Source organism: Haliotis rufescens, unplaced genomic scaffold, assembly GCF_023055435.1.
Source record: "Haliotis rufescens isolate VD_foot unplaced genomic scaffold, xgHalRufe1.0.p SCAF_3, whole genome shotgun sequence".
NCBI classification, from domain to species: domain Eukaryota; kingdom Metazoa; phylum Mollusca; class Gastropoda; order Lepetellida; family Haliotidae; genus Haliotis; species Haliotis rufescens.
In genome coordinates, this window is record NW_025964001.1 from 63023781 (window position 1) to 63125041 (window position 101261).

At 40.5% G+C, this 101261-nt stretch overlaps 2 protein-coding genes across 5 annotated transcripts; one reads left to right on the forward strand and one right to left on the reverse strand.

The window, feature by feature from the left end:
• Positions 1-6469: 6469 nt before the first annotated feature.
• On the reverse strand, positions 6470-30996 carry LOC124132368 (complex I intermediate-associated protein 30, mitochondrial-like). The gene is made up of 4 exons (XM_046496255.2): positions 30857-30996; positions 26295-26796; positions 7957-8142; positions 6470-6743 (listed from the first exon to the last, which is right to left on the reverse strand). The coding sequence occupies exons 2-4, from the start codon at positions 26769-26771 to the stop codon at positions 6519-6521; spliced, it is 888 nt and encodes a 295-aa protein (XP_046352211.1). The 5' UTR covers positions 26772-26796; positions 30857-30996; the 3' UTR covers positions 6470-6518.
• A 250-nt stretch (positions 30997-31246) lies between these two features.
• LOC124132369 (nephrocystin-1-like) lies at positions 31247-100348 on the forward strand. 4 transcript variants are annotated; one of them, XM_048403256.1, is made up of 31 exons: positions 31247-31401; positions 32976-33064; positions 33683-33743; positions 37067-37141; positions 38489-38550; positions 44175-44329; positions 45866-45992; positions 49142-49295; positions 49573-49667; positions 53213-53282; positions 53502-53538; positions 54570-54651; positions 55989-56031; positions 56986-57070; positions 58793-58887; positions 59392-59467; positions 60710-60762; positions 62505-62579; positions 63150-63222; positions 64623-64660; positions 72806-72888; positions 75293-75369; positions 77189-77197; positions 83878-83977; positions 86428-86540; positions 88536-88609; positions 89049-89093; positions 95591-95596; positions 97565-97681; positions 98543-98701; positions 98959-100348. In XM_048403256.1, the coding sequence occupies exons 1-31, from the start codon at positions 31339-31341 to the stop codon at positions 98977-98979; spliced, it is 2412 nt and encodes an 803-aa protein (XP_048259213.1). In that variant the 5' UTR covers positions 31247-31338; the 3' UTR covers positions 98980-100348. The 4 variants fall into 4 exon arrangements, with proteins under 4 accessions (XP_048259213.1, XP_048259214.1, XP_048259211.1 ...); XM_048403257.1 differs by lacking the exon at positions 95591-95596; XM_048403254.1 differs by lacking the exons at positions 77189-77197; positions 95591-95596 and adding an exon at positions 91295-91318 and having other exon boundaries at positions 83875-83977.
• Positions 100349-101261: the final 913 nt, after the last annotated feature.

A 101261-nucleotide genomic window follows, 5' to 3' on the forward strand; every position in this document is an offset into this window, starting at 1 on the left:
AGCTTCTACTCACTCAGATTTATCAGATGGCAGCTTTGTATATTTTTGCTGTAATATTTTATACTGAATTGCAAGAGATTTCCCTGTTCCAGGACACAGACCAAGGTTAATGCATTTTGAAGCATATACAATTGAAGTTGTTTTATTCTTAAACAGCTGTGTTGTTTATTGTTGTTAAGGATCTCAGTGTGATGAATAGTGTTTGTTTAAGAAATAGACATTTTAGTTTTTGTGAATGCTGTTATTTTATTTGGATATTTTGTTATGAAGATGGAAATACATGTATGAACAAATGAGATTGAGTTGATGCAGATGCTTTGTTTCTGTACCAGTAATAGAAGCTGTGGAACATATTTTCTTTGACATCGTTTTGATTTGAACTGAGGGCATTTAATTTAAATTTAAATTTTGCATGCAAAATGAACTGTATTCAGCAGTTTTAAAAACTTTTGTTTTGTTTGTTTGTTGTTTAACGCTTCACTTAGACAATCCAGTGATTGACCTCATGAGCATCGATCCACACAGTTGGGATACAATGACATGCATCAACCAAGTTGGCGAACCCGATCTCGTTACAACAAGCATAGTCGCCTTTTACGGCAAGCATGGGTTGCTGAAGACTTGACGGTACTTACTCATGATACTGAAATGTGCATTATGCATACTTTTCAACATCAATGCTTGACAATTTTTTATAAGTATATTCCTGTAGTTCCCCTGGTACATCAAACTGATTTCTTATGTTCAATGTATATGTAAGTTATTTGATGTATTATAATCTTTCTTTGCATGCAAAATATCTGAATTTTATTGGTCAGTGATGATTTGACAAATTTCTGTGTACCACGCTACAGCCGCGGACAGCTGGGCATATATAGTCATGACAACAGACATTTTGCCTATCTGGGGGAACGAGGCCACATAGGGGGTACTTCAAACCAGATTTGGGGGCACGGGTGGCCCAGTCTTCTAAGGCGCTGCGATTAGCTGTGCAGAGTTGCGTCCCTTAGGCACGCAAGAAACCTATGATTGTGGGTTTGCCCCGATTATGTTTCTAGGTTTGTCAGCACAGTACTGTGTTGTATGATTGTCCTAAACAATGCAATGCATGAGACAATGATTGTGGCACCCGAAGTGTGTCTGACAAGTGTGTCTGAAGCTTTAGCTTTGGAACTCGTGGAAAAGTTGTTTTGGGTAAGACAGTTAAAATCTTGTTTCTCGTGACTTTTTACAGAACTGGATAAGGTGGAAGTTTCTTGTTTTGTTATTTTTTTTCTATATGTTACAAATATGGAAAGAAAACTTCTAATCTCTGGGACCTCTTTTGCCTACTGCCCAACCCAGCTTGCCGTACGAGGACGAGGCCAGGGTGACTGCGACTACGTTCCCCAGTGAAAGGGACACGATGAATGGCATTGTATAAACAAAAAGAGAATGGGAAAGGTACGAGGACGAGGCCAGGGTGACTGCAACTACGTTCCCCAGTGAAAGGGACACGATGAATGGCATTGTATAAACAAAAAGAGAATGGGAAAGGTACGAGGATGAGGCCAGGGTGACCGCGACTAGGTTCCCCAGTGAATGGGACACGATGAATGGCATTGTATAAACAAAAAGAGAATGGGAAAGGTACGAGGACGAGGCCAGGGTGACCGCGACTAGGTTCCCCAGTGAATGGGACACGATGAATGGCATTGTATAAACAAAAAGAGAATGGGAAAGGTACGAGGACGAGGCCAGGGTGACTGCGACTACGTTCCCCAGTGAAAGGGACACGATGAATGGCATTGTATAAACAAAAAGAGAATGGGAAAGGTACGAGGATGAGGCCAGGGTGACCGCGACTAGGTTCCCCAGTGAATGGGACACGATGAATGGCAATGTATAAACAAAAAGAGAATGGGAAAGGTACGAGGACGAGGCCAAGGGTGACCGCGACTAGGTTCCCCAGTGAATGGGACACGATGAATGGCATTGTATAAACAAAAAGGGAATGGGAAAGGTACGAGGACGAGGCCAAGGGTGACCGCGACTAGGTTCCCCAGTGAATGGGCATTGTATAAACAAAAAGAGAATGGGAAAGGTACGAGGACGAGGCCAGGGTGACCCCGACTACGTTCCCCAGTGAATGGGACACGATGAATGGCATTGTATAAACAAAAAGTGAGCGAGCATTTGGTGCAAAATTTGAGTTGAAAAATGTTTTTGTCTTGACAATGCTTAATAATGAAAAAAACTATTAAGGGCAGGTCATGAGAATCAAGAAAGTTATTTCAATTAGTATAATCAGTGACCATCATTTTAGGAGCAGCCCTAAGTTGCCATCAAGGAAACACTTCATGCTTTGTTTTACTGACCTATAAAACATCCTACCTATATCTGTTGAGGTCAGTTACCCATAACACAGCCATTTATTGTTTTGGCCTTATGTTAAGTGCTTGTTATTCATTGTTAAATCATTGTCGTAAGAATGTTGATCATATTTCTTCACCATATATGTTGATACATAACTGCTTCTTTCATGTTGAATACATCTATGCAATTTTACTGATGAGTTTATCACACTGAATGGAAGGACTTGAGCTGTTTGATACCTTGACATTTCTACACTACTTCAAACATTCAGCTGTAAGGTGGCCCTAGTGTTAGTGTGTTCACTATCTGCTCTGAGTTCAAACCCTGACCTTGGTCTGGAGGCCCAGTCGGCCATAATCGTGGGTTCGAGTCCTGGTTGTCACTGATTGTTTCTAGGTTTGTCAGCACCCTACCTGTCCTCGTGGGTTTCACCAAAGTGGTAAACGTCTGAGACCTGCATCACTACAGGCTTTCCTCCCACATTAAGCTGACACACCATCATATAACAGGAATACTATGCAAAGCAATGTTAAACCCTCTCTCTCTCTCACTCACTCACATCGGGCATCATGTAATGGCCATTGTTCCGGTCAATATTTTGTTGCATTTATAAAAATCACTTTTTAAAAAAAAAAAGTTTCCAATTTATGAATATTAATTATTAGGAATATTACATCAATGATTGTGTGGGATTGTCTGCTGTATGTTGTCCAACATGTCATACTCCTGTACTTATTCTCAAGTCTGCTCCATATGTTTGCTGTTGGTCAATGGAGGGGTGGTGGGGTAGCCTTGTGGTTTAAGCATTTGCTCGTCATGCCGAAGACCTGGTTTGATTCCCCACATAAGTACAATGTGTGTTACCCATTTCTGGTGTCCCCCACTGTGATATTACTGGAATATTGCTAAAAGCGGCATAAATCCATACTCACTCAAACAATGGCGTTCATGGCATCGACGTAATCAGACACACACCGATATTTATAGAGTGCCAAATGGACAGACAGCAAAATGCCTTCAGTGCCAGACTGTTAACACTTTCTTCCAATCTGCTAATAATGGCCTCTGTGATATTGCTTACAAATACATTATTTCAAATCATACTTTTTGGCGAGAATTTCTGTTGGAAGTTGATAATTATCTGTTTTTATGCAAATATTTAGGATTTAGTAATTGTTTTAAATAATTAATCACTTTGGTGTATGATTTCAAATATTTCATCTTGATATAATTTCATCAAATATTGATGTAATTTCAGAACAGGTTTTCTGATGATATTCTTCAAGATTATATATTAACGCTATGCCCTAGATGCAGTGTCAGCATTGACATACCCATATGTGTTGTGTTAGTCATTTAATGCCAGCTGTTAGACAGCTTGTACATTACAAACCCAAAGGGCCAAATAGTAGACAAATGATTTGAAGTACCCATTCTCCATTTGTATATTTGAAATGACTGAAATATGTAACCAGCTGGTGGGACAACGGATCTCTCCTATAGTATGACCCAGCAGCTCAAACCACAAGCCAACAATGGACCAGTTGCAAACTGCATAGCTCTCATTTGCAGAAACTTTCTTTTCACACTTTTGAAATTGGTTGTTGGTAAATTTAGATGTATTTGTGTGTTGTTTAACACTGCCATATACCAGCTCCATGTAATCAGTGTATAGTTTGTAAATAATCAAGTCTGGGCCAGACAAACCAATGACTGATATTATGAGCATCGCCCCACGTCAGGGTAGGATGACATGCAATCAACCACATGGCTGAACCTGGCCTCTTAATCCATTTTGTTGCCTTCTAAGAGGGACCTATTCTAACTCTTTAATTTAATCTCTGATTGTCTTATTCACTTTATTTGACCCGGTGTTAATTTTTGTTTTAAATTCATGGATAAAATTGTGAAGAGAAACATTGTATTCCTATCATTCTGTCCAATTCATGTGAATAGGGGTGAATAGTGTCATTTTCTCATCATGTGAATAGGGGTGAATAGCAGTGGAGCACTGGAGTATTTGAATCCAGCCTGTATCGTGAATAATACCTTAATGTCTTATGAAATCCTCGCCTATCCATAATGATGCATCAGACCACAGAACTGGTTCAAAATAGGTGGTTTATTAGAAGATACAATGTACCATGTTTAGTGTGTATTTCCTGGCTAGATTTATGAGTGTTTCTTAAGATTAAGATATTAAACAAATATTTAAAAATGTAATTTTGATGGTATTATATAATAAAGTCAGAACAACCCTTCTCGGTTTTTGGTTGAATGCAGACCTTCGGGTTTTGCATTTATGTAATGCACTTTTATACATAATATTAAACAAATATAAATAACTAGTGTTTTGACGGTATATTAGTATATTACTTCTCCTCGGGGGCGTGTGTTCTATACATAGAACACGTTGAGGTGCAAGACACATTCCAACATGCCCTGATGACATAACACTGAAACCTATTTAGTCTGAACCCTGTTAATCCAGTAACTCCATCTCCAGGACGGTTACTGCTTGGAATGTTTTCAAGTATATAAAGTGACACTACTCCGAAACCACAATTTGTTAATTTGGGTGATGTTAGTGGGACGCCACTGCCTGGATTAACAGGGTTTAGGGTACTAGGAACTAGGGCTGGGACGGGTAACTCAGGTGCTCGAGTCGGGCGGGTACTGAGTAGGACACGGGTACCCACAGGACTACCCAGACCCGGTCACGTGATTATATTGTTTAATGGCAAAATTTTTCTAGAAGTCTGTGGTTACACTATAAGTGACAAATGATCACATTTCTTTCTGACTATGCACACATTCCTTCCAACTTCAGTGTATGCATGACCAGATCATTTTATACCTGTATCTAATACATTTTGACAGGAGTACGGTCAAACATTTCCCAATCGGACATTTTGTATCTATCTCTTGAGACCTACAGCAGGTACCCGTGTAGTGGCAGGTAATAGAGGGGTGGTTACCCGGGTAGTAAATTTGGACTCGACCCAGCCCTACCAGGAACCGATCCTGGTGACTTAGCTGTGGTGTGGTTGTGTAGCAGCACTGCTTGTCTACACCTTGAGGTGATAGAGGCAGTACGCACAGCTTGTCTACACCATGAGGTGATAGAGGCAGTACGCACAGCTTGTCTACACCATGAGGTGATAGAGGCAGTACGCACAGCTTGTCTACACCATGAGGTGATAGAGGCAGTACGCACAGCTTGTCTACACCATGAGGTGATAGAGGCAGTACGCACAGCTTGTCTACACCATGAGGTGATGGAGGCAGTACTCACAGCTTGTCTACACCATGAGGTGATAGAGGCAGTACGCACAGCTTGTCTCCACCTTGAGGTGATAGAGGCAGTACGCACAGCTTGTCTACACCATGAGGTGATAGAGGCAGTACGCACAGCTTGTCTACACATTGAGGTGATAGAGGCAGTACGCACAGCTGGGCTACACCTTGAGGTGATAGAGGCAGTACGCACAGCTTGTGTGTGCAGTGTACAATAGGACTGTACATGTATGAGGGCATTGAATAAATTTGGAGTGCATTGATTTGTGTTGTTTGTTGTTTGTTGTTCGTAATTTGCCAGGAAAAAGATACAACTATTTATGTTCCAGAATCTTTCCAGTTCCTAATTTTGATAGAGACACCCTGAGGTTAAACTGTCACTGACCACCTGAGGTTGGTCTCACACTGACATCCTGAGGTTAAACTGTTACAAAGACACCCTGAGGTTAATGTGTCACACACAGACAGCCTGAGGTTAATTTGTCTCACAAAGACACCCTGAGGTTAATGTGTCACACAGACCACCTGAGGTTAATGTGTCACACAGACCACCTGAGGTTAATCTGTCACACAGACACCCTGAGGTTAATGTGTCACACAGACCACCTGATGTTAATCTGTCACACAGACCACCTGATGTTAATCTGTCACACAGACCACCTGATGTTAATCTGTCACACAGACCACCTGAGGTAATCTGTCACACAGGCCACCTGAGGTTAATCTGTCACACAGACACCCTGAGGTTAATCTGTCACACAGACAACCCTCCATTATTACCAAGCTCCTTGATAAAATAAACATGACAAACAAGTTGTAAATGTAATTTCAAAATATTTCACCAATTCTAAGCATGCAACAGTTGCCTATGTACCGACATGAGCTGGATTAGCTTGGTACATTTCATAAGCAAATTCTTCATAGTGGTTTTCATCGTACATGAGTCCGATATAGTCTATCTCCAGGGAGAAGGGCCCCTCATTGCCGTCCCCTATACTCAGGCCCATGGTGGACACATTGGTCAGCTGGATGGGCTCCTGCTTGTCCTGGATCCGGCCCTTGCTGGTCAGGTAGAACTTGGAGAAGGGAATCTGGAAGTACATGAGGGGCGCATGATAGTGAGTGAGTGAGTATGGTTTTACACCGCTTTTAGCAATATTCCTGCAATATCACGGTGGGGGACACCGGAAATGGGCTTCAAACATTGTACCCATGTCGGGAATCAACCCGAGTCTTCAGCGTGACGAGCAAACGCTTTTACCACTAGGCTACCCGACCGCCCTGGGGGCGCATGATAACAAAAGGCACATGATTTGGCTGGTTGCTTTGTTGTTTTATGCCGCACTCAGCAATATCCCAGCAATATTCAAGCTATATGACGGCGGTCTGTAAATAACCAAGTCTGGACCAGACAATCCTGTGATTGATATCATGAGCATCGATCCACCCAATTGGGATCGATGACATGCATCAACCAAGTCAGCGAGTCTCACCACCCTATCCTGTTAGTCTTGCGACAAGCATAGTTGCCTTTTACGGCAAGCACTGGTTGCTAAAGACCTATTCTACTCCGGATCTTCACTGGTCAATAGGCAAATGAAGGGCGCTTGATAAAAATAGGCACGAAAGTAGCGCACGACTCCATACTACACACACTACACAATGTGCTTTTCAGTGTTCTCAGCTCCCTGGGGATCATACAACCCATGCTGACTGTTTGGTATTAGAAGCTTTTTCATCTACATTTCCATCTAATCCTACCAGGTTGGTTGGTTGGTTGGTTGGTTTGTTGTTTAACGCTGCACTCAAAACCCCGGACCTTCCGCTCTCCGGGCGGACGCTCTACCACTAGACCACGGAGGCGGTCTTCCCCAACAGTGAATGAGAGTAGCATTGCAAAATCCTTTACACTATGATGTCACTGTATTATAACCTTGTTGCGTGACCTCACAGCACTGTGAGATCACCAATGGGTGAGGTGAAGTAAAATGGGGTCTAACGTCGCATCCGGACTGATAAATCCGGCGCTGATAAATCACAATGCTTTTAAGAATGTCTTTTTCAAGTACTGTATGCCAACAACAGATATCTTACGCCCGTTTCCTAAGGTTCATGGAAAGTATGTTTGAAACATAAAAATGTTAATAAATGTTGTTTTAAGTTGGGTTTTTTTGGTTTATAAGTAAGATAAAACACTTCCCCTTGGGTTTTATGAAATTTTAAACCCTTATCCTTGGGATAAAACCACGGGGAGTTAAAAAAACAACTCGGACATGCTTTATCCTACATGTAAAGCTCACCAACCTTGGCAACCTGCCAGTATGGCCCCCCTCTGGTGAACAGGCCATAGTTATACTGATCATTCCAGCCCACGTCGAAGGCTCGATTCATGTGGATGTTGATCATGTAGGTGCGCCCATCCCCACGAACTCGCATCACCAAGCAGTTGAAGATAGACCAGTCGTAGGACACCTTCCTCTTGAAGGATTTCTGTAAAACATACAGACATGTTTCAAATCAGACATTTGTTTCACAGCTATATCACAGCAGCACTGGAAACAGGCCTGTAAAGTGTAACACAATACCTAGCCAGTAATGTCAGCATTATGTCGGAGTACAGTAACCATAGCAACAGCTATATTGAATATCGTCACACAGGGTTTCTATGATCGGAAATCTTGCCTTTTTGGTGCATATTTTGACAAAATACTTGTGATCATATTTTCAATGCATCATTGATTCAACATTTCAATAACTGGTTATTGATAGTGAGGATGGGTGATGTAGTCTCCAAATTCAGTCAGAGAATTATCTATTTCTTTCCAGTAAGTTTCGTGACCGAGTGAGTGAGTTTGGTTTTATGCCGCTTTTAGCAATATTCCGGCAATATCGTGGCAGGGGACACCAGAAATGGGCTTCACACATTGTAATTTGTACCCAAAAAGGAAATCAAACCCAGGTCTTCGTCGTGACGAGCAAACACTTTAACCACTAGGCTACCCCAGCAGTAACTTTAACTAATATTAATTCATCAAATTAAGATGTATTGAAAAGATTGTCAAAAGACAAATTCAGGCTGGCACACTCAAAACTAATCAGCACAAAATGCACTATGGCTAACAAAGAGATTTTCTATATGACCCAGTAGTATAGGTAATAGGGGTTCTGGCTCACTTCCGCTGGAGCCAGATTTATTACCTATACTGCTACTACAGGAGGAATTTTTTATGCCAAAATGATTATGCGATTTAATGATAGTCATGAGATTAAGTTAAATTGGCTCTAGCTCACCAATACCTGGGGCCAATCATTGCTTTAGATGAGTCTAAATGGTAATAAAAATATTCTTCATTATTTTTATCGATAAAGCGATATTCAACATTTTTTATTAAGTTCTTCGTTCATTTTACTAGGAGACCAGACTATATAACTACACTCTTTTTGTAAATTGATAAGAAACAATTGATAACCGTATTTGGTTGGTTTGACATCACTGATATAATAAAAACCTTGTGGTAATTCTTTCCATTTAATATTTTTTTCCATTATTATATATTTCTGTAAGCATTTGTCTAAATGTGATCAAACGATAGTAAACAATCTATTTTTAATCTCCAACCAGTTCTTTGGTTTTGGCACGGAATAATTGACGCGCTTGTTGCCTCCCCTGTTCTATGAACTTTTTTTTCTCGTCTTCGCTAATACCACTGGTCTTACGAGATTTTGATCGAATCTCCTGCTTCATTGCGTTGTATTTGGTGAGTTCCGACAGCACTAAACGAAACTCATCCTCGGATATCTTACAATCGGCCATTGCTGTAGAAATATGATCCTCAATGCTGTTCAACTTTGCTTCGGCTAGTATCCGAATACTATCGTGTTTTAATGCTTTCTTTTGTAACCTACGAGAAATGAATTTTATCGCTATTCCTGCCAGTCCCGAGACTCCAGCGGTTATTTCCATACCGAGCACGATAGGCGCGGCGATTATAGTTGATAGTAAACCGATACCCGCTACACCGAGTCCCATGCTAGCCGCTACAAGAGTGGTGTCAACTCCGTCCAGAGCATTCACGGCTCTGCGATACTTTTTATACAATCCAAGTCTCAACTCCTTATCCTTCTCTATTCGATGTTTTATGTCGTTTATTTGATGTAATCGAAATCCATCAACAGTTTCCATCTTTTCAAATGCTTCACCGAGCGCTGGATATAAACTCATAGTGTATATTATGATCATATAATAGTCTTTAATTGGTCTTGCTTAAATGTTTTGAGACTATACATCAACCTTATAAAATGTATATTATACGGTAAGAATATCTTAGTAAGAGAAATGCTGTCACTTTTAATAATTTGGACCCCCTCGAGGGTTGCAACGGGTGATGCTCCGATATGAATAATACTACAACGTTGACGCTCGTGTTTCTTGAGCCATTTAATCGATAGACCTGGTAATATTTCGAAGGCATCTTCCGGTGCATTCAAAACATCCAGTAAATATGTCAACAAGATTAGTGCCAGTCCAACAGGATAAACAGGATTTAGTATTCCCCTCTGTCTAGCCATCCATTTAGCTTAGGACACAACCAAGCGTGTATCATCCAATCACATTCCTTTCTATTGTTTAAATTTTTGTTAAATACATACTGTAGGCAGGTTTTAAGCAGAGAAGGGGTTTGACTCTCTTACCAAGCAGACCTCTCTCCCACAGCCCAGAGTGTGTACCGACTCTCTGTGGCACCCTCAGTTAATTTCTAAGATATTGTAAATTGTTAATTGTTCTTGTAAATAAAATTGTGATTAGTCTCCTGTGACTCTGGCTCTTTGCTGACTAATTCCCCAAGAAAACCAGCACGTCATTTGGAAGGTATTGTTCACCCAGAACAGTTCCATGATAATTTGGCGGAGAATCATCGTTTTCGGAACCACAGAGTCCAGGAACTAACTACGACCAGCTACAAGAACCCATTGGAGGACATGTCCAACTGTGATCACCTGATGGAATAACAAGCAAGCTGCATCAACCTCTGACCTCAACACTGGATTAAAGACAACCAACTCCTCCAAAGACACCAACAAAGGAAGAAAAAGTCTTCAAATATTGTAAGTAATACATTGTTGATTTCTTGTCATCCTTTAATTTAGTACGGTACATACTAATAGGTGTCATGGCAAATATGGAGTCTGGTATGGAAAGTAACTTTGAAAGTGAAATTCCAACAGTGTCTTTAGTTACGCCCCTTGCCAAAAGTGTAATTCAGGCAAAATTTGGCACAACAACAACAAATTGTTTAGTAGACACAGGGGCATCCATTTGTTGTATTTCGTCTGCTTTTCTGAGCACAGCTTTTGAAAACCTTACTCTTGGAAACTCACCCTTTCCACAGGTAAAAGGTGTTGGCGGCGAATTGCATAAAGTGTTAGGTTCAGTTGTGTTAGATTTTGTCATTGAGGATCAGGAATTTTCTCAAAGATTCTATGTACTGCCTACACTGCCGAAGGCAGTGATACTAGGTGAGAACTTCCTTGATGACAATGATGCAGTCTTAGATTATAGCTGTCATTCCTTGATACTCAACAACAGCACCTCAGATAGGCAATATATCAATTTCATAGCCAATTCAGTGCATGAGATTAGTGGATTAGCAAAAACAATAGATCAGATTTACATCCCCCCTCAGAGTGAAATTCATTTCAAGGTCAGACTATCAGAGACCAAAGAGGATTCCCTCATCCTCATTGAACCCATTGCTTCCCTCACTGCTCATTCTGAAGTAGCAGGCGGTAGAACTCTTTCTAAATCAAAAAGCAAGACTGCTACATTTAGGCTTATGAATCCCTCCCAAGAAGAAAAGGTTCTTGACAAGGGTACAGTTGTAGGCAAATTTAGTTACATTGACAAAGACTCTGTTTTTGAAATCGGCTCTGACCAACCATTCATCAGTACCATTAACACCGACAATGAGAAGAGAGACAATGACACCAGGGATTATGTCAAAATTGCACAGGAGTTAGGATTTGATTTGACCAATACACAACTGACTCCAGACCAACGACACAGACTACTTAGATTTTTGGGACAAAATAGAAACATGTTTTCAACAAGTCTTGCAGATTTAGGTAAAACTGACCTGCACCAACATATCATTGACACTGGCAACCACCCACCCGTTAAGAGTAGACCATATCGTCAATCTCCTCATCTCCAAAAAGTCACTGAAGAACTTATAGATGATTTTCTGAAGTATGATTTGATCGAGGAGTCAACTTCTATGTATTCAGCTCCCATTATCCTAGTCAAGAAACGTGATGGCTCATATAGATTTGTTTGTGACTACAGAAAGTTGAATTCTGTCACTTTACCAATGTCATGGCCTCTTCCTGTTTTTGATGATGTTGTTGATAACATCACCAATGCACAAGCTAAGATCTTCTCAACTTTAGACCTTGCTAATGGCTTCTTCCAAGTGCCATTACATGAAGATTCAAAGCATAAAACTGCTTTCGTCACCCATCAAGGCATTTATCAATTTAAACGATTGCCCCAAGGTTTGACAAATTCTCCACTTTGTTTTCAACAGCTCATGAGCAAAGTGCTACGAAAATTGCTTTTTAAGGTTGCGCTGATCTACATTGATGATTTGATAATTTACAGCAAAAATTGCACTCAGGTTAACTTTAATATCTTCAAATTCAGTAACCAAATTTAAACATTTTTTAAGGCCGGACGACTATATATCATATGACCTGGGTTTTCTGACAGGGGGGTAACTAACACACTTTTTCGTTTTGATGGGATATAAGCCGCGAGTACGATGCCACTATTTATTATCTTAATTAAATTATGTCTCTTACCCATCATCACATAAGGTGGGGTAATGACGATATTCAGTAGCCACTCGATGTTTGCTTTGATCATAGTCCATTTATTATCGTCGTTGTGAGTAATATTGTACGAAGTGTTTTTAAGGAGTCTACTTACATCGACATCGCTTAAATCTTCTAGATTACCCGTGAATGTGACTTCTTTCCGCTTGTATACATTATCGTGTAAGTGTAAAGCGTATAACTTACCATCAGTACCAGGTTTACCAAATCCTTCCGTGTCTCCGAGATCGGAAAGCGCAATTGTATTACATTGTCTTACTGTTCCAGGGCCTGATGCATCAACCATTATTTATAATATGGAGTGTTACGCTTAAGTATCCTATATGTACAGGTTGATGTTTTACATCTAATACAGAAATTTTGAGGTCTGAAATAATTCCCCGCTTTAATTTTTTGTATTGTAGTGATGAGAAAGATTCCGTTCTACCGCTATTATATTTTTCATTTTTCACTGGAACACTTCTGAGCAGAGTTGAAGGACTTTCTAGTTGAATATTATCAGTCGTGCTTATTTGATCAAGATGGATACACAACTCTTTATAGGGAACTAAATCGGGCAATATCTCTCCATAAAATATTCCATTCATAAATGATAAACTTCCGTGTGTAAATCCAAGTACATATTGTAGATAAATTATCAAAAGTACACCTTTTTCTCCAGTGTCTATTTTCAACATTCCATTCGACTCATTTTGTGTTAGACTAATTCCATTAGGCTTAAAAATTTCATCATTGAGTGAGCATACACTGTAATACCCATCAGGTATTATAATGGGTTTTTTTTCATCTAATATCCATATCTTATTATTACCTCTCACAGAACTTATATTGGTCCACCGTGGGTAATACGTTACATTGCATAGAGCTACTTCGAGTTGTCCATCCGAGTTATCGATAGTATGAAGCAGTTCAATAGACTGACCATTTGTTATTCCTGGGAGTGTAATATACATATTAAATATACAATGATACTATATCATAATTTAAATATGAAATCGAGATATATTACTAATCAATCGATTATAGTAACTGCCTCCGGTGCTGAATTTTTCGTTAAATTCCCAGATATCTTTGAAAAGTACAGGGTCACGGCAACTAGCGATAAAATGGTGCACGATTGGTTTCACAATCCGATGCAATTTTGGCAGAATCAGTTAAACTTTGCCATATGGTGTGCCACAACGGGATGTGGTGTATCTGTTAATGCTCCAGGATATATGCTAAATAAGTCTGTTTTATTATTTCATGTGTATTATCAGATTAGACGTATACTTAAAGAAATTAGTGCTCCATTACCACAGGATCGAGCGTGGAATGCATCAAATAATCCGTATAATAGGGGGGTGTATGAACGTATTTGTAATGAATTTAATGTTTCTACGAGTAAAGATTGGTGTATTAAAGGAGCAAACCATGGTCTAGGTATTCCGTACGCTGGTGCACACTCTGTTAAAGAAGTCAGCGATGATTTACTGAAAAGGGGTCGGCTCCTTCCGAGCTTTGCTCTCTCAAGTAACGAGTGGAGAGATGATCGTATGAACTTTAAGGGTGGTGTTGCTTTCACCATCCAAAAGGTTGAGCAACCACCTGGAGACGCTTGGAATGAATTTCTTAATGATAAAACTGAAAATAATTTTACTAACCCAGGATTTGAAAGAGTTAATGAATCGATAAGAACTTATGTATGGGCAATTCTCGGTGCACAATCGCAAACACGAACATCCATTATCGGTACTGGGACGGCGCTCGATGCGCAAAAACAGTTTATCGCAAACGTGGAGGACGCCATTAATTCACCAGTTGACATACCATCGTCTATAAAGCGTTTTCAAGATGCATTACAGTACGCTCAATCCAAAGTGGACTTCGTTTATGCACCGGGACTATACATGTCTCCGAGTAATATGGAACTTAAGATCGGTCAAGTGATAGGTTATAATAATAAAATTGGTATCGCTACCGATCAACAAAAACCAGGTATAAATTCAGATATTAACATTGAATTAATAACGCAAACGATAACGGGTGAAAAGGGAATAGTCAAGCCGCAAACACCAACTATCACAAAAACATCTACTAACGCACAAGTGCCACCACATATTGAGGCTAAAAATCAACAACATCGATGAAAAAACAGCGCTTGTAGTGGGTGGAGTCGCGGCTGGTTTACTCATGATTTGGTTAAGTAGTTCTTAGCGAATACGTACAACAGCCCTGCAATTGCCACGATCAGCCCCCACAAGTTTTGACTAAGCCAAGTGGTGGTCTTAGCTAATAAATTCAATAGCCAGGAAACTATACTCCCTATTATACCGGGAAGTGCGGCCGCGGCTTTCTCAGCGAGCTTTCCGAGTGCTGAACCTAATGCTTTTAAATGCTTTTTTATCCACTCTTTTATCCCATTTTTATCGTTAGGAGGTGATCCACCTCCACCTGTACTGTCACCTGTTAAAGAGAGAGTCAAAGTCGATATAATAAAACCCAACGCGGTTAAAATACTGGCAATTGTTATTCCCTGTTCTCTGAACAATGTTTTAATTTTATCGACCAGTGTAGTGTCATCGTTGAGGACTTGATCGATAGTTTCTCGAATACGACTGATTTGTGAACGAAGTGCCTTTTTATTACTGGAAGCTGCTTCGATGCGGGCCAATCTTTCGTCTTCTAAGCTACGCAATCTTTCTGCTACGCGGCGTCTACTGAACTCATCGCCCGCCTGTTCGAGTTTTGTTTTCTCTTGAGCTATATGCTTGTCGATTTCAGATATCTTGGCTATATTATTGATGAGTTCTCCCCGCATTGTTCGCATTGCCTTGTCAAGACCTCGTAATTCCCTAATACTAAATTCTGAATATGGTACCTGTAACGTGGAATTATCGTAATAGGTATCTAAGATTTCTCCGAGTCCGTCCGAGGCCACCATCGAGGCTGCTTCCAAATCATCTGTATTAACGAGTTCAGTACGCACGGTTCGAAGAACCTTAGTAGTCTTCGCGGAAAGTCGTCGGTAGTCCACAAAACCTAATTTATCACGAACAGTGCTGATGCCATGTTTAGCAGCTATCGTAGACAAGGCTAGGGGCTTACGAGTACGAGAATGCATAAGATCAATATCCGGAGCGCCACGCAGTCGCAATATTCCTTTACTATCTATCTCAAACTTTGAATAGTCACGACCTATTGGGGTATCTTCTTTTAAGGCATCGTAATAATCATTGACGGACGATTGTAAAAGTTCATCGTTAAGATTCGTGGCACCAAAGTTGGTTTCATCAGTACCCTCTTCGATTGGGTTATCAAAGTCATCAAAGGTACTTAGATCAAAGTCATTATGTTCAAAATTAGTCATTTTTATATTAAACATAGGGTACATAATTTCAATATAAACAATGTCTTGGCAATACGGACGCAAGTTAAACCCACAACGTAGACTTCGAGATCCATTAGGGGTCAAAGCAATTCGTCAGTCTGTAACTATAACTAATAACCCTAGTACCATTGATCAGAATCAAACCCTTCTGGTTCGCTTTCCTAATCTCGGCGCACACGATGTGTTAGTTCCGGGAACTGTCCGACTAGCATTTACGATTAGTTTGACTTCTACAGATGTTAACAGGGAGCCCGTTCAGAACATAGGTCGTGCTATCGTTAAGAAAATCGCGATTAAAATTAGCGGTAATGAGGTTTTGAGTATCGACGATAGCGATGTATACTATTGCTATTTGGATCTCTGGAGAACAGATAAAGAGCGGGAAAACTTACAGTACCAAGGTATTTGTAATAAGAACACATTGAGACTGCGCGTGGGCGCTGATAATGGTGATAATACCATCGTAAAAGATCTCGCTGTTGCCGACGCATTAGGTAACAGATTCTATATTCCCCTAGACTTTGAATTACTAGATTCCCACATGCCCTTTTATCAAGCATCCCTAGGCGATAGGTTAGAATACGAACTCACTTTTAATGACTACGGCAGAGTAATCATAACCGGTGGTGAAGATGCCAGCTATTCCATTGACAATATCTCGTTGGAGTACGATATGATAACGGATCCTGAATTAGCCAGACAAATTCGTAATCAGTATTCGGGAAGTTTAGCTATTTTGTACGATCGCGTGCTGCGACACCGAAAGATCACGAGGGATAAAAAAGATACGATGTGGAATATCAATCTAAACGTCCCCACGAGGTCGTTGAAGGGTATTTTAATGTTGTTCGAGGACCCCTCCGATGTGTTTAAAAGAAATACCGAGAAGTTCTACAATCCTAAGATTACAAAAGTAGAATTGACTATCGAGGGCGTTCCTAATCAACTATATAGCCAAGGAATGTTAGCGTATCACCAGTGGGATGAGATTAAAAAACTCCCTTCTATAAAACGTTCTCCAGAAGTTAACGCCGTCGTGAAAGATCTGTCTCTCGGGGGTGTATCGATGGGTGAATACCTCACCACGAAGTACGCGCTATGGCTAGACATGCGAACAACGGATGATGACCAATTACACGGTAGTGGGAGGAGAATAGAAAATGCTAGCGAGGGTGCCACCATACAGATAACGAAGCTTCAGGAATCATCTGGTAAATTAAACATATATTTGTACGTGATTATGGATGCGCAACTTAATATACAGAATGGGAGATTCATGCAAGCAATCTATTGATAATCTTTTACCTAAAGATCCGCACTGCGCTATCATATGCAGGCAAACAGGCTGTGGAAAAACAGCCTTTATTCTAGATATTTTAGAAAGTCATTATCGGGACGTTTTCGATCATATTATTATTCTGTGCCCGACTATAAGCGTTAATAAAACATACCTATCGAGAGATTGGGTAATGAATGACGACGGGGTACACAGAGTCGATCCGGGCGATCGTTTACAAGAATGCCTCCGAGTATGTCACGAAAAATACAAAGGAGAATCAACCCTTTTCGTAATAGACGACTGCAGCGCGAGTAAAGAACTCACAAAAAAGAAAGATATGCTTTCGTATTTAGCATTCTCCGGTCGGCATACTCAACATAGCGTTTGGGTACTTACTCAAAAATACAACTCTGTCCTGAAAGATCTCAGAGAGCAGACCAAATGGATAGCACTGTTTCATTGCAAAGATCGAGATTCATTCGAGGAATGTTTACGCGAAAATGATGTCATTTATACCAAGGGCGAACGAGACAAAGTCAGAAAATTGTAAGCGGCAACGAAGCACTGTAAACTCGTATTAAAAACCGATCAACCAGCTGCTTATGCAATTGCTTAGCAAATTGTAGCAAAATGTAGCAAAATGTAGCAAAATTATAGCAAAATGTAGCAAAAATGTAGCAAATTGAACATTAGCGGTTAATATTACATAAAATGTGGTTCGAAATCCTCATTCTTTCGCAACAGTTCATTATTACGGGATGTATTGGATATGTCATGTTATATTATGTTAAACTTAAATATCTCCTTAGGTATTACATTATGGAATGCGACGAACTCATCGAACAAATGCTCAAAGAATCTGATGCAGATCAACATGTTACAGATAAATCTTTAGATAAACATAGAGAAAGACTTGCCGCTTTGGTAGCCGGTGGAAAATGTTCCCAATATTTGGGGGAAAATTATACCATCGAAAAAATTGATAACATGACCGATGAAGAGATTAAAAAACTGTACGCTCGTTACGAGTCTAGACTGGGAGCTACCATGACTAAAACGATAGGGTCTTCTATATTACAACTATACACAGCCGTAGCTAGTACGTTTCTCCCCATCCCGGCAGAACATCGCCTGTATTTATGCGAATCTCTCGAGAAAGACCCATTCATCGAACACGCTATAAGCGCAGTGAGCTGTGAGTTTTATCATAGATACGGAATGTTTTTAGCTCCGTTCACCACAGCTTTAATAACGGCTAGGTATTGTCAATTTAAACATACGTGCCCACTTAATAATATAAATGGAGACACAGGTGACACCACAGATTGTGAACGAGGAACCACAGATTGTGGAAACGCAACAACAGATTGCGGAACAACAAGTGAATGAGGAACCACCACATGTGAATGAGAAAACAAAAAAACAACCCAGAGTTACTAAGAATCCTTTGAAAATAGCTGCAGGAAGAAAGGGTGGGCTGGCGCGCAAAGCGAAATTAATAAATAATTCAAATCCGATTAAAACATGGGCACTAGTAGGAGTTGCTGGTATAGCGGCTGTATGGTTCTTTTATAAGACCGGAGAAGAGAAAACATCACCCCCGCCGCAACAACAAGTTCAATTAGAGGTTAGTCCTCATATAATGCTATAAGAAGCATGACTACTCCAGTTACAGACGGTAAAATGTTGGTAAACGCGACGTATCATTCAGCGGTGGTCACCGGCTTGGCCATTGGCTATGCCCGTATGGCTAAAATGATTACTAAAGCCACACCTCCCAAGCTAGATTTTAATGGATTTGACATAGGTATGGCCATTCTTGATATTGGATTGGCTATGGCAACGAAGGATATGCTCATCAAACAAGGACTTATCCCGGAAGACATAATGAAGTAATTAAACATTTGAATATTTTATATTATTAAACATGGCAACAATTGCGATGATGGTCGGTGGAGCTGTTGTTAATGCTCTAGCTTTTTCGGGGAGTAATTATTTATTTTCAAGTATGAGGGATCAAACGCTAAAGAAGTTGAAGAGGAGCGTGAACGACATAACGAAGCAATGGAACAACTCCAAGCAGCTCAGTCACAATATACACAGCGGAGAATGAAGAGATTAGACTTTATTCATGAAAAACTGCGTAAGGAAGGACATTCAATTCAAATGTTTAAGGATGTCGAATCTGCCATGCACGAATACTTCCTCGTTTATGGGAAAAAACTCGACCCAATACCGAGACCAACAATGAGTCAGTTTTATACACCGTCAGAGGAACAAAAGAACCGAGAGGTAAAATTTATCATGTTGGGATTGACTGCTGTATTGATTTTCAGCTCTCGCCTAGTGTAGATGTGATTTGCATTTAGACAAATGATATGATAGATGTATATACCATGAATAACTGCAAGTTTACACTCATGGGTAAGACTACTCTATGTAATAGACGCTGTGTTCAAATTTACTGCGGTATACACAATTATTACATCAGGCGCGGACACATAAACTATAAGTGTTCTGAATGTGGGATAGGGGTCAAAGGTCATTATTGTTTATGCAAGAAACATGGTGCTGATAGGGTCAGGAACCAGATTATTTATGCTAGGAAGAGAGATTACATCAATGAGAGGAATAGGTTGGGGAGAATACGTATTTAGATATATGAAAAAACAACCAATTAGACATTTGTCTCATTTTGCATATACCATTCAACCACAATGTTTTTTGTCAGAGAGTTAAAAGCTATGGCAAAGCAAAGTGGACTGCGTGGATATTCTCGTATGAGAAAAGCTGAATTGATTGATTTACTCGGTTTGGAATACAACAAACCCCAGACTGTTAGAGAACTCAAAGTTCGAGCGAGAAACAGTGGGCTGAGAGGTTATTCTCGAATGAGAAGAGCTGAATTGATCGCTTTACTAGATAATAATGATGTTGAGAATAAACAACAAGAATTAATATTTGTACCCACATCCACCGGCGTTGGTAAATATCTAAGAAGTTGGAAGATGGATATTAATTCCAAAATGGATGTTAACGATATTAAGCCCATCATATCGAGTAAAATTAACGAGGAATTAGATGATTTACATAGTATAAAATACCAGCTGACGATTAAAATGACATTGAGTAAAAGTAACACAGACGATAGCACCGAATATACCGAACCATATTTCCGTAGCAATCAAGAAGTTATAACCGAATCCGATACTATAAACTCATCATTAGATACATCAATTCAGAGAATACAGGAAACTTTAGAACGCTGGACTAATAGAGGTTCGGGTTGGGCTGTGGATAAAATCGATAGTTTATATTTAGATATAGCAAATTATATGCCCTTCAAAGGTGGATCTTATATAGATTTACCCCCGTATTATAAGAAGAAAAAAGCCATAATTAATGTAAAAAATAAATCCGATGACTGTTTAAGAATGATGATAAGATCTGCATTGTTCCCCGTAGACAAAAATCCGGATAGACCTTCTAGCTATCCCCAAAACGATGGACTCAACTTTGATGGTATAGACGAACCTACACCAATATCACAAATTGATAAGGTAGAAAAGCAAAATAATTTAGCTATAAATGTTTTTGGACATTCTAAAGGAATTGTTGTACACAGGATAAGCTCCGCTCCGGAAAATATCCCCAGAATCAATTCATTTCTGATCGAAAAAGATGGTAAATATCATTATACGTGGATAAAGAGTTTAAACAGGCTATTATACGATCAAACTAAATATAAGGGAAAGAAATATTTCTGCGAAAGATGCCTACATGGGTACAGCAGACAAGATCTATTAGAAGCGCATAAAGAAGACTGCAGAGGTGTTGGACAGAATGCTATCAGGATCGATATGCCTAAAGAGGGAAAAAATATATTAAAATTTGAACATTATTGTAATCAAATGCCAGTACCGTACGTAATTTACGCCGACTTCGAAGCGCTTATCAAACCCATAGAAAATACCAACCATAATAATCAAGATAGTAGTTTTACATACAAAACTCAAGAACATATTCCTTGTGGGTTTGGATATATCGTTGTAAGGTATGATGGGAAAACAAACACTCCCGTGATTTACAGAGGTCCCGATGCAGTGGAAAAGTTCCTAGAATATCTACAAAATGAAGAGAGAATAATCAGGGAAAAATTATCGTGTAAGAAACCCATGCGTATGACGAGGGATAATTGGAGTGCCTATAAGAAGTCAACGAGTTGTCACGTTTGTAATAAACCCCTGGATGGGGATTCCGTAAGAGATCATTGTCACGTCACGGGTAATTATCGGGGAGCCGCTCATAACGAGTGTAACTTGAAACTAAAAATGAATTCTCAAACAATACCCATCCCCGTTGTGTTTCATAACCTTAGGGGATACGATTCACATCTCATTATGCAAGCTATCTCAAAGACTGACGGCGGTTTAACGTGCATTCCTAACAATATGGAAAAATACATATCGTTCTCGTTGACTAAACCTATACATTATAGGGACAAGGATGGGAAATCTAGAATAAAGCAAAGTAATGGGCTTAGATTCATAGACTCCGTACAGTTTCTGTTATCTTCCCTGGACAATTTAGCTTATGCGAACAATCCCGATGACTTCGCGATAACAAATAAATATACTGATAAGATTACTCGTCATTTGTTGCTGAGAAAAGGTGTATATCCTTACGAATATATGGATGATTGGTCTAGATTCGAAGAAACTGAATTACCACCCCTCGAATCATTCTATAGTAACTTAACAGAATCTAGAATAACAGATGCCGATTATGAACACGCTCTGATGGTGTGGGATAAATTAGGTTGTAAGAATTTAGGTGATTATCACGATCTGTACTTAAAAACCGATGTACTGTTACTCGCCGATATATTCGAGATATTTAGAAAGACATGTTTAAAACAATACGGCTTGGACCCGGCATGGTACTATTCCAGTCCCGGACTATCGTGGGATGCATTGTTGAAGAAGACCGGCGTAGAACTAAAACTACTCACAGATTACGATATGCACTTGTTTATTGAGAAAGGATTAAGAGGTGGTATATCAATGACAGCTAAAAGGTATTCTAAGGCTAATAATAAATTAGTGGAAGGATACGATCCGAGTAAACCCGACACACACATATTATATCTCGACGCCAACAATTTGTACGGATGGGCTATGAGTCAACCTTTACCCACGGGTGGTTTTGAATGGGTCAATGATATCGAAGTGAATGATATCCATAATATCCATAATAATGATATCGAAGTGAATAAAGGGTACATACTAGAAGTTGACTTGGAATATCCAAGTTCGTTACATAAAGATCATAACAGTTATCCGCTAGCTCCCGAAAGATTAATGGTTAATAAAGATTGGATGTCGGAATATCAACGCTCCTTGATGGGTAATAGTAGGTTAGCTAACGTAGAAAAACTCGTACCAAATTTGATGGATAAGACAAAATATATAGTTCACTACAGAAATCTCCAGTTGTATCTATCGTTAGGTATGAAACTTAAGAAAATACACAGAGTTCTAAAGTTCGATCAAAGCCCTTGGATGGAGCCCTATATAAGGTTGAACACAGATTTAAGAAAGATAGCTACCAGCGATTTCGAAAAGAATCTATATAAGCTCATGAATAACTCGGTATTTGGTAAAACTATGGAGAATCTAAGGAAGCGTGTTGATGTTAAATTAGTCAGATCTAATGAGGAAGAAAGACTCAGGAAACTTATAGCCAGTCCGGCTTTTAACAGAAGCAAGATATTCGATAACGACTTAGCCGCGTTGCATATGCAGAAGAGTAATATAAAATTCAACAGACCGGTGTACGTCGGTATGAGTATTCTCGACTTGTCAAAACACTTAATGTATGACTTTTATTACAACGAACTTAAGAAGCAATACGGCGATAGATGCGAGGTGTTATATACCGACACAGATTCTTTGTTGATGGAAATACAAACCGAGGATGTGTATAAAGATATGGCAGAAAAAATAGATATGTACGACACGAGCGATTACCCAAAAGATAATCCACTGCACAGCATTGTAAATAAAAAGGTGTTAGGTAAGATGAAGGATGAATGTGCTGGGACCCCTATAGCGGAGTATGTGGGATTAAGACCTAAGATGTATTCTATAAAGAAGTCCGATAATGGAGAGATAAGAAAAGCTAAGGGCGTTAAGAAGTATGTTGTAAAAAAGCATATCAAACACGAACAGTATAAAGAATCATTATTCAACGGTAGAACGTTCAAACACGAGATGAACTCTTTAAGAAGTTACGATCATAGGATATATGGATTAAGAATGAACAAGACATCATTATCCCCCTTAGATACAAAGAGATGGATTGATAATGATGGTGTAAATACCTATGCTTATGGTTATGGTGGTAATACCGTACCGTCGGGAACTATGAACAACTCTTCTCGTACAAATGCCCTACCCGGTCCATCTTGAAGATAATAAAGAATAGGCTCTCCTTCTTTCGTAACCAATCGACTAATGTTATACGTCTTAAGGGACCATATGGGATCGGTTGCGCGACGTAGGCCTCCTTCGAGTTCACCGGGCTGGTATAAATATCTTACCCTTACTCTATCCGGAAGTTTTCGTTCTTTGCCTCTCCTCGGTGCTGAAGATTCGGAAGTCACTGATTTCATTTTAATAGCATCGGATGGTTTCTTCCCTATTAATCTTGTTACTTCATTATTCAGGGCTGATACAACGGCTGGTAATCGTGTCACCCATTCGGTTGATCTCAATCGCTCGGATTTCATTTCGATCCCATACTGATAGCCAAACAAACGTTCCGCTAATGTCCTGTTAAATCTTTCGACGATAGCTTGACTGCGGTGGGCCTCTCTTTCACCACGGACGATTTTGACATCATGCTTTGTTAACAGTTTTGTTACCGATCCCATAAACTCGCGACCGGGATCTACTTGAAATAGCTTAGGCCATTTTAGCGGTCCGCGTTTATATATGCGACTCAGTGCATTAGCTACCTCTGTTGATTCTTTCGATGTTAATGGCTCAGCCTCTTTGTATCGACTAGCCACATCCACTACCGTTAAAGCGTATTTATACGTTTTGCGTTTTACCTTATCATGGGGAAGAAACAAGAGGTCAGCCTGATGAACTTCATTCGTCGTAAAAATATCAAACTTCTTCCTCGGTATATAACGCGGTGCCGGTAAATATATCTGCCACATCGCTTGTTTCTTTAACCAATCCTTGGCCACATCTTGAGATACCTTAGCCGCGGTGGCTAATTTTTTTATTGCTCCTACACCTTTCCAATATCCTCGTGGGCTATAGTAAATTTTATCCATTATTAATTAATATTGATATTTCTTTTAAAACGACTTTCGTTGAATCGCATCATCATTTTTATACTAATAGAAGCAATGATTGGCCCCAGGTATTGGTGAGCTAGAGCCAATTTAACTTAATCTCATGACTATCATTAAATCACATAATCATTTTGGCATAAAAAATTCCATCTGTAGTAGCAGTATAGGTATATGAATCCGGCTCCAGTGGAAGTGAGCCAGAACCCCTATTACCTATACTACTGACCCTGATGTGAGTATGGCAAGATTCAGATACATGTCAACCTTGCACCTGACCTTGACAAACACACCAGATCTACTTCTGATGTGTCTTTTAAATTTTATAAATAGTCCATGCCTGGAGCTCTTGTGATCAGCATTGCTGTACATAAGGTTGCAATGATACACAACATACACAATGAATTTAAAAAACAATTGGTTACAATCACTTCCTTGATGGTCAAATGGGTTTTAAGAGGACTCCTTTTCCGAAAGTGTTTGGATGCTTTAACCATGTTAACATTCTAAAAACATGTCAGTAACAATGACTCCAGTACAAGAATCAAGAAAATCTTAATATCTGGAATGAAAAGTGTTTAATTTTGTCATCATCACCAGAGCCTCTCACTGATTCAAGACCCTGAAACAAAAATCCCAAGCAAGTGTACAATACTTTTTTGTCATGTCTAAATTTATTCGATTTCTGAAAATGAATAGATTCTCTGGGCACCTTTCTATTATATATATTTAAAGACAATTTAACAAAATAGCTTAAAATAGGTCATTACATCTTCCCGAGGCAAGAGAGTTAACTGCCTTTTAAAGACCAGTTTCCACCCTTGCCGAACTAGGCTGGAATTCCTGGGCTCAATCGTAGCCACCAGTGGCTATTACGAGTTATGTCCCTTCCATGTCCATCCTACTGACCAATCAGATTCCATCTCTCATTTCACTTGCACTTGCTTCAAACAAAATGGCGGCGCCAAGTCAAGATGATCTAATCGATAATCATGATCTTTATTGTAATTAAACGGGTCTTACTTCACGAAGTGCCTCAAATCACTTAAGCACCTTGATTAAAAACATGAAAAGATTTGAAACATATCTGTTGATGCTACATTGACGGTACACATGCTTTGCAAACCCAGCATTTGACTGAAATCTGCATGGCAGTTTACCAACTGGTTGTCGATTTTGTTATGCAATTTTGATTGGACTATGTATAGGCTCGTTAGTCCAGCCAAATTATAACTGCATAACTCCAGCCTAGTTCGGCAAGGGTGGAAACTTGACTTTTATAGTCAGTTAACTCCCTCGCCTCAGGAAGATGAGTTCACTACAGAGACATTACATTACATATTAGACAAACAATACAATGTTAGTCTTATTACCATATTCGACGTAATAAGCGCCCAGGGCGCTCTCAAAATTAGAAATAGGGGGCTCTTATTAGAATATTATTTTGGTGAATAAGGACAGATTTGAAAGATAAATTTTGTGGTTTATGCTGACAGCCTGGAATGTTTATATACGACAGATATATTTTTCCAGAATTTAAATGCCCATAATTAAGCGTGCATATAACACACGAGTGCGTATTATACGCGAATAAATAAGTCTTGTGTACATTGATCAATCGGAAGGGGTGCCAATTGGTATTGTTCACTAGCCAATATATTAGCAAATATAGCTGTGGGCGCTTATTAGAGCGGGGCGCTTATTACGTCGAATATGGTACTTGTGTTGTTGTTACTTACAAAACTACTGGGAGAGCGTATCCCAGCGTACCCACTTCGCTTCTGTATGCCATCCTTCATCACCTCTTGAGATAAATATCCATGAAACATTGCAGTATTGTTTGTGCTGAGAACTAACGAGGCTTTGCTCAGTCCTTCGTTGTTGTCGTGATCGCTGGTCACCACCCACTTGTCAATGTCGTCCCTTGTGTTCATCTTCCACTCGTACGTGTAGTCTCCGTGTTGCACGTCGACAAACGGGTCGGCGTAGCATTTCTCCTTGATTTCCTGTCCAAACAGTTTCAGTTCTCCTTTCAGCCCTTTCATGCCCTCACTTAGGAGGGCTTTGTGTGATGGCAATGGTTTTCCATAACCCGACTTTTTGTCTGTTTCATAAATTCCTACTTTAGTCCTTGAAGGATTGAAGAATAGACATGGTGGTATGGATAACAGTTTCTGATTATGTGCTAATACCTGTCTTGTGAGAAGTCCTGACATTGTTGGACAGGCAAGTGCTCCGAATCTGAAAAAGGAAAAAAATGTCTCCGTCAGGCTGCTATAGTTAAAATAAATTCCATGTCCCCACCCCTAAACTGCCCGCCTCTAATTTCATTTCTTATAAATATTGATAAGAAACAATGTTTTCAAATAAAATATCATTGTTTTTGTACTTGTCTATCATTGTGTGTCAGGTAAGCATGGGAATCCCTGCGTGGTCGTCATGGCCATGACCGTTTGATCAAGTTTATAGCCGCAGTGGATGTTGACAAACTGCCTATGCAGTAAGTTTTGAAAAAAAGTAACAAGAAAAAAGAACATATATTACTAAACTGGCCTTAATCATTTGTTAATTTTGATATCTTGCTTTTAACAGTATTCCAGTTGTAACAAGGCGTGTCAGCTTAATGTGGGAGGAAAGCCCGAGGTGATGCAGGTCGCAGCCCACAAGTATGGGTATGGTGCTGGCAAACCTAGAAACACAATTGGGGTGAACTGCGATTTGATCATAGGTTCCTGGAGTGTCCAAGGACCGCAACTCTGCACAGCAAAATATGGCATCTTAGACGACTGGGCCACCAGTGTCCCCTGAGAAACAAGAATATTTTTTAACTGGCCTTACATGACATCAATCATGTCAAGTGTACCATGTCAATGTGAACAAGTGTATAGTCGACAAAGTCATCTATATCCCCTGCCCATTTTAACACGTTATGGTCCCAAACCAGGTAACTGACCCAACATTTCTTTTAGCCCATGTCAAAATAGCTGCAATGGAAATTCTAAAATAAATATTTCTAAATCTCCTTAATATCAAATGGCACTAGTTCAGTATGTGCTTTATATATAGACATGCAATGTTTGCCAAGGAAATATTTAACAGTTTATTTGTTATACTCCATAAATGAACCCACCCTATATTAAAACCTAAATCCAACTTGTTGCCATGGAAACGTAAAAAATAAAAATTTCTAAAAGCGCTCAATATCAAAAGGCACCAGTTCAGTATGTGCCTGGTAGACATGCAAAGTTTTGTAAGAAAGTATTTAACGGCTTTTGAGTTATGCTCCGGAAACAAACACCACCCTTATAGAACCTAAGTCCAACTTGTTGCCAAGGAAACGTAAAAAATAAAAATTTCTAAAATTCCTTAATAGCAAAAGGCACCAGTTCAGTATGTGTCTGGTAAACATGCAAAGATTTTTTAGAAAGTATTGAATGGGTTTTGAGTTATGCTCCGGAAACGAACTCTACCCTATGGAACCTAAGTCCAACTTGTTGCCTTGGAAATGTAAAAAATAAAAATTTCAAAAATTCCTAAATAGCAAAAGGCAACAGTTCAGTATGTGTCTGATAGACATGCAAAGTTTCGTAGAGAAATATTTAATGGTTTCTGAGTTATGCTCCGTAAACGATTTCGGGACGCACATGCACACACACACGGACAGAACCTACTTCTATATCCCCCGCCAACTTTGTTGGGGCGGGGGATAAAAATACAAGTATAATCTACACTTCAAAGACAATGGATTGTTAGCCCCACACTTCAAGCAGCAATATTCCAGCAATATCACGGCGGGGGACACCAGAAATGGGCTTCACACATTGTACCCATGTTGGGAATCGAACCAGGGTCTTCGGCATGACGAGCAAACGCTTCAACCACTAGACTACCCCTCGCCCCGATTTTGCTGGAGCACAATGTCATCTTGGTACAACGACACACCAGCAACCAAGTCACCAAGCCAGACAACATTTCAAGTAGTACTGATTTAAGAATTCTGCCATCACTTTCTTTTAGAAAACGTAGTCCTAAATCCCCAATTCTCTAGTGTGCCCCCTAAAGCAGTATAGGTAACATACACCTGATGTACAAATATCATGTCGTACATTTTTAGGCTCTTGACAAGAAAAAGGCCTACCTTTTAGAATTCAGCAAAACAAAAGTTTACAAACACATAACAATACCCACTGACATTTGTGAAATTCTGTTGCAAAACACACAGGTGAAACAATGCCTTCTGATGTCAGCCTAGAAACTAAATTGCAGGGGGTCATTGAGTGTGCATAAGCTCCTACCAGTGATCTTTACTCACAATGTCATTGAATAAGCCTGACTGTAGTTTTTTTAAAATATATTTTATATTTCAGTTCCCTCCTTAATTCATGGGACTAAACATACTAAAAGGATCATAAATGGGAACTATTATACTGTATTCGACATAATAAGCACCCTGCTCTAATAAGCGCCCATGGTGATTATTTGCTAATATATTGGCCAGTGAACAATCCCAATTAGCACCTCTTCCGATTGATCAATGTACGCAAGACTTATTTATTCGTGTATAATACACACTCGTGTGTTATATGCACCTTTAATTATGGGCAATTTAATTCTGGAAAAAAATATCTGTCATGTATAATACACAGACTTTTCTTTTGTATCACTTCAGGTAAATAAACCTAGAAACCTAGAAATTAATGATCTTTCAACTCTGTTTTTTTCCACCAAAATTATGTTCTCATAAGAGCCCCCTATTTCTAATTTTGAGAGCGCCCTGGGTTCTTATTACATCGAATATGGTACATATATTTATTTTTTTATTCATTAATTTTCATTATCATGCACAGGAATGCAGTTTATTGGGTAATATTATATTGACGCTGCACAGGTCCAAATGTCACTGGTCTGAACACCATCTACTGTGGGATAATGTTTGCAATAAATCAATTAGGAGGCTGAATTTTTGTGGCTCTGGCTTCACTTACCCAGAACTCTATCCTTAGCTCTTTACAATCAATTACCCCTCTACGGTCATTAGGGTTAGGTACCCATTTAGTGGCTATTAGATTCTATAGTGGCTCCTCATATTCTTCACACAAAAATGTTGAGAAAGCAGGAAGAAATGGTTTAGTGTCAAATATTTCGGCTAATGAAACTGTCCATCCCCACAAGCCACTTTCACCCACTACATTTGTTCAGTAATTATTCAAAAGCTGACTCAGCCTTGTGAGCTTAAGCCTCCATCGTTCTGTACTATGATCCACATTATCCTTACAGTGTTCCCTCCTACACTTTTCTGTCACAAAACCACCCGAAGACTTACTAAATACCATTCATGCGTACCCATGAATTTGATGTCTGAGGCCTGATGCCTGAGCCAGTTTCAGTTTGTGCCATATCGGCTCATTCCTCACCACTTGGTATCTTGTAGATTACATAATAGGAAGAGTGTGCCAAATGGCATCGGGATCACTCTTTAATGCCTTTTTCATGCTTAACCGTAACCTTCATAAGTGTCTGTCACCTATTTAGACCCTTTCCATAACAGAAATTTAAGACTGCATACTTAGTGAGTTGTGTTCACCCGTGAAGATCAGGGGTAGTATAGGCCTTTAGCAACCCATGCTTGCCATAAAAGGCTACCATGCTGGTTATAAGAGGCGACTAACGAGATCTGGTGGTCAGGCTCGCTGACTTGGTTGATGCATTCATCGTTTCCCTATTGCGTGGATCGATGCTCATGATGTCAATCACTGGATTGTCTGGTCAAGACCTGATTATTTACAGAACACTGTCATATAGCTGATTGCGGCTTTACACAACACTTACATTTGCACTAAGTTCAACACAATATTTCTCCATGAACGATTAGCATGTCCATATCGCTTAGCTGTCAGGCTAAAACGTCTGACTGACTCTCACAAATCTGGTTGCTGGTCTTAGTGACCTACGGCAGAAATCCTAACGAGAAGTTGTGGTGCTGTTTTCTAAACTCAAGGTGCTCCCAGTCCCAAGAAAAATAAAATATGGAAAGAGAAAGAGAAAATAGTTACTTGTTGTGGCCTTAGTACAGGTCTTATTTTTTAATGAGTTCAAATTACTAAGATTTAATTATTTAATGTTTGTGCAGCTGTTCAAGATCATTACAACTGTATATTCATCATGATCGAAAACTGGACAATGTGCATAGTAACAACGCAGTATCATTCTCTTCCAGAGAGCATGTTGCATAAAGACGCATACAAAGATGGCAAAGACGGCCACACAACATATGAGTTGAAATCAAACATCATATACTGACGTAGGACTTAATTAATCAACCAAGTGGATCCATGACCTTCTTCACGAACTAAACCAGTCACTCATTTCGCTCGCGCTGCGATTGTAGGTTCCTTACAGCGTAGAAACCTGAGTCCGTCTATACTACATCTTTAAACTCACAGCAGCGCATATGTAATGTTGCTCGTCTAGCGATTTCTACAGATACGTGATGTCATAAATAAATATTCCTACGTAAATAACAATATCGAAATAATTATGTACAATGATTCAATTGGTGGATATATCCGGACATATCTGAAAATTATGCTCCATATCCCCATCATAAAGAGCATTAATTATAGTTAAATATGCCCAAACAAGTATGACCTATTCATGAGTTTTACACGGAGATCATCACGGAAATAGCGCCATCTACAAATATTGTTGAAATATGGCCGCGGTTGTCCTGATCTGAAATATCAATTCCACTGATCCCTTTGCTTACATGCAATACTCTCCAAAATGCCGAAAGAGTTAGGACCATTACCTAAGGCGATAAAAGAGGGAGATGCTTTGAAGAAGAGGGTAACTTGTCACGCTGATTTTGTAGGACTGGCATATTTGATAACTGTTGTCAAGCAAGATACACGATGTATTCTGTCTGAGTCTCCGAAGTGATGTGTATTGTGCAATTAATGTAATGGTGCTAGTGCATCAAGATTACCCCTACGCACACGTTTCACCTGATATTTTGTATATCTAAGTAATTCATTCAGAGCTATGTTCCGTTCTCATCACAGTGTGCAGAAAAAGAATACAACTTAACTTGAAAACATGTTGTGACATGCTATCTTAGACTGTTAGAAACTAGAGCGTTCAATTCCAGTTAAAAATGTAGCATAATTTAAATGAACAGACAGACAGTGATCAACATGTGCATCTAAAGCGGATCTAAATTTCTCCATGAAAGATTAGCATGTCCATATCGTCTGCAGCCATATTAGGCCTATAGCCACTGTAACTTTAACTTTATATATTTTATTATTTCGGTAAGCCAGGTATGCATAATTCTAACTGATAAAAAATACATAGGGTGAAAAATGCCTGTACAAGAAACTATACAAACACCAATTTCGAGGACAACCACAATTTGTTAGGTTTTAAACTCAAACTCACTCACAAACACAATACACACACACATATTTGCAGACACATATTTGATACATACTTGATTAAGGTGAGATCTCTTTGGTTCTTGATTTGTAAGTAAATATGGCATACTCATTATTAACTGTGTAGGGACCATGCATGTTATTGTTATGATTCTAGTGTGGTAAAGTAATAATCATTTAGTATTTATCAAAGTATAATATACATTGAATATCTGAAGCTTAATGACCCCAATGAAACAATTGAAGACCGAGTTATCCAAATGGCTGCTGAATATGAATAGCATTTTGATGCATGGATGATCAATGCTCACACTATAAACCACTGGTTTGAAGGGTTCAGTTTTGACTGTTCAACTGTGATAAAGTTGTTATAAGTAAAGCTGTAAAACGGCATTCATTCATTGTCATTGACATGTCTTTGAATTTTAGTATACCTTGTCATTGCATGTGTTTTGATGGTCAGTCTCATTTAAATCAGATCTTAGTTCTTGCTACTGCTAAACAAAGATCTGAGGACATCCCATTAGGGGTCACGTCAGAACGACCTTTCATACGACCAATAAGCACGATAAGAGCGTCGCTTTCCAGATCATGAAACTGACAGTCGGAATGTGATTTCTTATCATGCAACCTCGAAAACTTAAACACGGGGTATACCGAACGATAGTTATGGGCTTAACGACTGAATCCATACAATCCAGACCATCTATTAACCATTCCAGAATGTTCTTTTGTTCAGTTTTCAAATTTTTAATCGAGCATTTGTCACAAGCGTTGTCGCCAATTTGAAATTACTGCCGTGAAGCACGAGAAAGCTGTCTTCTGACTGGCTAATGTCGACTTCTTGTCACTCATTCCATTGGTCGGTCAAAGTTCGCGCAAGGTCGTTCTGACGTTACCCGTAATGGGATGTCCTCAGATCTTTGTTAAGCGGTAGCGAGAACTAAGTTCTGATTTTAATGAGATTGTTTGGTGGTTGACAAACAGGTTGAAAAACTGGTGAAGGAAAGTAACAAGACCCTTGATAACACCAAGCTGAAAGACAAGGAGGAAAAGCTGAGACAACTGTACAAGAAGTAAGTGACATGTTTCTTGGAGTTGAACTCACACCAGGGCCTCGTTACACAAAGCGATCGTAGTGCTACGACTGTCGTAAGCCTATGTTAAAGAATGGGAGTTACAATCATTAGCTTGATAACGGTGTTAGAGTCTACACCGAAACGTCGCCCAATTGTAATAAAGAAGTTGCTCATCCATAACAATTTTGTCTTAGTTACCATTCCAACTTCTAAATGCCACTCAAAGAAGTTAATCATGTTGGCGCTAAGATAACTTTGTGGAATGGGGCCCTGGGCTTAAAGTTTGATAGTATTTGACATGTTGAAAGTCACATCCTTGTATGTAGGGGTTACACGTACTTCATATAATAATAATAACCATACCTGGGTCTTCCACAGAGGTTCAAGATGAGCAAACAGTTCCTTGAAACATATTTCATTTGCCTATTTGTTGGCTAATATTTTATTGAGGGCAAGTTCTTATACATTTTAGTCATGTCACTAAATGGCATCACATTTGAGCAAAGGAACATTTTTAAAATTGGCTTTTGTAATCTTTTTTGTATGTCATAAAAATGATGAAGATATCTTTGTACATTGATACAGCTATGTTAATCATGGAGTCTTACCTTTCAGCTGTTTTGACTTGAAACAAGAAGTAACTCCATTGCTCAACACTGTAAAGGAGCTCAAAGAGGTAAAACTTGATTAATAAGCATAACAAGCATAATGAATAGTATAAATACAAGCATGATGTATAGTAAACATGCAAGGATGAATAATAAACATAAAGCATGAATAATAAACATAAAGCATGAATAGTAAACTTACAAGCAACATGAATAGTAAACTTACAAGCAACATGAATAGTAAACATACAAGCATGAATAATAAACATAAAGCATGAATAATAAACATAAAGCATGAATAGTATAAATACAAGCAACACGAATAGTAAACTTACAAGAACATGAATAGTAAACATACCAGCAACATGAATAGTAAACTTACAAGCAACATGAATAGTAAACTTACAAGCAACATGAATAGTAAACATACAAGCAACATGAATAGTAAACTTACAAGCAACATGAATAGTAAACATAAAAGCAACATGAATAGTAAACATACAAGCAACATGAATAGTAAACTTACAAGCAACATGAATAGTAAACATACAAGCAACATGAATAGTAAACTTACAAGCAACATGAATAGTAAACTTACAAGCAACTTGAATAGTAAACATACAAGCAACATGAATAGTAAACATACAAGCAACATGAATAGTAAACATACAAGCAACATGAATAGTAAACATACTAGCAACATGAATAGTAAACATACAAGCAACATGAATAGAAAACTTACAAGCACCTTGAATAGTAAACATACAAGCAACATGAATAGTAAACATACAAGCAACATGAATAGTAAACATACAAGCACCTTGAATAGTAAACTTACAAGCAACTTGAATAGTAAACTTACAAGCAACTTGAATAGTAAACTTACAAGCAACATGAATAGTAAACTTACAAGCAAATTGAATAGTAAACATACAAGCAACATGAACAATAAACATGTAGCAGGTAAGGATGGTGCAAATATCACAGTTAAGACCAATGCCTGCTGGGGGTGAGTTGTGACCAAGAAGCCACAAGTTTATTTTCCATACCAATATTTACCCTGTAACATAACTGAACAAATAATAAATAAATGGTTATACACATTAAAACATTGCACTTATCACCGTTATTGATATAATAATTAAAATACATTCACCACATTATTATATGATGTTTTCAATATTACTTCAACTGCATCAATGCACTTTTATATACACGATGTATATTATACATACATGAAATATAAACAATAAATAACTAAATTACTATGCCTACCGAATGTATGGCTCTCAGGTGATAGTAGGCCAACTCACTTGTCACTCAGATCCATCTACACATAACATACACATGTCATTCCAACCTAAATATAAATATCATAAAATAATATACATAGGAATCTACTGCCATATTAATTCAATCTAAACCTACTACAAACATAATCTCAAATAGAATGTCATAGATAAACCTACCGTTACATAAATATACCCTTATCTAATCCTTACTAACACAACATTACCTGTGCTGTAATATGTTCATAATTATACACAACACACATTTCTCATGGCGGACACAAATACTTATATATGTCGCCTTTATCATAAAAAATATTATAGTACATTACATCAGAGAATCATAAACATGAATGGTGTGTTTATTATTGTTACTGTAATTATGACATAAATTACATTCATACACTCAAATCACAGAAGTATATCTACACTAAAATAATGTTTACATTATACATGCTGTACTAAAACAAATATTACATCCTACATAATGTTTATAATCTAGTATTAAAACTAACCTTTGGAGATGTATAGTGAAGATGAAGTTGTGAAAATCCTTGTCACAATTCGTGTCAAAATATGGGTCTCATGTTGTGACTGTCCAGAGAAAGCTGTAGACTGACTTAGTGCATGTGTTAGTATAGAAGCTTGTCCTCTAAAAGCAAGACAAAAGAATACTCTCGACCCTCACAATAAACAAAAGAACTGACCAGCCCAAGTTCAGCTTGGAGTAATCAGGCTGGAAACTTGTACCGTACATGATCTAATAAAATACACCAATTACACTGTCAAAAACCAATGCCATATATATACAGATAAATTATAAAAATGACACTGCCACAAACATACAAGCAACATGAATTGTAAACTTACAAGCAACTTGAATAGTAAACATACAAGCATAATGATTAGTAAACATACAAGCAACTTGAATAGTAAACATACAAGCATAATGAATAGTAAACCTACAAGCAGCATGAATAGTAAACATACAAGCATAATGAATAGTAAACATGCAAGCATAATGAATAGTAAACATACAAGCATAATGATTAGTACACATACAAGCAACTTGAATAGTAAACATAAAAAGCAACTTGAATAGTAAACATACAAGCATAATGAATAGTTAACATACAAGCAACTTGAATAGTAAACATACAAGCATAATGATTAGTAAACATACAAGCAACATGAATAGTAAACATACAAGCATAATGATTAGTTAACATACAAGCAACATGAATAGTAAACATACAAGCATAATGAATAGTAAACATACAAGCATAATGATTAGTTAACATACAAGCAACATGAATAGTAAACATACAAGCAACATGAATACTAAACATAAAAGCATAATGATTAGTAAACATACAAGCAACATGAATAGTAAACATACAAGCATAATGATTAGTTAACATACAAGCAACATGAATAGTAAACATACAAGCATAATGAATAGTAAACATACAAGCAACTTGAATAGTAAACATACAAGCAACATGAATAGTAAACATACAAGCAACTTGAATAGTAAACATACAAGCAACATGATTAGTAAACATACAAGCAACATGAATAGTAAACATACAAGCAACTTGAATAGTAAACATACAAGCATAATGATTAGTAAACATACAAGTAACATGAATAGTAAACATACAAGCATAATGAATAGTAAACATACAAGCATAATGATTAGTTAACATACAAGCAACATGAATAGTAAACATACAAGCAACTTGAATAGTAAACATACAAGCAACATGAATAGTAAACATACAAGCAACTTGAATAGTAAACATACAAGCATAATGATTAGTAAACATACAAGTAACATGAATAGTAAACATACAAGCATAATGAATAGTAAACATACAAGCATAATGAATAGTAAACATACAAGCATAATGAATAGTAAACCTACAAGCAGCATGAATAGTAAACATACAAGCATAATGAATAGTAAACATGCAAGCATAATGAATAGTAAACATGCAAGCATAATGAATAATGGAACTTTGGTATTTGTTTCAAGGGCTGACAGAAATCTAGCATTAAAGTGTTTTATTTGACGTATATTTTGACATTTTTCAAACTAGGAAGACGAGCCAAGCAAATTAAAGAACTATGCTAACAAGAAAACATTTGAAACAAAGCGCTTGGAAGTATGGCAGGTATGGTGATCGTTTCTCCTATCATGGATTGAGTTAGAGCAGAATTTTGACACCTGTCCAAGCACTAAACAAATGATGGGACAAATAGGTTTCAATCAATGTCAGGGGCACGGGTGGCCCAATCTTCCAAGGTGCCGCAATTCGCTGTGCAGAGTTGTGTCCCTTAGCTACTCCAGAAACCTATGATTGTGAGTTCGAATCCTGGTTCACCCCGATTATGTTTCTAGGTTTGTCAGCACCATACCCGTGCTCATGGGTTTCACCGAAGTGGTAAACCTCTGAGACCTGCATCACTTTAGGCTTTCCTCCCACATTAAGCTGACACGCCTTGATATAGTGAGTGAATATGGTTTACGCCGCTTTTAGCAATATTCCAGCAATATCACGGTGGGGGACACCAGAAATGGGCTTCACACATTGTACCCATGTCGGGAATCGAACCCGGGTTTTCGGCGTGACGAGCGAACGCCTTAACCACTAGGCTACCCGACCGCCCCACGCCTTGATATAACTGGCATACTGTTAAAGTGGCACTAAACCAAACTCACTCACTCACTCATTCTCCCAAGCAATGTCAGAAATTAATAAGTTAACTGTTAACAAAGTTAACATTGAATATAGGGTTTGATATTCTAGAATGTATATCAAGGATGTATAAGGTAGAAACACAATCACTTTATTGATTCATGACGATAGTCATACCGAGACTGTAATGTCGAAAAAGGTTATTAAAAAAATTGGTTATTTTTGTTTCATAAATTCAATGTTCGAGTGGATGTTTTAGATTTTGTACTTCAAGCAACTCTACTATGTCTACACCCAGTATTTTCATCCTAAATGTCAATAATAATGCTGATTTTACATTAATATATGCAACTTTGTTGTAAGAGGCGACTAACGGGATCGAGTGCTCTGGCTCACTGACTTTGTTGATGCACGTATCCCAATTGCGTAGATCAGTGCTCATGATGTCAGTCACTGGATTGTCTGGCCCAGACTCGATTATTTACAGACCGCCATGTTATTGTGTTCATATTGCTGAATGCAGCCTTAAACAACAAAGAAATAAACAAACTAAACATTATTATATGGAAATAGTGGAGATTTGTTTGATAGTCATCTTTCAGAAGTTGACGGATGACAAAATGACACAATTTGTAGATAACAACTTCTTTATTATACTGTTGAAACTTTTGGTAAAGATCCTTATACTGTTGTCAAGCAAGGCCAGTTTCTGTACCGAAATGGCGCTATTACAGTATGATAAAGAAGTGTTATCCATAAATTGTGTCTACTTTGTCAATAGTGGTGAGGTTTTGTAACGCCGCATTTGTCTACTTGGTTCAGACCCAACTGAGCGAGACGATGACGAAGCTGCAGCCAGATGAGAATGAGGAACAGTATCTCAAGTAAGTCCTTGCTCTCCATCATCATCACATTATCTGGGGGGAGGGAGATGGGGTGGGGGTGGGGGATTGGGGTTATATGACATCAGTACGGCAGAGTTTTCTGGTTCGTTCAGTTATTTGTCATCGTTTCCCGAACATGTTTTACCACCTGAAAGTTTGTCAAGCATCTCTTATGTCTGACATTTTTTAAACTACATGAGTAGGTTGATTGTAGCCTGTAAGTATTTGCAGTGTAAGCTCCTTGTCTGAGTGCAGATGTACATAGCCAGTGAAGTATGTGTTTTTGTATCTGAGGATAGATGGTCTGACACATTATTCATGTTAATTACGAGACATTTGGAAAAATAACATACTCTGCATTTGAAGTTTTTCAAAAATACAGATTTAAAAATGTTCTAGAAAATTTGTAAACTTCTTCTATCTCACATTTTGCATTTCGTCACAGTGGATCGAAGAAGTGAGACAGGTTAAGTATATGAATGTACAATTTATTTTAACATTTTCAATTATCTTGTGAAATGAAATTATGCTTAATGGTTAATTTGTGATTTTTTTAACTTATCCTGCACCTTACGACAACTAGAAGGACAGCGCAACAGCGATGGTCCTGGGTGAAGAAATAAAGTTGTTGTCCTGAAGTCCCTTTTTCTGACCTTTGCCGCTGTCCTGTGACCTTGGTGACACCTAGGGTCACCTTCTTCACATCACTGCTTGTCGCAATACAGCAAGGACGTGTCCCAGCGGAGCTCTCCTTTTGGATTAATTTAGACCTTCAGTTTTCGTCTACAATCCTAAAATTGATCTGCGATGGGTGATGTATTCTTTTCATATTACTTTCACCATGCTGTGTAGTTTCATGTGAATTAATTAGGCGTAAAAAGACTCTTTTTTCCTGCCACATATTTGTTGTTCGCCTCCATTTTGAATTGTGTTACATTTGTTTGCCTGACAAGGTAGTCAAATTGTTTACAATTCTCAGCTACGTATGTATAACATATTCTTATGTTCTTAAATACGACTAGCTTTGGCGTAACAGTGATTTGCTTATATATAAATTATTGTATACACTTTCAACTCGTTAAAAATATGTTTGCCGATAGATTAATATCAATTCTACAGCTTTCTTCCAGTTCCTCTTCATCAACATTTCTTTAATTTCGTAACTTATGTTTGCGCGTTATACTAATTGTCGTGGAAAAAATCTTACAAAGATTATCAACCAGGTTGGTAGGCTTACACGCATATGTACTCGCCAAAATCTAAATGTAAATAGCTTTGGTTTATATTGAGTTGCGTATATAAAAATATTGTATACACTTTCAACTCATATTTTTGTCAATAGATTATTGTTCAATTCTAAGGCATTCTTCCAGTACCATTTCATCAACAATGGTTTAATTAACTTAAGCTTGCATGTTGTACATATTGTCGTGGAAAAAATTGCCCAATGTACAAAGATGTGCTCGCCAAATTTTAAGTGTAATTTTTGTGTAAAACGCCTGTAACTGTGACTGCAGAAGTGCCTCTGCGGAAAGCAACAATTCCGGAGGATTTTGTGAGTATTGTAACTGCTCCTAATTTTCAGCTGCCTAACACATCCAGATCTGTTAAATCTGCGCACCAATGATAGCACCAGCGTCTCAAGACACTTTGATGGGGGTAGCCCAGTCATTTAAGCCACCAACATTGTCAATGCTTGCGGTGGATCAGGATCTATCGGAGGATAACCCTATCTGATTAGATCACTTCCAAACCATGGGGATTTTCCTACAGCGTCAGATTGACCACGGGAAAATTCATCTTGAGGCTGCCCTGGCGAAGATTACCGTCACACCCAGACTTTAGAGTTTTTCCAACTGGAACTCTCATTACAAGGGCAGGCTGCTTGGTAATCTACTCCCCTGTTCAATGAACAGATCGTAGACATGCACTCCAAGTTCCCAAAACGCTTGGAATGACACTGTGCTCAAGACTCTAGAGCACATCTCTTTTAGTCTATCCCAGCGGACTGGCAAGTCAGGCAATTATAAGCTTAGACGCGCTGCTCTCAAGGAAGACCAGTATTCCCTTACTAGGAAAAGGCGTGGCAGAGGCAAGTCTCAAGGGCTATTACATACTCATCGTACTATATCATGGTTTCCGTATACACGTAGGGGTAACCCTACCGTTGACCACAGTTCGATTTGGAAAATCCAACATAGACATACTGTTGGTAAGAAGAGCTGTAGAGTTGGCTCACAACCCAGTCTTTACACCGGGGTTTTGTCCTCACATCTGCCTGGTACCCATGAAGGACCCAGACAAGATGAGAATGATCCACAATCTCTCCCTGTTCAACGAACGTTATCTAAAGCGTCCACATTATTGCCGCCTCACCACACTGAGACCACTCATAATCAACATTAATACGTTTGATTCTTGATCAGTCTCGACTATTTATCCCAACAGCAGACTCCTCAGGTCCAGTTCAGTGGGGTTCACTACCAATGGGTAGTGTTCCCATTTGGCATTTCAGTGACCCTGTGGCTATTTACTGGAGTAATGAAGCCAATAACTGCGTATCTACACTTGACGAACACTTGGTTCGAGTCATAGATAAAGGATGGCCTACTGTGTCATCAACACATGCCAACGTTATTACGTCACTGGGAATTCACCAGGCAGATGGCTACTATATCTTTTTAACTGGGATGGATAATCAACGAGGCGAAGTCGGAGTTATCTCCTTCCTATCGGCTTCAGTTCATAGGAGGCCTGTTCCAGACAGAGCAGGATCTCCTATCAGTACCAAGGGACAGATGGCACAAAATTCTATGCCTCTTGCCATCTGTTCTACACCAACCACGCACGCTTCGCCAAGGGCAAGTGTTGCCAGGGTTACTCACCTCGGTACAGGACTTAACTAGCATTGGCCACTTACAATTGCGCCCAATTCATCATTTCCTGAACCCTTACATCAGGAGTCAGGATCCTCTCTAGGCCATCACTCTACCGGCTAAACTAAGGCCTTACCTCAATTGGTAGAGTTGAATGTCTTAGGAGGAGTCTCTTTATTCGGGTTATCCCCGAATCTACACCTGTTCATGGATGCCTCCCTTCAGGAATGGGGTGCTTACCTGCAAGGCCAGACAGCCTCAGGGCTATGGTCCGGCACTCAGCAAAGTGGCACATAAACAACTTGGAGTTGGAAGCTTTAATTCTGGCAATATCACATTGGCAGAATCAACTACAGTCAGCCCAACTCGCAATATCCACAGACAACAGCACTGTGGTGTTGTGTCTTCACAATCAGGGAGCAACGCACTCCCACTCTCTACTTCAACAGACATTCAGAATTTTCCATCTTGTGGATCGCCTGCAACTACAGTTCATAGTTCAGCACATCCCCGGATGTAGAAACATTCTGGCCGATGCTTTATCACATCCAGACAGGGTGGCCCCACTGAGTGGAAACTTCACACAGTAGCATTCCAGTTACTGCTTCAGAAGTTCAGGCAACCAAACATCAACTTGTTTGCTACTTGCCTTGACCACCAACTCATGACATATGTCTCCCCGTTACTGGATCCGCAGACTTGGGCGGTAGACGCGTTCAGTATCCCTTGGAAAAGACTAATAACATACGCTTTACCACCACCAGTTTTACTTCCCAAGTTGATACAGGGGATCAAGGAGATAAGGTATCTTGCTCTCAACTTGGTCGCGTCCTGGTGGCCGGCGAGAGGGTGATTTGTCAAGCTCAGAAAAATCTAGCTGAAGACAATCCACGACCCCTCCCACAGTGGTCCAATCCACTCATCCACCCTCTCAGCAAATTGCCTCACTCAACATCTGCACGCATGCTTTGTCTTTAAAAGGCGTTTAAGTGCGAAGGGTTAATTCGGCACTGGCAGCAAAGCCATAGCTTTAGTTCATCGTTCCTCTCCAAGAGGACTATACAATGACAAGTCGGGATCATTTGAGACTTTTTGCAAGGCAAAAGAATCAAGACCCTACGATTGCGTCACAACAATCACAACAATCCCTAGCTGAATATTTCCTACATTTCCTCCAAAGACACTTGGAAGGTAGCACCATTACTACGTAATTGGCTGCACTTTACTCAGTGTTGGCTGTTCCGAAAATCACAAGATGATTAAGGTCATGGAACTACAGGCCCTATTATGCTCATTCAGGGTTGAGGATCAGAAGGCCGAGTTCCGCCCACCTGCTGGGGACTTGAACGAGCCCCTTTATGCATCCTCATTTTATGACCTCACCAAGGAAACAATTGATTTCTCTTGGCATTAGCCACAGCGGCACAGGTGAGCGAACTACATGCGATCGACATCACCCGGGTTCGCTTTGAGCATGGGACGCATGGAGCGGTGCATCTTGGGTTATGTTGGGATTTTATTGCTAAAATCAACTACCAGGCCAGCCTGATCGTTCCTTTACCATCCCACCAATATCGACCGTTGTTGGAGCCGTACATGAAGGTGAATTTCTCCTGGGCTCAGTGCGAGCAGTTCGCTCCAAGACTAGGCGCGGTTCGAGGAAGTGGTTATTTATACCCGTGTTTACTACGTCCAGGACCGAAGTTAGTCACAAACACCATATCCCTCTCCCAGTCAACCTTCAGGCTTACGAGATCACCAAAATAGAATCCCCCAAGATCGAATTACCCTCATGATCTCAGGGTGTTAGCCTTTGCCATGGCTCTACATTTCAATTGTTCTATTAGAACAGTCACGGAAGGATATGTCTGGAGGTTTGGCACAGTTTTCGTTAGTCATTATCTTCGTGTTGTGGTTCTCGAGGATGTCAAAGGCATGCAAAGTTACCAACCCCTGACGCAAATATGAACTCGCCCTATACAGAGCCAGCCTACTTCCATGTGCAGTCACTCAGTTTCCGCCAGTGGAAGAACATCAGACAATCTTGTTTGTCAGCGATTGCTCTATGACGTAGTAAGTAAAGAATTAGCTATTACTTTCTTTATTACTAAATGTGTTTTGGGAATTTTTCTTTAATTCCTATGTTCAGTTGTTTTGATATTTGAACAACCCTTCCGTAATGGTTTTTTTCTGGACTTTTCCGCTTCACGGTTGATCGACCAACTGGTGTCGTATTTCAGGGTGTGAATTATTGAGGTTTCTGTATTCTGAAGGTTTACCCATCTCCAAATCGTCCGATACAGATGCATTAAGGAGTAATGCAGGATAAGTAAAAAATTTAAGTAAAATCTATATATCTTTTACATTTGTATACTTATCCTGCATTACTATGTATAAGGCCCACTCGTCGCAGACTTGCCTCCTCACTTTGGCTTCAGAAACCTCAAAAGTATGTTTTTCTAAGAGCTCGGGCGACAGGCAGTGATGTGAAGAAGGTGACCCTAGGTGTCATCAAGGCCACAGGACAGCGACGAAAGGTCAGTAATTGGGACTTTAGAACAGCAACTTTATTTCTTCACCCAGGACCATCGCTGTTGTGCTGTCCTTTTGTTGTCGTAAGGTAAGCAGTGAATGCATTAAGAAGTAATGCAGGATAAGTATACAAATGTAAAAAATATGATGTTACCATGGTTACAATCATGAAAAGCCAGAGGATAAGAGGAAGGTTTAAGTTGTGTGTGTTTACAGGAAGTTGCGTCGAGAGGCTGGGGAGGCGAGTGAGGAAGATGAGGAGGAAGGTGAAGAAGAGGAAGTAGAGGAGGAGGAGGACGTGGAAGAAGAGGAGGACGAAGAAGAAGAGGAAGAAGAAGAGGAAGCTAAAGTCAAACCCACTGCCAAAAAAGGTACTTGTATCGGAATTCATCTTTAGTGCAGGGATATTTTCTGGTTTTTGGAAGGCGATTAGGTTTTATTTGTTTTGTAGAAACGTTGCTTCTAAAACATATCTGATTGTTTCAAAAGAAACCAACAGCCCTGTTTACACAAAGGAAACTTAGCACTACGACTGTCGTAGGTCAATGTTTAACAATAGAAGTTATGATGGTCTTAGCGCTGTGACTGTTAGTTAGTCAATGTTCAAGTATGGGAATTACCTTTGTCTTCGTGCTATAAATGTCGTAATTCAGTGTTAAAGTATGGGAGTTACATTTGTCTAAGTGCTACAACTGTGGTAAGTCAATGATAAAGTATGGGAGTTATGATGGTCTTAGCGCTACTACTGTGGTAAGTCAATGTTCAAATATGGGAGTTATGATGGCCTTAGCACTACTACTGTCGTAAGTCAATGTTAAAGTATGGGAGTTAGGATGGTCTTAGCACTACTACTGTGGTAAGTCAATGTTAAAGTATGGGAGTTATGATGGTCTTAGCGCTACTACTGTGGTAAGTCAATGTTAAAGTATGGGAGTTATGATGGTCTTAGCGCTACTACTGTCGTAAGTCAATGTTAAAGTATGGGAGTTATGATGGTCTTAGCGCTACTACTGTCGTAAGTCAATGTTAAAGTATGGGAGTTATGATGGTCTTAGCGCTACTACTGTGGTAAGTCAATGTTAAAGTATGGGAGTTATGATGGTCTTAGCGCTACTACTGTGGTAAGTCAATGTTAAAGTATGGGAGTTATGATGGTCTTAGCGCTACTCCTGTGGTAAGTCAATGTTAAAGTATGGGAGTTATGATGGTCTTAGCGCTACTACTGTGGTAAGTCAATGTTAAAGTATGGGAGTTACGATGGTCTTAGCGCTACTACTGTTGTAAGTCAATGTTAAAGTATGGGAGTTATGATGGTCTTAGCGCTACTACTGTGGTGAGTCAATGTTAAAGTATGGGAGTTATGATGGTCTTAGCGCTACTACTGTGGTAAGTCAATGTTAAAGTATGGGAGTTACGATGGTCTTAGCGCTACTACTGTTGTAAGTCAATGTTAAAGTATGGGAGTTACGATGGTCTTAGCGCTACTACTGTTGTAAGTCAATGTTAAAGTATGGGAGTTATGATGTTCTTAGCGCTACTACTGTGGTAAGTCAATGTTAAAGTATGGGAGTTACGATGGTCTTAGCGCTACTACTGTGGTAAGTCAATGTTAAAGTATGGGAGTTATGATGGTCTTAGCGCTACTACTGTGGTAAGTCAATGGTCTTAGCGCTACTACTGTTGTAAGTCAATGTTAAAGTATGGGAGTTACAGTTGTCTTAGCGAGAAGATCCTTTTATGGAATGGGGACCTTGTTTTAAGGCCTCTACTTGATGACAATTCTAGGCTCAGAAATAATCAATGTCTAGAAAGTACAATGTTTACTCTTTTTTCATTTTTACTTAAAGTATTTTGAAAAAACTATGGGTATATCAATATTGATGTAAGTGTTGCAACAATCCATCCAGATAAACCCACTGCTGCCAAAACAAAAGTGGATGAAGATGAAGATGAGGATGAGGATGAGGAAGTTGAAGATGAGGAAGAAGAGGAGGAGGAGGAAGAAGAGGAGGACACAAAGCCATCCCAACAAAAGTACCCAAATCTATATATGATTATATATGATATATGATCTCAAAGCCTGTACACATATGGTAGGGGAGTAAACCCAATGTCTGAAGTGGTCCCTCACTGGGATTCTGGGGACATCAGGTCCTCTGTTCTTGCTGTGAGAGAGAAACTGCCACTAGACCCATAGTTCTCGCCAACCTGCCCAATACTTAAGGTATCATAAGGACTAGTAGAAATTTGCAATTTTTAAGGGTTTTGCTATTTGTTATCATTATTAGGACTAGTGGACTAAAAATGTTAGTTTCTGTCGCTGCCTTGCTTAATGCATGTCATCATACCTGTACAGTGACCACTGGTCTACCTGGCCCAGGCTTGACCATGTACAGAATGCCACTCGCTGGACATGGGGACTAACACATCTGCGCATGAAGCCCCTCTTGTTGACCAGGGTGGGTGGCCAGCAGTCTCAGGTGTTGCTGTGTAGCGTTGTTCAGGATCCACTGGTCATAGGTTCAAATCCCAGAGAAACTTTGATTATAGTCATAGGCCTGTCAGCACTATACTCATGTCATGGGTTTAATCAAAGTCTCTGATATCATGAAACTGACGTGTTGTGATGTAACTGAAATACTGTTCAAAACTCTCATCATTAGCTTTGGCTACAACTCCACCAATTTGAATGACTTTTTTTTTGTTTAGCGCCACACTTAGCAACAATCCGGCTATACTACAGAGGCCTGTAAATAATCGGGTCTGAACCAGACAAACCAGTGATCAGTAACACGAGCAGCAGGACACTTAGCAACAATCCGGCTATATTACAGAGGCCTGTAAATAATCGGGTCTGAACCAGACAAACCTGTGATCAGTAACATGAGCATGATGAGCAGCAGGGTTTGCAGGGGTAGATTTTACAACACATTTGTATGTAGCCAGCAAGGCTTGCTCCTTTTAAAAGTTTCTGGCCCTTCTCCAAACTAACTAGCCTACAACTAAATGGTGGAGGCCGCGAACCTGAGGTTGCGTTAGCACCTAGCAGGGCTCTGAAATTTTTTCCTGCACTCTGAGATTTTGTCTTGGCTTCCATTTGCCTCATTTCATGGCGAGTTAGGAGCAAATAAAGGAGTTGTTGTACTGGGTCTGGGACGGGTAACTTGGGTACTCGGGCCGGGTGGGTACTGAGTAGGACCCAGGTACTCACAGGACTACCCGGACCCATGGTTAGTCACGTGATATATTGTTTCATGACAAAAATTCACCATAACTACATGGTTACAAAAGTCACTAATGTTCGCATTTCTTCAAGATGATGAACACATTCCTTCAGATTTATATAAGTTTGAATAAAGACAAAACTTCAGTCAACTTCAGTGTATATGCATGACCAGATCGTTTTATACTTGTATCTGAATACATTTTGCTCGGGCTACTGTCAATCTATTCCCAATCAGACATTTCGTAACTATATTTTGAAACCAACAGCGGGTACTCGGGTAGGGTCGGGTAATAGGGGTGTGAGTACCTGGGTAGTAAATCAGGATTCGTCCCAGCCCTATGTTGTACTCAACATCACAAAATGGTGTGATGATCCAATTAAAAAAAGGAAACATTCACAGAGAAGGGGTGAAATTTTGATTAGCCAGACAGGCCACCTACGTTACGTTTCAGCAAGCCCTTTGTACTTTTTACTGGCAACGGGCCAACGGGCCAGAAGTTAAATTGACCCTGGTTTGATGATAAGCAAAATCAAGCAAGTAACCCAGTGTGACCACCTGATCCATCAAGTCATCTCCTGCAACAAGCAGAGATTGCTGGGTACCTATTGTTACATGAATCCCCATGGGCTGTTTATAGTCATGACTATATGTTTACTGAACAACAAAAGTTCCTGTGACATTGAATAAGATTTAATGCAAAGTTCTGTTTTTTACCAAATCTGAAACATTTTCAGTTTGCAACTGATAAAAGACTCCTGTAAGTGTTCAATGGTTTAATTTGCCATTCTGACTTAAAAAAATGCGTGATTTCATAAAAAACATGTCAATTTACAAATCAATAGCGTGTGTGTCCATCTTGTCTCATGGAATGGACCAGGTGTCGCACAAAGTCCTGTGGGATATCTGTCCATATCTGCTGGAGCATGTTTCGAAGTTCCTGGAGTGTCTGTGGAACACGTGGTTGACGTTGAAGGCACCGATCCCTCTCATCCCACATGTGCTCGATTGGTGAAGGATCAGGGGAGCGAACCAATCTTCTTCCATGACACAATGATCGACGTAACGTTCACCTCGACGTTGGTACACTAGAATCCGTCCATCGGTGTGGCTGAAGTGAAAACGAGACTTGTCAGTGAATAGAACTTGTCCCCACTGCATGGCCGTCCAGCGTAGACGCTGTCTGCACCACTGTAGACGTGCTTGATGGTGTTTTCCTGTCGAAATGGGACGTCTAGCGGGTCTTCTGACGACAATCCCTGCACGTCTAAGGCGACGACTACGACCACGTACGGTTTGTGAAGATATTCGTCGAAGGCCAGGGATGCTTCTTGCAGTCACTGTTGCTGTCTGGGATCGATTTTGTAGATGTGTTGTTTGAATCCAGTTGTCTTGTCGATTATCGGTTACGAGTGGCCTACCACTCCGAGGATGGTCTCTGATTGCATTCGGCTGTTGCCAACGTTGCCATAAACACCAAATGGTGTTTCTGTGGACGTTAAATTGTCTTGCAACATCACGTTGACTCGATCCTGCTTCAAGCATACCAATGGCTCGCAGACGCTCATTTTCGGACAGGAGTGGCATTTCGTAATGTTGAATAATTGCGTAATTTTGTTGTTTTTCTGAGTGGTTGTTGTCAGCACGATGCTAAACAATGCATATGGAATTCCGTTAACGCACATGTTTTTATACGCATTCATGGGTAGTGAAATGCATGGGGCTTGCATAAAAGTCAAATTTTGCATGGAATGCATGCTTTTCTGTAGCAGTTTTTGTGACTTGATTCCATACATGTACTACAATATTGAAAAAACAAACTTTACTTGTTTGAAAAATAGACTAAAATATTGGTGTCACAGGAACTTTTGTTGTTGAGTATACATTGGTCGTCTCCATCACTCGCTGAACTATGTAACAATCAAGGTGTTTCTTATTGCGTTCTGGATTTGTGTACAGGAAAGCCAAGGTAGCCAAGAAAGCAGAAGAAGAAGATGAAGAGGAAGAAGAAGATGACGAGGAGGAGGAAGATGATGAAGAAGATGAGGATGATGATGATGAGGACGAGGATGAGGATGGAGGAACAAAAGCAAAGATTGAGACGACGCCCTCGGTGAGTGTCTTCTGACTGTGTCAATACCTTACATGCATCCTACTGTTGTAAGCTTTATATACTTGTTTTGAATACATTAGGTTTAAACATTCATTTGTATGATTGTGGCTTGTGAAATCAAAGTGAATAACATTATAAGATCAGTATTTGGCTACACCTATCATTCAGATAATTTGACTGTAGCTTTAAGATGACTTTTTTTTCACTCACTCACTCACTCACTCACTCACTCACTCACTCACTCACTCACTCACTCACTGCATGTCGTTACTTCCAGATGCGTCTGTTTGTTGCTGTGGACAGCTATGGTGGCGAAGAGGAAGGAGATCTAGGATTCAAGAAGGGTGACATCCTCACAGTAATTGAGACAAGGTAGTCAAACATGGCACGAATGATTATCATGACACCTTGTGTGTTCTATAGGGAGCCATCATGACTCCTTGACTTGTGTAAGGGGTCATAATGACTCCTTGACTGTTGCATAAGGGGTCATAATGACTCCTTGACTGTTGCATAAGGGGTCATCATGACTCCTTGACTATTGTGTAAGGGGTCATCATGACTCCTTGACTGTTGCATAAGGGGTCATTATGACTCCTTGACTGTTGCATAAGGGGTCATCATGACTCCTTGACTGTTGTGTAAGGGGTCATCATGACTCCTTGACTGTTGCATAAGGGGTCATCGTGACTCCTTGACTGTTGCATAAGGGGTCATCGTGACTCCTTGACTGTTGCATAATGGGTCATCATGACTCCTTGACTTGTATAAGAGGTCATCGTGACTCCTTGACTGTTGTATAAGGGGTCATCATGACTCCTTGACTGTTGTGTAAAGGGTCATCATGACTCCTTGACTGTTGTATAAGGGGTCACCATGTCTCCTTGACTGTTGTATAAGGGGTCATCATGACTCCTTGACTGTTGTAAAAGGGGTCATCAAGACTCCTTGACTGTTGTATAAGGGGTCATCAAGACTCGATGACTTTTGTGTGAGGGGCCATCATGACTCCTTGACTTGTGTAAGGGGTCATCATGACTCCTTGACTGTTGTAAAAGGGGTCATCAAGACTCCTTGACTGTTATGTAAGGGGTCATCAAGACTCGATGACTTTTGTGTAAGGGGCCATCATGACTCCTTGACTTGTGTAAGGGGTCATCATGACTCCTTGACTGTTGTGTGAGGGGTCATCATGACTCCTTGACTGTTGTGTAAAGAGTCATCATGACTCCTTGACTGCTATGTAAGGGGTCAACATGACTCCTTGACTGTTGTGTAAGGGGCCATCATGACTCCTTGACTGTTGTGTAAGGGGCCATCATGACTCCTTGACTGTTGTGTAAGGAGCCATCATGACTCCTTGACTGTTGTGTAAAGGGTCATCATGACCCCTTGACTGTTGTGTAAGGGGTCATGATGACCCCTTGACTGTTGTTTAAGGGGTCATGATGACCCCTTGACTGTTGTATAAGGGGTCATCATGACTTCTTGACTGTTGTGTAAAGGGTCATCATGACTCCTTTACTGTTCTATAAGGGGTCATCGTGACTCCTTGACTGTTGTGTAAAGGGTCATCATGACTCCTTTACTGTTGTATAAGGGGTCATCGTGACTCCTTGACTGTTGTGTAAAGGGTCATCATGACCCCTTGACTGTTGTGTAAGGGGTCATCAAGACTCCTTGACTGTTGTGTAAGGGGTCATCATGACTCCTTGACTGTTGTGTAAGGGGTCATCATGACTCCTTGACTGTTGTGTAAGGGGTCATCAAGACTCCTTGACTGTTGTGTAAGGGGTCATCATGACTCCTTGACTGTTGTGTAAGGGGTCATCATGACTCCTTGACTGTCGTGTAAAGAGCCATCATGACTCCTTGACTGTTGTGTAAGGAGCCATCATGACTCCTTGACTGTTGTGTAAAGGGTCATCATGACCCCTTGACTGTTGTGTAAGGGGTCATGATGACCCCTTGACTGTTGTTTAAGGGGTCATGATGACCCCTTGACTGTTGTATAAGGGGTCATCATGACTCCTTGACTGTTGTGTAAGGGGTCATCAAGACTCCTTGACTGTTGTGTAAGGGGTCATCAAGACTCCTTGACTGTTGTGTAAGGGGTCATCATGACTCCTTGACTGTTGTGTAAGGGGTCATCATGACTCCTTGACTGTTGTGTAAGGGGTCATCATGACTCCTTGACTGTTGTGTAAGGGGTCATCAAGACTCCTTGACTGTTGTGTAAGGGGTCATCAAGACTCGATGACTTTTGTGTAAGGGGCCATCATGACTCCTTGACTTGTGTAAGGGGTCATCATGACTCCTTGACTGTTGTGTGAGGGGTCATCATGACTCCTTGACTGTTGTGTAAAGAGTCATCATGACTCCTTGACTGCTATGTAAGGGGTCAACATGACTCCTTGACTGTTGTGTAAGGGGCCATCATGACTCCTTGACTGTTGTGTAAGGGGCCATCATGACTCCTTGACTGTTGTGTAAGGAGCCATCATGACTCCTTGACTGTTGTGTAAAGGGTCATCATGACCCCTTGACTGTTGTGTAAGGGGTCATGATGACCCCTTGACTGTTGTTTAAGGGGTCATGATGACCCCTTGACTGTTGTATAAGGGGTCATCATGACTTCTTGACTGTTGTGTAAAGGGTCATCATGACTCCTTTACTGTTCTATAAGGGGTCATCGTGACTCCTTGACTGTTGTGTAAAGGGTCATCATGACTCCTTTACTGTTGTATAAGGGGTCATCGTGACTCCTTGACTGTTGTGTAAAGGGTCATCATGACCCCTTGACTGTTGTGTAAGGGGTCATCAAGACTCCTTGACTGTTGTGTAAGGGGTCATCATGACTCCTTGACTGTTGTGTAAGGGGTCATCATGACTCCTTGACTGTTGTGTAAGGGGTCATCAAGACTCCTTGACTGTTGTGTAAGGGGTCATCATGACTCCTTGACTGTTGTGTAAGGGGTCATCATGACTCCTTGACTGTCGTGTAAAGAGCCATCATGACTCCTTGACTGTTGTGTAAGGGCATACTCGTTAATCCAACATAATCATATGCATCCAACAATGTCGGATTAACAGGACTTGACTGTGCATGTATTAATCAGAGGTTGAAGTTGTGCCTTTTGCTATTTAGGAATTTTAAAAAATAAATTTGTTCCTGTTTCCATGACAACAATTCTGACTTTGACTCTGTTCATGGCAGTGTGTTTGTCCGGACCATATTTCTGAAAGTAATATGTATTCTTTCATGAAACTGTTCGCACACAAAGGACAGGTTGACAACTTGTGCCTTTTGCTATTTAGGCATATTTAGAATTAATATTTTTTTCATTTCCATGGCAACAAGTTTGACTTTGACTCTGTTCATATTGGTGTGTACTTGACACAGAAATACAAAGTTCTGAATCCAATTCTTTGGTATTGTTCTGATAGCTCAATAACTACTCTTGTATACGGACAGTCCGATTGGATAGAAATTCTCTCATCAAGTTGCACTTAAAGTTACAGTCAGATGATGTTTTCTTTCAAATTTGTGGGGACCGGGGGACTTGTCTCCTTCTGACGACTCTGTTATTTTTCTCCGTTTCCATGAAAACAATTGGACTTGGACTCAAGATGGTCTTTATCACTCGAAAATCAGTGGATAAAGTGTTCGGTCGTCATGTTGAAGACCCGGGTTCGACTCTTCACATGGGTACAATGTATGAAGCCCATTTCTGGTGTCACCTGCCATGATATTGCTGGAATATTGCTAAAAGTGGCATAAAACCGCTCTCACTCGCTCTCTGTCAAGAACAAGCAGTAAAATGCTTTGAGGATAAGTATACAAATATACGAACTATCCAGGATTTTACTAGATTTGTCCCTTGTATGTGTGATGTTAACAATGTATCATATTCCAGGGATGATGGATGGTGGGTGGCCGAGAACAGCGAGGGGGAGAAAGGTCTTGTTCCCTCTACATACCTACAGGTAGGACAGTCTGCTTTGGGTTATTGGTCGGCATGCAGTCAGTCTTCATTGTAGTTGCAAAAAAACACAGGGCGCTTGAGCATGATAAGGTTAATAGTTTTTAATTTTATGTGAAAAGGACACCTGGGTGTCAGAATTTAAGTTGCTGAAAGTTGAAATTTAATAGTGTCATTCAGGATGGTTTTTTTGTTTGTGTAATATAAGTGGTATTGTTTGCAGATGCATAACAAGTTCAAGTCTGTCCAGCAGGACGATGGTGAGTCAGGATGATGATGATGATGATTTTCTGTGGAAGGTGAAACCAAACCAAATCCAGTTACTGTAGAAGGGGGAGCAGAGTTGCGTCCCTTGGGCACGCCAGAAACCTATGATGGTTTGAATCCCGGTTCGCCCCGATTATGTTTCTAGGTTTGTCAGCCATATACCCATCCTTGTGGGTTACACCATAGTGGTAAACGTCTGAGACATGCATCACTTCGGGCTTTCCTCCCACATTAAGCTGACAGGCCGTGATATAACTGAAATACTGTTCAAAATGGCTTTAAACCCAACTCTCTCACATATGTTTTGGTGTCATAAGCTGAAAATTAAGGTATTTCATCATCAGGTCAGCTCCTTCATATGGGTGTGTCATCTGACAAATCCACAGTATCTCACAAGTTCTTGTATGCTGGTGAAAGGGCATTGTTTCTTATAGGAAGTAATGGGACTGAGATCCTGCACAGCAAGGCCTGATATTCTTTCCAACATATCATATTTCTAATTGACTTCTAATCTTCATAACGGACTGGGGACACTGGTTGTCTAAGGGACCAGTCATTGGATATTCTGGGGAGGGGGCCAGGGATTTGGTAGCAAGATTCCTAGACATTTATTCAGCTACATCTCCAAAACCAGATATTTTTGTCTCTAAAACTATGAGCCTGAAATAATATTCCGAAGCATAATTGGTTTTTTTCAAGACTTTTTCAGGGAAAATTTATTTTTTTCGATACCCCCCCCTTGACTATCAAATGGAAGGCCCCAATTTACTGTGCAGAAAAGGTCTGCCAGAAAAGCAACTGAATCTCATATTTCCCTGATTATGTTGCTCTTTTTGTCAGTACCATAGCTGTCCTTTTGTTTCATGAACAGTGGTAAACTTCGCTTGGGGCTTTCCTCCCACATTAAGTTGACACACCGTTAAATAACTGAAACACTGTTCAAAGCAGCCTATCACTCATCAAGTGATCAAAATAGAACCAAAAATAAAGGTATCAAAATTAATGTCATATTCTGTAACTACAGAGGAAGAAGAGGAAGATGATGATGAAGGTGAAGGTGGTGATGACGATGCTGCTGATGGTGAGGAGAAACCCAGGTCAGCCAGGTAAGCAGTGTGTTTGATCTCCTTGATGCAGCATTGCCCACAACAGAACTCAGAGGGTCCAGAATACTTTGATCTGACTGATCAAAGGTTTCAAATCACAATTAGATGTCTCTGGTTCAACTTGCTTGATTTCAAATTAATTTTAGAGGTTTCAAATCAGTGGCACTCAAAATAGAGTAGGTTTCCCTCCTAAAAAGATCTTCGTCATTTAATGTCATTCATAGTCAAAACAGGACATAAGAAAGTCAGCATCTTTTGTGCCTCATGGTCTAAGATGCTGCTATATTGATCATTGATCAGAAATCTGACCCAAGTACGATCTTGGTCTATCGGAGGTATGGCCATGCTTTGGGGATTCACCAAACTGGTAATGTAAACATTTATCGCATAAAAAAACATCTTTTACTCTGATACGATACCTCTCTGCATTAAGAACTGATGACACCTCTGAAGAAGTTCTCATCAGGTGAATCGTGCGCAAATATGGGTTCTTGAATCATTCAGATGTCAGCTTTCTGAAACAATTTGGCTTCAACTACTTACCACCTCGATCCTGCAATTCTATTTGTACAAATGAAACCCACACAGAGCACCAATATTCCCTTGATCCTACTCGCTGCTGGGTGCACATGTCATGGTGCTTATAAACCACAGGGTAGGGAACATATCCATACCAGTATGATGGTAAAGGTCTTGTTTATGTGCAATTGGAATTTGTCGTTTTCCTTCGTTTTTGAGATACAGAAATCAGACACGCAGGTCTGAATGCTTGTCTCACTCTGTCTGAGGATTTCGAAACCTTGATGCTGATTGGGTGATTAGAACGTTCACCTGATGCTACACCTATGGAGGTGTCCTCAGATCTTTATGCTGAGAGGTATTGTATCAGAGTAAAAGTGGAAGGAGATATAGGAATGGGTGATGTCCGTCTGTCTGTCCGTCCTGCCGTCCAGTCATCCATCACATTTCGATTTTTGAAACCATGAGAGATATCTTAACCAAACTTGGCACGTAGATAGGTCTAGTGGTGAACTGGTACCTTTTGATAGGTTGGGATTTTTGAGAATTTATTTTCGAGTTTCCATGGCAACAACTTTGACATAGGGGCTAATGCCTTGCACACAAGTGGACATGGCATATTGGCGGGGAATTTTATTTTATTTTTCGAGTTTCCATTGCAATGACTTTGATTTATTTTTCGAGTTTCCATTGCAATGACTTTGAAGGTGGGAGTGGTCGTTTCCGGAACATATCATGAAAACGCCTTGCACGCAACTGGACATGTCATATTGGCAGAGTATTTCATGCTTGTTAAAACATGGTTCATTTTGTTTCAGAGCAAAGAAACTATGGGGAAGCATAAGAAAAGCAGTGAGTGAGGTGGGTGTACAGGGCACTTGATCTGTAAAGTTATTTTGTCATGCACCTCACTGTCGCAGTTGTAGTTTATTTCTTTGTTTGTTGTTTAACACCGCGCTCAGCAATATTCCAGTTATATGACGGCGGTCTGTAAATTATTGAGTCTGGACCGACCAGACAATTCAGGGATTGACATCATGAGCATCGATCCACACGATTTGGATACAATGACATCCATCAAACAAAGTCAGTGAGCCTGACCACCCGATCCCGTTAGTCACCTCTTACGACAAGCATAGTCAACTCTTACGGCAAGCATGGGTTGCTGAAGACCTATTCTACCCCGGATCTTCACGTGTCTGCAGTTGTAGTAGCATATCTATAAACTTATGCAAAGCATTATGTAAATTGCACCGAAGGCTAGCATTTGGGCAGTCTGCTAATTTCAGTGTATTTGTTTACAAACACGGAAATGTCTGGTCACGTGATATGCAAATGAGCTTGTAGTTCTGGTGTAATACTAAGTCAACGCTGCACCGGAGCAGCCATGCTCATCATGCATTGGGTGATGTTGTGTTGAGTGTTTGTTTCCACTCCTCCTTTCGTAAGAGGTGACTTCAATGGGGATTAGTCGGTCAGCCTCAGTGACTTGTGTGTCATCGTCATAGTTGCTCATGCTTTCAATCACTGGAAATTATTACGTAAACATTCCCTCTTGTATATGATTGCCCTATTTCTCCACCTTGCAGGTGATCACAATTTTTTGAAAAACTGAATTTTCTTTAGTGGTATATGTTGTTCGTAACTGAGTTATGTCCCCTTACCTCTCCATCATTTCCCCTTGGATTCCCCTTGCTCTTCAGTCACTGGTTTGTTGGGCCAAGACTCAATTACCTACAGACCACCGTAGTATAGTTAAAAGTTTTGTGAGTACAGCGTTTAACTACATTCTACCACTCACTCATATTTTCACAGACGACCGTGTCCGATGTCCTTCACGCTATGGGAGCTGTTCCATCGGGGTTCAGACCATCGACTTTGTCACGGCTCTTTAATGAAGGTTTGTTATTCTGCACCTGTTTGTAGGTACCAAATACATGATCCTGACATTTAGACTCCAGGGCCCACTTGCACAAAGCGATCTTAGCGCTACGACTATTGTAAGCCTATGTTAAAGCATGGGAGTTACGATCATCTTAGCGCTAAGATCGCTTTGTGCAAGTGGGCCCAGGACATCAAAGTTTGTGCATGTATCGAGGACACATTTGGTCATGTGTGATGTGGGTCTTGACAAAGTTGAATGCAAATATGTTGTCATGGTGACAACGTTAACAAGACAGTCCTATGAGGCCTACAAGCACAAGATTAATGTATTAAAAACAAACAGTTTTCAGATTACAATCAAACAAGAGGTAGCAGAAATAAGTAACAGGCGCTACAATCTATGTCTGGCCTGTCTCTGTTCTTGAACCAGGATTGTGTTGAGGCTGGCAGGAATTAGGTGTTACAAAGACAGGTGTCTACTTGGTAAGTAGCATCCTCCTGAGGAAAGGGAGGTAACTGACTATAAAAGTCAAGTTTCCACCCTTGCTGAACTAGAGGAATTATAAGTTATATTTTGGCTGGGCTTATGAGTCTATGCATAGTCCAAACAAAATCGCGTAACGAAATCGACATCTGGTTCATAAACTGCCGTGCAGATTTCGATTGATTGCAAATCATGTGTACTGTCAATGCGGCATAAACAGATATTTTCCAAATCTTTTCATGGTTTTAATCACGGTGTTCAAGTGATTTGATTCACTTCTTGAGATAAGGCCTGTTTTATTACAATATCGATAATGATTATCGGTCAGATCGTTTTGACTGGGCGCCACCAGTTTGTTTGAAGCAAATGCAAGTGATATGAGAGATGGAATCTGATCGGTCAATAGAAGGGACATAACTCGTAAATTGCCACTGGTGGAGCTACAATCGAGCCCAGAAATTCCAGCCTTGATCAGCAAGGGTGGAAACTTCGAACTTTTACAGTCAGTTAACTCCTGTGCCTCGATAAGATTGGTATGTGGATGCTAGGCCTAAAAGGCCTTGAATCACCCTCTTGTCGCATTTTTCGTGTACAGCCAGTCTTCTGAAACAGTCACATCACAAAACTTCTCCAACAATCAACCTTGCCAAGCTTGTTCACAACAACCAGGGGCGGTGACTCTATATAAAGTCACTACACTTGACATTTTACCAGTGCTTGAATCATTTGTTTGCTGCCAATCAGTACAAATAAACTCACAACAATCTCTACTGCTACATAACACTTTGAGCCATGATGAAATATGAGACTATTACCTATTAGTAGGCTTTAAAAAACTTGTAAATTTGATGGTTCAAGTTGCGTAAGAACAATGTAAAGTCTCATCTTCCCGAGGCAAAGTGTTGACTGACTGTAAAAGTCCAGTTTCTGTCCTTCCCGAACTAGGCTGGAATTTCTGTTTTCAATCGTTGCACCACCACTTGCTATCATGAGTTATGTCCCTTCTATATCCCTCCTATTGACCAATCAGATTCCATCTCTCATATCACTTGTATTTGCTTCAAACAACATGGCAGTGCCCTGTCAAGAGATCTGATCGATAATCAAGAAAAAAGATTTTGAAAATATCTGTTGACACCAAGTTGGCGGTGCACAGTCTTTACAAATCCTGCAATCAACCGATATCAGCACAGCAGTTGACGAACCGGATGTCTGTGCCCTTTGTAGAGAGTCATGATGTGTACTTCATTGTAGGGGATACCTTCCGGCTGAAGAACTACCTGTCTCCGAAGCTGAGCGAATCCAACCTCTCCTACAGGGATCTCTTCTTCGATCCACTCACGAACAAGGTGAGGTCCCTCCTCCCCAATGTCTGGCTCTGTCATTTAGAGTGTTGCAACCTACCAAAGTTGTGAAGTGCTTGATAGGCATTTTCTTGACAGATGAAAAAGTAGACACAGATCTTGCTTGACAACTGTATAAGGATTTGTTACAAAACATTGCTTATAGAGTTTGTAAAAGAAGTTGTTATCCATAAATTGTGTCTACTGTGTTACCAGAGTTGTGTCCCTTAGCATTGTCAGTATCTGCTGTCATTAGATTGCCAGATTTGCTTGAGTTATGATCCTTGGTTTGACAGCAAAGTTACCCCTCTAGGTGGTTTAGTCAAAGCAACTCGTTTCATTAAGGGCAGTCCTGTTATTGACGTGTGTTACAAAGCAGCAGTTAGTAAATTAACATAAGATCATAACATCAACATCTACTTCATTGTCAGACTCTACTTCCATCCTTCTGAAGATGGTGTATGTTATCAGTGGAATGAATTCATGTTGTCATGTCATTCGTCCTCACAGATTCGTCTTCGCATCGCTCGTGTTGACAGAGTGGTGACATTAGTGTCCTGTCAGCAGATTCCGCCTCTAGGGTCAGGTCAGTGTCACTGTATGACTGACTGTATGTCTGTCTCTGTCCCAGTGTGACTGTGTCTGTATGCCTGGTATGACTGTCTGTCACAATATGACTGTATGACTGTCACAATATGACTGTATGACTGTCACAATATGACTGTCTGTCTCAATATGACTGTCTGTCTCAATATGACTGTCTGTCTCAATATGACTGATTGTTCTGTAAGAATCATATGACTATCACAATATGTCTGTATGACTGTCACAATATGTCTGTATGACTGTCACAAAATGACTGTATGACTGTCACAATATGTCTGAATGACTGTCACAATATGACAGTATGACTGTCACAATATGTCTGTATGACTGTCACGATATGTCTGTATGACTGTCACAATATGTCTGTATGACTGTCACATTATGACTGTATGACTGTCACAATATGACTGTATGATTGTTACAATATGACTGTCTTACTGTTACAATATGACTGTATGCTTGTCACAATATGACTGTATGATTGTTACAATATGACTGTCTTACTGTTACAATACGACTATGATTGTTACAATATGACTGTCTTACTGTTACAATATGACTGTATGACTGTCACAATATGACTGTATGACTGTCACAATATGACTGTATGATTGTCACAATATGACTGTATGACTGTCACAATATGACTGTATTACTGTCACAATATGACTGTATGATTGTTACAATATGACTGTATGACTGTCACAATATGACTGTATGACTGTCACAATATTAATGTATGACTCACAATATTTCTGTATGACTGTCACAATATTAATGTATGACTGTCACAATATGACTATGATTGTCACAATATGACTGTATGATTGTTACAATGTGACTGTCTTACTGTCACAATATGACGATGACTGTCTGACTGGATGCCCCAATGTCTTACTATCTGACTGTCAGTATATCACAATCTGACTATCTGACTGTATGTCACAGTATGTGATTGTGTGACTGTATGTCTGACTGTATTGGGCAGTATGATGGACTTGCCATGTCATAACTGATCATGAATGATCTGAATTAAACAGTTAACTTTTGCTGGGACAAGGTGGGGGCACACTTAGCTAACAGACCAAGTAATAGTCAACTGGTAGACAGTATGTAGTTAGTCATCTACTTATGATCTTTTTGTAATATTTGTTTTAAGATGTATTGACTTACCATTTGAAGTAGGAACTTGTCATGAGGAAACATGTTCTTGTATTGACAGGAATAACCGTCCTGAGTCGCCATGTGAGGATGTGTCTGTTTGACGGCCACACGGTAGGTGTCGCTGTGGAGACTGACACACAGCCTTTCTCTTTCTTTACCAACTCCAAAGTTTAGCTATGATCATCTTCCTGAGGGAAGGGAGTTAACTGACTGTAAGAGTCCAGTTTCCACCCTTGCCAAACTAGGCTGGAATTTCCAGGCTCGCGCCACCAGTGGCTATTACGAGTTATGTTCCTCCTATTGACCAATCAGATTCCACCACTCATATCACATGTATGTGCTTCAAACAATATGGCAGTACCCAGTCAAGATCTGATCAATAATCAAAATCTCTGTTGTGATAAAACGGGTCTTACTTTGTGAAGTGCATCAAATCATGTGAGCATCTTGATTAAAAGCATGAAAATATTTGGAAAATATTTGTCGAGTTGGCGGTACCGGTATACATGCTTTGCAAATCGCCCGAAATCTGTACGGCAGTTTACGAACCGGATGTCTATTTCGTTACACAATTTTGTTTGGACTGTGCAAAGACTCGTTAGTCCAGCCAAAATGTAACTCCGGAATTCCAGCCTGGTTTGGCAAGGGTGGAAACTGGACTTTATAGTCGGTTAACTCCCTTGCCTAGGGAAGATGAGCTTTGATGTGAAGTCTACGATTATTCAGTCTGACCATGCATAGGTTTTGAATGAGAACATTTGACTTCTAGAAAAAAATGTGTTATTCTTTGTGATATCAAAATAAAACAATTTTAACCGATATTTTAAAATATAATATTTACCATATTGTGAACAAAGGATCGCATTAGATATCATATTTTGGCAGAGTATCATCAATTGTGATAGTGTTTTGCTCAAGCGGAGCTTCAAATACTGAAAAACTCAGAACGTAACTTAAAGCATGACGTGTGTCAGCTTTCTACTTGAGCAGATTTTCCAACCATTTTGCTTTTGAGCCTAAAATGATGCTCTTACGCTTATCCTCCCCAAATTACAATTTTTTACATTTTTTTCACGTATTATTTGAATGTATAAAATATCACAGAGAGGAAATTTTTAATGCACTTATCACATGAAGCATTCTTCAGGTAGCTAATCGCATGTACTCTGATATTTTTCTTAGGAACTCGAAACCCCACATTGTCTTTCTGCAATACAACGAATGTTTTCTTGTCCCTTGATGAATTTTATGAATGTGTGGAGCTTTGACCACGTGTTTCTATTTTTTATGTTACTGTTCATTTTGGCTAGGGGACAGCGGTCACATTCTTTTGGAGACGCATTAATTTCACGATTTACAGTATGTGGAAGCGAATACCAGCATCATGGTACTCTTAACATTACTCTGGACCGCCTCCGTGCCTAGTGGAGAGCGGAAGGTCCTGGGTTCGATCCCCGGCCGGGTCATACCAAAAGATGTTAAAAGATGGTACTTGTTGTTACCCTGTCTGGCGCTCGGCATTAAGGGGCTAAAACAAGGACTGGTCGTCTCGGTGGGATATTCATGTTAAACTGCGGCATGGTATCTCGGGAGCTAGCACTATAAATCGGCATTTGTCCGGACTAGTACAAGCAGCCGCACAAACACACACATGTACATGCACGTTGCTATGTAAGTGCAATAATCTTGGACGCGACGTTAAACCCCATTTCACCTCACCTCACCTAACATTACTCTGTTTCACATGTTGTTACGCTTTTTTACCCGACTGATTACTCCAAAGCTTCAATAAGGGTGGCATCTCTGCTAGCGGGGACACAAAATGCTGACGCCCTGAGTTGTGTTGCTTACAGATACTGAGCAACATCCATACAGTGAAGGTGTCCGCGGTGGACAAGGCACAGAGAACCTGGTCCTTCACTACCCGGGTATGTGATACAGATATGTTTACCAGTCTCTTAGAATTTCTCTTTTTTTCATTGCAGTCATTATTTTCTACTGCCAAAAAGTGGAAGGGGGATATCGGAATGGACACTGTCCTTCCCTGCTTCCATTCTTCTGTCCATCCATCTGTCCATCCATCTGTCAGTCCATCTGTCAGTCATCTTTCGTTTCTGGAGCAGAACTAAAAAACCATGAGTTATCTTAACCAAACTTGGCACATAGATAGGTCTAGTGGTGAACTGGTGCCTTTTGGTAGTTTTTAATTATAAAAAATTAAAATTTATTTTTCGAGTTTCCATGGAAATGACTTTGACTTAGATTGAAAACGGCGGTAATATTGGCAGGGGTATGAGTATTTCATGCTTGTTTATATTCATTTTTAATTTGTTTCAACTTTATTCAAGTTTATTCTAGTCTAGTCTGTATTTATCATTATTGTTTTTTTTCTATGTTTTATTTTCTATTGTGTATTGTAAAAATCATTACTATATATAGACATGTATTATGTACACTGAATGAAAATATTTGTAAATGTAATTGTAAATTTTTGTCAGGTATCTGATGCCATGGATCCCTTTTATCATGCGGAGACATTTGTCCGCACTAACAACACAGTTAACAACCTGGGTGAGTGGACTCTTGTAGAATTTCATATGTTGAATAACCATCTCATTAAAGTCAGATCTTTTACTAAAATATGATACCTGTCTGCGTCAAGATCTGATGCAACCTCCATCACTGTCTACAGGAGGTCAGATAAACTTTGTTGTCAGCGTTGAGGCTTTTAAGTTCTCTCTACTAGTGGGCAAAGCATTTAGACAGGCATATTTGATTCAGTTTGAAAATGAATATAATCAGGAAGTTCTGAATGCAAAAACTTAAAGGTGTGCTATTATATTATCCATCCTGTTGTTTCTGAGCTCCATAGTATCTATACCCACAAGGGTGTACTATCAAGGGTATCTTTGTAGTCTTTGGTGGTTTTCTTTTCCTAACTTTGAAATTTACAAATTGAGGTGTTAAAAAATTGAAGACAAATCTTTTTTAAAAGCTGACATCTCATATGCTCAAGAACCTACACATCCTTCATTTTGATTTGGCGATAAAGTTTGCGCAGGGTTCACAAGTTGTGACCTCATATGAAGTTGTCCTGAGATCTTCATGCAGAGAGGTGTGATATTGGAGTGAAAGATCTGATTTTGATGAGATTGATTGAGAACTGGTTGATTCCGGGTCAGAATTGGTCCTTGGCCCCCATATTTACTGACTATCAGATGGTCACAATGTGACCTGCCTGACTGTGTGTGATTATACCCTGACGGCAAAGGTCATTGTTCATGCTGTCAGCCACTGGTTGCTCTTGCTCAGTATACACTCAGCCATGATATAGCAAGAAAATTGAAGACTGGTTTAAAAACAACACCTACTCATTCATTAAGGGAATATTTGTTGCTGAATCTGAAAATGAGAGCTGTGAAGATATATGTGTATGCTGAAACTTCAGTTTGTTTCAGTACATTGTGTTATGAGTGGATCCATTTTACAGAGAGAGAGAGGAGAGAGAGAGAGAGATTTGTACCTAAAATGGATAGAATTACCATTAAACCGCCCGCATTGTTCAATAGTGACGTCAATCTGGTTTGTTCTGTGACGTTCCATATATTTAAAAGTGGGTCATTGATGTTCGTTGTATGTTGATTGCAGGAAATGTTTCAAAACTGATATTGTTGTTTATTTTTATTTGATAACAAATTCTATCCATTTTAGCTATAATAACGGTAACGCTATTTTTCAGGGCATTATCATTTGCAGAAACCCTCGGTCTTTTCTTTTAATGGAAGACCTCAGCCTCTGCAAATGATAATGCCCTGACAAATAGTGTTACCCTTATAATATAATGGATTCTCATAATAATTTCTTATGTGTAAATACAACATAACACATACTTGAGATGACAGGATAGTACAACTTATTGGCATATTAAAAAAAAATCTGTTATAAATATTCATGAATTTTTACTTTTCCAGGTATACTGTTTGAGCTGTGTGTGTCTTATGTCAGAACGGTGAGTCATATGTGAAAAATGTTGAACTAAGAATATTGAAGCCAATGTAGAGTTTCGTTCACGACTTATTACCATGAGCATAAACACACCGTATCCACAAGTTATGAAGGGAGTAGATCTTTACACCATCTATGTCAACTTCACAGTAACTTCACAAAAGAGGCCATCAGCAGTTTTGTTCTACTGACTATCGTGAGTGCGTGAGTTGGGTTTAACGCCGCTTTTAACATTATTCAGTTATATCACGGCATGTCAGCTTGATGTGGGAAGAAAACCCGAAGTGATGTAGGTCTCAGACGTTTACCACTTCGGTGAAACCCACGAGCACGGGTATGGTGCTGACAAACCTAGAAACATAATCTGGGCGAACCGGGATTCGAACCCACAATCATAGGTTTCTGGCATGCCCAAGGGACGCAACTCTGCACAGCGAATCGCGGCGCCTTAGACGACTGGGCCACCTGTGCCCCCCTACTGGCACTGGTGGCCTGTCAACTAAGGTGCCACTGTTGGCTGTTAGAAGATGTGTTCAGTAGACATGCCAGAAAGGTATTGTCACAGGTTCAAATCCTGGTAGACCCAGATCATTATCCCCGCCACTAAGTGGAAGGGGGATATAGGAATATAGGTGCTGTCCGTCTATCTTTCCATCCATCATGTTTCGTTTCCGGAGCAGAACCTTGAGAGATATCTTAACCAAACTTGGCACATAGATATGTCTAGTGGTGAACTGGTGCCTTTTGATAGTTTGGGATTTTACAAAAAATTATTTTTCGAGTTTCCATAGCAACGACTTTGACTTAGACTGAAAATAGTATCAGTAGTGCACATTTTTTACTTATCCTGCATTACTCCTTAATGCATTCACTGCTTACTTACGACAACTAGAAGGACAGCGCTGCGAAGGTCCTGGGTGAAGAAATAAAGTTGTTGTTCTCAAGTCCCAATCAGTGGCCTTCCGTCGCTGTCCTGTGACCTTGATGACACCTAAGGTCATCTTCACATCACTGCTTGTCGCAGCACAGCTAGGACGTGTCCAAGCGGAGCTCTCCTTTTGGATTAATTTTAGACCTTCAGTTTGTCTACAATCTTAAAAATTGATCTGCGATGGGTGATGTATTCTTTTCATATTACTTTCACCATGTTGTGTAGTTTTATGTGAATTAATTAGGCGTGAAAAGACGCTTGTCTTTTTTCCCGCCAAAATATTGTTGTTCGCCGCCATTTTGAATTGTGTTACAATCGTTTGCCTGCCAAGGTAGTCATATTGTTTACAATTCTCAGCTACGTATGTATAACATATTCTTATGTTCTTAAATATTACTAGCTTTGGCGTAACAGTGAGTTGCGTATACTAAAAATTTTTCAACTCGTTAAAAATATGGTTGCCGATAGATTAATATCAAATCTACGGCTTTCTTCCAGTCCCGCTTCATCAACAATTCTTTTATTGCGTACCTATGTTTATGCGATTAAATAGTTTTTTGTTGGTATTTTTGGTTTTACATTGAGTTGCGTATATGAACTATTGTATACTCTTGCAACTCGTAGTTTTTGCCGATAGATTATTGTTCAATTCTATGGCATTCTTCCAGTACCGCCTCATCAACAATGGCGTAATTGTGTTTGTTTTAAACATATTTTATTGACATATATGGTCAACGGGATTGGGCAAAAGTTATCCAACTTAGGTGGCCCTTTCCCTACTCTATATGTACAGACATTGAATATACATATATATATATATGTAATTGTGTAACTTATGATTGAGAGTGGTATTAATTGTCGTGGGAAAAATCTTACAAAGATTATCATCCACGTTGTTTGGTTTGCGCGCAGATGTGCTCTCCAAACCCTAAATGAAAATATAAATACCCTTGGTTTACATTGGGTTGCGCATACAAAAATATTGTATATCCTTGCAACTCATAAATTTGCCGATAGATTAGTGTTCAAATTCTTCGGCACTCTTCCAGTATTATCTCATCAACAAGGGTTTCATTGCGTAACATACCTTTGAGCTTTTTACTAATTGTCGTGGAAAAAACCTTACAAGATTATCATCCACGATTGGTTGGTTTGCGCGCGGATGTGCTCTCCAATCTCTAAATGTAAATAGCCTTGGTTTACATTGAATTGCGTATATAAAAATATTGTATACCCTTGCAATTCGTATTTTTGCCGATAGATTACTGTTCAATTCTACGGCATTCTTCCAGTACCATTTCTTCAATGGTTTAATTGCGTAACATAATTATGTTTGCTCGGTGTCCATATTGTGGTGGAATAATCGCCCCAAGCTCTTTATCCACGGTCATAGGCATGCACGTAGATGTGCTCGCCAAAATTCAAAATGTAATTTTTATGTAAATCTCTAATCCAACGAGTTTACTATATAAAAGCAGATTACTCACAATCATATTTTGCAGTTATTCCGTCGTGAGACGAGAGGAATGTCACTATCGCAGAATAGCGAATGACATATGGTTCTGTCATTACCACCCAACCGTTATTATCGGCAGGTATTATGACGACTGTGATTGCAGAAGTACACCATCCACCGAAATCAACAATACCGGAGGATTTTGTGAGTATCGTAACTGCTCCTATTTTTTCAGCCGCCGGACACTTCCAGATACATGTATAATAATCTGTGACGTCGGCGACAGCACCAGCACCAGCGTATCGAGATGCTATGATGGGGGTAGATTTGTGTCTGATTTATCTGCGCCGAGCGCAGCACTTGACTACAACCCAAGCACTTCTATTACGCAAGTGGCGCACGATCAGCTTAGCGCTGTTCCAACATATCCAGCATAAACCTGCGCCGAGCGCAGCGTCTGACTGATACCCAAGCGCTCCTATCACGCCAGTGACGCACGATCAGCTTAGCGATGTTCCAACATATCCAGCATAGACCTGCGCCGAGCGCAGCGTCTGACTGCTACTCAAAGCGCTCCTATTACGCAAACGTCGCACGATCAGCTTAGCGCTGTTCCAACATTCCAGACCTGCGCTGAGCGCAGCGTCTGCGTATCAATCAAGGTCTCTACAATGACGTTAGCCCAAGGCTTACAGTGTACTCGGTTACGTAACCGGCACATGATCAGCTTAGCACATGTACCCGATTGGGAAGCAGACCATCTCGTGTCAGTAACGCCCTCCCCTGATAACAGGGTAAATAAGAGGGACACCACGAGGTCATTGGAGGAAGCCTCCTCCAAAACTCTCATTTGCTCCGTGATTTAAGCGACCAATATCGTCATTGTTTGCAGTGGATCAGAATCTATTAGAGGATAACCCTATCTGATTAGATCACTTCCAAACTATGGTGTTTTTCCTACAGCGTAAGTTTGACCACAGGAAAATTCATCTTGAGACCGTTCTGACGGTGATTACCGTTACACCCAAGACTTTATAGCGTTTCCAACTGAGATGCTGGTTTCAAGGGCAGTCTATTACGTCAACCTTGATCATCTACTCCCCTGTTCAACGAACAGATCGCAGACACGCACGTCAAGTTCCCCAAAAGCTTGGAAAGTCCAAGTCAGGGAATTATAAGCCTAGACGCCCGTTTCTCAGGGAAGACCAGCATTCCCTTACTGAGAAAGGGAGTTGCAGAGACAAGTCTCAAGGACGATTTCGTACTTATCGCACTATATCATGGTGTCCGTATAAGGGTAGAGTTAACCCCACCGTTGACCACAGTTTGATTGGGAAAATCCAACATAGACATACTGTTGGTAAGAAGAGCTGTAGAGTGGGTTCACAACCCAGTCTTTACTCCGGGGTTTTATCCTCACACCTACCTGGTACTCATGAAGGACCCAGACAAGATGAGAATGATCCACAATCTCTGTGTTCAACGAACGTTTGATTCTTCATCAGTCTCGACTATCCATCCCAACCGTAGACTTTTCAGGTCCAGTTCATTGGGGTTCACTACCAATGGTAGTATTTCCCATTTGACATGTCAGTGACACTTATGGCTATTTACAGGAGTAATGAAGCCAATAACTATCTACACGTGACGAACACTTGGTTCGAGTCGTAGATGGAGGGCGATCTACTGTATCATCAACACATGTCAATAACTGGGATAGACAATCAACGAGGCGAAGTCGGGAGTATTCTCCTTCCTATTGACTTCAGTTCATAGGAGACCTGTTTAAGACAGACCAGGATATCCTATCTGTACCGAGGGACAGGTGGCACAAGTTTCTACTTCTTTTGTCATCTACTCTACACCAACCACACACACTTCGCCAGTGGCAAGTGTTGCTAGGGTTAATCACCTCGGCACAGGAGTTAACTAGCATGGGCCGCTTACAACAGCGACCAATTCAATTTTTTCCTGAACCCTTACATCAGGAGTCAGGATCCACTCAAGGCCATCACTCTACCAACTAAGCTAGAGCCTTGCCTCAATTTGTGGCGCTGAATGTCTGCGGAGTCTGTTTATTCGGGTTTTCCCCGAATACACACCTGTTTGTGGACGTCCCCTTTCAGGGGTGGAGTCTTCACTTACAAGACCAGATAAGCTCAGGGCTATGGCCCGGCGCACAATGGAAGTGGCACATAAACAACTTGGAGTTGGAAGCTTTAATTCTGGCTATATCACATTGGCAGAATCAACTACAGTTAGCCCGACTCGCTATATCCACAGACAACAGCACTGCGGTGTGGTGCCTGTGCAATCGGGGAACAACACACTCCCACTCTCCACTTCTAAGGACATTCAGATTTCTTCCATCTAGTGGATCGGCTGTGACTAAGGTTCATAGTTCAGCACATCCCCGGATGTAGAAACATGCTGGCCGATACTTTATCCCGACCAGACAGGGTGGCTCCCACTGAGTGGAAATTTCTCACAGAAGCATTCCAGTTACTGCTTCAGGAATTCAGGCAACCAAACATTGACTTGTTTATTACTTGCCTAGGCCACCAACTCATGACGTATATCTCCCCGTTGCCGGATCCGCAGACTTGGGCGGTGGACGAGTTCAGTATCACTTGGGAAGGGCAAAGAACTAAAACTCTTCTGCCACCACTTTTACTTCCCAAGGTGCTACAGGGGATCAAGGAGACAAGGTATCTCGATCTCTCCTTTGGTCGCACCATGGTAACCGGCGAGAGGGTAGTTCGTCAAGCTCGGAAAAATCTAAAACGATTCACTTCCCCTCTCACAGTGGTCCAACCTACTCATCCACCCTCAACAGAAAATTGCCTCACCCAACGTCTGCACGCAGGGTTCGTCTTTAAAAGGCGTTTAAGTGCGAAGGGTTATTTCGACACGGGCAGCAAAGCTATAGCTTTAGTTCATCGTTACTCTCCCAGAGACGACGATGACAAGTGGGGATCACTTGAGACTTTTTACAGGGAAAAAAAGAATCAAGACCCTAAGATTGCGTCACAATTCCTAGAGGAATACCTCCTACATTGCGTACCCAAAAACACTTGGAAGGTAGCACCATTACTACGTAATTGGCTGCAATTATCTTAGTGTTGGCCGTTTCCGGAAAATCACAGTGTGATTAAGGTCACGGAACTACAGGCCATATTATGCTCATTCAGGTTTGAGGATCAGAAGGCCAAGTTCCAGCCACCTGATTGGGACTTGAACGTGGTACTTCGAGGTTTGCGAGGGCCCCCTTCGAGCCCCTCATTGCATCCTCATTTTCAAGCTCCTTCCCAGCGCGTGACACCTTCGTTACACTCTCGGTATAGTATAGAGAGCTCCGCGAACGGGCTATCGCTGTGAGGAGCTTGGACATCACCAAGGAAACAATGGTTTCTCTTGGCATTAGCAATGGCGGTACGGGTGAGCGAACTACATGTGATCGACTCAACCCGGATCCGTTTTGAGCATGGGACGCACGGAACGGGACATCTAGGGTTATGCTGGGATTTTATTGCTAAAATCTACTACCAGGCCAACCCGACCGTTCTTCACCATCCCACCGATATCGACTATTGTGGGAATCGTACATGGTGAAGTTCTCCTGGGCTCGGTGCGAGCAGTTCGAGTTTTCATTCGACGCTCCAAGACAAGGCGTGGTTCGTCCACGACAGAAGTTAGTCGCATAATCGCAAACACCATATCTATATGGTTACGCGCAGTAATCCTTCAGGCCTACGAGATCATCAAACGGAAATCGCCGAGAGCGAATTACCCTCAAGATCTCAAGGTGTCAGCCTTACCAGGGCTCAACACGGCAATTGTGGTTTTGGAACAATCACGGAAGGATATTTCTGGAGATTCGACACATATTTTCGTTAGTCATAACCTTCGCGTTGTGACTCTCGAGGATGTCGAAGACGTTCGAAGTTTGGCCCTCTGGTTGTTATCCTGCAGATTGCCAACCACTGACGCAAATAATGAACTCGCCCTATACAGAGCCAGTCAACTTCCATGTGCAGTCACCAGTGGAAGAATATTAGACAATCTTGTTTGTCAGCGACGGCTCTATGACGCAGTAAGTAAAGAATTAGCTGAATAGCTATTATTTTCTTTATTACTAAGCGTGTATAGGGAATTTCTCTTTAATTCCTATGTTCAATGTTTTTGATTTTTGAACAACCCTACCGTAATGGCGTTTTTGTCTGAACTTTTCCGCTTCACGGTTTATCGACCAATGGGGTCGTATTGCAGGGTGTGAATTATTGAGGTTTCTGTATTCTGAAGGTTTACCCACCTCCAAACCGTCCGATACAGATGCATTAAGGAGTAATGCAGGATAAGTAAAAAATTTAGTAAAATCTAAATATTTTTTACATTTGTATACTTATCCTGCATTACTACGCTTAAGGCCCACCCGTCGTTAGACTTGCCTCCCCACTTTGGCTTCAGAAACCTCAAAAGTATGTTTTTCTAAGAGCTTGGGCGACAGGCAGTGATGTGAAGATGACCTTAGGTGTCATCAAGGTCACAGGACAGCGACGGAAGGCCACTGATTGGGACTTGAGAACAACAACTTTATTTCTTCACCCAGGACCTTCGCAGCGCTGTCCTTCTAGTTGTCGTAAGTAAGCAGTGAATGCATTAAGGAGTAATGCAGGATAAGTATACAAATGTAAAAAATATTTAGATTTTACTAAGTTTCCATAGCAGATCTTGAAAACTGTACAATATTTTTTGTCTTGCACACAACCAGACAAGTCATGTTAACTTATGGATTGGATATGAGTATTTCAAGCTTGTGTTTCTAGGCTCATCAGCATCTATCTGTGCTTTGGGGTTTCACCAAAGTAGTGAACGTCAAAGACCTGCATCGCTTCTGTCTGAAATACTGTTCAGACAGCATGAAACCAAACTGACTCAGGGTACCTACAATAGAACCAAAGCCTTCTAGATGTTGAGACATGAAACATTCCACCCGGCTGGTGTTTAAATTTAGTTAATATCCAGATTTCTTTTCATTAAAATCAGTTATTTTACTCTGATACGACACTACTCTGCTTGAAGATCTGAAATACCCTCAATAGAAGTCTTTCTCAGGTGTTTCAGCCTAAATTCTTTGTACTAGCGAGCAAAGCATTCAGAGCAGCATGTTTGATGTCTGATTCTCTGGAAACGAGTAAATACAAGCTGTTCCGAATGCTATTATTATCCCCCACAACGAAGTGGAAGGGGGATATAGGAATGGGTGCTGTCTATCCATCCTTCCGTCCTTCTGTCCATCTGTCTGGCCATCTGTCACATTTTGTTTCTGGAACAAAACTCAAAAAAACATGAGAGATATCTTAACCAAACTTGGCACATAGATAGGTCTAGTGATGAACTGGTGCCATTTGATAGTTTGGGATTTTTGAAAATTTATTTTCGAGTTTCCATGGCAACGACTATGACTTAGGGGCTAATGCCTTGCACACAACTGGACATGACATATTGGTGGGGGATATGAGTATTTCATGCTTGTTTTATATTGGATATGTTAATATCCTATCATTTCTCAGCCCTTTTGTTTAATGGTTGTCATTGTCTCCCAATTGCGTGGATCGATGCTCATGATATCAATCACTGGATTGTCTGGTCCAGGCTCGATTATTTACAGACCACTGTCATATCGCTAAAATATATTGCTGCGTTAAACAACAAACAAAACAAGTAAACAATGTTAACCTGAGATTTTGGTGTTTTTTCAGAGTACTGATGAGAAGGGAGAGGTCAGCTGTGGCTGGGCCCATCTTCCTCTGTTGGACAAGACCGGCGCGGTCATCACTAACAAGTAGGTGTCCAGTAGTGTATGGAGGAACTTCATTAGGTCAGACCGACACGGTCATCACTAACAAGGAGGTGTCCAGTAGTGTATGGAGGAGCTTCCTCAGGTCAGACTGGCATGGTCATCACTTACAAGTAGGTGTCCAGTAGTGTATGGAGGAGCTTCCTCAGTTCAGACTGGCACAGTCATCACTAACAAGTAGGTGTCCAGTAGTGTATGGAGGAACTTCCTTAGGTCAGACCGACACGGTCATCACTAACAAGTAGGTGTCCAGTAGTGTATGGAGGAACTTCATTAGGTCAGACCGACACGGTCATCACTAACAAGTAGGTGTCCAGTAGTGTATGGAGGAACTTCCTTAGGTCAGACCGACACGGTCATCACAAACAAGTAGGTGTCCAGTAGTGTATGGAGGAGCTTCCTCAGGTCAGACTAGCACGGTCATCACTAACAAGTAGGTGTCCAGTAGTGTATGGAGGAACTTCCTGAGGTCAGACCGGCATGGTCATCACTAACAAGTAGGTGTCCAGTAGCATATGGAGGAACTTCCTTAGGTCAGACCGACACGGTCATCACTAACAAGTAGGTGTCCAGTAGTGTATGGAGGAACTTCCTTAGGTCAGACCGACACGGTCATCACAAACAAGTAGGTGTCCAGTAGTGTATGGAGGAGCTTCCTCAGGTCAGACTGGCACAGTCATCACTAACAAGTAGGTGTCCAGTAGTGTATGGAGGAACTTCCTCAGGTCAGACTGGCATGGTCATCACTAACAAGTAGGTGTCCAGTAGTGTATGGAGGAGCTTCCTCAGGTCAGACTGGCACAGTCATCACTAACAAGTAGGTGTCCAGTAGTGTATGGAGGAACTTCCTTAGGTCAGATCTAGTAATTGTCTTTCACATTCCCCTGACCCTACAAAAATGAAAGTGAAGGATTTTCAAAATGAACCCTGCAGATGCAGGTGAATACTGTATGTTAGACTGCAAGAGCGGTGAAACAAACTGAACGAACACTGATCACATGACAACATTTTCAGATACATTTTTTAAGAACTAAAACAAAAACTGAAGTGTCATTTATGTTTGATTTTTTCCACCTGCAGACCAGTATTTGTCATTAAGAGTGAGTGAGTGAGTGAGTGAGTATGGTTTTACGCCGCTTTTAGCAATATTCCAGCAATATCACGGCGGGGGACACCAGAAATGGGCTTCACACATTGTACCCATGTCGGGAATCAAACCCGGGTCTTCGGCGTGACGAGCGAACGCTTTAACCACTAGGCTACCCAACCGCCCCTTGTCATAAAGAAAATGTAAACCAAGAATATGAAAGTCTGGCCTGTATATGCAATGGAATTCATCATCATGTTTCCGTAGACTCTTTGATGTTCTGGATTCCCCCCCCCCCCCCCCCCCCCAGTATTTGCTCATTTGCCCATCTTAGAAGTAAAATGGTATGTGTTGGCTATTGCACGGGGGAGCACCAGTGCTCTGGAACATATGACAGAGGATTCAGATCCCAGATTTGTCCAGATTATGTTTCTAGGTTTGTCACACCATTCCTATACTTTGGTATTTCAACAAGCGACAAAAACCTGCGTCACTTCTTGCTTCCCTCCGACACCAAGCTGACATGCCGTGATATAACTGACGTACTGTTCAGAGAGGCATAAAACCGAACTCACTCACTAACTTCTATTTCACAGTGAACCACAAGTCTGTCTTTCTTTGTCTTGGGATGATGACATTTCAGTTTGTTGTTGCATCATTTTTGTAAGGACTATATAAATCAGGGTTGCATTGCAAGCCACGAGTCGCTTAGAGGAAGCAAATTAATCTATCACCCCGGGGTCTGCAACAGCTCAAAGCGCTTGCGCACTCTTCCAAAAGGGCAGTGCAACTACCGCTTGGGTGCTTTGCCCTAATGGAGAATGTAATAGAAGAGGCTCGATGGCGAACTGATGAAACATTTATGACTAATTTGAAGATGTGGAGCAGACTGAGGATGATGGGGTGTTAGCTACCTTTGCTCATTTCCCAGTTGATCCAGTCAAGAATTTCTTATTCCGCTGTCAAACTCAGTCGCGATTTTTGGTTGAGAACAAAGCGACGTCAGCCAACGATTGGTATGATTGCAAACGGCTGAAAGTTAGTACTCCATTGTAAGGCGAATTGCTGTACATCACTTTCAAGTGTACGCACCCCAGATTACAAACATTGTTGTTGCCAAGTGTCCTAGCTTGTGAGAGTGTAGTGTTTCTACTGTATGTGGGCAGTAGGCTAAACTGTAAGAGACACAAGTCTCTGGATGTACATGGATGGCCTGGAGGTAGCTGGTCTGCCTACAGAGATAGCTGAGATGTTGACTTGACAAACTCTTCCTTGACTGTGACACTTTGATTTGCCCTTCAGGACGTATGAGCTGCAGATGAACGGAGGCACGCCGTACGAGAAGGGGGTGGAAGTGGACCCCAGTATTAGCAGGAGAAGTAAGTACGGAGGAAGAAACAAACATTTTTGTTATCACAAAACACAAAGCCAGAACATGTCTTTAAGTTTTGACAGAAGAAATAGTAATTAAGCAAATATTTATGACAAGTCATTTGTAGATTAAATTTTAGACACTGTTCAGACTCTGATAGATGATAATAATTAACCGTCTTTCTGACCTAAACATGATCTAGTATTGTGTAGGTAAATAGTCCTGTATTTTGGCATCTGCTAGGGACAGATCCCTTAGCTTTTAATCCTAGTTATAGAATTCATAAATGGAGCGTTTATGGAGCATACATATGGCATACAGAACATACCTAGAACATACTAACCCCAGATAACTGGTCCTGGCTACTGGATTGTCACAGGCTTCCCTTTAATACCAGCAGAGATTGGGATTCTGGAGAACTTGCCAAACTACCTCTTGTCCTTTGGTTTAAATTACAGTTTTGCTGAAAATTGCATTTTTTGTCTTTGATGAAATCAGCTTTTGGGTGTGGAACAGCTGACAATAGGGCAGTGATTGCAGTGGTGAGGGGAACCTGACCTGCCAGGCCCTAGTGCTGGGTCAGTTTAGTACTATAGGATTAAAAGTTCCTCAATCCAATTCCCAGTCTCCACGATAGGCTGATAGGGAAGTGTGTTGTTATTAGATGGACTCTGATTGGACAAAGTAAATTAATGACGCATGTATCAGCTGCTCAGATCATGAAGGCCCCTCTTCCAGAAGGCAATCTTAGCGCTAAGGCAATCGTATCTTACGACGGCTCTAGTTGTGTGTGTAACAAGTCCCTGATAACAGGAATCAGACTGTGAAATGTGATAACATTGTGTTAGCAGTGAAACAACCGATGTGTAATTGTGTCTGAGTTTTGCACTCCTTTCATGTGACTTAAAATTTGCTCTTTCTTAACTCTTAAGACTTGCACCATCTCTTTCATATGTTTTATGTTACAACTAATGGCACCCAAGCATGCCATATTCCTTGTTTATTTAATATGTATTTCAGTTCAGTGCCTTGCAAAAAATATTCGTGTTTCTAACTCTTTCTCTATAGGTATCCAGTAAATATATTTTCAACACTAATCAAAGCATGTCTTTACAAAGAGGCCCAGTTATCTAAGGCGCTGCAATTTGCTGTGCAGAGTTGCATCCCTTAGTCATCCAGGATCTGCTGATTATGACCTGTGGTCTGTCAGCTCCATCTCTGGTGGTGGGTTTCACCAAAGTGGTAACTGCAGCATCTCTCTGGGGTTCCTCCAAGAGAAGGCAGACTCGCTTTGATGCAATTAACATATTGTTCAATATAGCTTAAAACACAACTCACTCACTAAATCTAAGGTAGCCATTGACTTCTTATTCCAAGCACTGCTCAATTTCAAAACAAGGCTTGCATTATTGTGCTATTTATATAGTGTCTGCTTTTTATCTATACTACTCAAAAGAAGTTAAGGACCACCCAATTGTTTCATTTACGATATTTAATCTGGCAAGAGAAGTTAAGGATATGCCATGACATGATATAAAAGAATTAGGTGGTCCTTAACTTTTTTGAGTAGTATATATATATATACACACTACAGATATCACACTGGTGTTGTTTGCAGGAAAGGACTCCTGTGTATTGAGGTCATGTGATATTTAAGGTCTTCCAGCCTTTGGGTATTGGTTGATGGCTTCCTTTAACAAATGATTTCAATAACATGATTACGGAGGTATGGATGGTTATGTCTGTTTTTCGATACTGTACTTCTCTAACAAGCTTTGTTTTTGTGTGCCTCAGTCATGACCTTGATCTACATTTGCATATTTCAGCAGGTGAGCGTGAGTAGTTAGTGGTGCCTGGTGACCTTTGCATGTGATGCCTGGTGACCTTTGCATGTGATGTCTCGCTGTCTTGTAACACTATCGTCTCTTCCTAACACTTCGTTTCACAGTTAAATTAGAGTTCCATGTAAATTTAATTATGGATGTTGAACTGTTTTGGTAGAGTATTCAATTGTTTGATGATCTTTGAAGATGTATACTACTCAAAAAAGTTTAAGGACCACTGTTTTATATTAGTATAGTTAATCTGCCATGTCCTTAACTTGTTTTGAGTGGTATATCTCACAGCAACATCGCTGACAGTCAGTGATGTGTTTTCGAGCGATTACCTAACAGTTCACCAATACTTGAAATTAATTTTGCCTGCGCTGCTGTGCTTATAGAAAAATACACAATTTGATGAATATTTGTCTCAGGTCTTTATGTACAGAATGTGACACAAAAACTGTGATTTTTTTAAGTTTCATGCAAATTCAGAGGTTGCATGTAACCTGAAAAGATTAGTGGTTCCAGTCTGTGCCAGACACTTTTGTGTCTACTCATCCGAACTTGGCTCTTGGCATTATTGTAAGTAGATTTTAGTGTTATTATAAGGACTATTATTAGCTGAGCTGACTTGACCGAACAGAATTTTGCTAGACTCGAGCTTTGGACTAGTGGCTAAGGTCAAAGATGAGTGCTTGTTTATGTTTAATAACCTTCCCCAATAACGTGACACTTATTGGGATAACTGCATGCAAACAACGTCAAGGACGACTTACTGAGAAGAAATCCTGCGTTAGCTTATTTGGGATTGATTTAAAGAACTTTGAATAAAACATACTGTGTATGTAGAATTCACTGTAGAACTAGATTATCTGAACATTTAGTTTGTCAAATTAAATTTGGAACCAAATGCATTATTGTTATTTGAAAGCTCTGATTGAGCAATCAGAATAGTTTCCAAATTCCTGAAGGTATGTGCAACCTAGATACTTCAGTATATCATATACAGAGCAGAGCTCAAGATAACTTTTTGAGCAATTGAGTTTTTACTCTAGATTTACTATTTTATTTGGGTTATTATATTGTTTCATTGGGTAACCAATATTTTATCACTCATCTATTCTTCACTCTATTGTTTTTTTATCTAAAATTAGTGAACATCTAAAGAAAATGAAATAATGTTTTAGATGTATATAACTGTTCTAAATATACAGGCTTGACTCGGAAAGTAAATTAGCTTATAATTGTTATTCGGAAATTAGCTCCTTTGTACGCATGCTGAAAAAGCTTCATTGGGAATTTACGCGTGCTGTTAATATGCATTTGAGTTTTTCATTTAATGCATGCGTTTCTGTCACAAGTTAATTGAAAGTAATTGGGTTTTCCATATTTAGGGAGGTGTGTGTGTGTGGGGGGGGGGGGGCTATGTTACGCAAATATGCTGCTTATCTGTAGCTCTTGAGAGGGTAGGGCATGCTTAGGATGCCACTTGGATTGTGGCTTCATAGTCATTAGAGTACGTTATTGCACAACTTGTCATCGTCCCGAGGCAAGGGAGTTAACTGACTGTAGAAGCCCAGTTTCCACCCTTGTCGAACTAGGCTGGAATTCTGGAGTTACTTTTAACCTGGACTAACGAGTTTATGCTTAGTCCAATCAAAATCGAGTAACGAAATCGACATCCGGTTCGTAAACAACATGGATTTCAACGTGCAGATTTCAGTTGAATGCAGGATTTGCAAAAAATGTGTACTGTCAACTGGACGTTGAGAGTTGCAAATCGTTTTATGTTTTTAATCAAGGTGCTAACGTGATTTCGCACTTCATGAGGTAAGACCCGTTTTATTACAATGTATATCTTGACCATCGTTCAGATCGTCTTGAATGGGCGCCACCATTTTTGCTTGAAGCAAATGCAAGTTATATGAGAGGTGGAATCTGATTGGTCAATAGGAGGGGCATTGAAGGGACATAACTAGTAATAGCCACTGATGGTGCTACGATTGAGCCCAGAAGTTCCAGCCTATTTTGGCCAGGGTGGAAACTGGTCTTTTACAGCCAGTTAACTCTCTTGCCTCGGGGAGATGACAACATGTCTGTCTAAGATTGTGCCACAGGTAGATATATTTCACAGTAATGTTCATTTCACAGTATAGCACAGTGATGGCTGTAATTAAACTCTAGATGGATGTCAGTGTGATTGCATTTATGAAGAACTTGTGAAGATCCGGGTACAGAATAGGTGTTCAGCAAATCATGTTTGCCGTAAGAGGCGACTAACGGGATCAGGCGGTCAGGCTCACTGACTTGGTTGATGCATGTCATCATATCCTATCCATGCTCATGATGTCAATCACTGGATTGCCTGGTCCAGACTCAGTTATTAACAGACGGCCGCCATATAGCTGGAATAGTGCTGAGTGCGGCGTTAAACAAAACAAGCAAGCAAACAAGCATTTTAAGAAAATGCTACAAAGCAGTCTGATAATTAAGGCTTTTATTGATTTCAAATTAGCAATATCTCTTAAAATTACTGAATACACAGTTGCACGTTTAATTAAAGATGATATTTACAAAGAAATAAGCAGAAGTGAAGCAGGTAGAACAAGATGTGTACTAGCCTGCCCATGTGTCATCTGCATGTCATAACCCAGCAGCCCTCACAGTAGAGATTCTTGATATTGTTGACCCCAGAATGAGATATGTATGTACAGTAAACTATGTTTATAACGAACATGCTTATAATGAACCGATGGATATAACGAACTTAAGTTTAGGTCCCGGCCATTTGCTGTATAAGTGCTGTATATATGCTTATAACGAACAATGGTTATAACGACCTAATGTTAGTGGTCCTTTTGAGTTCGTTGTAACCGTACTTTACTTCATGTGTTCCTGTATGTCGCTATGTTGTTTATTGAATCAAATGTTGGAAATGAATTTTGCAGATGTAATCGTGACTAGTCCCCTCCTCCCCCCTCCTCCCCCTCCTTCCCCTCCTCCCCCCTCCTCCCTAAGACTTGGTGTCTACCCAATGTCTCTCCAGTGCCCCTCCAGCAACATGTTCCAAAACGAGCTATTATGAGTGATATTCTCTGTGATTGCTCATAAAATGTGGATTGAATGGCTACAATGACCCTGATGTGATTGAATCAGTGTCATTGTACCTCAGTGATGTAGATTAATGCTCACACTATTAATCACTGGGTTGCCCGCTTCAGGCTTGAATATCTTCTGTAGGTCATTGTGATATGGCTCTGTTGTACTGAAGTGGAGTTGCTGGCTTTGGAATAATTTGACTAGGACAAAGACACAGAGTGTTCGATGTACATGTTTGTAACATCGTGCCTGTCCGAATAAAACAGCGCTGGTTTGCTTTGTAGTGCCGTAACTAGATCATGCTTATGGCTGTTTGAAAGAAACGGGGTACAATATATTTTTCAGGATTTCAACATTTTCAGGCTTTCATGTGAAAACATTCCACAGTGCAATCTCCTACCACACATTAAGAATGTAGGCTTGATGGAGCTTAACATACTGTGTTTCAGTGAAGAGTTCTGTCGAAAAGACAATACCAGACATCGTGGGTTTTATCCTGTGAAGATCCGGGGTAGAATAAGTCTTCAGCAACCCATTCTTGCCGTAAAAGGCAACTATGTTTCTCGTAAGAGGCGACTAACGGGATCGGGTGGTCAGGCTCGCTGACTTGGTTGATGCATGTCATCGATCCAAATTGCGTGGATGGATGCTCATGATATCAATCACTGGATTGTCTGGTCCAGACTTGATTAATTACAGACTGCCGTCATATAGCTGGAATATTGCTGAGTGTGGCGTAAAACAACAAACCAAACCAAACCATCGTGGGTTTTATCCTGTTGGTGCAGGCAGAGCATGTCTGTAAGCAGTCCATGCTGTCGGGGGCAATTTGGATAAATACAGACACCGGAGTAGAATAGGTCTTCAGCAACCCATGCTTGCCGTAAAAGGTGACTATGCTGGTCATAAGAGGCGGCTAACAGGATCGGGTGGTCAGGCTCACTGACTTGGTTGATGTATGTCAACGTATCCCAATTGCGTGGATCGATGCTCATGATGTCTGGTCCAGACTCAATTATTTACAGACTGCCGTCATGTAGCTGGAATATTGCTGATTGCAGCGTTAAACAACAAAAACAAATATAAACAAAGACAGGCGCCATTTTGGTAAGTCTGACTGGTCATCCATTTCCCTGCTGTTTATATTCCCTTCTGTTATTGAGGAACACCTTCGTCTGTGTCTTCTAAGGTGCTGAAATTTACTCTGTAGAGTTGTGTTCCTGTGATGTGACAGAAACCTATGATTGTGGGTTTCCAGTCCAAGACTTGCCCTTATTATCATGATTGTATTCCTTGGTTTGTCAGCACCATACCATGGCTGTGGGTTTCACCATCACATGGGCTCTGATACTAAAATAATGTTTGAGTGGAGTTAGACCAAACTCAATCAGTTGTTAGGAACAGCCTACCCTCTCATAGGGCTTGAGGACCTGCACTATCCTGAAATCTCATGCCTTCCACTTCTTCAGTCTCACTGCTTATACAGGGGTAGATTTAACAACAAATTTGTATGTAGCTAGCAGGGCTTTCTCCTTTCAAAGGTTAAGGCCCTTCTCCAGACTAACTGGCCCAATACTAAATGTTGGAGGTCCTGTTGATAACTGAGTTACCTAGGGAGCTAAAAATTTTTTAGAACTTTTTACCCCTAAAACATTTTTTCCTGCACTCTGAGATTAAATCTTGACTTCCCTTTGCCTCATGTCATGGCAAGTTTATGAGTAATTAAGATGTGGTGGTACAGAACATTACAAAATGGCCGCCAGTTGTGTCATTCTACCGACATAATCTTTGAGTTAACCATTCACAAGATCTCATCCCCTCGAAATATTTTTTCATCGAAATTACATGATTCACGAGCAGTGAATTCAGTAAACTAAACATACAAAGAGAAGGGTGAAATTTTGATTAGCCAGAGGGGCCGTCTACTTTATGTTCAGCAGGCCTTTCGTAATTTTAACTGGCCACAGGCCAATGGGCCAGGAGTTAAATCGACCCCTGTTATGTAGATAATATATATAATGGATATTCTGTGATCATTCTGGGAAGTTGGGATGGATGTTTACCTGTTCACAGTCTGTGCCAACATTTTTTAAAAGTTGACAAGTCTGAGCTTGTCTTTTTGCATTATTTGTCAAAATGATGTTTATTATTGTTACCTGAGTTTACCATGTTTACTAGACCAAAAGCTTTGGACTGTTGGATAAAGGCCGGACTGTGTTCAGATCAATGGTGGTAGTGTCTTGGTGGATGGTGGCTACTGTAACAATAACCTTGAATAATGTAACTGTTGTTGGTGAATATTGTTTAATAGTGACCAATGCTGTAGACATCTAGCTTACCAGATCCCAGACAGTGCTGCTATATTAATGCATGATGCATGCTATGTGACAGTTTGTGTAACAAATAATAATATGCCACAGTTATAGAAATGTTTTTTCATGAAATTAACATTTGTTCAATCATGCGAGATAATGGCTAAATGTCCTGTTGGGTGATTGTGAAAGGGTGTAGTTTATGTAAGGAACTTGGTGTTTTGTATATCATGTGCCATGTGAGTGAGTGAGTGGGGTTTTATGCCGCTTTTAACAATATTCCAGCAATATCACGGCGGGGGACACCAGAAATGGGCTTCACAAATTGTACCCATTTCGGGAATCAAACCCGGATCTTCGGTGTGACAAGTGAATGCTTTAACCACTAGGCTACCCAACCGCCCCCATGTGCCATGTGATGAGGTCTACTAAATATGTTTGTATGTTACATCATGTCTAATATCAATCACTCTAAACCCAACCCATCATCACCTCTACAATCTGCCCTCATCACCCAAAATACTACCCTCATCACCCAAACACCCTGCCCTCATCACTCCCACACCCTACCCTCATCACCCCCACACCCTACCCTCATCACCCAAACACCCTGCCCTCATCACCCCCACACCCTACCCTCATCACCCCCACACCCTGTCCTCATCACCCCCACACCCTACCCTCATCACCCCCACACCCTGCCCTCATCACCCCCACACCCTACCCTCATCACCCCCACACCCTACCCTCATCACACCCACACCTTACCCTCATCACCCCCACACCCTGCCCTCATCACCCCCACACCCTACCCTCATCACCCCCACACCCTACCCTCATCACCCCCACACCCTGCCCTCATCACCCCCACACCCTACCCTCATCATCCCCACACCCTACCCTCATCACACCCACACCCTACCCTCATCACCCCCACACCCTGTCCTCATCACCCAAACACCCTGCCCTCATCACCCCCACACCCTACCCTCATCACCCCCACACCCTGTCCTCATCATCCCCACACCCTACCCTTATCACCCCCACACCCTACCCTCATCACCCTACACCTTACCCACACCCTGCCCTCATCACCCCCACACCCTACCCTCATCACACCCACACCTTACCCTCATCACACCCGCACCCTACCCTCATCACACCCACATCCTACCCTCATCACCCCCACAGCCTATCCTCATCACACCCACACCCTGTCCTCATCACCCCCACACCCACCCCACACCCTACCTACATGTGTCCTGTGTCCCTGTGTTGCAGCTGGCAGCAGTGCCCTGGTGTCCCTCATCGGAGGAAACAAGCAGCCCCGCCTCCAAGTCCGGGTCGCTGTTCCAAAGAATGACCAGAAACAGAATCTCGAGTAAGTGCCTTAGTTTCACATTGTTTCGTGAAATAAGTTACCATAATTAGTATTAGTTAGTCAAACAATGTCTTTCAGTCTCATTGTTTAGTTGAAATAATTTGAGTAGTACAGTCATGCCCCGCTTATACGGACTTCAGATATCCGGAAACCTCGGTTCCCGGACGATTTTCATTCAAAATGAAATAATTACTATATAAGTTTACCCATATATACGGACTTCAGATATCCGGAAACCTCGGTTCCCGGACGATTTTCATTCAAAATGAAATATTTACTATATAAGTTTACCCGTATATACGGAAATTCAGTTTCCGGAACCGGATGGTCATTTTCATACACAAAACACTGAAATGCACGCAAAATTGTCTCGCTTATCCGGACAATACACTTCCGCTGGTGGTAATCTTTCCGCTGGTGGTAATCCTTTCGATTCGTGAGAAGTCAATTAACCAAGTGACACTGAGTTAAGTTTGAGACGAGCTTGAGTGGATGTATCTGTTTGCTCTGTCATCTGTCATGAGTTGCATAATTGAAGGGAAGTAACTCTTCCAGTAAGAAGCTGGTTTCAGTTATACGGAAATTCGTTTATACAGACGAATTGTGAAATGACGCAAGTGTCCGTATAAACGAGGCACGACTGTAGTGAAATGTAAATGTGGCTTTACTATTATAGAATGCGGGGAATTGTGTTGGAAATAAGGGTCAAGGTCATTGAAAATCTTGTTAAAGGGGAAGTGTACACGCAAATATCACTTTCTTTCTTTTTCTAAACAAAACGCAATTTTAGAATTAATTAGTATCTGTGTTTGAAAATATACACTCATTTTTTTCACAGTGAAAGTAGGAAGCTCACAATAGTGTGAAAATGATATGCCGTTATGAGGCCTTCGTTTTTCAAGCTAAACAGGCCTGAGTTATCCCCCTTAGATTATGACGTAATTGGTGCCAATTCAACTGTCTATTCTCAACGCAAAAGATATCAAGTACCAGTTTGCGGTAAAACAACATGGCCTACGACACACTCCGGCGCAGTGGTGACTCAGCATAACACTATGCTGGCTGGCATCTGAGACGCTAGAATCACACACCTAGACCTACACCACGTGAAGCGGCTCTAACAAAGCATGATGACGTCATAATGTTTATCAATTGGCACCAATGACGTCATATTGCAAGGGGCATAAGCCATGGTGTTTTTGTTGTGGAAATAGAACACTTGGTAAATGTGAAAAATATAAATCGTTTTAATGCGAAAAATATGTTAATTAATTGTGATATTTTTATATTTTTGTCTATGACACTTCTAGGTTAACACTTTTAATGTGGAAAAAGTACAAGAAAAATAGGTTAATTTCCGTGTGAACTTGCCCTTTAAGGTGGCAAGAGGCATGGAACTTTCTGCTGTAAAGATATACAGGACAGGGCATGCGTTTTCCCCAACTAGAAGTGAATTCATGAAACCAAAAGTGTATCATGTGGTTGTATCTAATAGTATCATTGACTGTGTCTAGCATTATCATGTGACTGTGACTAGCATTATCACGTGACTGTCTAGTGTTTTCATGGGACTGAATCTAGCATTATCATTCGACTGTCTAGTGTTATTATGTGACTGTGTCTAGCATTATCATGTGACTGTGACTAGCATTATCATGTGACTGTCTGGTGTTATCATGTGACTGTGTTTAGCATCATCATGTGACTGTGTCTAGCATTATCATGTGACTGTCAAGCATTATCATGTGACTGTGTCTAGCATTAACATTTGGCTGTGTCTAGCATTAACATTTGACTGTGTCTAGCATTATCATGTGACTGTCTAGCATTATAACGTGACTGTGTCTCTTAGTATCATGTGACAGCACTAGTACTATCATGTGACTGTGTCTAGCACTATCATGTGACTGTCTAGTATTATCATGTGACTGTGTCTAGTATTATCATGTGACTGTGTCTAGTACTATCATGTGACAGTATCTCGTACTATCATGTGACTGTGTCTAGCACTATCATGTGACTGTGTCTAGTATTATCATGAGACTGTCATGCAAGTACTACCATGTGACTGTGTCTAGTACTCTCATGTGACTGTATCTGGCATTATTATGTGACAGTATCTAGCATTATCATGTGACTGTCTAGTATTATCATGTGACTGTATCTAGCATTATCACATGACAGTATCTAGTTTTACCATGTGACTGTGTCTAGTACTATCATGTGACCTTTTGCAGTACTATCATGTGACTGTGTCTAGCATTATCATGTGACTGTGTCTAGTACTATCATGTGACTGTGTCCAGTATTACCACGTGTCTGTGTCTAGTATTATCATGTGTCTGCGTGTAGTACTATCATGAGTCTATGTAGTAATGTTTTTTTGACTGTCTAGTATTATCACATGTCTGTGTGCAGTATTATAATGTCCCTGTGTCTGCTCGCTCCAGACAGCTGCCAGACACTCTGGTGGGGAACATGGTCCTGGTGCCGTTCCACTGCTTCTTCCGGCAGCTTGTGGCCGACGCCCTCCTCCGAGACAGACTGGACTTAGATTCTACTGGTAGGGATGCATGGCGTAGCAGAGTTTACCCCAAGATATAGAGGATATTTAATGTGTTTTCTCAAATACCACTTTTATCTCATCGAGTGAAGTGGGGAGAGTCTAATATTTTCACGAGTGGCGCAGTCACGAGTGAAAATATTAGACTCTCCCCAATTCACGAGATGAGATAAAAGTGGTATTTGAGAAAACACATTGAATTTTCTATTTATTATATACATGTTTTATTTTTATTACTTGCAATTTATATATTTTTTCGAAAACAGTGTATGATAAATTACTAAGTTCTCCCTGTCGCCCCTTTACCACCGCCATATAAAGGGTTTTGCGAAAAGAATATAGTTCCTGAATAAAATTAGCCCTGTTAATATATGTTATGCGAATTATATTATTTCATATCGAGTATTAAGTTCCGTGGACATTTTTGTTTGTCATAATTAAACATTCCTGTTTAAAATGGATAACTCTTTAATGTTTTGATTCAGGAGAAAGTAGTTCCGGCACCTTGTTTATATCAGTCACTAGTGACTGATATAACTTTTTTATATCAGTCACTAGTGACTGATAACTTGATCTATCGTCACTGATAAATTCCAGTATTTCATTCATATGTATGTAATAAACACAGTTAATAGTATTGGCACTTACAGTCAAACAGGCATCTTCGCAAGGCAAGGGAGTTAAGTGACTGTTAAAATCCAGCTAGAATTTCTGGGCTATTACGAGTTATGTCCCTTCTATGTCCCTCCTATTGACCAATCAGTCCACCTCTCATGTCACTTGCATTTGCTTCTAACAAAATGGCGGCACCCAGTCAAGACGATCTGATCGATAATCGAAATCTATATTGTGATAAAATATTTGTCTTACTTTGCAAAGTGGGTCAAATCACTCAAGCACCTTGATTAGAAACATGAAAATATTTGGAAAATATCTGTTGACGCCGAGTTGGTGGTACACATCAAATCCAGATGACTACTTAAATCTGCACAGCAGTTTACGAACCGGATGTCAATTTCGTTATGCAATTTATATTGGACTATGCATAGACCCGTTAGTCCAGCCAAAATATAACTCAATAATTCAAACCTAGTCTGGCAAGGGTGGTATCTGGGCTTTTAAAGTCAGCTAACTCCCTTGCCTTGGGAAGAAGTGAAAAAGGAAAATTAGAATGACTGTATGTCTGTATACAATACAAATCAATAGCATTTGTCTGATATTTATGCTAAACTTCCCATTGGAAAATTATTTCTTTGCAATTATCCTTTCAAGTGTTAATATCTCGTTTTCTTGTCTGTGCTGAATAAGTATGGCTTACCTTTGGGTGCATATGAAACTCAGGCCTGACAAAGAGTTCTATTATTATTTCCTTCAGTATATGTTACATTGGATGAGAAACAGGGAAACAATATTCATAATACAGGAGACGGTCGAGTTGTAGGAACTGGTGTTACGTCAGAAAGGTTGATTATCCCCCACCATGAAGTGGAAGGGGGATATAAGAATGGGTGCTGTCCGTCCGTCTGTCCATCACATTTCGTTTCCGGAGCAGAACTATAAAAACATGAGAGATATATCTTAACCAAACATGGCATAGAGATAGGTCTAGTGGTGAACTGGTGCCTTTTGATAGTTTGGGATTTTTCGAAAAATTTATTTTTCAAGTTTCCATTGCAACAAGTGGCGGTAGTGACCCTTTCCGGAGGAGATCTTGAAAAACGTACAATATTGCTTCACCAAACTTGGCACATAGATAGGTCTAGTGGTGAACTAGTGCCTTTTGATATTTTTGGGATTTTTCAAGTTTCCATTGCAACGAGTTTTGACTTAGACTGAAAATGGCGGTAGTGCTCCTTTCCGGAGGAGATCTTTGAAAACCATACTATTTCTTGCCTTGCCCACAACCGGGCATGTCATATTGGCGGGGGATATGAGTATTTCATGCTTGTTAATTTGGATGTGCAAAATATATATTTTATGTGTTCTGTGTTGTAGAGTTGATCCACAGCCCCACCCTCGCTACGTACCCCCGAGTCGCTGACCAACATGACCTGATGACAGTGTTACGGGTACGATATCACATGTGATCAGCTGTTCACTAGATACTTGTGGGGTCCTGACCGAGTTCTTCTTTATTTCTGCCCAGATTCCCTATTGTTTTACAGACCATGTGGCCCTGTGAAGATCCTGGTTAGAAATTGGTCTTCATCAACCCAGGCTCCCCATAAAAGGCAACTATGCTTGTCTTAAGAGGCGACCAATGGGATCGGGCGGTCAGACTCGCTGACTTGGTTGATACATGTCATCGTATCCTAATTGCAGATTGATGCACATTATGTCAATCACGTGATTGTCTTATAGGTCGAATATTGCTAAGAGCAGTGTTAAACAACAAACAAACAAACAGACTATGCGATTTTAGGATTTGGTTCTCGTGAAAAGGAAACAGGCCTAGGTTCAAAATGACACGATGACATTTCTTGTAAAAAGGAGAACATTTGTTTGTAGGAGGCGTGGGTGCTGAGACTGAAGACAGTGAAGAGAGTGGACCGAGTAAGTAGAAACATGGCTACATACAAAGACATACCAACAGGGGCAGGTAGTCGGTGTCACACACTTTTGAGCCTACTTGCCCAAATTTTGCTCTCAGCATCAGTAGAATTTCCTGTAGACAATTATTAGTGGAGCTTACTTTGCGCCACAGAACGGTATAGTCGCAGGTTGAGATAGAACCCATGGGATTCCGGGTAAGAATATAGTCCCCAGCAACCAATGCTGGTCGTAAGAGACAGTTAAGTGGATCTGGTGGTCAGGCTGGATGACTTGGTTAAGGCCAGGCTTTTTTTATTTTTAGGATTACAGATTTTTCAGCCCAAAGTCTAGGGTTGGAGGAGGGAGAAAAAAAGCAAAAAAAAGCTAGATGCATCTTTTTTAATGCAGAATGCCTCTGGCATACTTTATGAACATATTCTGTGCTCAAAAGACCACTATTTGTGACGATAAAGCCCCTTGTAACAATAAAAATTCTACCACTTACAACACGGACAATTGCCAAGGGAGGCTATTCATCTTTGGCTTTGAGATCAACAAAGATCAATTATGTATCTCTTTACTAGTTTACAATGGTAAATTCATACGTTATTTTATTAAAAAGTGATGATAACATATAAAATAACTGACTACGCGGCTTTGGGCGGGGAAAAAAATTATGAAATTCTGATTTTGTTGTTGTACATTTTCTCAAAAATAGAGTCGGCGGGTCCGTAATCCGAAAAATATAAAACGCCTGGCCTAACATGTCCCAGTTGTGGCTCAGTGTTCATGATGTCAGTCAAGCGGTAATCTAAATACGATTATTTACAGACCGCTATCATATAGCTGGAATATTGCTGGGTGCAGCGTAATACAACAAACAAACAGATTAAGATACAGTAAACTATGGTTATATTGAACTCAAAGGGGCCACTCATTTTTGTTCGTTATAACCGTAGTTCGTTATAAGCATATATACAGCAAAGGGACAGGACCAAAAAACAGTTTGTTATATCCGTCAGATCGTTATAAGCATGTTCTGTATAAACGTAGTTTACTGTAGATATATCTGCTTTGAGATGCTCAAGGTATACAACACATATATTAAGCTTTCATATTGGGTTTCATTTCATAGCCTCCTCTTTAATGATGTGGGGCAGTCAGGTAGCCTGGTGGTTAAAGCGTTTGCTCGTCATGCCGAAGACCCGGGTTCAAATCCTGACATGGGTACAATGTGTGAAGCCCGTTTCTGGTGATATTGCTGGAATATTGCTAAAAGTGGCGTAAAACCATACTTTAATGATGTAATATGGGCTTCTAGTGTCAAGTTTTCATTTACAGTATCTAGGTCTAGGAATTTTCTGATGCGTGCCCTTTATGTGAAAATTTCAAATATTCCAGATGTACACCCACACTTGCCAATACAGCACATCGTTGAAATTCCCCATTGTATTTGAAAATGTGGGCCTTTTTTCAAATTTAGGGGCTAAAAGCTTAAGCCCCCCCCCCCCCCCCCCCCCTAGAATTATCCCTGTGAAAAACTATGGTTATAACAAACTCAAAGGGACCACTCATTTTAGTTCGTTATAACTGTTGTTCGTTATAAACAATATATACAGCAAATGGCCGGGACCAAAAACAGTTCGTTATATGCATCAGTTCATGATAAGAATGTTCGTTATAAACGTAGTTTACTGTATCATATTGTGTATAACAATCTCACTATCAAGATATCTATCATAACTTGATGAAGTGTATGATTAGAGAGATAGTGAATCAGTTCACATGATTGTATTGACAAAGAAGGAAGAAAAATCCATGACATTGAGAAATTGATGAGTTTCAATAACTCAGAAGAGATAATGTCTGAGAAAGGACATGCAGGTGAAAGGACAACTCTAGAAGCCGCCATTTTGTGCACGACATTGATACATCTCTGATTGTGATTGTATTTTTCAACTCATCTGTCATGTTTTAGAACACAAGAACTGATGTTCCATTTTATTTGTAGATAGTCATTTTCAGTTAGCTATCACTAATTTTGAATATTCTGTATATTCAATTTTTCAAGCCTGCGCACTTCCATTGAATATGTGTTAAATTCTTATTGAGTTATTTATATCATCTTCATCTTCATCTCCATAAATGCATTGCTTTGTAAAATGTTTCAGTTTTAAAATTTAAGTTTTAATTCAGTTTATTTTAATAAATTTAAATTTCAGTTTAGTTGGTCAAACAACCACCTGGTAACTATTTGAATTATTTCACTGTGTACACGCATATCTTACTCCTATGATGGCCACTAACTTACAACCATCTTGTTAAACCTGTGCCATCAGCCAATGTCCTTTAGTCTTATAGGGAATGCAAGAGGGGGCAGAATTATGTCCCCTAATAGTGGTAGAACCTGTCGATATTACCCTATAGGAGAGTACCCTGTAGACAGTTGCCCAGTCTGATATTTAGAAGCTGTGTGTTATTGTGTAAAATGTGAGCCTGCAAAGGTACACATGATTAGTGAGAAACATGTTTGGATGTCGTACTTATATATCTAAACATATAGTGAGTTTAGGTGTGTTTCTTATATGCTTGTTGGCAATACAGTTAGTCAAAGCATGTCGTTCATGCCGATCAAGATGCAAGTAGATGCTTTTATGGAAGAGCTTATTTTGGACTAACATCTAACAGTACTTTCCTGGCAACCTGTGTTATGGATAGAGCATTGTTCACTTGTAACTAGGTTACCAAGGCGATAGCATATTATAACTTGTTCATCTCACCCAAGGCAAGGCGTTAACAGACTATAAAAGTCCAGTTTCCACCCTTGCTGAACTTGTCTGGAATTTCCTGGCTTGATCGTAGCTCACCAGTGGCTATTATGAGTTATGTCCCTTGTATGTCCCTCCTACTGACCAATCAGATTGTGTCTATCATACCACTTGCATTTTCTTTAAACAAAATGGCTGTGCCCAGTCAAGAACATCTGAATGCTAATCAAGATCTAAGCTTACCCCACAAAGTGCATCCAATCACTTAAGCACTTTGATTAGAAACATGAAAAGATTTTGAAAATATATATCGACACCCAGTTGGCGGTACACATGCTTTCCAAATCCTGCAGTCATCCTCAATCTGCACATTGAAATCCATGTCGTTTATGAACTGGATGTCTAGTTCGTTACGCAATTTTGATTGGATTATGCATAGACTCGTTTGTCCAGCCAAAGTGCAACTCAGGAATTCCAGCCTAGTTCGGCCAGGGTGGAAACTGGACTTTTATAGTCAGTTAACTCTCTTGCCTCGGGAAGACATAACTTGCTTTGCCACAATCTTCTTTTAAGTCTGACACTAGCAGCATCTTGTTCTGTATCGACAAGCTACTCTTTGACACTGTTGACAGTCTTAAGTTATATACCGTATGTGACGTAATAAGCTCCCAGGGCGCTCTCAAAATTAGAAATAGGGAGCTCTTATTAGAATACTATTTTGGTGGAAAAAACAGAGTTGAAAGATAAATTTCGTGGTTTATGCTGACAGCCTGAAATGTTTATGTACGACAGATATAATTTTCCAGATTTTCATTGTATATAACACACGAGTGCGTATTATACGAGAATAAATAAGTCTTGTGTACATTGATCAATCGGAAGGGGTGCCAATTGGTATTGTTCACTAGCCAATATATTAGCAAATATCGCCGTGGGCGCTTAATAGAGCAGGGCGCTTATTACGTCGAATACGGTATTCTTGTACGTCTAAGATCGACCATCTCCATGGTCTGGCATTAATCTGAAGAGCACAAGGTCGGTGGTTCCAACCTCTGGCCACATCATACAAAATTACGTTAAAAGATGGTACTTGTTGTTACTCTGCCTGGTGTTTGGCATAAGGGACTAAAACAAGGACTTGTCAGGCTGTACAATGCAGTGGGATCATACAATGTTATCTTATTGGGATAAATATATATAAAACTTACATCTGTGGTATCTGTCGAATGGCTTCTTATACAGGAAAAAGAGATAATGGCGTGTCAGAGTGAAGGATATCTGAAACGGCCTCAGCTTAAAAATGTCTTATGAACCTGTCCTACTAAGTAATATTCCTAAGTGGATTGTATATGCTAAGTCAGTAGGCCACTATATTTTCCACTCTCTTCTGTATGTATCTTTTGAATGTCAGTGTCAAGGTTCCCATGGTAAAATGGTTGTGACCTTCTTAGTGCCCACTCCACGTTTATTTACATGAGATGATATGGCAAATATTTGCATGTAGGACCAGACCAATTTGATTTTTGTTTTATCATTTTTTGGCCAGTATGACAATATGAAGGTAACAACGCAACATAAACAAAAGTCTTCAGTGGAGGTATATTCCCCAAAGAAAAGAAACCAGTGAAATTTTCGAGACTTGTCATAAATGCATTTTGAGGCTTCAGTTTTTCTGTAAGTAAAAATAATGATTTATGACAAGCTATTTCTAATTTTACGTATTATCATACACAGCGTTAATCTTTTTTCTTTTCTTTTTTAACTGAGTAAGGTTAGCTTTAGAATGAAACCAAGATGTAAGTGATCTGGACAAAGACAGATATAAAAATATATATACATAGTCTTGTATTGAAAATGTATATAGGTTTGGTGTTGGTGGGTGCATTGGTAGCGGGCGGAGTCAGGCAGAGGGTACGGACTGGGCCCAGTGTAGATGGGTATGAGATGGGTAAGGAGGCGATGGGGACTGGGGGAGGGGTTGGGCCCAGTGTAGGTGTTGAGAGTTGGGTTGAGAGGGGGTGGAGACAGGGAGGGGGTATAGGTGGGGGAGGGGTTGGGCCCAGTGTACGTGGGTGTGAGTTGGGTTGGGAGGGGGTGGAGACAGGGAGGGGGTATAGGTGGGGAGGGGTTGGGTCCAGTGTAGGTGGGTGTGAGTTGGGTTGGGAGGGGTGGAGACAGGAAGGAGGTATTGGTGGGGGAGGGGTTGGGCCCACTGTACGAGGGTGTGAGTTGGGTTGGGAGGGGGTGGAGACAGGGAGGGGGTATAGGTGGGGAGTGGTTGGGCCCAGTGTAGATGGGTGTGAGTTAGGTTGGGAGGGGGTGGAGACAGGGAGGGGATATAGTTGGGGAGGGGTTGGGCCCAGTGTAGATGGGTGTGAGTTGGGTTGGGAGGGGATGGAGACAGGGATGGTACAGATGGGGAGGTGTTGGGTCCAGTGTAGGTGTTGAGAGTTGGGTTGGGAGGGGGTGGAGACAGGGAGGGGTATAGTTGGGGAGGGGTTAGGCCCAGTGTAGGTGGGTGTGAGTTGGGTTGAGAGGGGGTGGAGACAGGGAGGGGGTATAGTTGGGGAGGGGTTAGGCCCAGTGTAGGTGGGTGTGAGTTGGGTTGAGGGAGGGTGGAGACAGGGAGGGGTTTAGTTGGGGAGGGGTTAGGCCCAGTGTAGGTGGGTGTGAGTTGGGTTGAGGGGGGGTGGAGACAGGGAGGGGGTATAGGTGGGGAGGGGTTCAGCCCAGTGTAGGTGTTGAGAGTTGGGTTGGGAGGGGGTGGAGACAGGGAAGGGGTCTAGATGGGGGAGTGGTTGGGCCCAGTTTTGGTGGGTGTAAGTTTGGTTAAGAGGGTTTAGAGACAGGGAGGGGGTCTGTGGGTGAGGATGGTAATGAATTGAGAGATACAGTATAAGGATAATGTTTTTTGAAGACGTTACGTACAGCTGGACACTGCTTGGAGCTTTATGTCTTTCATCTCAGTAACACAGCAACAACATAGATATCAGATATTTGCTCCTCCAGATGTCTAACAGCATATATATTTCACCAAGGGAGCATGGTAGCAGCACTAACATCTGCATGGGTTGCTAAAATACAATTCTACATTTATATTAATTTCTATTCTGCATTCATAGTTATGGGGAACATTATATGAACGTAAGACATGATCTAACTGAGGAATATTGGTAACTGAATGAAAGCGACCAATGAAATTTCTTTAACTTATAACAAGTGAAAAACACAACAACAAAAAGACAAAAAAGAGGTTATGAATGCAAATCTCCAATCACAGCATGATAAGTAGTTTATGAAAAATCTATTAGGCTTGTCTATAAAATAATAAATTATATTGGTCTTGTCTTTTTTATATATGGAAGCTGAAGAAATATCATATTTCTATATTGTATGCATTATATATCTTGTCTACTGGATCAGGGGCGGTCGGGTAGCCTAGTGGTTAAAGCGTTTGCTCGTCACGCCGAAGACCCGGGTTCGATTCCCAACATGGGTACAATGTGTGAAGCCCATTTCTGGTGTCCCCCGCCGTGATATTGCTGGAATATTGCTAAAAGCGGCGTAAAACCATACTCACTCACTCACTCTACTGGATCAAGGTCATACAACAAAACAACCTGTGAATGTTCTGTTCTGAAATATCATTTTCAGATTCTTTTACATCATTTTTCATTATTGTCATTTGTGTGCTTCAAGTCTTGTCTTCCGATTTATCATTCATATTTTCTGTGTTATTTTCCCCTACAGAAAGAGGTAAGTGTGGTCTCCACAAAGTTTTTGTTCCACATTGCAACAAAACTGACATTCTTTTGGAGCGTTGTGTTGTCATTGCTAACATTGGACATTCTAATCCCATTACGGGTCACATCAGACCGACCTTGCATGAACTGACCAATGAAATGACTGACAAGAAATCAACATCAGCCAATCAGAAGGCAGCTTTCTTGTACTTTACGGCACTAATTTCAAATTGGCGACTACGCTTCAAACATATTTTGACAAATTCTCAATAAAAAATTTGAAACCTGAACAAAAGAACATTCTGGAATGGCTAATAGATGTTCTAGATTGTATTGATTCAGTCATTGTTTCACAAAACAACCTGTGAATTTTCTGTTCTGAAATATCATTTTCAGATTCTTTTACATCATTTTTCATTATTGTCATTTGTGTGCTTCGAGTCTTGTCTTCCGATTTATCATTCATATTTTCTGTGTTATTTTCCCCTACAGAAAGTGGTTAGCGTGGTCTCCACAAAGTATTTGTTCCACATTGCAACAAAACTGACATTATTTTGGAGCGTTGTGTTTTCATTGCTAACATTGTTCAGATTTCACACTGCACTTTTGTCTCACTGATTTCATACTGAACATACTCATGGTATTTTCGGGCACAAGTGTTTGAGAGTAACATCATTAATGTGGAAGCATGATTTAAAGATGTCTCTCGTGAAGATTCTGGGTCATAACAGGCCCTGACCCGTGAAGATCAGGATTAGAATGTCTTCAGCAACCCATGCTTGCTGTAAAAGGCAACTATGCTTGTCTTAACAGACGACTATCAGGATTGGGTGAAATCTCATTAAAATCAGTTTTAGTTCTCGCTACCGCTAAACAAAGATCTGAGGACATCCCATTACGGGTCACGTCAGACAGACCTTGCGTGAACCGACCAATGAAATGACTGACAAGAAATCGACATCAGCCAATCAGAAGGCAGCTTTCTTGTGCTTTACGGCACTAATTTTAAATTGGCGACTACGCTTCAAACATATTTTGACAAATTCTCAATAAAAATTTTGAAACCTGAACAAAAGAACATTTTGGAATGGCTAATAGATGGTCTAGATTGTATTGATTCAGTCGTTGAGCCCATAACTGTCGTTCGGAATACCCTGTGTTAAAGTTTTCGAGGTTGCATGATTAGCAGTCACATTCCGACTGTCACTTTCATGATCTGGTAAGCGACGCTCTGATTGGTTGGATGAAAGGTTGGATGAAAGGTCGATTATTAAAAAGACTTGGCTCTGTATTGTCCTTACTTATTCTTGTGGAGGTGGTGGGGTAGCCCAGTGGTTAAAGCGTTCCCTCTTCACACTGAGGCCTAGGTTCAATTCCCCACATTGGTACAGTGTGTGAAGGTCAGTATTCCTGCCATAATATTGGTGAATATTACTGAAAGTGACATTAAACCATACTCTCTCACTCACTCTATTGTTAAATCTTAAAATGTCTGGTTTCCCTTGACATTAATGCAGTGAATGTACAGAATGGATATGGCTTTGTATTAGTTTGAGCTGTGATAGGATAAACAATCTCTTTTTTCAGTAAACTTGACAAAAGTTGAAGAACCCTATTAAGCAAAGCTTTTCAACTTATTGGTTTGTGGATTCTGCAAAAAAAATCAAATCTGAAAAAAAGTTTTCTATTCTGCCAAATTTAATGCAAACTACATGTGTACTTGAGAACATATTGCATACACTAGTTAAAACAATAGGTTACAAGAGGTCTAACAAGGTGACATGGTTAACTAACACTGCACATAGTCTGATAACTTTCTGAAGAACAAGAAAAACGTCTTTCTTATTTCTTTTCACCTTCCTATTAGCCTGAGTGTTGAATATGTGTACCCCTTGTGGTGAGTGAGTTGCAAGTATGTATGCTACCCAGTTGGTCAAGTCTTTATGTAGCACTGAGTGACCCCATACTCTGTGTGTTTCAGAGGGACGATGAGTTCATGAAGGACACGTTTAAGAAGGTGTTCATTGAGTCTGTGTACCCGCTTGTCAGCATCGCCACCCTGCCCCACTATGTCACAGGAGACACAGACACAGAAGAGGTACATGTCAAATAGTTATTATTATGATTGGCCATTTATATTGCGCATATTTCCACACCACTCAGAACATGCTCAAAGCGCTATTATTACCCCAGTCACTGGATCTGTGTGCACTCAAGAATCATTCTCAGCTCCCTGGGAGTATACAACCCAAGCTGCCTGTTAGGCGCTAGAAGGTTAATAACCACATTGCCATCTCATCCTACCGGGTACCCATTTGCTGCTTGGCGAAGAGAGGCACATTTCGCACAACATCACTTGCCCAAGGAGACGCCACATGTGCTTCAGTGTGGGGCAGGAACAAAGCCCTAGAAACTCTCAGTTTAGTTTAGTGATAATATATTGATTTATTATACACAAGAACTGTTGAGCTCTCAAATTAGTTGACACCTCCAGCAAGTATTCTGTATTCTGTCATATCAAGAGTACATCCCTGAGTGTGTGTACATTGAAAGGAAAGCGCACGCGCACGCGCACGCACACACACACACACACCTCTTTTTCAAGACACCTACATGTCAGGTTAAGGCAACTATGCTTGTCGAAAGAGGTGACTAACGGGATGACTTGGTTGATGCATGTCATCGTATCCCAATTGCGTGGATCGATGCTCATGATGTCAATCACTGGATTTTCTGGTCCAGACTCGACTATTTACAGACCCCCATCATATAGCTGGAATATTGCTGAGTGCAATGTAAACAACAAACAAACAAACATGTCAGGTTATGATGTGACCTGGGTAAAGTTTCCAGACCCCTTTTTCAAAATTCTGGATTTTCCTGTGCTTATGATGCTCAGTGTTATTCACGTGTGATCATTGTGGACTTACCAGAAGCTTTCATTCCCTCCACCCACAAGGCCCGCATTATTGAGATAGACAAGTTCCGGAGACAGAAGTTGGAGCGGAAGTCTGCCATGGCCGCACTGCTCTCCTCCGACATCATCTTCACCCCCTTCAACCTCCAGGAGGTGGCCTTCAACGTCATCGGACCCCACTGCCTCCCCAAAACCACACATGTAAGTACAGGGTGTTACATGTAGGTATACTGTGTCACTCTCCACAGGTAGGGAGGGTTTATTTTTTCTTATGCATCACTGGTATGAGTGTAGTAACAATGTGTTTTAGGTTGTGTCATCGTGGGGACTGAAACCCAGACTGCATGGTCAGCAGACACACCATGTGTGATATGGGATTACCCAAGCATCAGCGAAACATGATGAAAATTAAACGAAACATCATATTTAATCAAAATGTCTGTTGTCTGTTGTTTCAGACGACAGCTGTAGAAGGCTGACCCAACTACCTACACTCTCTACCAGCAACTGCCATGTGCCTCATCACTTTCACAGCCACTCTTGCTCAGTGTGCCGCTCACAATCATCAACAAATCCAGTAGGACTGGGACGGGTAACTCGGGTACTCAGGTCGGGTGGGTACTGAGTAGGACCCGGGTAGCTACCTGGACTTGTGGTTAGTGATGTGATATATTGTTTAGTGAGAAAAATTCACTACTATAACTCCATGGTTACCAACAAATCGCTAATTCGGATATCTTTCTGACAATATCGTTTTATGGTGTATCTAAATACTTTTTGCCAGGGGTCCGGGAACTAATTCCTAATCGAACATTTTGTAACCAACTCTTGAGACCTACAGCGGGTTTCCGGGTTGGGTCGGGTAATAGGGGTCGGGTACCCGGGTAGTAAATTTGGGTCCATTCCAGCCCTTAAATCCAGTGTCAGTTACATTTTTTATCTATGAGACTGATTCGTTTGTGATCAAGGAAGAGTCTCATGATTATCAGTAGAGGGACAGAGTTCAACATACTTTCCTGATGCTAAATCAAGCTCATCAAGAATAACAAACGTTTATAGATGCATACCTGTTAGTGTTTCTCTTAATAGGTCTTGACCGTAACGCGGAAGACTCGGGTTCGATTCCCCACATGGGTACAATGTGTGAAGCCCATTTCTTGTGTCCCACTCACTAACAGGTCTTGACTAGGTTAGCACGAATAATAATAATAATAATGTTGATAATGATAATGATAATAATAATAAAGTGTATTTATTATGTGCTATATTCCACACACTATCATCATTACCCTGGTCAGTGGATCAGTGTGCTCTGAGCTCCCTGTGAGCACCATCTCATCCTACCGGGTACCCATTTGCTGCTGGGTGAACACAGTGATGGTTGTATCACTGTTTGTAAAGATAGTAATGGTAATACTCTTTAAAGAAATATTGGCACTTTTACTATGGCTGAAGAAAAGTGGCTTTAATGTCTCATTCTGTCGTGTTATTTTCCACTGAAGCTGTGAGGACATTTTTACACTTGAGAAGGGCAGGTAACTCTCTATATACCGGGTAATGCTAGCGGAAAGATATAAAGTTATTGAATGAAACATAAGGCTTCTTTCTTTATCCTTACAAGTAAATATAGATTCATCTATCAAATCAGAATTCAGTTTTAGCAGCAAGGAACATATTCTTGTTTAGTTCACTGATATTACGTGTTTCTGTATTTTAAATATTTTGTGATATGTAAATATATTGTTGCTTCGTATTGTCCAGACATGTAGATCCGTCCAGTGCATCTTTGTTATTTATTTTATGGAAATATGGACAATATATATGTATATAATAAAGATCATCTTTGTATATGGTTTTGTTAGGGAATCTGTTTCAACCTCTGCTATTTCAGATTATCAAGACCTGTGAAGATCCGTGTTAGAATAGACATCTGACATCTTCAGCAACCCATGCTTGCCGTAAAAGGCAACTATGCTTGTCATAAGAGGCGACTAACGGGATCGGGTGGTCAGGCTTGCTGACTTGGTTGATGCATGTCATCGTATCCCAATTGCGTTTATCAGTGCTCATGATGTCAATCACTGGAATGTCTGGTCCCTACTTGATTATTTACAGACCGTTGTCATATAGCTGGAATATTGCTGAGTGCGGCGTTAAACAACAAACAAGTTGAGGTTCGGTGAGGTGAAATTGGGTTTAATGTCGCGTCTAAGATTATTGCACTTATATTGCGACTCTGTGTGTGCATGCGTGCGTGCGCTTGTCCAGACTGATGCCCATTTATAGTGCTAGCTCACTGAGATACCATGCCGCAGTTTAACATGAATACCCCACTCAGACACAGTATACTGACTCCGAGCCGACCAGTCCTTGTTTTAGCCCCTTAATGCCGAGCGCCAGACAGGGTATCAACAAGTACCATCTTTTAACGTCTTTTGGTATGACGCAGCCGGGGATCGAACCCCGAACCATCCGCTCTCCGGGTGGACGCTCTACCACTAGACCACGGAGGCAGTCTTTATCAAGTAGAAACACGATATGGGTATGGTTCCTCAGTAATGTTATAAGACATTATGTTGACAACATACTAGAGTTATTTTATGTCACATCCAGCTGTGGATGACCCAATTAGCCAGGTCATACACATGCATTGCCACCTCCCTATTAATTTACAAGGATGAAGCACTGGAGCTTTATTGTGCACTAGAATCCCTATATGGCACATGATTCATCTAATAAATTCAAGTAGGGGGACAAGATA

Excerpts from the sequence above, each read along its gene's own strand:
- LOC124132369 (XM_048403254.1), top strand. The coding sequence starts at position 31,339 with ATGCCGAAAGAGTTAGGACCATTACCTAAGGCGATAAAAGAGGGAGAT. Across the intron at positions 63,223-64,622 it reads CAACACAGTTAACAACCTGG|GTATACTGTTTGAGCTGTGT; the intron begins GTGAGTGGACTC and ends TTACTTTTCCAG. Across the intron at positions 75,370-83,874 it reads CCCCAGTATTAGCAGGAGAA|CAGCTGGCAGCAGTGCCCTG; the intron begins GTAAGTACGGAG and ends GTCCCTGTGTTG.
- LOC124132368 (XM_046496255.2), bottom strand. The coding sequence starts at position 26,771 with ATGTCAGGACTTCTCACAAGACAGGTATTAGCACATAATCAGAAACTG. Across the intron at positions 8,143-26,294 it reads TACGCTCTCCCAGTAGTTTT|AAATCCTTCAAGAGGAAGGT; the intron begins GTAAGTAACAAC and ends TATGTTTTACAG. Across the intron at positions 6,744-7,956 it reads CATACTGGCAGGTTGCCAAG|ATTCCCTTCTCCAAGTTCTA; the intron begins GTTGGTGAGCTT and ends ATGTACTTCCAG.